The 144,179-nt window shown below is 47.2% G+C and overlaps 4 protein-coding genes across 10 annotated transcripts; 1 reads left to right on the forward strand and 3 right to left on the reverse strand.

Annotated features, from left to right (window-relative positions):
- The first annotated feature begins 39,320 nt into the window (after positions 1 to 39,320).
- Positions 39,321 to 59,067, forward strand: LOC103723535 (BOI-related E3 ubiquitin-protein ligase 1-like). 6 transcript variants are annotated; one of them, XM_008814478.6, is made up of 4 exons: positions 39,321 to 39,997; positions 40,875 to 40,987; positions 56,159 to 56,514; positions 57,851 to 59,067. In XM_008814478.6, the coding sequence occupies exons 2-4, from the start codon at positions 40,882 to 40,884 to the stop codon at positions 58,394 to 58,396; spliced, it is 1,008 nt and encodes a 335-aa protein (XP_008812700.1). In that variant the 5' UTR covers positions 39,321 to 39,997; positions 40,875 to 40,881; the 3' UTR covers positions 58,397 to 59,067. The 6 variants fall into 6 exon arrangements, with proteins under 6 accessions (XP_008812700.1, XP_088567448.1, XP_008812698.1 ...); XM_088711322.2 differs by having other exon boundaries at positions 39,382 to 39,997; positions 40,302 to 40,987; positions 56,143 to 56,514; XM_008814476.6 differs by having other exon boundaries at positions 39,666 to 39,997; positions 40,875 to 40,993.
- A 2,371-nt stretch (positions 59,068 to 61,438) lies between these two features.
- On the reverse strand, positions 61,439 to 64,640 carry LOC103723537 (uncharacterized). Its single transcript, XM_089927429.1, has 3 exons — positions 64,156 to 64,640; positions 63,735 to 63,861; positions 61,439 to 62,131 (listed from the first exon to the last, which is right to left on the reverse strand). Exons 1-3 carry the CDS (start codon positions 64,638 to 64,640, stop codon positions 61,439 to 61,441), a joined length of 1,305 nt encoding a protein of 434 aa, XP_089783555.1.
- Positions 64,641 to 68,377: 3,737 nt separating this feature from the next.
- LOC103723534 (ATP-dependent RNA helicase-like protein DB10) lies at positions 68,378 to 74,494 on the reverse strand. The gene is made up of 8 exons (XM_088711907.2): positions 73,669 to 74,494; positions 73,055 to 73,240; positions 72,381 to 72,449; positions 71,492 to 71,761; positions 70,646 to 70,996; positions 70,247 to 70,524; positions 69,588 to 69,971; positions 68,378 to 69,217 (listed from the first exon to the last, which is right to left on the reverse strand). The coding sequence occupies exons 1-8, from the start codon at positions 73,951 to 73,953 to the stop codon at positions 68,659 to 68,661; spliced, it is 2,382 nt and encodes a 793-aa protein (XP_088568033.2). The 5' UTR covers positions 73,954 to 74,494; the 3' UTR covers positions 68,378 to 68,658.
- Positions 74,495 to 90,343: 15,849 nt separating this feature from the next.
- LOC103723536 (SGNH hydrolase-type esterase superfamily protein) lies at positions 90,344 to 112,176 on the reverse strand. Of its 2 annotated transcripts, XM_088711324.2 has the most exons (6): positions 111,885 to 112,176; positions 96,943 to 97,020; positions 96,157 to 96,297; positions 94,523 to 94,599; positions 93,901 to 94,065; positions 90,344 to 90,665 (listed from the first exon to the last, which is right to left on the reverse strand). In XM_088711324.2, exons 1-6 carry the CDS (start codon positions 112,146 to 112,148, stop codon positions 90,500 to 90,502), a joined length of 891 nt encoding a protein of 296 aa, XP_088567450.2. In that variant the 5' UTR covers positions 112,149 to 112,176; the 3' UTR covers positions 90,344 to 90,499. The 2 variants fall into 2 exon arrangements, with proteins under 2 accessions (XP_088567450.2, XP_088567451.2); XM_088711325.2 differs by lacking the exon at positions 96,943 to 97,020 and having other exon boundaries at positions 111,885 to 112,152.
- Between the last annotated feature and the right edge of the window lie 32,003 nt (positions 112,177 to 144,179).

The following is a 144,179-nucleotide window of genomic DNA, read 5'->3' on the forward strand; positions in this document are numbered from 1 at the left end:
GGTAATCTCTCGGAGGATTAATTCTTTCTGAATCTCCTCGCGGAGTCCTGCCCGGAACCTAGAAAGAGTAACAGTCTCCTCTTCGATTACACCGCACCTCATGTGAAACTCTTCAAATCGTGCAATGTAATCGGCGACGGTTAAAGTCCCTTGAGTTAGTTTCTGCCACCTATCCATAAGGCGTTGTCGGTAAGAGAATGGCAGATACTTTTCATTCAGTTTTTCTTTCATATCCTCCCAAGTGGTGATGCGTGGAAGCCTTTGGGTCTCACGCCGATGTTCAACGTTATGCCAGTACCAGTGAGCTTGCCCAATAAGCTTCATTTTGGCAAACCGTACTCTTCTATCATCAGTCATATCGTACCACTCAAAATAATTATCCATGGCTGCTCTCCAATCAAGGTACACGCTCGGCTCTAATTGACCAGCAAATGTGGGGGCTTCTACTCGCACGGTACGAAGTAGTCTCTCGTCAAGATCGCGCTGGTGATCAGGATGATGTTGGTTCCTAGGGGGATGGGGAAAAGCTGCAGGCGGTGTGGTCAAACCAAACTCGGGGTAAGCTGCGATTGGGGATGATGGTTCCGGAGTCCTAAGGTGTTGTATTTGAGCACGGATCTCACGTTTGAATTCGTCGTTATCAGCTCGTATTGCAGCTAATTGTTCCAGAATATCTTGTATGACTCTGGGGTCCATGGTGGATAAAGGGGTCTGAGAGTCAGTGAGGAGGTACTCTCTACCACTACGGGTTGGCATGCAGGGACTACTCTAGTTGGTGATATGATATGCAATGCTACTAATGAACCCTAACTTACCAAATGCAATGCAGGACAACCTACTAATGCAATCTACTATGAATTCGGAAATCAGCAAATTTTCACAAAAATAACTGAAAATTAAATATTACTAATTTGCACTTTGGTTATTTCAGAATTAAGGCAGGAAATTAGTCACTATAAGAAATTAGGTTGCAAACACGTATTACAGTCGTTCAAAGTTCGAAAGTAATCTGATCTAGGAATGTTGAGAACTATCCTGCCGCTAGGGTGTGCTAATTTAATATCTAGATTTAGAGGGTGAATAGGACGGATGTGGTAATATATGTTCAGGATTTCAAAATATGACAGGAAAGTAAGTTTTCAATTATGGTTGTCATGCAAGAGAACTAGAACACAATTAGATAGACAAGCCCAAAAGGAGGAAGAACCTGTTACCTGTGGTGGATGCAGTCAACCAGAAGCATCCGTTGTGGAGTCTCGAACACGAAGTCGGCACCGGGTGGAGCTAGCTGAAGCGATGGGTCTGGATCTGCAGCACAAGGGACTCAGTGGAGCTGATTGCTGAAGCCAAATTATTGCAAGGCTGCAATGGATGCCAAGGGGATGCTGCCGTGGGCCTGTGGTTGCAGTTGGGCCCGTGTAATGAAGAGGGGAACAGGCAGCGGGGTTGGCACGGCCCTAAGGAATTAAACCCGTGAGGAACCTTGAGGAAGAGATTTCTGTGGTGTTGGGCTTCGGGTCTGTTGGGCCTGATGAGGGGCTAGGCGGGTGGACCTGTAAGTATGGGGTGGCTGCATTGAAGTGGGGGAAAAGAAGGACTCGGGTGTGGTCTAGACGGGAAATAGGGGGGGTTTGGATGGGAGGTACACGGAGGGGAGGTCGGCGGCGGGGATGGACCCGAGGAAGATGGCGTAACTCTGGAAGGGAGGAAATTTAGGGAAGTGAGAGAGGGAGAGGAGATGTGGGAGGTGCCCGCGGAAATGGTGGCCGAAATCAGAAAGGTGCTGCGGAGGCGGGAACGGTCGGAAACAGTGCCGAAGGTTCCTCGGGCGGCAACGGCTCGGGTGGAGGTGCCGGAGGCTGGCGGCGCTCGGAGTAGGCACGCTCGGCAGAGGCGGCGTTCGGACGGAGGCAACGGCGGCAGCGACGGGAGGCGGTCGGCGGCTCGGGCTCTGGCGGCACGACGGTGAAGGCGCGGCAGAGGCGGTGGTGGCGCGGCGTGCGAGCTTCGGCGGCGGCGGGAGGTGGATTGGGCTCGGGCGGCGCGGCCACGGAAAGAGGGAAGAAGGAAGAAAATGACAGAGGTAAGGTTTTTTTTTTTTTTTTTTTTTTTTGCTTGTTGGACCCGGGTTACCGGGTTGTGGGTAACGGGTTTAGGACTTACCCGTTACCTGATTTCTTCTTCAACCTCCCGATCGATTCGGGAGGGCGAACCGGTCGCTTCGGCGGCTGCGGCGGAACGCCCGAACAGAGGGGCTATGGCGTTCGCGGTCACCGATCCGTGGTCGGCGGTGACAGGCGGCGGCTTCTTCCGACGATCGGTCACAGGACCGACGGTGGCAGAACCGTGGAAGTCGTGGCACGGTGGGTGTCCGTGGGGCGCGATGACCTCCGGCGGCGAACCAGCGGCACGGCGGCGTCGTGAAGGGAGACGGCGGTGGGTGTGGGCACAGAGACAGGGACGGCCAACCAAGAAGGGGCTGTTCTCTTCTCTTTTTTTTTTCTTTTTTTTTTTCTTTTTTTTTTGTCTCTGGTGAAAACCGATAGAGGGGAGGGGGGGGCTGGTGAAAACCGAGAGAGAAAGGAAGAGAGGAAACACTGGACCGTGGCTTTGGCAGCGGGGGCAAAGCCGACGTGGCTCTGATACCAAGTTGATGCCGGACCAAATCTGGAGGAAGAACTTCAGCGGGATTGTAAATCAGAACAGAAGAAGAGGGAGAAGAGAAAGAGGAGGAGGAGGAGAAGAGGAGGAGAGAAGAAGAGAGGAGGAGAATAGGTGGAGAAAAAATGTTTAATTCTTCATTAACCCTAATCAACATAAAGTCCCCTATAAATAGGGCCCAAATAAGAACAATTAAAAATAAACCCCCTTACACAAAATAATTCCCAATAAACCCAAAATACACAAATGAACCCTAAAATGCAATAACCCAAAAAATAAACTAAACATGCAAATAAACTGGTGGCCTAGCTGATGTCCCCATCATCATCGGGTTAGCCTGGCATCCGAGGGCCGAGCCTCGGGGAATTCCGCTCGTTGGTCGGCCAAGGCTGGCGCAAGCCGAGGCGACCGGTCGGGGCTTCAGGCTAGTCTGCTCCCGGGATGATCATCGGGTTAGCCTGGCATCCGAGGGCCGAGCCTCGGGGAATTCCGCTCGTTGGTCGACCAAGGCTGGCGCAAGCCGAGGCGACCGGTCGGGGCTTCAGGCTAGTCTGTTCCCGGGATGATCATCGGGTTAGCCTGGCATCCGAGGGCCGAGCCTCGGGGAATTCCGCTCGTTGGTCGGCCAAGGCTGGCGCAAGCCGAGGCGACCGGTCGGGGCTTCAGACTGGTCTGTTCCCGGGATGATCATCGGGTTAGCCTGGCATCCGAGGGCCGAGCCTCGGAGAATTTCGCTCGTTGGTCGGCCAAGGCTGGCGCAAGCCGAGGCGACCGGTCGGGGCTTCAGGCTAGTCTGTTCCCGGAATGATCATCGGGTTAGCCTGGCATCCGAGGGCCGAGCCTCGGAGAATTCCGCTCGTTGGTCGGCCAAGGCTGGCGCAAGCCGAGGCGACCGGTCGGAGCTTCAGGCTGGTCTGTTCCCGAGATGATCATCGGGTTAGCCTGGCATCCGAGGGCCGAGCCTCGGGGAATTCCGCTCGTTGGTCGGCCAAGGCTGGCGCAAGCCGAGGCGACCGGTCGGGGCTTCAGGCTAGTCTGCTCCCGGGATGATCATCGGGTTAGCCTGGCATCCGAGGGCCGAGCCTCGGGGAATTCCGCTCGTTGGTCGGCCAAGGCTGGCGCAAGCCGAAGCGACCGGTCGGGGCTTCAGGCTAGTCTGTTCCCGGGATGATCATCGGGTTAGCCTGGCATCCGAGGGCCGAGCCTCGGGGAACTCCGCTCGTTGGTCGGCCAAGGCTGGCGCAAGCCGAGGCGACCAGTCGGGGCTTCAGGCTAGTCTGCTCCCGGGATGATCATCGGGTTAGCCTGGCATCCGAGGGCCGAGCCTCGGGGAATTCCGCTCGTTGGTCGGCCAAGGCTGGCGCAAGCCGAGGCGACCGGTCGGGGCTTCAGGCTAGTCTGCTCCCGGGATGATCATCGGGTTAGCCTGGCATCCGAGGGCCGAGCCTCGGGGAATTCCGCTCGTTGGTCGGCCAAGGCTGGCGCAAGCCGAGGCGACCGGTCGGGGCTTCAGGCTGGTCTGTTCCCGAGATGATCATCGGGTTAGCCTGGCATCCGAGGGCCGAGCCTCGGAGAATTCCGCTCGTTGGTCGGCCAAGGCTGGCGCAAGCCGAGGCGACCGGTCGGGGCTTCAGGCTAGTCTGTTCCCGGGATGATCATCGGGTTAGCCTGGCATCCGAGGGCCGAGCCTCGGGGAACTCCGCTCGTTGGTCGGCCAAGGCTGGCGCAAGCCGAGGCGACCGGTCGGGGCTTCAGGCTAGTCTGCTCCCGGGATGATCATCGGGTTAGCCTGGCATCCGAGGGCCGAGCCTCGGGGAATTCCGCTCGTTGGTCGGCCAAGGCTGGCGCAAGCCGAGGCGACCGGTCGGGGCTTCAGGCTGGTCTGTTCCCGAGATGATCATCGGGTTAGCCTGGCATCCGAGGGCCGAGCCTCGGGGAATTCCGCTCGTTGGTCGGCCAAGGCTGGCGCAAGCCGAGGCGACCGGTCGGGGCTTCAGGCTAGTCTGCTCCCGGGATGATCATCGGGTTAGCCTGGCATCCGAGGGCCGAGCCTCGGGGAATTCCGCTCGTTGGTCGGCCAAGGCTGGCGCAAGCCGAAGCGACCGGTCGGGGCTTCAGGCTAGTCTGTTCCCGGGATGATCATCGGGTTAGCCTGGCATCCGAGGGCCGAGCCTCGGGGAACTCCGCTCGTTGGTCGGCCAAAGCTGGCGCAAGCCGAGGCGACCGGTCGGGGCTTCAGGCTAGTCTGCTCCCGGGATGATCATCGGGTTAGCCTGGCATCCGAGGGCCGAGCCTCGGGGAATTCCGCTCGTTGGTCGGCCAAGGCTGGCGCAAGCCGAGGCGACCGGTTGGGGCTTCAGGCTAGTCTGCTCCCGGGATGATCATCGGGTTAGCCTGGCATCCGAGGGCCGAGCCTCGGGGAATTTCGCTCGTTGGTCGACCAAGGCTGGCGCTAGCCAAGGCGACCGGTCGGGGCTTCAGGCTAGTCTGTTCCCGGGATGATCATCGGGTTAGCCTGGCATCCGAGGGCCGAGCCTCGGGGAATTCCACTCGTTGGTCGGCCAAGGCTGGCACAAGCCGAGGCGACCGGTCGGGGCTTCAGACTGGTCTGTTCCCGGAATGATCATCGGGTTAGCCTGGCATCCGAGGGCCGAGCCTCGGGGAATTTCGCTCGTTGGTCGGCCAAGGCTGGCGCAAGCCGAGGCGACCGGTCGGGGCTTCAGGCTAGTCTGTTCCCGGAATGATCATCGGGTTAGCCTGGCATCCGAGGGCCGAGCCTCGGAGAATTCCGCTCGTTGGTCGGCCAAGGCTGGCGCAAGCCGAGGCGACCGGTCGGGGCTTCAGGCTGGTCTGTTCCCGAGATGATCATCGGGTTAGCCTGGCATCCGAGGGCCGAGCCTCGGGGAATTCCGCTCGTTGGTCGGCCAAGGCTGGCGCAAGCCGAGGCGACCGGTCGGGGCTTCAGGCTAGTCTGCTCCCGGGATGATCATCGGGTTAGCCTGGCATCCGAGGGCCGAGCCTCGGGGAATTCCGCTCGTTGGTCGGCCAAGGCTGGCGCAAGCCGAAGCGACCGGTCGGGGCTTCAGGCTAGTCTGTTCCCGGGATGATCATCGGGTTAGCCTGGCATCCGAGGGCCGAGCCTCGGGGAACTCCGCTCGTTGGTCGGCCAAGGCTGGCGCAAGCTGAGGCGACCGGTCGGGGCTTCAGGCTAGTCTGTTCCCGGGATGATCATCGGGTTAGCCTGGCATCCGAGGGCCGAGCCTCGGGGAATTCCACTCGTTGGTCGGCCAAGGCTGGCGCAAGCCGAGGCGACCGGTCGGGGCTTCAGGCTAGTCTGCTCCCGGGATGATCATCGGGTTAGCCTGGCATCCGAGGACTGAGCCTCGGGGAATTCCGCTCGTTGGTCGGTCAAGGCTGGCGCAAGCCGAGGCGACCGGTCGGGGCTTCAGGCTAGTCTGCTCCCGGGATGATCATCGGGTTAGCCTGGCATCCGAGGGCCGAGCCTCGGGGAATTCCGCTCGTTGGTCGGCCAAGGCTGGCGCAAGCCGAGGCGACCGGTCGGGGCTTCAGGCTAGTCTGTTCCCGGGATGATCATCGGGTTAGCCTGGCATCCGAGGGCCGAGCCTCGGAGAATTCCACTCGTTGGTCGCGCACCTATCACTTGCCGCTCGACGGGGTTTCTCCGTGGCCAGCTGCGATCGTATTTCTCCTCCTCTCGAAGCGTCGCCTGGGGAACACCAGAAGGCTATTAAATGCTGATTGAGGCGTTACCTGGGAAGTCGGATTGGCCAGTTGCTGCTTGCGAGGAGTGCCAGTTAAGCGGCCGCGATACGCGCGTTCTTCGAGGCGGATGCGGCCTGGCCGCGTGCGGAGATACGTGGGCCGTGGGATACACGCCGCCCGGAGTGTCCTGCATGAAGAATGCAATTAAGGAGAACGACGCTTAGGAGGTCGTGGGAGGATACGCATCGAGAGCCGGAACGGCTCCGGATTCGATGCGCCCGCATTTATTGGAGCCACCCGCATCGGAACGACCGGGGGGCCACAGTTTGGCTATAAATATAAGTGCAGGTGCGGTGGAGCCTGCCAAGCCGGAGCTGTTCAGGTTGCCATGGATCGTGGACCTCCTCTCCGGTGCGTGGCTGGGAAACCCCTGCCGGAGGAACGGGAGGCGCGCCCCTCGCGACTTCCGCCAACTAGCCGTTTCATCTGGGATCAACAAGGAGATTCTCCCCGGCGGAACTCCGCTCTAGGCGTTTCATCCGGGATCACATCCCCCCTCTTTTCAGTCCCACCTCCCGATTGAGCTCTGCGCTAGACGCTTCATCCGGGATCGCGCCTCCTCGCGCTCTTCTCCCTTGTATTCCTTTTCTCCCCTTCTCCTGGGGAGGACCGGAATATCCCTTGGAGGTGGCGTTCCTCTAGAAGCAGTGCAAACTTCTTCTTCGTCCGCGCCGGCTCTTCGTCTTTTGCGTGAGGCGTCGATGGCGCCTCCGGGGGGAAGCACCCACGCCCGGTGGGATTGCAGCTGCTTCGGATGGAGGGCTCGGGATCCCAGATCCTCAGCTTAACGGAGTCCCCACCTCTTCCTTACTTTCTTTACTCCCCAATTTCCCTCTGGAAATTCTTTGTAATCACACGAACACGCCATTGTAACAAGGAATTATTGAGATGAAAAGGACTATACATTTTTTGAACTGTCTTTCTGGCTTTGTCTTTCTACTGGTAATACACCCGTAGGTTAGCGGAATTCCAGCTCCTTGGAATTTCTCGACCATCTAGGGCCTCCAACTGGTAGGAGCCAGGTCGGTCTACCCAGCGAACCCTATACGGGCCTTCCCAATTTGGCGCCAGCTTCCCACCTTCTGCGGGTTGAGATGCTTTGGCTCGCCTTAGCACCAGATCTCCGATTCTGAAAAGTTTTGGTCGGACCTTGGAGTTATAATATCGGGCCACCCTCCGCTGATACATCGCCATCCGAACCTGCGCCATTTCCCTCGCTTCTTCCAAGAGGTCCAAGTTTCCTCGGAGTTGCTCCGAATTGGCCTCGGGTCGGTGCGTAGCCACCCGGGGCGAGGGGAGTCTGAGCTCCACGGGGACAACCGCTTCCGTGCCATAGGTTAGGCTGAAAGGCGTCTCCCCGGTAGGGGTCCGATGCGTGGTCCGATACACCCAAAGGACGTTCTCGAGTTCTTCGACCCAAGCTTGCCCCGTCCGACCGATTCGCGCCTTAATTCCTTGGAGGATTGTCCGGTTTGTCACCTCGGCCTCACCGTTGGTTTGGGGATGCGACACAGATGTGAACCGATGCTCGATCCCGAATTCCTCGCAGAAGTCACGGAAATGCTTGTTGTCGAACTGTCGACCATTATCCGAGATGAGGACCCGGGGTACCCCAAATCGGACAATGATATTTTTCTTCACGAACTTCCGGACTTGCGCCTCCGTGATAGTGGCCAGCGGCTCTGCCGCCACCCACTTGGTGAAGTAGTCGATTGCAACAATCAAGAATTTCCGCTGGGCGGAAGCGACGGAGAATGGTCCGAGGATATCCATTCCCCACTGTGCGAAGGGCCAGGGTGCGGTGATTGGTGCCAAGGGGACAGAAGGGGCTCTCTGGACGTTGGCGTGGCGCTGGCAGGCGTCGCATTTCCGTACGTGATCCTTTGAGTCCTCCAACAAGGTAGGCCAATAATAGCCTTGCCTCATGATCTTGTGCGCCAAGGACCTAGCCCCCGAGTGCGATCCGCAGACGCCCTCATGGACTTCGCCGAGGACGTAGGCCGCCTCCGAGGGGCGGAGGCACCTTAAGAGGGAGGCGGTAAACGAGGTCCGATACAGCCTCCCTTCATAGAGTACGTAGTGGGCGGACTTCCTGACAAGTCGCCGAGCTTGATCTTCGTCTTCAGGGAGGATCCCTTCGGCGAGGTAGGCGACGAGCGGGTCCATCCAAGACGGCTCCGGATCAATCGCCATCACCGCTCCAGCCTCGCCGATGCTCGGGGCATCCAGGGTCTCCAGGTAGATTGCCCTCGACAAGTTGTGCGCCTCTGCACCCACCAAGCGGGACAACCTGTCGGCCCTGGCATTTTCGCTTCTGGGGACCTGCTGGATGTCGACACTGCCGAGGTCGGGAATGAGTGCTTGCACCTTCCGGACGTAGTTCTGCATGGTCGGGCTCCGGGCCTCGAACTCCCCACGGACCTGCCCGACCACCAGCTGGGAGTCGGTGAAGACCTTCAAACGCCGGATGCCGAGCTCCCCGGTGAGTTTGAGTCCTGCGACTAGGGCCTCGTATTCCGCCTCGTTGTTGGTAACTAGAAATCCAAACCTCAAGGCATACTCGGCTATCACTCCATCAGGACTGGTAAGGACCAGCCCGGCCCCTCCACCCTCGGGGTTCGACGACCCATCGATGTGAAGCATCCAGGTCGGGAGGTCGAGGCTGGGCGTTTTCGGCGGTCTAGGTTCCGCCTCCTGCACCGTGCACTCAGCGAGGAAGTCCGCGAGCACCTGGGCCTTGATGGCGGGTCGAGGCTGGTAGCGGATGTCGAACTCACCGAGTTCTACTGCCCACTTCACCAGCCGTCCCGCATTCTCGGGGTTGCCGAGGATCTGTCGTAACGGTTGATCAGTTAAGAGGGTGACAGAATGGGCCTGAAAATAGGGGCGGAGCCTCCTGGTCGCGGTCAGCAGCGCGAAGGCGATCTTTTCAGCCTTCGTATACCGCATCTCGGCGTCCCGTAGGACCCGGCTGATGTAGTACACAGGCTTCTGGAGCTTTGCCTCTTCCCGAACCAGCACCGCACTGACCGCGGTTGGGGAGACCGCCAGATAGAGGTAGAGCATCTCCCCTTCTTGCGGCTTGGACAGTAGGGGAGGAGACGCCAGGTATTCCTTGAGCTGGTCGAATGCTGCTTGACATTCGGCCGTCCAGAGGAAGTCTTTTGGGCGTTTTAACACCTTGAAGAATGGTTGGCAGCGTTCGGCCGATTTTGCCACAAATCGTCCGAAAGCGGCGACCCTTCCAGCGAGCTCCTGAACTTCCTTTACTTTGGTCGGAGGGGACATACCTTGGATGGCCTTGATTTTGTCCGGGTTGGCTTCGATACCCCGCTGGTTGACAATGAAACCAAGAAACCTCCCGGCCGAAGCGCCAAAGGCGCACTTCGCTGGGTTCAGCTTCATGCGAAACTTCCGTAAGGTGGTGAAAGTCTCCTCCAGATCCACGATGTGCTGGTCTGCCTGGCGGCTCTTCACCAGCATATCGTCCACGTACACCTCCATGTTCCGGCCGATTTGCTCTTTGAAGATTTTGTTGACGAGGCGCTGGTAAGTGGCGCCAGCGTTCTTCAGACCGAAGGGCATTACCTTATAGCAGTACAGCCCCCGGTCCGTTATAAAGGCAGTTTTCTCCTCGTCCTGTGGGGCCATCATTATCTGGTTGTAACCGGAGAAGGCGTCTGTTACGGGGGAATTTAGCCACCATGCCCCACGTGACCGGCGCGCGCGCCCAGGAAGACTACGGCAGTCCCTTGATCCAGCAATCCGACCCCGAGTCGGATATCTTCGGCTCCGCGGCCCGACCCCGAGTCGGCTGCCCCCTGATCCAGTCATCCGACCCCGAGTCGGCAATCTCCCGACAACGACAGGCTGTTCCCCTGAGGCACGCCGCGGCCCCCTGCTCCACTACTCCCTGCAACGGTCGCATCCGGCGCTGCTCCACGATCCCCTGTAACAGCCGTACAAAGCGGAGCCCCACTACGCCCTGTCATGGCCGTACCCAGCGCTGCCCCACGACGCCCTGTAACGGCCATGCCAGTGGCAACTCCATCGTGCCACACGATGACCAACCCCCCAGAAAGACCCCCCAGCCTGGTATATATGCGGCTGGGGGGGAGAAGTGGGGGAGGCAAAGATTTTCCAGAGTATTCTCTTATCCGCTACTACTATCTCTCCTTCTCCTTCAATCTCCTCTGACTTGATCGTCGGAGGGCCCCCACTACCCCAGTGGTGGTGCGAGGCTTGCCTGCAGGTTTTCCGGTGGAAGGTGGAGCGCAATCAACCCAACTCCAAAGGAACCCCGTTCACACCGCTGTGCCAATCGTTCTCGGTTTGGACCACCTGCAACAGATGGCGCTAGAGGAAGGGCCGGATCTTAGAGCGATCGTAATGGCACGGCGAGGTGGTCGTGGAGCTTCCAATGCTTCCGGTCGCGGGGCCTCTCGCGCCTCTGGCCGGGAAGCCGCTGCATCTCCAACACGCTCTCAGCAACACTCCACCGCCCCACCGCCCATTCAGACGGTCGAAGTCGCCCAGTTCGACCAGCTAGCCCAGCAGGTTCGCACCCTCGCGGAGGCGGTGCAGAATCTGCAGGGTGCGATGTCCCGGGCGCCGCAGCGGGCTCAGGAGCCGCTGCTGCCTGGGCGTTCGCCTGCCCTCCTCAACCCGCGCTCCTTCCTCTCCCATGGGGAGGAGCGCCGGCGCGAGGAGGATTCTCGAGCACGCTCCATTCTGCCGGGACCTTCCCATCGGAGTTGCGCGGGGTACGAGAGGCGGGCCCGGACGCATTCCCAGACCCCCCAGTCCTCAAGGAACCCGCGCTCCAGTCGGTCTCCCTCTCGCCGCTCCTTGTCTCCCACCCACCGGTCGCGCTCCCTGGATCGGCGGGTGGACGATCTCCACCGACAACTTCAGGTCCTGAAGCGCCATTCCAAAGATCCCTTCGCCGACTTGGAGATCTCCTCCCAGCCGGCGCTTGCCTCGAGGATCCTGCGGACCCCGAATCCGCCGGGTTTCAAAATGCCGGCGATCGAGCCCTATGACGGGGCGGCGGACCCTCGGGATCACGTCGAGAGTTTCAGGACCCTCATGCTCCTCCACGGAGCATCAGATCCCCTTCTCTGCAAAGCTTTCCCGGCAACCCTCCGTGGCCCGGCGAGGGCGTGGTTCGCCGGGCTGGAGGCTGACTCGATCCGGTCCTTCGACCAGTTCACTCGCCTCTTCATCACTCACTTCGCCATCAGTAGCCGGCGGCGACTGGTCTCCGACTCCCTCTTTGATGTCCGGCAAAACGAGGGAGAGAGCCTGCGGGATTATCTTACCCGCTTCAACAAGGCTACGCTGGAGGTCCGGAACCTGAGTCAGGAGGTGGCCCTTTCAGCCCTGAAGCGTGGCTTCCGGAAGGGCAGACTCACCTTCTCCCTGGATAAACGCCTGCCACGGAGCTTCCCGGAGCTGTTGTCCCGGGCGAACCAGTATGCGGACGCCGAGGAGGCGGCCGCCCACCGGAGCAAGGAGGCCGCCGAGATCCCTCCAAAGCTTGGGAAGAAAAGGCGAAAAGAGGCACGCCAGAGGAGGAGCCCGACGCCCCAGCGTCGGCGCAGAAGCCCGTCGCCGGCGAGGAACCACGGCGCCCCACGCCCTCGTTCTCCGCCTCGACGTTTCAACCGGTACACCCCTCTCCTGACTCCCCGGGCCCAGATCCTTATGGAGATCAAGGGGCGGGAGGATCTCCCGGCTCCGAGACAGATGCGGAAGATCCCTGGGAAGAGGCCCTCTCGGGCGTACTGTGAGTACCACCGAGACCACGGCCACGACACGGAGGACTACTTCCAGCTTCGGGACGAGATCGAGGCTCTTATCCGTCGGGGGCGTCTCGGTCGATATGTGAGCGACCGACGTCCCCCCGCGGACCCGCGTCCGGCCGACCCGGCTCCTCCGGAGCCTCGGGAGCAGAACCGACCCGTTGCGGGCGTGATCCATACTATCACTGGGGGCTTTTCTCGGCCTGTGAGGAACGCAGGGGGCTCGGCGGAAGCATCAGGGATGGCCGTCGTAAAGAGGCAGAGGGTCGGCAATGTAATCACCTTTTCTGATGAGGATGTAAAGGGGGTTCAGACTCCCCACGATGACGCCATGGTGATCTCCCTCACTATGGCAAACTATGATGTAAGGCGTGTTCTTGTTGATAGTGGAAGCTCAGCCGATATTTTGTTTTACGAGGCCTTCCAAAAGATGAGCTTGTCCAGACAATTGTTGCACAAAACATCCACCCCCCTCATCGGATTCACTGGTGACGCTGTCCCGGCCGAAGGAGTCATCGAGCTGCCTGTGACTGCGGGCGTTGCACCCGCAGAAGCCACGGTGCGACTCGGGTTCTTGGTCGTCCGTGTTCCCTCGGCCTACAACGCTATCCTCGGACGACCCGGACTGAACGCCCTTCGTGCGGTGGTCTCTACGTACCACTTGCTCATGCGGTTCCCCACGGCGGCTGGGATCGGAGAGGTCCGAGGTGACCAACCGACCGCACGGTAATGTTTCCTAGCGACTCTCAAAGGGAAGAAGCCCGTGGAAGCCCTAAGCGTCGAGTCCCTTGACGCCAGAGACGAGGTGGCCTTGCGGCAGGGGGAGCCAGCCGAGGGTGTGGTCGAAGTTCCCCTCGAGGAAGGCCGCCCGGACCGGACGGTCCGGGTCGGCGCCAATCTCGACTCGGTAGCTCGGGCCCGGTTGGTGGAATTCCTCCGAGTCAATGCCGATGTATTTGCCTGGTCGGCGGCCGATGTACCTGGGATCGACTCGGAGGTCATTTCTCACGCCCTCAACGTTGACCCGACCCACCGACCAATAAAGCAGAAGAAGAGACACTGTGCCCCGGATCGGATCCAGGTGGTCGACCAGGAGGTAGACAAGCTCTTGGAGGCAGGATTCATAAGGGAGGTAAGCTATCCCGAGTGGCTGGCAAATGTTGTACTTGTCCGGAAGGCGAGCGGGAAGTGGAGGATGTGCATCGACTATACCGACCTGAACAAGGCGTGCCCTAAGGATAGCTTTCCGCTTCCGCGAATAGACCAACTGGTCGACGCGACTTCCGGATATCAGCTGCTGTCTTTCATGGACGCCTTCTCCGGTTACAACCAGATAATGATGGCCCCACAGGACGAGGAGAAAACTGCCTTTATAACAGACCGGGGGCTGTACTGCTACAAGGTAATGCCCTTCGGTCTGAAGAATGCTGGCGCCACTTACCAGCGCCTCGTCAACAAATTCTTCAAAGAACAAATCGGCCGAAACATGGAGGTGTACGTGGACGATATGCTGGTGAAGAGCCGCCATGCAGACCAGCACATCGCGGATTTGGAGGAGACTTTCACCACCTTGCGGAAGTTTCGCATGAAGCTGAACCCAGCGAAGTGCGCCTTCGGCGCTTCGGCCGGGAGGTTCCTCGGTTTCATTGTCAACCAGCGGGGTATCGAAGCCAACCCAGACAAAATCCGGAGCCGTTCCGGCTCTCGAGGCGTATCCTCCCACGATCTCCTAAGAGTCGTTCTCCTTAATTGCATTCTTCATGCAGGACACTCCGGGCAGCGTGTATCCCGCGGCCCACGTATCTCCGCTCGCGCCCAGGCCGCATCCGCCTCGAAGAGCGCGCGTATCGCGGCCGCTTAACTGACACTCCTTGCAAGCAGCAACTGGCGATCCGATTTCCCAGGTAACGCTTCAATTAGCATTTAATGCCCTTCCAGTGTTCCCCAGGCGACGCTTGGAGAGGAGGAGAAACACGATCGTAGCTGGCCACGGAGAAATCCCGTCGAGCGGCAAGCGACAGGCGCGTGGCCAACGAGCGGAATTTCCCGAGGCTCGGCCCTCGGATGCCAGGCTAACCCGATGATCATCCCGGGAGCAGACTAGCCTGAAGCCCCGACCGGTCGCCTCGGCTTGCGCCAGCCTTGGCCGACCAACGAGCGGAATTTCCCGAGGCTCGGCCCTCGGATGCCAGGCTAACCCGATGATCATCCCGGGAGCAGACTAGCCTGAAGCCCCGACCGGTCGCCTCGGCTTGCGCCAGCCTTGGCCGACCAACGAGCAGAATTTCCCGAGGCTCGGCCCTCGGATGCCAGGCTAACCCGATGATCATCCCGGGAGCAGACTAGCCTGAAGCCCCGATCGGTCGCCTCGGCTTGCGCCAGCCTTGGCCGACCAACGAGCGGAATTTCCCGAGGCTCGGCCCTCGGATGCCAGGCTAACCCGATGATCATCCCGGGAGCAGACTAGCCTGAAGCCCCGACCGGTCGCCTCGGCTTGCGCCAGCCTTGGCCGACCAACGAGCGGAATTTCTCGAGGCTCGGCCCTCGGATGCCAGGCTAACCCGACGATCATCCCGGGAGCAGACTAGCCTGAAGCCCCGACCGGTCGCCTCGGCTTGCGCCAGCCTTGGCCGACCAACGAGCGGAATTTCCCGAGGCTCGGCCCTCGGATGCCAGGCTAACCCGATGATCATCCCGGGAGCAGACTAGCCTGAAGCCCCGACCGGTCGCCTCGGCTTGCGCCAGCCTTGGCCGACCAACGAGCGGAATTTCCCGAGGCTCGGCCCTCGGATGCCAGGCTAACCCGACGATCATCCCGGGAGCAGACTAGCCTGAAGCCCCGACCGGTCGCCTCGGCTTGCGCCAGCCTTGGCCGACCAACGAGTGGAATTTCCCGAGGCTCGGCCCTCGGATGCCAGGCTAACCCGACGATCATCCCGGGAGCAGACTAGCCTGAAGCCCCGACCGGTCGCCTCGGCTTGCGCCAGCCTTGGCCGACTAACGAGCGGAATTTCCTGAGGCCTAACCCTCGGATGCCTGGCCTAGCGCCGGAAGAATTTTCTGAGGCCTAACCCTCGGATGCCTGGCCTAGCGCCGGAAGAATTTCCTGAGGCCTGACCCTCGGATGCCTGGCCTAGCGCCGGAAGAATTTCCTGAGGCCTGACCCTCGGATGCCTGGCCTAGCGCCGGAAGAATTTCCTGAGGCCTGACCCTCGGATGCCTGGCCTAGCGCCGGAAGAATTTCCTGAGGCCTGACCCTCGGATGCCTGGCCTAGCGCCGGAAGAATTTCCTGAGGCCTAACCCTCGGATGCCTGGCCTAGCGCCGGAAGAACTTCAAGAGTTAGGAGTCGGCGAGACGCTACCAAGAGTTAAAAAGAGGAAGGGCGAAAGTGAAATAAAGAAACACTCTATTTGCATTAACTTTCATTGTTTCAGGGCCGAGACCCATACAACTTGGCAAAACACCAACATACAAAGAAAGGTACAGAGGGTCAGCTTGGAGGAACCCCTAGGTCGGGAACGCCGGACACGTCCGCAAGGGGTAGGGAGGCGGTTGGAAAATCAGCAGGCAATGGCGCCGGAGGGAAGTCGAGGAGGGAGACCCCACTCAGGTCAATCCCGGGGTATTTAGCCGACACCCTTGCCAAGCCTTCATCGAAGCCTAAGACAAAGGAGTCGGACCCCGCGTCCGACATGTCGCGGACGAACTCATCGGACTGACGATAGGCCTGTACCGCCTCCGACATGTCACGGATGAACTCGGCGGACTGACGATAGGCCTGTACCGCCAGACGCCCGATTTCCGCGCTCTTCTCGGCCAGCGCCGCCTCTGCTCGCTCCGTAATCTGAGCTTTTGCCTCCATGACCTTCGCCACAATCCGGTTGTCCGCCTCGAAGGAGACCCTCAGCAGATCAGCCCGAGCCTCCTTGTGCTTCGCCTCGGTAGCAATGCGAGCAGCCTCGGCCTCCTCCAAGCGCGAACGAAGCTCCTGGTCGCTCGCGCGGGACTCCTCCAAGACCGACTCCAATTCGCCCAGCTTGGCTTCAAAAGACCGGGTTCGGTTGCGGGCGTTGTCGGCTGACTGCCGGGCCTTCTCCCACCTCTCCCGGAAGTCGGCAGCCTTCCAGGACTGCTTTTCGGCCCGCTCCTCCGCCTTCCTGATCTCGCTTTCGAGACCCGAGGCAACCTTGAGTTGCTCCTGAGCCTCCAACAGTTGCCTCTCGAGGGCGGCGAAGCCGAGTGCCCGCTCTTCGGCCACCTGGAGCCTCGTCTCGAGGTCCCTGGTCGTCCTCCCCGCCGCAGCCTGGCCTCCCTCCTCTACTGCTTTCAGTCGGCTCTCGGCCCTCGCCAGGAGCCTCGCCTGTTCCTCGTGGCTCTCCTCCAGACGAATCATGTACTGGGCGAGCTAAAAGATAGGAAAAATGAGAGCGTCAGACGGGGATCAATAGAACTTATAAGTGGCGGAAGCAACCAAAAGAACACTCACCGACATAAGACAGACGGTCTCGATGAGGTTTTGGGCGCCGGCGAAAGTGAAGGCCGACCCCGACTTCGCCCCGGAGCCGGACGGTGGTTCTACAGCCTTACCCTTACCCATCGCTTGGGAAAGAGTCATGCTGACCGTGCTCGGGGCGGGGGCCGCTCCAGGAATCGACAGGGTCCCGCTTGGCCGGGGCCTCGGCGCGCCCCTCCTTCTCGTGTCATCCGAAGCCGACCGAGTCGAAGGCCGGGTTGGGGAACGATCGCGTCCAACCCGGCCGTCTCGGGCGCGCTCGGATGACACCTCCGGAATAACGGTAGTCTCATCACCAGAGGGCTGATACAGCGCCAACTGTCGGTCCGAGCCCGCGGCGTCCCCGGTTAAATAGGCGGAAAGGCGGATGACGCCTCGGTGACGCCAGAGGACGCCTGGCTGCCGAAGGATCGCTCGCGCCCCAAAGGCGAATCGACGCCATTAAGTAAGGATGTCCGCCGAAATCCGCAGACTGCCAGTTCGGCGACAACCGCTATACGCCATAAAGGAGGCGGGGAGCTCGAAGCGCGCGCGCCTTTCCGAGGGATGGCGGCAATCTCGAAGCATCACTTCCTTCACCCGTTCCCCTCCTGGTTCCAGGCTCGGAAGTGGGGGGCTACTGTTACGGAGGAACTTAGCCACCATGCCCCACGTGACCGGCGCGCGCGCCCAGGAAGACTACGGCAGTCCCTTGATCCAGCAATCCGACCCCGAGTCGGATATCTTCGGCTCCGCGGCCCGACCCCGAGTCGGCTGCCCCCTGATCCAGTCATCCGACCCCGAGTCGGCAATCTCCCGACAACGACAGGCTGTTCCCCTGAGGCACGCCGCGGCCCCCTGCTCCACTACTCCCTGCAACGGTCGCATCCGGCGCTGCTCCACGATCCCCTGTAACAGCCGTACAAAGCGGAGCCCCACTACGCCCTGTCATGGCCGTACCCAGCGCTGCCCCACGACGCCCTGTAACGGCCATGCCAGTGGCAACTCCATCGTGCCACACGATGACCAACCCCCCAGAAAGACCCCCCAGCCTGGTATATATGCGGCTGGGGGGGAGAAGGGGGGGAGGCAAAGGTTTTCCAGAGTATTCTCTTATCCGCTACTACTATCTCTCCTTCTCCTTCAATCTCCTCTGACTTGATCGTCGGAGGGCCCCCACTACCCCAGTGGTGGTGCGAGGCTTGCCTGCAGGTTTTCCGGTGGAAGGTGGAGCGCAATCAACCCAACTCCAAAGGAACCCCGTTCACACCGCTGTGCCAATCGTTCTCGGTTTGGACCACCAGCAACAGCGTCCATGAAAGACAGCAGCTGATATCCGGAAGTCGCGTCGACCAGTTGGTCTATCCGCGGAAGCGGGAAGCTATCCTTAGGGCACGCCTTGTTCAGGTCGGTATAGTCGACGCACATCCTCCACTTCCCGCTCACCTTCCGGACAAGTACAACATTTGCCAGCCACTCGGGGTAACTCACCTCCCTTATGAATCCTGCCTCCAAGAGTTTGTCTACCTCCTGGTCGACCACCCGGATCCGATCCGGGGCACAGTGTCTCTTCTTCTGCTTCACTGGCTGGTGGGTCGGGTCGACGTTGAGGGCGTGAGAAATGACCTCCGGGTCGATCCCAGGTACATCGGCCGCCGACCAGGCAAATACATCGGCATTGGCTCGGAGGAATTCCACCAACCGGGCCCGAGCTCCCGGGTCGAGATTGGCGCCGACCCGGACCACCCGGTCCCGGCGGCCTTCCTCGAGGGGAACTTCGACCACACCCTCGGCCGGCTCCCCCTGCCGCAAGGCCACCTCGTCTCTGGCATCAAGGGACTCGACGCTTAGGGCTTCTGCGGGCTTCTTCCCTTTGAGGGTCGCTAGGAAACATTGCCGTGCGGTCGGTTGGTCGCCTCGGACCTCCCCGATCCCGACCGCCGTGGGGAACCGCATGAGCAAGTGGTACATAGAGACCACCGCGCGAAGGGCGTTCAGTCCGGGTCGTCCGAGGATAGCGTTGTAGGCCGAGGGAACACGGACGACCAAGAACCCGAGTCGCACCGTGGCTTCTGCGGGTGCGACGCCCGCAGTCACAGGCAGCTCAACGACACCTTCCGCCGGGACAGCGTCACCGGTGAATCTTATGAGGGGGGTGGATATTTTGTGCAACAATTGTCTGGACAAGCCCATCTTTTGGAAGGCCTCGTAAAACAAGATATCAGCTGAGCTTCCACTATCCACAAGAACACGCCTTACATCATAGTTTGCCATAGTGAGGGAGATCACCATGGCGTCATCGTGGGGGGTCTGAACCTCCTTTACATCCTCATCACAAAAGGTGATTACATTGCCGACCCTCTGCCTCTTTGCGACGGCCGCCCCCGACGCCTCCGCCGAGCCCCCTGCGCTCCTCACGGGCCGGGGGCAGCCCCCAGTGATAGTGTGGATCACGCCCGCAACGGGTCGATTCTGCTCCTGAGGCTCCGGAGGGGCCGGGTCGGCCGGACGCGGGTCTGCGGGGGGACGTCGGTCGCTCACATATCGACCGAGACGCCCCCGGCGGATGAGAGCCTCGATCTCGTCCCGAAGCTGGAAGCAGTCCTCCGTGTCGTGGCCGTGGTCTCGATGGTACTCACAGTACGCCCGGGAGGGCCTCTTCCCAGGGATCCTCCGCATCTGTCTCGGGGCCGGGAGGTCCTCCCGCCCCTTGATCTCCATAAGGATCTGGGCCCGGGGAGTCAGGAGAGGGGTGTACCGGTGAAAACGTCGGGGCGGAGAACGAGGGCGTGGGGCGCCGTGGTTCTTCGCCGGCGACGGGCTTCTGCGCCGACGCTGAGGCGTCGGGCTCCTCCTCTGGCGTGCCTCTTTCCGCCTTTTCTTCCCAAGCTTTTGAGGGATATCGGCGGCCTCCTTGCTCCGGTGGGCGGCCGCCTCCTCGGCGTCCGCATACTGGTTCGCCCGGGACAACAGCTCTGGGAAGCTCCGCGGCAGGCGTTTGTCCAGGGAGAAGGTGAGTCTGCCCTTCCGGAAGCCACGCTTCAGGGCTGAAAGAGCTACCTCCTGACTCAGGTTCCGGACCTCCAGCGTAGCCCTGTTGAAGCGGGTAAGATAATCCCGCAGGCTTTCTCCCTCGTTTTGCCGGACATCAAAGAGGGAGTCGGAGACCAGTCGCCGCCGGCTACTGACGGCGAAATGAGTGATGAAGAGGCGAGTGAACTGGTCGAAGGACCGGATTGAGTCAGCCTCCAGCCCGGCGAACCATGCCCTCGCCGGGCCACAGAGGGTTGCCGGGAAAGCCTTGCAGAGAAGGGGATCTGATGCTCCGTGGAGGAGCATAAGGGTCCTGAAACTCTCGACGTGATCCCGCGGATCCGCCGCCCCGTCATAGGGCTCGATCGCCGGCATTTTGAACCCCGGCGGATTCGGGGTCCGCAGGATCCTTGAGGCGAGCGCCGGCTGGGAGGAGATCTCTAAGTCGGCGAAGGGATCTTTGGAATGGTCCTTCAGGACCTGGAGTTGTCGGTGGAGATCGTCCACCCGCCGGTCCAGGGAGCGCGACCGGTGGGTGGGAGACAAGGAGCGGCGAGAGGGGGACCGACTGGAGCGCGGGTTCCTCGAGGACTGGGGGGTCTGGGAACGCGCCCGGGCCCGCCTCTCGTATCCCGCGCAGCTCCGGTGGGAAGGTCCCGGCAGAATGGAGCGTGCTCGAGAATCCTCCTCGCGCCGGCGCTCCTCCCCATGGGAGAGAAAGGAGCGCGGGTTGAGGAGGACAGGCGAACGCTCAGGCAGCAGCGGCTCCTGAGCCCGCTGCGGCGCCCGGGACATCGCACCCTGCAGATTCTGCACCGCCTCCGCGAGGGTGCGAACCTGCTGGGCTAGCTGGTCGAACTGGGCGGCTTCGACCGTCTGAATGGGCGGTGGGGCGGTGGAGTGTTGCTGAGAGTGTGTTGGAGATGCAGCGGCCTCCCGGCCAGAGGCGCGAGAGGCCCCGCGACCGGAAGCATTGGAAGCTCCACGACCACCTCGCTGTGCCATTACGATCGCTCTGAGATCCGGGCCCTTCCTCTAGCGCCAACTGTTGCTGGGGGTCCAAACCGAGAACGATTGGCACAGCGGTGTGAACGGGGTTCCCTTTGAGTTGCTTTGGTTGCGCTCCGCTCTCCGCCGTGAAACCTGCAAGCAAGCCTCGCACCACCACCAGGGTAGTGGGGGCCCTCCGACGATCAAGTTAGGGGAGATCGAAGGAGAAGGAGAAGGAGAGGTAGCAGGTAAGATGATACTCTGGAAAATCTTTCTTACCCTCCCCCTTCCCCCCCCAGCCCCATATATATCAGGCTGGGGGGTTTTTCTGGGGATTGGTCATCGTGTGGCACGATGGGGTTGCCACTGACGTGGCCGTTACAGGGCGTCGTGGGGCAGCGCTGGGTACGGCCATGGCAGGGCGTAGTGGAGCTCCGCTTTGTACGGCTGTTACAGGAGATCGTGGGGCAGCGCCGGATTCGGCCGTTGCAGGAAGTAGTGGAGCAGGGGGCCGCGGCGTGCCTCAGGGGAACAGTCTGTTGTTGTCAAGAGATTGCCGACCCGAGGTCGGATTGCTGGATCAAGGGGCAACCGACTCGGGGTCGGACTGCGGAGCCGAAGATATCCGACTCGAGGTCGGATTGCTGGATCAAGGGGCAGCCGACTCGGGGTCGGGCTGCGGAGCCGAAGATATCCGACCCAAGGTCGGATTGCTGGATCAAGGGGCAGCCGACTCGGGGTCGGGCTGCGGAGCCGAAGATATCCGACCCGAGGTCGGATTGCTGGATCAAGGGGCAGCCGACTCGGGGTCGGGCTGCGGAGCCGAAGATATCCGACCCGAGGTCGGATTGCTGGATCAAGGGGCAGCCATAGTCTTCCTGGGCGCGCATGCCGGTCACGTGGGGCATGGTGGCTAAGTTCCTCCGTAACAGTAATCAATAAAGGTAATGAAATATTTTTGGCCTGAAATACAATGCGGGAATGGTCCACAAATATCCGTATGAATGAAGTCAAGTGTTTCATCACTTCTTATGGCATTCTTAGAGGAAGTCTTGGTCTATTTTTGTTGGGAACCCGCCCAAGCAGCAGAAAAATCAGATCAGAAAAGCGCAGCGGAAGGGGCATGCGCGGGATCAGCATTCATCGCATGAACGTATTTCAAAAAACCGTCGTTCGTAGATAAATTAGTATTAAAAACTTTTAAACTATTAAAAAGATCAGATCTTCACCTTGTGCGTGTAGATGATCACCGCAAACTGATGTTCGTAGTTTTGGATGAAGGTTCGCTTGAAGCCGCACACGCGTCCGGCCTCTACGGGTATCCACACGAAGTAGAGGACCGATCAAAGTTTCATTGTCTCCCCGAGGTGCTAGCTCTCTTGCAGAGACAACTCTTGATGGCTGAAATCTTCCCTTTGAATCAACCCTTGATTGGCTTAGGGAGGAGGAAGAAGGAGAAGGGATCAAGAAAGAAGATCACCAAGCCTTTGTAGCTTTTTTCCCTTACTTTCGTTGGAACCCAAGAGAGGGAAGAGATCTTTCTGGTAGTGACCCCATAGGTTCTATTTTGTCTGGTAGTGAGATATATTGCGATCTCTATCGCAATATCATTGAAGACTCCTTTCAATAGGTTGGAACAATTCTAATTCTACTTATCAGGGATCATCGACCATCGAGATATTCCTGTGAGTCTCACCATCCACCAGTGACACCTAGCAGCATGTAGTGGCTACCCAGCAGAATAGAATGATGAACCTCTAGGTGCAGTTATCGTATGATACAGTCCTTCTATAGTGGATCCCTACAGTACGGAGGTCATGGACAACTCGTCAAATCCCATCGTCTGTCTATGTCAAGATTTATTCGACTTTAAGTTCGAGAGTGGAAAACTTTTTCTCCATTGTGCATACTGCCCCGGCCGAGGTCTTACGAACTCAATCTTATAAATCACCTAGGATCTCTCATCATCTATCAAGATTGATAGATATTTTGTAGGTGCATATCCTACTCCTACAGTGAGCCTACTGCAGCCAATCTACACTGTATGGACCCGTATATCTAGAGACCATGAATACGTGCAGTCAAACTACAATAACCTCACTGTGAGTAGCCGAAGCACCGCAGGTCAAAGGACCAGTCACACCACTGCAACATCAAGCAAGTCACTGACGAGTGGATAGACATCCAAGTGACTTTTTGTCTTGGTCACACTCAGTACCCTTGTTCTCTAACAAACACCTGCACTATCACTTCAGTGTTCCCACACTGTGGACTCGAGTGTCGTCCATCCATAAGGAAAGCGATGTGTGCACTGATCTCATCGGATCGATCACCGTCCTCGTGATGATCCATCGATCAGGAGCATTTAGAAATTAATCACCTATGATACATGACTCAAATTCAAAACTCATGAGAATATGCATCATCATCTTATTAATTTCTTGGACGATTCATAGACACATAAACAATATGAATGAAAAAAATGCCTATTTATTATTCAATAATAATAAAGTCAAGTACAAAACTATGTTCCAGAATTAATAATGTGTCAACCATATTGGCTTTTAGGGCATATATCTAACAATCTCCTACTTGCACTAAAACCAATCAGTCATATATCTAAGTTCCATCTTCTCAAGGTGGGCTTTAGTCTTCTGCTGACTTAGCTACTTAGTGAACGGGTCCGCCACGTTGTCCGTGGAGTCTACTCTCTGCACCTCGACATATTTCTTCTCAACGTAGTCGCGTATGAGGTGAAAGCGACGCTCTATATGCTTGAACTTCTGATAACACTTTGGTTTCTTAGCAAGAGCTATGGCACCATTATTATCGCAGTAGAGTATTATGGCATCTGATGACATTACATCCAACTCTGCAATGAATTTCTTGAATCAGAAACCTTTCTTAGCAGCTTCAGAGGCGGCGATGTATTCAGCTTCTATAGTAGAATCAACAATAATCGGTTATTTAGAACTTTTCTAATTTACCGTACCACCATTGCACAAGAACACATATTCAGATGTAGACTTTCTATTATCGATATCAGTCATGAAGTCTGAATCTGTGTACCCTTCTATCTTTAACTCTGATGCTCCTCCAAAGATCAAGAACAAATCTTTAGTTCTTCTCAAGTACTTAAGAATGTTCTTCACAGCTGTCCAGTGCTCTTCATCTGGATTCGATTGATATCTGCTAGTGACACTCATAGCAAGTGCTATATCAGATCTTGTACACAGCATGGCATACATGAGGCTCCCTATTGCCGAAGCATAATAGATCTTGCTCATGCGTTGAATCTCGTCAGATGTGTTGGGGCACATCTTTTTGGAGAGATGAATCCCATGCCTAAGGGGTAAAAGACCCCTTTTGGAGTTTTCCATGCCGAACCTCTTCAGCACCTCCTTTATGTATATCTTCTGTGATAGGCCAAGCATCCTTTTAGATCTATCTCTATAGACCTTTATACCTAAAATATAGGATGCTTCCCCAAGATCTTTCATGGAGAACTCTTTTGACAACCAGACTTTGACCGAGATTAGCATGGAAAAATCATTCCCTATCAGGAGAATGTCGTCCACGTACAGTACGAGAAACATGACAATACTCCCACTAACCTTCTTGTAGACACACGGTTCCTCTTCATTCTTGATGAAATCAAAGATTTTGATTGCATCATTGAAACGAGTGTTCCAACTCCGAGATGCTTGCTTTAGTCCATAAATGAACCTTTGCAGCTTGCAGACTTTGTAATCTCCATCACTGAAAGAGAAACCCAAAGGCTGATCCATATAGATATTTTCATTAAGATATCCATTCAGAAAAGCAGTTTTCACATCCATTTGCCAAATTTCATAATCATGGAATGCTGCAATGGCAAGTAACGTTTGGATGGATTTCAGCATGGCTACAGGTGAAAAGGTCTCCTGATAGTCATTGCCTTCGCGCTGACTATACCCTTTCGCCACTAGCCTTGCCATATAGGTCTCTACCTTTCCATCCGAACCTATCTTCCTTTTGTAGATCCATTTACATCCAATAAGTACAATACCTTCTGATGGATCTACTAAGGTCCAGACTTGGTTGGAATGCATGGAACATTTTGGGATCCTGTATGTATTCCCTATCTCTAATGAGGAACATTTTCTTAGTATTCTCTATAAGCATACTTAAGTATCTATCAGAAGGATGAGAGATCCTACTAGATCCGAGAGGTGGAGGAGGTATAACGTGTACTGGCTCTCTATGAATGGGTTCTATAGGATCCATGGCTCGTTGCTTTTCAGAGACTTTCTCTTCAAACTTAATTTTCTTCCCACTGCTTCTATCAAGGATAAACTGTTTTTCCAAGAAGATGGCATGTCGGCTCACAAACACATTGTGGTTCTCTGAGACGTAAAAATTATATCCTAATGACTATTTAGGATATCTTATAAATCGAGCACTTATGGTCCCAGCCTCTAACTTGTCCGCCTGTAGTCGCTTGACGTGGGTCGGACATCCCCAAATCTTGAGATGACCAAGACTCGGCTTCTTACCATGCCATATCTCGTACGGTGTGGTAGGAACGGATTTAGAGGAAACTCTATTCAATAGGTATATCACAAAAAGTAAGGCATCTCCCCAAAGAAACATAGGTAAATTAGTGAAGCTTATCATGGATCGGACCATATCCAATAGAGTCCGATTCCTCCTTTCTGACACCCCGTTGAGTTGAGGTGTACCCGGAGGAGTCCATTGTGAGACTATGCCATTCTCCTTGAGATAGTCCCGAAATTTTCCACTAAGGTATTCTCCTATTCGATCTGATTAAAGAGCCTTAAGGGGTTTTCCAGTTTATTTTTTTACTTCATTTCTGAACTCTTTGAACTTTTCAAAGAGTCAGATTTGTGTCTCATAAGATACACATACCCATATCGTGAATAATTATTGGTAAAGGTAATGAAGTATGAATAACGATCCCTAGCTAGCACATCGAATGGGCCACACACATCAGTGTGTACTAGGATAAGTATTTCAATGGTTCTCTCCCCATGTTCTACAAAGGGCAATCTAGCCATGTTTCCTTGAAGACAGGACTCGCAAACTGGATATGACTCGAAAGTCAATGAGCCGAGAAGCCCATCTTTCTCCATTTTGTCCATTCTGTCTTCTCCAATATGGCCTAGTCTAAGGTGCCACAAATATTTCTGGTTTATCTGATCTCTGGATCTTTTGGATCCTATGACACTCACTTCTTGCTTAGATATATTTACAGATACATCCATGTACAAATAATAGAGACTGTCAATCATAAAACCACGTGCGACTAATTTATTTCTGAAATAAATAGAACAACAGTTTTTGTCAAATATAAAAATATGACCATCCTGTGCTAGACATGAAATAGAAATCAAATTTCTACTAGCAGCAGGTACATAATAACAGTCTCTAAGCAATAAACTAAAACTAGACGGTAGTCGCAGAGGATAAGTGCCCACAGCCACAGCAGCAACTTTTGCTCCGTTGCCAACCCGAAGGGTTACCTCACCTTCTGCCAGCCTTCTACTTTCCTTTAGACCTTGCATAGTAGTGCACAAATGAGCACTAGAACTAGAATTTATAACCCAACTAGAAGTAGAAGAAACCGTAAGATTAGTTTCAACTACGAGCAAGTCTAACATACCTTCTGCAGGTGTGTCTGCCTTTTTGTTCTTCAGGCTCTCGAGATACGAAGGGCAGTTCCTCTTCCAGTGGCCGTCGACATTGCAGTGAAAACATTTTCCTTTATCATTAGCTTTTTTCTTTTGAACTTCCTTCTTTGGCTTCTTGTCTTTCTTCTGCTTCTTCGCTGTCTTCTTTTTCTTCCAAGTAGATTTTCTCTTGGAATCAGAAGTCAATTCAGCAGCAAAGACAGTGCCCCTTGAACTTTTCAAGGCTCCCTCAGTTGTTACCAACATATTTAACAATTCAGTCTTAGTGCATTCAATCTTATTCATATGGTAGTTTACTATAAACTGCCCAAATGAATCAGGAAGGGATTGCAGGATCAGATCTATTTGTAATTTCTTGTGCATGTTCATACCGAGCTTCTCAAGCTTCTCTAGGTCCTTGATCATAGTTAGACCGTGATCATGGACAGACTGCCCCTCGCGCATCTTTGCCTTGAAGAGCCTCTTGGACACTTCAAAATGAGCTGTGCGACTTTGCTCACCATACAACTGTTGCAGGTGTGCCAATATTTCCCTAGCAGTCTTCATATTCTCATGCTGGCATTGGAGTTCATTGGACATGGATGCCATGATGTAGCACTTAACCCTAATGTCACCATCCGTCTACTTTTGATGCGTCTCACGTTGATCATCAGTAGGACGTGCTGGTAGTCTGGGGATATCTCTTTCGAGTACATAGCCTAGTTTCTCGCAATTTATAACGATTTTGAGGTTTCTAAGCCAGTCCTTGTAATTGGCTCCGGTCAGTCGGTTGGTCTCAAGGATACGGGTCAAAGGATTTGAAGCTGACATTGTGATCTGTAGAGAGTAAAGATTCTAGTTAGACTTTGTACTTGATCTTAGTTTGTTCTAGGGTCTTTTAGAACAAATGTACCTCTCACTATTTTCTTGAATCCCTTACCTGGTAGAGCAACGAAAATCCTATGCGACTAGGGTTTCTAGTGGGTACTGCGGTCCTACCGATTTACATGCCACCTCACATAACAGTTATTGGTGACACATAAATGGATGAGTGTACAACTCTTGTACAATGCTTCTCAAGCATATTGCAGTGCTACTTGGTCCCATTCCTTAGTTAAGTCAGACCCACCGTATAACCGTAGAAATAAAGTCGTCATTAGGTCCTCACCTAACAATTATTGGTGCCCAACCCCAGCTTTACCCCACAACATCTCATGTCTATAGAGAGGTCCAGTCCCCGATGTAACTTGCCCATTGTGTCCAGCCGAGATAAATCAACACCGGAAAGACTTTAACAACTCTACTACGATGGAAGACCTATGGATTTAATATTGTGTAATCATGTCTTAGTGTTTGCAACCTTGAGCTTTTCATAAGAGGTAATCGAACAATTGGCCAGGTAAGCAGGTGGGAGGCTCCCCTTACTCAGAAAGTAAGGTCCTAATTAAGTAACCACCTTTCATGCTTTCCTAGACACCAATTAGATCAATTAATTTAATATGACTTGCTCATGTTGGTTCACTCTCGACTGATTGAGGAGGTTTTAGTTTAGATCCTTTTCGATTGATTATTTACATTTCATGCACATATCCATCTACCCATTATGCATAGGCATAAACATAAACATCCAGGCATATATAACAAATTAAAAGTAACTGGTGATGATCATGGATCCAGGATGGGGTTATAGTACAAGCACATGCACGTCAATTGGTTAGATCATCTTCAACTCTTGACTCGATCTTGATCCCCTAGGTCCAATTGTGATCAACTCCTTGATCCATCTTCAATCAACCCTTGATCTCAATCCGCGCAAGTCTTGCTTGTAGAGGTATGAATCAATCAACCATTGACGTGCAACACACATCATAGATTACATCCCAAATAAATTTAAAAATAAAAGAATAATTACAACCCTTTTTCATGAGACACGCAGGCCTCTAATACATGAGTTTAAGATGCACGCAGGCATCTGAAAATTTGATTTACATGCCATCACATAACATCGCAGAACATCGCAGAACATTTCAGCACATGTAAAGGGTTCATCCATGATCATCACCATTCGCATCACATACAAAAATATAATTTACAGATCTGAAACTTAACTGATTACGTCATTCCATGAGTTGCTGATCATACAAGATATGATTCTAAACATTTGTAATCATATTATCAAAGCAATAGAATCATTAATCAAAGCATACAAAAATCAGCAACCTGAAATTCTGCATGCAGAAATTTCAGCAAGCTTAATCCTTTAAATTTCAGATCTAATATGCCTTTATTGATTAATCCTAATCATAATTTACGAAGCCTAGGCTCTGATATCACTGTTGGGAATCTGCCCAAGCCGCAGAGAAATCAGATCAGAAAAGCGCAGCGGAAGGGGTATGCGCGGGATCGGCATTCATCGCATGAACGTATTTCAAAAACCGTCGTTCGTAGATAGATTAGGATTAAAAAATTTTGAACTATTAAGAAGATCAGATCTTCATCTTGTGCGGGTAGATGATCACCGCAAACTGATGTTCGTAGTTTTGGATGAAGGTTCGCTAGAAGCCGCACACGCGTCCGGCCTCTACGGATATCCACACGAAGTAGAGGATTGATCAAAGTTTCATTGTCTCCCCGGGGTGCTAGCTCCCTTACAGAGACAACTCTTGATGGCTAAAATCTTTCCTTTGAATTAACCCTTGATTGGCTTAGGGAGGAGGAAGAAGGAGAAGGGATCAAGGAAGAAGATCACCAAGCCTTTGCAGCCTTTTTCCCTTGCTTGCGTTGGAACCCAAGAGAGGGAAGAAAGGATGCCGCCAAACCTCTTCTTTTCCTTCACCTTGCTTGCGGCTGAAACCAAGAGGAGGAAGAGGGGGATCATGGATGGATGGAGAGGGCCTAAATGCCCTAGGTGCCGCCTCCTCTTCTCCTTAAAAAGGGATGTGGAGCTCCTAACTTTTAGGAGCTCCTAACAATTTTCCTAAGAGGGACGCCGACCCCTCTTTGTTTGCCGCACCACGGAAGTAAGAGAGGAGGGGCGTGCGCCCCTCCCTCTTGGTTAACCTAGTCCTCCTCTAAGGAGGATTAGGAGGCCCTAATGTGGTTAAGTCCTAATCTAATTAGGCTTAGACCAAGGATGAACCAATTTTGGATTTAATCAATGCTAGTCCTAATCCAATTAGAACTCATATGAATTATGACTCATTTGAACTCTTCAATCCTAATCCAATTAGGAATAATATTAATTTATTAGATTAATAATTAATTAGGACTTAAGAAATCCTAATCCAATTAGGACTTGCTCAATTTTAGTCCTAATCCAATTAGGACTTTAATTTGAATCAAGAAGTCCTAATCAAATTAGGACTCTAGAAATTCTATTCTAAGTAGGACTCTGATTCGAATTCAAAATTCTAATTCAATTAGGACTCTAGGAATTCTACTCTAAGTCCAGTCCTAATTCAATTAGGACTCTAGGAATCTTATTCCAAGTAGGATTCGTGTTTAAGTCCAATTAATCAAATCCCATTATTCGTTCTTCAACTCGTTATCAATCAAATTGATTATTCGTGATTCATAATCACAATTCAACCATCGGATCGGTCAATACCTCTAGTGCGTGTGACCCCATAGGTTCTATTTTGTCTGGTAGTGAGATATATTGCGATCTCTATTACAATATCATTGAAAACTCCTTTCAATAGGTTGGAACAATTCTAATTCAACTTATCAGGGATCATCGACTATCGAGATAGTTCCTGCGAGTCTCACCATCCACTAGTGACACCTAGCAGCATGTAGTGGCTACCCAGCAGAATGGAATGATGAACCTCTAGATGCAGTTATCGTATGATACCGTTCTTCTATCGTGGATTCCTACGGGATGGAGGTCATGGACAACTCGTCAAACCCCATCGTCTGTCTATGTCAAGATTTATTCGACTTTAAGTTCGAGAGTGAAAAACTCTTTCTCCACTGTGCATACTATCCTGATCGAGGTCTTATGAATTCAGTCTTATAAATCACCTAGGATCTCTCCTCATCTATCAAGGTTGTTAGATTTTTTGTAGGTGCATACCCTACTCCTACAGTGAGCCTACTGCAGCCAATCTACACTGCATGGACCCATATATCTAGAGACCATAAATACGTGCAGTCAAACTACAATAACCTCACTGTGAGTAGCCGAAGCACCGCAGGTCAAAGGACCAATCACACCACTGCAACATCAAGCAAGTCATTGACGAGTGGATAGACATCCAAGTGACTTCTTATCTTGGTCACGCTCAGTACCCTTATTCTCTAACAAGCACCTGCACTATCACTTCAGTATTTCCACACTGTGGACTCGAGTGTCGTCCATCCATAAGGAAAGCGACGTGTGCACTGCTTTTATCGGATCGATCACCGTCCTCGTAATGATCGATCGATCAGGAGTATTTAGAAATTAATCACCAATGATACATGGCTCAAATTCTGAATACTTGAGAATATGCATCATCATCTTATTAATTTCTTGGATGATTTATAGACACATAAACAATATGAATGAAAAAGATGCCTATTTATTATTCAATAATAATAAAGTCAAGTACAAAACTATGTCCCAGAATTAATAATATGTCAGCCATATTGGCTTCTTGGGCATATATCTAACAACTTTCCCTTTATACAGTCCATGCAGACTCCAAAGTCAGAGAAGGTAATATCCAGTAATCCTTCTCTTATTAACCTTTGAATTCTCTCCTTCGAGATATGCCCTAATCTCCTATGCCATAAGAGAGATAATTGACTACTAGTATCTTTATTTTTATGCAAGGTTACTAAGATTGATTTTGGATAGTATTAAGATGAATCTTATACAACCCATCAATCAGAATACCTGAGCCAACACATTGGGATTTATAACATAACTGAAACTGGGAATTGATAAAACTAAAAGAAAATCCCAACATATCAAGTTTAGATACAGAAATTAAATTTCTAGAAAAAAAGGAATATAAAGAGTGTTTTCTAGATCTAATACAAAACCAAAATCTGGAATCAGCCTAAAAGTGCCAACTAAATGAACTTTTGAGTGCACGCCATTCCCAGTAATCACGCTGCGCTCATCCACTCTTGGCAACCTGCTGTTCAGGTATCCCTGCATGGAATTTGCCACATGAACAGTGGCACCAGTGTCAATCCACCAAGTATTGAACGAAACAGATACTAAATGCATTTCAAGGATCACTGAAATAAAAGAATTACCTCTTTTCTAAAGCCACTTGGCATAACGAGGGCAATCCTTTTTCATATGTCCTTTCTTTCTGCAGAAGAAGCATCTACGTTCCTGAATGCCAGCTTGATTTCCCTTTGCAATTGACACCTGTTTAGCTTTCTTCTTTCTCGGGTCACGTCTAGCAAACCTGCTACTCTCTCCTTTGGTACGTTTCTGTCCTTTATGAGAGATCATATTAATACTAAGAGATCCCTCTTGCTTCAACCTGCCCTCCTCCTGAACACACATGGTCAGTAGTTCATTTACTGACCATATATCCTTATGCGTGTTATAGGAGATCTTGAAGGGTCTGAATTCATGCGGCAGGGAGTTCAGAATAAACTGCACCAGAAAAGAATCCGAGATAGTGATCTCGATCGCATTCAGCTGCAAGGCTATATCCCGCATCTCCATTATATGCTCTCGAATGGAGCTCAAACTGGAGTACTGTTGGGAATTGTGTCCCAAAGCTAATTTTTTAATTGTAAGAAATTGGTGTATGTATATATTTTATTAAAATGAATAAAAATTTATTCTGGCATTTTTCTATTCATCACAAGTATTACATCTTCAAATTGAACTCCTGTGTATTCTGATGAAGTCCTTAGAACTAATTTAGTGGATAAAGGAGATTTTATCATTTAGTTCTTAAACCAGTTCGCGACCTAATGATGAGCTGTCAATTGGACGATAGCTATGTCAAGTATAGGTCGTTGTGTGCCATTTAGTTGGTTGTCCTCTTAAACCAAGGAGTGTGGAGACACTGTATGGCATATGGGTGAGATGTAGGAGTACATCGTCACTGAATAGTGACTCACCTGCGTAGCACTCCACTGTCAGAAGTTAGCTAGTAAAGCGTATGGGCATAAGTACCCCTTAGACCTGAGACTGTCACGGTGACTTGCAAGCAACTCATTGTACTTAGACACTGGACGACCTGAATTTCTAATTCAGGGATCGGAAGGATGCTGGGTGCCGTCAAGTACTCGCGAAGTCTGTGTATGAGTCAAGATGGGATTGACCGCTTCAGATTATAGGAGTTGATGTCTCGCTGTATTTCAATTCAGTAAAATCTTAGGCAGGGTAAACCAAGTGATATGTCACTTGATTTGATTATTTGAAATACACTATGGATGATCGGACCCAGAGTTTGACAGTCCACTCTGAGGTCATCTTGAGCATCGATGGTCATAGGGATGAATTATGCAATAACCATATGTCTAGGTTCTTGAATGTTGCTTTGCATATTCGACCTATCCGGACATTGGATATCATTGCTAGATGGTCACCTTGATTAGTGCATGGAGTAGTCCATTTACTACTGGCTTAGTGTTCGAACTTATCGGAGTCACGCACATTAGTCAAGCTAAGTAGGAAGGTCTTGACCCAATTTAATTAAGAATTAAATTGTAGGTCATTTGGAATTTGGTTCTGTCTATGTTCAGCTAGCACTGAACATGAGGTACATGCTAAATTTCATGGATAAACAACTAATTAAGTCTGTATTCAGGGTCAATCAAGTTTCATTTAATGTAATTGAACTTGATCAGGACTCAATTGTTGAGATTGGGTTTGATTGGGTCTCAATTAGAGTAATTGGGTTCGATCATGATTTAATTGAAATTTAATTTTGTATTTGTTTTGATCTAAGTCGGACTTGGATCGAGCCGAGACTGGACCCAATTGAATTCCCATGAGTCGGACTCATGTGGAATTTTTTGTGATAAAAAATCATTCAGTTGGGCCATCAATTTGGTTTAGAACCAAGTAGGCTAACCCAATTGATTGAACTGCTGACCCAATCCCCATTTAAATAACCCATGGACCCGTGGACCCTTAAGCATCCCCTATGAGCCGTGATGGATAAAAGCTATGGACCCTTAAAAAGTGTCCTATGAGCCGCGATGAGAGAAAGCCTGGGAGAAAACAGAGGACTTTCCGCCGATGCTTCAAAGCCACTCCATGTCTCCATCCGGACTCCATTTGGATTGCTGTTTGGACTGTAATGTCCGGTTTTGAACCGGCTACATTCCAGTTCAATTTGATTTTTGAAATAAGGCAGTTATCGGTATTAATCGCTGTTTTTTCCCCACGGTTGTTTTTGAAACAAACATTATGAAATTCATTCATATTAGATAACGAATGAATACAATAACGCTCGGCCATTTATGCCTCTTAACTCCTCTCAGCATTGGCCTATTTGTAGGCCACCATTTCCTCAAAGAAGGAGATAAAGAGAATTTTTTTCTTGGGAAGAAAACGTCAGACAGAGAGAGGTAGTCTTGATTTAGTGAAGAAGAAGAAGAGAGAGGAAGAAGTTCTCTCTCTCTGGTGGTACGGAGTCCGACTCAGATCCGGCGTTCTGTCCTGCCTTCTCTCTTCCTCTGTGATCGGTATCAAACTCGGGTGTCACTACTCTCGGGCGTGCCGTGAAGAAACGAGAGAGAAAAGAAAACAGTGATTTGCTGTTAGGGAAAAGGAAAAGAAAGAGAAGAAAAGAAAAAGGGAATTTCTTTTCTTCTAGGGTCCCTTTTGCAAAAGGTGTTTTGCACGAATATCAAGGTCATCTTACCTTCCTACAAAGCTCAACGTGCGTGCGAAGTAGAGGGCCTGCAGATCCAGGCCTCGCAGAGCTACCTTCAGGGATCCAGATCCAGATCCGGCATACCTCATCCAACTTCCGCTGCGGGATCAAGGTATGTTTTACATGTTAGTATATTTAATATTTATAATTGTTATAAATAAAAATTTTAAAACTGATTTTTCATGCCTGGCGTCCGATTTTATCGGACAACTCGGGAAATTCTCCCTTCAAGTACCTTATGGAGGAGAGCTTTGCCATTAGGGTGCTAGCCAGTGCCTTGTTCGAGGAAGCAAACTGCTGATCTACTGCCTCCATAAATTCGTGGATTGTCTGGCATTCAGGGATCGATCCCTTAATGTTCCTACCGACATGCACCGACATCAGCAACAAACTTAGCCGATTTGAGCGCTCCCACTTATCATGAAAAGCCTGTTCTTCTAGCGTTGCACCTTCTGTAAGAGCAGGTGGCTTATCAACTCTCAACGCTAGATCAAGATCCATGCACCCCCAACAAAATAAGCATTCTTTCCTTCCACTCCGTATAGTTGGAACCGTTAAGGATTGGTTGAGAATTATTCATGGGTAACAATGGGGGAGCATTCATTGCTGAAAATAAACAGAAATAAGTAAAGAAAACACATCACAAGACATCCACACAAATATCCCAAGTCACTATGTATTCATGAAACTAAAAATGCTTGGGAACCCAAAATATCGCATACAAAAATTTAATGACATATTTTGGAGAGTAACCAATTGCAACACCATATTTCCTCCTTTGGGAGTAGATCTATAGCTGCTCTAGGTTCACCCATCCTAACGGTTAGCAACTGTCTGCAAGACTAGGAGTTCTAAAGTTTCCAATTTCTATAGAGTCTGACACCTTTGGGCAGTCCAGATCTCTACAAAATAGGTCACAGAACACTCCCATCCTGCTCCATCCTGGGTCTAATATCATGTTCAGCCCTCCTTTGGGAGCAGACTAGACATGCTAGAACTCAGGTGCAAGATTGTGTGAACACGAATACATATGTGATGAACTTGTCAGATTCTTCTGCTTGAGGCTGCTTTGGCTTGCACTCAGACAGTCGAAAATGCAAGTTGATACCACCCATATATGTTACACAGAGATATATATATTATGCATTCCATCAATCAATCATAAATTTAATTATGCTATATGAGCATATAAGGCAACAACATGTATAAAACATGTATATAGCATAATTAGAGATATGAATCTAAATTGATGAGATTAGGGCTATAGGGCTCGACCAGGAACCTAAACATAACAACAACATCATCACAAATAAAAGAATAATAATGTCCGAAAAGTCCAATTATACAAACCAAAAGATGAATGATTACAACTTGGAAGCCATTGTTACAAACAGGCCCCATGAATATTACATAGAACTCATAATACAAGAACATTATCCAATAACCAGCAATATTCACAATTTAATCAGGTTCCTGGCCACCCCAAAAACTATATAATAGCCCTTTTATTATTTTAACTGGCCATTGAGAAGGTTGTAACCTTACTGTTTAATGGTCCTGTTGAATGGGCTTTACACGTCCATTGCATAGGAGATGCCAACCTATCTCCTCTCAACGAAATAGTTAGAACCCATTTGAAAAACAATATCTCAAACACGATTGAAACCATTGGAAACGGTCCACGATCTGATCGAGATAGCCAGCGATTGCGATTGTTACCACGCCCACACCACATCGGCTTCCCTCCGCCGCCGATCGCCGTGCAGGAACAACAAGCGGCCAGGACTTGTCGCTGCCGGCGCCCGGCAAACTTCCTCCGCCGGCCTGAACTGCTTCACGAACAGCCTAGATGGGAACAAAACACATCTAGGTTGCCGTGAAGGGCAGCCGAGCAGCCGGTGCCAGCCGTGGTCGTGTTGCACATGCGGCCGGTGCCGGCTGTGGTCGCATTGCGCAGTGGGCATTGCGCGCGATGCGATCTCGGCCGCCAACGACGCTTCTGTTTTTTTTTAACCCAACGAAAATACTTCCGAAAGGAAGGAGGAAGAAGGGTGAATAGTGAAAATCACAATTTCCACTGTTCACCCTGTTCTGATTCCCACTGTTCATAGGGAATTGTGTTTTCCATGTTTGACGGCAGAAGAGGCCGAGGAAAACTTTTAGGCTCGGACACCAATGTAAGTGAAATTCCCTAAAAAATTAGATTTGCCAAATCTCTACCAAAAGATTCAGGGAAGAGATCAGTTACCCATAGAATATGATTCCATTGTATTGGTTATTGGTTTCCGCTTCCTGAGACTTGATCATTCTCTTGGTATGGACAGAAGGGATACCCCACTTGATAGAAGAGAAAAATGATCGATCAGTCGGGGAGGGGGACCAAGACCCTATAAATACTAGTGGAGTTTCTCCCCATCAAAGATAACTCCCAAGATCCGACGGATGGGATCGTCACAATTAACCCAATAACCTTAAGCATTTATATAAGTGAAAGGCCCAATAATCAATCACTTAGGCCCATCCGGAGTGGGTTACACTTATGTGAACAGCTACGTGGTCACTTGGGCCACATTTAGAAGCTCATAAGCTTACATTTCTTTCTTGCCTCCCTACAAAAAACTCTTCCTAGTGCTTCTTTAGATCATGTGCTAATCGCCTTGGATTGCAACCGTAAATCTCAATGCCAAAGAATTTTTAGGTTTGAAGCTTGGTGGATCAACTAAAAAGAATCAGATTTTTAGTCAAAGCAATGGAAGAAGAAGGTGCATACCTCTCCTCGAAGAAATTCTATGTTAGAAGAATCATGAAGCAATTTCTTGAGGATCCATACAAGAAGGAGGAGCTCTATTGGAAACAAAGGGCCATGATTTGCATAGCTCAAATAAGGACAAATAAGTACTTCCTTTTTTTATAAAGTGGCTTCCTGTCGGAAGAGGAGAAAGAAGGGGAAGATGCAGAAAGAAGAGAGTTCCAAGAAGAAGAAAAAGATGGTTTCCAATGTTGTAGAAGTTGAGGAGCTGCCTGAGTTTGAGCAAGCAAACTCTAAATTGAGCCTAATGGCGAGAAAACCTGAAACATAAAAAAAAAACAGATCTAAAGGTACGAGAGGAACTCTTCCGCTTAAAAATCCAGGTGAAGTAGAGCATCATTAAGGCTATCGTAGATCATAGAAGCTAGAAAAACCTCATCTCTGAAAATCTGGTTTAGAAGATGTAGTTGAAGACTAAGTCTCATCCACATCTCTACCCTCTTGGTTGGATTCAGGAGGATGTTGAATTGAAGATTACTAAGTAGTCTACCTTCAAATTTATCATAACTGAGACATATATTGATAAGGTGATTTGTGAAGTAGTTCTTTTATATGTTTGTCAGGTTATCTTTGGGAGTCCATCCATATATTTGGGATCGAGTTGCAATCTTTTACCAGCATTTGAAGAAGTATCATCTTGTAAAGGATGGAAAGGAATTCATGATCAATGCCTCCAAAATATAAGATAATATTGACTTTGCAATTGTTGTCCAAAGGAAGTGACTTATTAATGCATGTAATAAGTTTGTGATGATGGTACGAAAATCTGATACTACTTATCAGAGGCCAAGCTCTTATTCTTTGGTTTCATTGACTGATCTATCGAGATCAAGACCAAGGAGTCGCCATAGTTGTCATCGATAAGGAAGGACAGTAAGGAGTGTCCCTACCATGAAGTCCAGATGCAGGAGCAGAGCAAGTAGTTCGTTGAGACTCAAGAGCGAAGAAGTGCCAAGCCAGAAACCATCTCCAAGCAAAGCTAGGAGATTCAACCACAAGATGGAGAAGCAAACATTTTTCCATCTTCAATTCTGATTTAGCGGAGGCTAAATCTCCTAAACAAGGGGAGCCCTGATATAGGAGGATCCTCAGATTTGATATGGACTACTTTGGCCACTATGAGCGGGGCTAGACAGAGTTCAAGAGTGGGATCCGCTACATCAGAAAGCCAAGTCGTAGGTCAAACTTCTGAAGGCCATTACTTGGCCATATGATACCCGATTAAGATGATTTTGTTTTCAAAATTGGGTATCTTTCTAGATCTACAACTATAAGGTTGAATTGGGATGAAATTTCACTATTTAGACTCCGAAACGGGCTGGTCAAACTGATTTTTTTTCTTTCCGATAAGACTTTGATCGAGCGTATCTCTCTATCCAAGAAGAATCAAGCGAGCGATAGAAGGCAGAGCTGATGTAGAAGTCGAGATCTACCTTCTCAAAACTTTTAGCTTTTAATAAAAGATTTCTACTAGAGATGTTTATTTTAGGAAAGAGAGTCCTACTAGATTTAGGAAGAGGAATCCGATCCAAATTGTATTAGGACGAACCTCACATTATAAATAGAGGCTATGTACTTTTTTTTTTAATAATCAATAAAAAACTTAAAAGTCCTACTTTTGAAATTTTTCTATTTTTTTTCTAGTTATCTTTCGAGATTCGAGTTGAGCGAATTGAAGAAAATATTTTTTTCATAAAGAATGGTACATTGGCTAATCTCCCTTGAAGATATAGCATTATATTAAGTGTTTTCACGTCTGCACGTTCACAAAGTTTACAAATTGACTATTCATCCTCTAGAAAATAGAGTTGCGTTGGTTCTACCATCTAATGTAGCCTTATATGAGTCTGGTGACGTGACGTCATCAGATTTGATCGAGTCATAGCCAGTATGGTAGCTTCGAGATCTCTTTGACATGATTTAACTAAGATAATCAGACGGTCAAACCAAGCAGAGTAGAAGCAATCGATCTTCAAGATCAAACTCCTCCAGATCTGTTAGACAACTTCTTGACTCTGCAGCAAGCCGACTAGAGCCTTCTCATCTCAGATAACAACCAGAGATGCTGAATACGGCTAGCATCCACTCATCTATACGATTACGACATGTCCCGCCATTATTACTGCATGATCCCAAATCATTACAGTGTATCCCGACGGTTACAGTCCGAATCTCATGTAGTTACAGTGGAATCTCCTACGGGTTGTTAGAACGCGATCACCAAAGATAACTCATCAATCCCGAAGTTAGCGAGATCGCGAAATTCTAAATTCAGAAACACCGGGCAAAGCTGGTTTATACGTTTCAGGCTTACAATCGGATGATGCCGGTAACTGATCGATCCAACGAGCATCCACAACCATGATGGAAGTTGGGATGCAAATCCGACGCGAGCTCCAAGCCGGCCGACTCAAACGGATGGACAGATAGGGACGCCGAGCTCTGAGTTGCTAATCTCAAGGCGAACGCCCTGAACCAAAAATCAAACGGCCACGTGACTCCCATCCCCTGCGGCGGCCCACGAGCGGGAGCACGATCGTCGCTTCCCTCAGCAACGACTATTAGCAGTTTATTTTAGAGAAAAATCCATTTGCAAAGTTTAAGAGGGGAGAGCGGACGGTGGAACTCCTCCTTCCTAAGCGAACTCGGAAGAAATTCTAGTAATTTGCCTGTATATACAGAAGAGAAGGGGAAAAAAAAAAAAATACAGCGAGAGAACGATATATTCGGATTGAATTGATTGCTGGGTCCATTCCTTTCCGTGCACGCGCTTTGATTCCTCCTCCGATCTATGTGATATATCATCGCATCATTATATGATCACGGAGCCGGCCTTCGGGGACGAATTCTGAGCTCTCGAATCGGCTAGCCAGACGCCACAGATCCGCGCGATCGGAACCATCCCTGTTCCTGGTTTGATCTGCCTTCCTCGGCTCTCTTTTTTTTTTGTTTTAATTGCTGTTTTCAATTGTTTCGTTAAAGAAAAAGAATGGAGAAGAAGAAGAAAAATATTGGGATATTGGGTCTGGTTGGGATGTTCTCACGGCGATCCTTGTGCCTTCTCCATCGAATGGCATATCGTCGATGCAGATCGTCGTGTTCCATCACGCGTGCTCCTCCTTTTCATCCGTTTATCATCATCATTATTATTATTTATTTATTTTGGATACGAGTCCGCTTGCAATCTGTTTATTCAGTATTCATCTGCTTTGTATAGGTGCTGATGTGGCCGCTGCGATGGTGTCATGCATGCTTGTTCTAATCTGTTTTCCCTTCCAAGCCTTCTTTTTCCCCCACCCCGCTTTTAAGCTTATTCTATTCCCTGTGATTCTTTTGCTATTCGTAGTTTCTACTTTATATTATTTTTGTTACTGGTCCTTGTGTTGTAGAATTATATCTTCTCGCCATCTGCTGTCGATTTAGGTCTGAGATAGGAAGGGCTTTATTTAGGAGGTCGCCTTGATCAACCATTTCCTCTGTTGCACTACCATGGCCTCTTGGTTTGTGAAGCTAGGCTTCGTTCTCGTGTGATATTTATCTAGAACTAAATGTATTTGTTCTCCTCTTGGTCTCATAGGTTTGATATGATAAGATCATTATTCCTATCTAGTCTCTCAAGATTTGTGTGTATTTTTTCTTGCTGCAGTTTTGTTGGTCTTTCGTTTCTTAATCTGCTTTAGCATCTTCCACTTCAAAGTTCTTGCGTTGCTTAATTATGTATTCTTGGGGTACTAATTGATCATGGAATTGCAGCGGACAAATTATTAACCTGATATGGTGCTTTTTTTAGGAGGAAAATGTTCAGAAGCAACAACTCCAATATGATGTTGCCATCTGTTCTGGAGGCTAATCAGTTCCATTATGACTCCAGTGCACCTACCCAGCTTCAGTTGTTTGGAAACAGTGAGTGTGAGATTTCTGAACAATTAATACCTCTGATTTATGTTCTTGCTCATCATTCTTCGACTCTAATTAAATGCAATTACCATCTCTCACTTGTGCACACATGCGTGTTCAACTCGTATATCTGTTTATGTGGTAGCTGTAATTCTCTATATGTGCAACTCTTGCATGTTGGTATTTTTATGAATTAATGATTCATCAAGTAAAGATAGCTGGATTTCTCCTTATTAATGTTAGAATGTAATGAAGGATGAAAACTTTGCATCGTTAACACGTTCAATCCTAAGATTGAATCTTCAAAACCTTAGAGTGGGAGTCTTTTTACGCTTCGAAAGAGTGTAATGCAAGCTCAAATGGCCAGACAGATACCAAGGAGTATTGGGTAGCCCATTTTTCACTATACTCTTTATGTCGGGTTGTATTGAACTTGTGTGCTCTTTTATGGACCAGTATATACCAATATGCACTATGCATTGGAATATACTACTGTACCATACTTATTCTAGCTGACATGGTGCAAGCCAGCATCTTAATCCTGGTGTGCTGTGAGAAGAATATATGGATGTTTTCCTGCAACGAAGTTGACAATATTAGTGTTGCCACGTGCTTGCAATGCGTGCTTAGGTGATCCAGATATGTGATTATGAAGGGAGGAATTAATCATAGTTTTCTTCACTCATGCATAGCTCAGTATCATTCACGACATGCCAGATGGTTATGAAAGGACCCTAATGATTGTGCAGTCTTTCTTTTAATTTTTTTGTAAAGAATACTATTTATACCTATCCATTTCGGAATCGTGCATTGCAATTATGCATTTCTCCTTAGAAATGCTTTAGACATATGCAAAAGAGGAGTATATATATCAAAATAGAAATGTACGTACTGGTTCCTATCATATCGAGTTTGATATGTGCACGTCAAGTGATCCTGCATGAAGGTAACCAGCTGTTAGTCTGCTCACTTCCTTGGCCTGTGGAATGTGTGTTGTATGTGGGAGGGATGGCATCAACTTCTCATGTCTCAACCATAATTTTATGCTTCTAATTTTTTTTCTTTTTAACCTGTACCTGCACAAAATCTTGTTCGTATACCTTCCTTATATGTTCCAGGTAGTTCAATCTATGAAAATGCTTGTAAGCGAGATGATGCCTTCTAAATAATAGTTTAAAGTATAGATACCAGAAGTGGTGCGGATGTGGGAGTAGGTTTGGTTATGGGTATGCGGAAGGGGGTCTCTTAGAAAAATGGATAAGGAAATGCTTTGAGAGGGGTTGTGGGGGCAAGTTTCTAGAGAGATTCCAAATTGGTTGTGCTACCCTATGTGGAAGTTTCATGATAAGGTTTAAGACCATCTATGCGTTGTTGATAAACACATGAGATGCAAATGGAGGGTATTTTAGGAATAATTACTGAAATATAAAATGTCATCATTTATCAATAAAAGATCAAAATATTTGTGTTTCCATTATATTGACCGATGAAAATATGATTACTTCAATGATGGAATTTTATATCACGTGATGTTAAATGACTTATCTGGTGTTTCTAGCCCCAAAAAATAGTAAGAAATGCGATGGATATGGATTGCTTGTGGATATAGGGGGATCTAAGAGCCAACTAGTTTTTCACGAGGCAATTTTTCTGAACGATATCTTGAGGTTCCGGGAGATGTGTCATTGTGCATAAGTAAGTGTGGTATTCAAGATACCTAGTGGATGACATGAAGTTGCTAGCAAGGTTCGCTGTTTCGATACCGGACTCCGTACTGGTGCTACACTAGTATTGTGTCGATATGGTACGGTATGAGATCTTTTCGGTATGCCGAGTATTGGTTCTCCTCTTGTACCGTACGTCTTGTACCGTCCAGTTTGGGCTGGTACAGCGAACCATGTTTGCTAGTATACAAAAGGAGAGTAGAATAATGAGATTTTAAGAAAGATAATGGTGCGGACACCAGTACCGGACCGCCTGTGACGCGGATCTACAATTGTCGCAGGAGGAGGGTCCAGCCACTTTCGTTATGGCTGGACTGATTTGATGTTAGTTTATTTTATGTTGTTATGTTGATTGGGTTTATGTACATTTTGTTATGTTATGTTAGGGTCTTATTGGGATTAGTTTATTTGGAGGGACCTTTTTGTATTTTGTAACCCTATATAGGTCTATGCATTTGTTGATTGGGTGATGAATGTTTAACAAAAATTACTTCCCTTCTATTTTCCCTCTTCTCCCTTCTCTGTTCTTCTTCATCCTCTTTCCTCCTCTTTCCTCTCTTCTCCTTCTTTCTCCCACTCCTCTCACGAAGCAGTGCTGCATCAGTTTAGTATCAGAGCCCCTGGTTTTGCCTCTGTTGCCAAAACCATCTTCTTCTCTGGGCTGCAGTGAGACAGTACTCCAAAAAAAAAAAAAAACACCTTCTGTTGCCTCCTCCCTCTCTCTCGGATCTCGCACCAGAAAAAAAAAAGAGGAACCGTTCTTCGTTGGCTGGTTCTCCCCGTCGTCGCACTTGAGCCCACCGCTGCCATCAGTCGCCGCCGGCACCGCCGGAACTGCCTCACAACGCCACCACACTACTGATTTCTGCTGGAGAACGTCGGCCCACAGAAGCTCCACCCTGGTGTATGGCAGAGCAGCGTCGGATTCCAGGATTCCGATGGGCGCACGAGATCTACGCTATACCCCGAGCGCCACAGACGTTTGAGCGTGTTAACGGGCCGAGCGTGTTGACGGGCCACGCGCAACTTGCGTTGCCAAAAAGAGAAGGAGCATCGCCTCTTTTCTTTCGTCTCTGTCTCTCAGACCCACCGTAGCAGCCGCCGGCCACCGCACATAGGAAGAGAGCCGGAAAGACACCGCTAGTGAGAAGAGAACCAATGTCGGAGCGGGTGACCGGTCGCCGGCCACCGCCACTGGCCACCGAGATCCACCTGCAACCGCTGGCGTGAACTTCGGCATGATCGGCCGCCGAGAACCACCTGCAACCGTGGGCGTAAATCTCGGCACGCTCACTTGAAACCGTCGGTGAGTTTCAAGTTGGTTAACGGGTAAGATCCAAACCCGTTAACCCTCGTTCAGTAACCCGGATCCGTTCCGAGATATAAAAAAAAGAAAAAGAAAAGAAAAAAACGAAAGGTCACGTGACCTTCACGTGACTCCCGCACGTGACTTCCGCACGTGACAACCGCAGGAGAAAGCACGTGACTTGCACGTGCTCTCCAAAAAAAAAAAAGGCGTACCTTTCGTCCCGACGAAGAAGAACCCTAGATCTAGGGTTCCGCCGCCCCCGTCGACGCATTGCTACCCACGCACGCTGAGTCGCCGCTCTTGCCGCCGCACCCCACACTTCCGTAGCCTCTTCGCCACTTCCGTCGCCTCCCACCACCACCACCACAAACGCCCCCCCATCTCTTCCTTCCTCCTTCATCTTCCCGACCTCCCACCACCTTTTTCCACCCCTTTTCCACCCCACTAATGGGAGGATCGGAGGGTCCTGAACCCTCCTAAGCATCTTCTACCACCTCACGGCCAGTCGACATTCGGCTGTCCAACTGCCACCGCTTTTGCCCAAGCTTCACGACCACCCTTCCGCCGTTGAAGAACCGCCACCTCTTTCGTTTCTTCCGCTGCCGCCCCACCTCCCTTGCTCGCCGCTGCCTTTACCTTGGCTGCCGCCTTCATTCATCTCAAGCCCATTCACCTCCCCGATCCCCCATCTCATCGCTCCATTTCCCCTCTTCCCCTCCCCGCTTCCACAAGTTCACGGCCACCCTTTCATCAGGCCCGCGCCCGACCTTCCTCGGGCCCGAGCCCGAACGTCTTCCTCCCTTTGGACCTCGGCCCAGTGGCCTGACCCAATTTTGTCGACATGGACCCAGCCCACAGGCCTGCTACGTCACTGCAGAGCCCACTGCAGCTTGCCCTTTTCCCTCCTTTCTTCGGACCACGGCCCAGCAGGTTAGATTTGCGCCGATTAACGAGCCGGTTTGCCGCACTTGAATCGTCATCTTCCACCAGATCAGGTTTGCCCTTTCCTGGATATTTTGTTTGCTTTCATTTTGGCATCAAATAGTTGTTTTGTGCTTGGTGGCATACTCTGAATATCCAAAACACACGCTTTCACACACCTCCACGCAACACACAGCAACCCTTGTGACAACCCTCTTTACTATTAATTGTAGAGCTAGCTATCATTGGGGCCTACAAGGTTCTGTGACACCTGATAATCCACTGGACACCTACTCTACTTGACTGCGGCTACTTGTTGGCTTGCGTCCCTTTCTAGTTCCCAGTTTGGAGTATTTCTCTGTTCGAGCATAGTCTTGTGTTATATTGAGCATCCACCTTGCATTTTAATCGTTTTTGCATGCATTAGGTCTACTTCACATCATTATTGTCATCTTATGATAGGATAGCATATAATTAAGTTTAATCTTCATATGCACCTTCGTAGTAGTCGTGTCCTCTCACATTCCGACACCCAGTTTACCATGGACGACTGCATCGAAGCCCTACTGAAAGCTGTTGAAGACTTGACCACTGAATCCACCCATACCAATGCCCGCCTTGAGTCGGTTGAATCCTCCCTACATAGGCTCATAGAATCCAAAGAAGATAGTGTTGCCCACTTCCCCAATCTCGACTTCGATGAAACCCTGGAACTTCACGGCTCTGTCGACAGGAAAATTTTGACACTGTACCCTTACCAGGACGTCATCATGCCTACCTATGCCCTAGAGGATCGGGCACCATCCCTAATGCTGACCAGGGTCATCGCTATAATGTGGAACCTAGACAGCCTCGTGACTATGAGGACGACGTGTTGAAGGACATTCATGTTGAGGCCCCCACCTTTGATGGTCGTCTAGACCCAAAGATCTTTTCAGACTGGATGCACGAAATGGACCACTTCTTTGAGTGGTATAATTTGTTTGAGGACAAAAAGGTCCGGTTTGCTAGGATGAAGCTAGTTGGTCGCGCCAAACTTTTCTGGCAAAGCGCCAAACTTTTCTGGCAAAGCGCCAAACTTTTGCTAGCTAGGAGACATCAACCCGCGATTATCGATTGGGTAGAGATGAAAGAAAAACTGAAAGAAAAATATCTCCCCTTTAGCTACCAAGATGATCTTCTCGACCGGTGGAATACCTTGCGATAAGGCAATCGGTCCGTTAGTGATTACATCGCCCAGTTTGACGAATTTATGATGCGATGTAATGTGGAAGAAAATGAACGGATGGTCCTGAGCAGGTTTCGACGAGGTCTTAATGATGAGCTCAGGAAGGAACTCATCCTTCGAGAAATATCCACCCTCGACCAGGCCTACGCATTTGCCCAGAACTTTGAGCAGGTAACCAGGTCTATATTTGCTCGACGTTCTGACCTTCGCGGACCACCCACCAGCACTTCCCTTTCAGGATCCCGACATTCGCTTGGGCCCACGCCTTCTAGACCTATTTCCTCCAACCCTCCTTCTAACTGGGACAATAAGGCCAAGGGCATTCTTGGCGAAGCCCCAAAGGCAAGTTCCCGAATCCAATGCTTTAAGTGCCAGGGTTTTGGTCATGTCGCTTCCCAATGTGTGAACACCTCTCTTGTCATTGCAGCGCAAGAACAAGAGGATCATGATGATGAAATAGAAGAACAAATCTATGAACCAAATTTAGACGACATCCATGACGTCGATGATGACCAAGAAGAACGTATCGACACTTTAGGATGCATCCAAACCACAACTCCATCGGTTGTGACTGAATCAACTCAGTCCGTTATGAATGTAGTACGGTGTGCTCTCGCCCAACCCATGGAACAGGCTGACTAGAGGCGTACTTCGATCTTCCACACTTATCTTAAGTGCGGAGACAAGGACGGTAAAGTTATCATTAATAGCGGAAGCTGTATTAATGCAATATCATCAAATATTGTCTCTCGTTTGGGTTTGATTCCACTTCCTCAGACCCGACCTTACAAGGTCTCCTGGATCGATACGTCTTCTATTCAAATCAAAGAACGATGTCTCGTCCCAATTCAAATTCTTTCGTATAAAGACACCATCTGGTGTGATGTAATTCCGATGGATGTAGGGCACCTAATATTGGGAAGATCTTGGTTGTTCGACCTTGATGTCACCATCTTTGGTCGTTCTAATTCTTGTTCCTTCATATTTGAGGGCAAGCGAATTAAACTTAATCCCCTACGGTCTAGGACACTTGACGAGGGCAAGAAGACAAGTGAGACAAAGGGCAAGGAACTCCATATCTTGAGTCTGTCCAAATTTGAACGGGAAGTCTCTAGTGATTCTATGGTGTACGCTTTACTTGTCTTCGAAAATCAACTGATTCCGCCAAGCGAGCTACCATCAGAAGGTCAGCTCATCCTTGAGGAGTTTTCTGAAATTTTTTCTGAGGACCTCCCGGATCACCTGCCGCCTTTGCGTGACATACAGCACGCTATTGATCTAGTTCCGGGAGCTGCCCTGCCTATTCTACCCCACTATCGAATGAATCCTTTTGAGCATGCTGAGCTGCAACAGCAAATTAACGAGCTCATCCGAAAGGGGTTCATTTGTGAAAGTTTAAGTCCATGTGCTGTACCTGTACTCCTAACTCCAAAGAAAGATGGCACGTGGAGGATGTGTGTCGACAGTTGGACCATCAACCGAATCACGGTCAAGTACTGTTTTCTCATCCCTCGTCTCGATGATATGTTGGATATGATGGCAGGCGCCACTATCTTCTCCAAAATTGATTTAAAAAAGTGGGTATCATCAAATCCGGATCTGTCCAGGTGATGAATGAAAAACGGCTTTTAAAACAAAAACTGGTCTGTATGAGTGGTTGGTCATGCCTTTTGGCCTCTCGAATGCTCCTAGTACTTTTATGCGAGTGATGACATAAGTATTACTACCTTTCATGGGCAAATTTCTAGTCGTGTACTTTGATAATATCCTCATTTACAGCCAATCAAAGGAGCAACACTTCGATCATTTACGACTGGTATGTACAGCCCTGCGGAATGCCAAACTTTATGCTAACCTTAAGAAGTGTTTGTTCTTTACTTTTTATGTCAACTTTTTAGGTTACATTGTCTTCTCAGAAGATTTGTCCGTTGACCCTGATAAAGTCACTGCGATAGTCGAGTGGCCTGAACCTAAAACCCTCATCGAGGTTCGCAGTTTTCATGGGCTTGCTACTTTTTACCGTCGTTTCATTAATGGGTTTAGCACACTTATGTCCCCAATCACTAATTGCCTAAAAAGGGGCGACTTCCAGTGGACTAGTGCTGCTGCTAATGCATTCTACAATATCAAGAAGATGATGATGGAGGCGCCAGTTATGCGTTTGCCTGACTTCAGTAAGGCATTTGAAGTGGAGTGTGATGCATTTGGCCTCGGCATCGGTGGGGTGCTCAATCAAGAACGCCATCCCATAGCATACTTTAGTGAGAAGTTAAATGAGGCTAAGCAAAAATACTCTATCTATGATAAGAAATTTTATGCTATAGTCCAAGCTCTCCGGTATTGGCGCCACTACCTGCTGCCCAATGAATGCGTACTTTACTCCGATCATGAAGCTCTTCGCTACCTTAACTCCCAAAAGAAGTTGAATTCTAGGCATGCCAAATAGGTTGAGTTCCTTTAGGAACACTTTTATCCTTAAACACACATCGGGTGCCTCCAACACTGCTGTTGATGCACTGAGCCGGCGAGTGACCCTACTCTCGACTATGTCCATATATGTTACGGGCTTCGACAGACTCAGAGATGACTACTCCTCTTATCCCGATTTTGGCGAACTCTACAAAACCATTATTGATGGACATGAACCCTCAATTGATGAATTTTATCTTCAGGATGGATATCTGTTTAAGGCAGTGAAGCTCTGTATCCCACGGACATCAGTAAGAAATTTTTTGGTGTGGGAAGTACATGCCGGCGGTCTTTTCGGACACTTCGGGCGAGATAAGACCATCGAAGAGGTAGAACGCCAATTCTTCTGGCCTAGCCTAAAACGGGACGTTGCTAAAATTACTGGCCAATATCGCACATGCCAACTAGCCAAACACTGAAAACAAAACATTGGTCTCTATACTCCCTTACCGGTACCTGATCGTCCTTGGCATGACATTAGTGTGGATTTTATGCTTGGTCTTCCCCGGACCGCCCGAAAACATGATTCTATTCTTGTCATAGTGGACCATTTCTCCAAAATGGCCCACTTCATTCCATGTTCCAAAACCTCGGATGCTTTCAAAGTGGCCAAACTCTTCTTTGATGAGATTGTTAAACTTTATGTCCTTCCCCACACCATCGTATCTAACCGGGATGTACGTTTCATGAGTTACTTTCGGAAAACTTTGTGGTACTCGGTTGGTACGAAACTTAAATTTTCTACTGCTTACCATCCACAAACTGACGGCCAAACAGAAGTGGTAAACCGAAGTCTGGGTATATTTTTACGGTGCCTTGTGGGTGAGCATACTCGTAACTGGGATTCAGTTCTTCCTGTCGCACAGTTTGCTTACAATAATTCGGTCAATCGATCCATAGGCATGAGTCCATTTGAGGTTGTACATGGTTACAAAGCTAGAAAACCTTTAGATCTTTTACCCATGTCACCCTATGTTAGGATTTCTGAGTCTGCGCACGCATTTGCACAACATATTCATGAGTTACATCAGAAAATCCAAAAGCGCATCCATGCTAGTAATGCTCAATATAAATTACATGCTGATTCTCATAAACGGGATAAAATATTCCAACCTGGGGACTATGTTGTGGTACGTCTTTGGCTGGAGCGGTTTCCGCATGGGACCGTTAAGAAACAGCAGGCGCGTAGCGTGGGGCCATTTCGGATATTGCACCGGGTGGGCACGAATGCCTATGTTATTGAACTTTCCTCTGATTTTGGTATCAGCTCTACTTTTAATATTGAAGATTTGGTTGCTTACAAGGGTCCACCATCCATCCCAGATGACCCTTTTGTTGAGACCTTTCTTGAGCCTACTACTTCCCATATTCCTGATTCTATTCCATCTTCACTTCCTTTGCCTCTCCCACTGGCACAGAAAGAACTTATTGATGTCATTTTGGATGAGCAAACCATTTTATCCAGTACTGGTAGCATTCAACGGTTTTTAGTTCGTTGGCGTGGCTGCCCAGAGTTCGAGTCGACTTGGATCACGCGAGAGGAGCTTCAGCATATTGATCCAGACCTCTTGGAGTATTACCAGAGTTACACTGCGCCACGTTCGTCGAGGTCGACTTCTTCCGACCCGGAGGGAGTTGGTGTGGACACCAGTACCGGACCGCCTGTGACGCGGGTCTACGATCGTCGTAGGAGGAGGATCCAGCCACTCTCGTTATGGCTAGACTGATTTGATGTTAGTTTATTTTATGTTATGTTATGTTGATTGGGTTTATGTACATATTGTTATGTTATGTTAGGGTCTTATTGGGATTAGTTTATTTGGAGGGACCTATTTGTATTTTGTAACCCTATATATGTGTCTATGCATTTGTTGACTGGGTGATGAATGTTTAACAAAAATTGCTTCCCTTCTATTTTCCCTCTTCTCCCTTCTCTGTTCTTCTTCATCCTCTTTCCTCTCTTCTCCTTCTTTCTCCCACTCCTCTCATGAAGCAGTGCTGCATCAGATAACTTATGAGAGATTTTACATTCTAGAAAGAGGATGTAAATTTGCTAGTATACAAGAGGAGAAGAGATGCATGTGATCGTTGGAAAGATATTTAAAATGTGATGGATTTTAAATTGTGCTTAAATTGCCATATTTTATAAATTGATGGACTTTAAAGTCAATCTAAGATGAGACATTTTAATTTACTCCCAATTAAATTCAATGTTATGAGGGGATTCATGGCTGCGTAAGTATTTATGGAAAATCAGCTAGTTGATTGAGCGAGTGGGCTGCTATACTACTTTAGAAGGGCGAAAGATAAGTGGAGATGCCAAACATGAAAAAAGCAATATATTGAGTAGAACCTAAACAATTGGAAGTTGAAATCTACACATTTAACTACGTGATAAAGATTTCATCATCTAATAATTGCGAAGCAAGTAGGAGCAATGAGATATGTATTTCAGGCAGCAAATTTGTCCTTGTGTGCATGTTCCTGTATATTCTCTATATCAACTCTTTTCAAGATCCATAGTGAGTAGTGAGTAATGAGGTATGTATTTAGAGGCAACAAACTTACCCATGTATGTTCCTTATTCTCTGCAACAGTCTACATCAACAGTTTTTCAGATCTAATGGTAATCAGTGGCAGGTGAATTCAACTGAATTCAGCAGATTGAGTTTCTTCATTCCCATTTTTAGTTATTACAATGGGTATAAGTCGGGAGATTTCAAAAGCCAAACTATTATGAGTTGAATGACAGAATAAAATTCTTCTTATCATTATTAAGTTACTATAATCAATAAATCTTGCCATCTTGGTACCGGACCCCATGCTGGTGCCACACTAGTATTGTGTCGTTATGGTTACGGTACAAGATCTTTTCGGCATACGAAGTGTCGGTACGCCTTTCATACCAGGTACTGGTACCGAATTGGTACAGTACGGGGTGTACCATCCGGTTCAGCTCGATACGGCGAACCCTGGTAACCAATGTGAGAATGTTATTGTTCGTTGGAAAACCAATGCAAAGAATGTGTTTGTGTTTTGCTACCCATAGTAATAGGGAAAGAGTTTCAAATCTGTCTTTTCAAATGATCTTTTGGTTATTATAAGAGCTATGATATGGAATTGGATGTAACCATTTTGATTGGCAATTCTATTATTTAAATGAAGATTGGCCTATCAAACTACGACATATTTAATGTACTAGGTATTAATTTAATTTATTCTGTTTGTTTCATTTACTATGTGATCATACTAGCATCTGGTTTGCTTTTTTTTTTCTTTGTTTGTTTGCTATCAGTTTATGGTGCTACTTATTATTACTATTGTTGTTACTATTGTTTTCCCGTGAAGTTCTCATGCTCTCTTTCCCTTCCTCTATTTTTGTCAGCTTAACATTTTCTTCTGCATAATATATAGATTTTGCAATTCTGTGTTGTTAATCAGTATTTTATATGTCAACATTCAGCAATCTCCATAAAAGAATGAGAAGTAAGTGAAGAAGAGTGACATGCCATAAAGTTTTTATGAATTATTATTAACAATCCATCAAAAGTATTTAAACAACGCAACTTCTCATGCTAGTCATGTAGCCAAAACCTTAGCTATATATGTACGCAAGGTTTGCTGAGATGTATCAAATTGGTTGGTTCGAGGCATATTGAACAGGACTGGTCGGTTATTAGCATGGTTTAATCCATTGATTCAAAATGGAGAGAGAGGAAGAAGGAAAGAGAGGAAGAGAGAGGTAGGGATATGAAGGCTTTTGAGCCATCCCTATTGCTCTCTCTCCTCCTTCCTCCCTTCCTCTCCCTCCCTCTCTCTCCTCCCTCCTTGGCTCTCCTTTTGTTGGTATGCCTCAGAATGGTACGATACGAAACCGTATCGTACTGAACCGATTGTCAGCTGGTATGCCCTCCAGTACTGGATTAGCAAACCTTGTATGTACGTATGTATGTTTGTTATATATATGCATGTGAAATATCATACATTACCTTCCTCGCAAGAGTGATAGATGAAGACATTATGTTGTGCATATGCCCCGTTCAACCTTTTCTTGCAAACCCTTTATCTTCCCTATGCAAGGTATTATGAAATCTCATTATTGCAAATAATATGGAAACAACTTTTATAGACTTCAAGAACATTACTTTTATCAGTATCGTTGTCATCATTATTGCTATCATTGTTTATTAGACGGAACAGGGTGCTAGTTGGTTGTGTAGCATTTTGGCAAATTTTCACGTGACTATATATTTTTTTTAAATAATAATTTGATAATTAACCATAGTAGTCTGAGATAAATACAGTTCATTTCCTGTTTTGTCTTTTTGTTGAATAGTGTCAATTATACATGCTACATACCTAACCTAAACCAGCCCTCCAGAAATTGTTTGGATGTACAATCTCTTCCATATTATTTTTTTCCTCTACAAGAGCAATTCCACTCTTTCTAAGTTCCGGTCAAAGTCTTGCTTCTATTGGTGTCAAACTGGACTCATGGTTCTTTGTCCCTTATAATTTGTGAGGACTGCTACATGTTAGATCTAGGTCAGTTTATTCTGTTTGAACCATATGCATGAAGGAATTTCTTAACTAGTCCAAGTAAAATGTGTAAAGCACATGTACCTGACTTTATGTAATCTAGTCTCATATTTTATAGCTCTTGCATAACTGAGCTGATCTCTTTTGTAGTGAGGATGCAAAGATTGATGAAATTATGCTCTCAGGCCCATGTCATCTTGGGTTGGCCCCTTTTGAATCTTGTGCTTCCTCTATTTTGCGTTAGCTGCCATTTGATCCCTTGCATTTGTTAGTGCGATGAACTTTTCTATCTAAACCTTATCAGTTCAAACCAATGGTCACTATGCCAATATCCAGGCTTGTATCGGTTGCCTAATGGCACGGTATAGTATGCTTTTTCGTGCCGGGCCTCTACCGACATAGCAAAGAGGGTGGGGGAGAGGAAGAACGAGAGAGAAGAAAAGAGGGAGAGAAGGGGGGAGGGAGGGTGGCAGAGGCCATTGGAGGGCTGTGGAGGGCCGAGGAGAGGCGGAGGGAGGGCTTCACCCTCCGGTTCCCCTATTTCGAACAGAGAGAGAGGAAGGGAGGGAGAGGGAGGGTGGCGGACAGCCGTCGGAGGGCCGGGGAGGGGCGCAGAGAGGTGGAAGGAGGGCTCTGCCTTCCGGTTCTCCTATTTTGTTTGAAACAGAGATTTCAGAGAGGCCCCTTTTCTTTTTTGAAGAATAAAAAAGTGTTTTTTTGGAAAAAAATTAGTGAGGCCAGCAAGATGGTTGTTGACTTCACTTAAATTCTTCAAAATAGAAAAGAGGCCCCTTCAAGACCCCTGTTTTGAACGAAATAGGAGAACCGGAGGGTGGAGCCCTCCCTCTGCCTCTCCATGCCCCTCTCCGGCCCTCCGCCATCCTCCCTTTCTCTCCCTCCCTTCCTCCCTCTCCCCCCTCTCTCTCTTTTCCTTTCTTTCCTTCTCCCTCTCCCCATCCCTTGCCTATTTCTCGATGTGAAGGTTGAAACCATTCCAGTCTACCGCCGGTATGGTTGGATACGCCCCGAACCAAGCGGTTCGGGATGGTTCTGCCGACGTTGATTCAAACCATAGAAACATTGCCCTTATGATACATCTAATTCATGATGCCATGTCCTTCAATTGCTTTTTGACTGTAAAATGGAGAGGGATCATTGTAATAACTTTTTGTTAGAGAATTAGTTTGCGCATGAAATGGGGTATGAGCCATGTATTTGAGGCTCTTTTGGGGCATAAAACTTTGAAGAGTTATAATATAGATTCAAGTTTCTGTATTCAGTAGGCTACATATACAACTGATCAAGTTTTAAACTATATATTAGAATTTACACTTGTAGCTCTTTATTTTCCTCTCTTCCACTCAAGCTCCTTAAAGAAATTCATGCATAGTGGCATGACTTTTTCCCTCGGTCTTTTGTTAGATCCTCATAATTCTGATCTATGATCTTCTTAGATTAATAAGAAACCCAGGACTGGCCTCAAATGATTGTTATGTTATGATAAACTATGACAACCATATGATTGTTGGCTAATCCAAAATCTTGGCATGATGAGACAAGAGAATACAGATGCATCCACATGCAAACGCAAATTGATGTGTCAATTTGGTAATCAAGCCGGTGAGCATATCTAGGCCCAGACTAGACTTTATGTTCTGTTGGACTCACAAAATTCAATTTTTAATAATAGATAAACCATGTAATTCACTGCCATCATGATAATCACAACTTTAAATGTCTGAAGTAGTAATGATTGCATTATAAATTTCTTAAGTTGTAACAGAGACTCCAATTGGTCTGCTTTGATGATGGTACCTTTCCATTTGGATGATTATTCATGTTGTTTCAACTTCTTCTTGTTGGCAAACATAAATTGGTAGAATGTCCGTACTTGAAATAAGTGGCCTTGAAGGCTGTGATGACATTTTATGAGTTTAGATGCATTATGGACGAGTGCTAGTTTACATGTCCTATAAAGTTTTGCATCTGATTATGTCAGTCTTTGTAATGTTTAAAATAGACTATCAAAAACCTATGAAAACTTGCTACATTTTCCAGACTGTGGAAATCCAGCTAACACAAATGTCCCATGTCCAATTGTTTTGTGAAAAATGAGTACAGAGCTGATCAAGGAGCTTAAATCACCTTTTCTAGTTCATCCCATGGATATCGTTTAGCATCCATGGGATTGCATTCCAATATATTATCTGATAAGCAATCCTTGTTTATTTGTAATTTTTAAATGTTTTGCTAATGCTTAAGCAGTACAAGATGGAGAAACTGAAAGAAGTTTATTTTTATCAGTCAGGTTGATCTACGCTAGCTTTGGTGTGGCAAATACAATGTTGTTTTACGCAGGCCTCTGAATTATATTTAGAAATCTTGTCCTTTCAAATGACCATCTAACCCAAGTTGCATAATCCTTCATATAGTCTACTTATTGTTGTAAAAACTCTTTTTCCCCTCTGTTAATTGATACAGAACAAACCATAATGTTGATGCATGAAGCTGAATCTCCTACTTCTCTGCCTTCTAGACAAGCCAGGGCCTAACCAGAACTTTTTCAACCATTTGCTGGAACACTAGAACCCTGTCATGATCAAATATCCTGGATCCTATTGATTTTTGCCTGTTGCAATTAGGGTGCTGCGGCCAATTTTTTTTTCATTCAATTTTTCTGTATTTTTTCTGGTCGAATTTGCATGGCATTTCAGTCCATGATATCTCTTTCTAGCAAATTGTTAACTTGAGATGATTTTGTCACTACGCCTATAAGTTTTCCAATTATCTGCTTCTTTGCTAATGTATGTTATTTTCTTAGATAAAGCATGTAACTTGCTTGTATATATTGCTTTTGTTGTATGTCATGCAACACATAATGGAATCTTGCATTTGGTTGTCCAACTATTTAATTTACGGAATTGCTCTCCTGGAGCATTTTATCTCATTTAGACACATTCTTTCAATATAGCCAATTTGCATTGCAGTTCCTGCTACATGCAGTGTAACTCCTGTCAACAACATTGGAAACAATTATATATCTGCTCTAAACTGTTCAAACAAAATGAGGAGGGAGACAGAGGATATTGGAAGATGGCACAAGCCTCAGATTTCCTTGAATGATTTTAGTCAAGATAAGGCTGATCATTCACCAGGTATCCCTAATCCAAATGCTGTATCAACTGGGCTTAGACTTTCCTATGACGATGATGAACACAATTCTTCCATTACCTCTGCAAGTGGGAGCTTACAATCATTTCCTGTTGTCATGTCCCTTGGTGACAATCTGAGGACTGAGATTGATCTTCAAAAGGAAGAATTTGACCATTACATCAGAATTCAGGTACTCGTTATTTAATACAATAGTTTCTTTTTTGATTGCTTGCAATATGTTGATGCATGCAAAAAAAGATTATTTCTGTTGTATGACAGTTACTCTTCTCTTTTGCATATTTGTTTAATGAATCGAGATCCTCTGTAGTTCGGGGCTGGATGGAAGAGGTCCAGTCCTGTAATCACAGCTTTCCATGTATAGTTGCGATGGCTGTGATTGCATATGCCCTGCATGGTACATGAAGCACTGTCCCATGCCCTGCATATACCCACATGATTATGACCACTGCACAATACATGGACAACCATGATTGCAAGACTGGACCTCCAGTACCGCCCCAAACTGGAGGGATCCAAACTTTTCTTTAATCTGGTCTTTTGCCTGATAACTGTGAAGTTAGTCAAATATGTGTGTGGTTAGTTACTACTATGTTATTAATTGATCACTAGGTTATATGTTATGTTACTATATATATTCTTTAAGGCTTGGAGGATGGCCTCCTGCAGCTGTTTTCGGAGCTTGAAGCCTCTGTATTTTAATTCCTTCAATGCTTCCCCTGAGCCCTCATGTATGCAGCACCAAAACAATAGGAAAAAAATGTCATTTATCCCTTCACATTTAACACTGGGAATCTGATAGAGATTAGAGATTAGAGTCCTTCCTAATATCAATTATGGAAAGAAAGAAGCAATCAAGGTCATTCATTAATTTGCTTCTCTTTTGAAAAAAAAGGTTATGTGGATCTCACTTAGGGAGAGATCTAGTGCATCTTTAAAGGAAACGGTTTAATGCTGCCTGATTCAAATTCCAGGCTGAGTCTGCAGAATTTATGTCAATGGAACAGTAAAAAAAAAAAGAAGAGGAGAAAAAGGAAAAGCAAAGAATGAAGGTGGGAACTGTGTTATATGCTATGTAACAAACTTCCAATTCTTAAAAACGAGTCACTTGTACTTAGATTCACCAGACCCTTTCTAACATTTGTAAAATTATTTGCATTCTTATGTAAGAACAGCTTAATTACTTATAACACAATTTTTCAGCATTATAATCAATCTATATCTTTCACAAACTAACAGAGACACTAAATTGTGATAATTTATCTATGGACTATGTTGTTCTTCTATATCAAGTAACCCTGCTATGGAAAATAAATTTGTCTTGGACTCTGTTGTCATCTTTTATATTAACCAACCCTGCCATGGTAAATGAATTTGCTCGGTTTCTAGATGTTCCTACAGGCAATGATAGAGATTAATAATGTTTGGTGGGTCTTGTTTTCTCTATCATTTTTGCTTTTCTGTTTTGGAGTTGTATTGTATTTTATTTTTTTTCTTTCTATGTACAGGAGGGGCAAATCATGAAAGGTGTGAAAGAGATGAAGCAAAGACACATGGTTGCTTTCCTGAATGCCATCGAGAAAGGGGTTGGGAGGAAACTGCGGGAGAAAGAGCTTGAGATAGGGAACATGAACAGGAAGAACAAGGAACTCATCGAACGAATCAAGCAAGTGGCTGTAGAAGCCCAGTCTTGGCAGTGCAGAGCTCGGCACAATGAGTCTGTTGTGAATATGCTTAAGAACAGGCTCAAGGAAGCCATGGTACAGGGTGCTGATGATGTGAGGGAAGGGTGTGGGGACAATGAAGGAGATGATGTGGTCTCTTCTTACAACCCAGGTGGTGTTATTGGTGGTATCCTTCAAGCAAGCGTGCCTGGTAGCAGGCGAATGATCAGTGAGCAGATGGCATGCAAGTCCTGCAAGATCAAGGAGGTCTCTGTGTTGCTGATGCCATGCAGGCACCTTTGCTTGTGTGATGATTGCGAGCGTTTCATTGAGGTCTGCCCGGTCTGCCAAACCATGAGAAGTTTTAGCGTTCCAGTTTACATGGCCTGAGGGTTTGTCTAACCAAGAGACCATTAGGGATGGCCATTCCCTTAGGTTGTTGTTCTCTCTTTATATGTTTCAGTTCTCGCTCTGGCTTAGATGGAGAACCAGCAGTGGGTGGATTGAGCAACTGCATTGTCTAGCAGGTGCCGACGAGGCGTGGATTGATCTTAAACTTGAGAACAGTTTCGTGCCACCTGGGCCTATGGAGCCCGGAAAGGATGTGCTTTTTCTTGAGGGACCGGTTAAAAATAGGTGGTTTATTTTACACGAATTTGGAGGGAAGGGGGGAAAAAAAAAAATTCAAATACAAACATGCTCAGGTCCATTGATGGACGCATGGTTATCAACCATACTCAGGTCTATTGTTAGATGCATGACCATCTTTCGCAGCCCTGACCAAATGCTTACAAACTCAAAGCCAGGAAGCATGTGAGACGTCATCTGCTTTCCAAGGAGCGTATCATCTAGTATGCTTTGTCTGGGGGAAAGTAATTTGGGTGTGCAACCTGCAAACTACGGGAACTGAGATGGGTACCGGGATCTGGCAGCGGGGATGATTGCATGTTATACTCTATGATCTCTTTATCACTTACTCGTGTATTACCAGTCATATTGCCAGGATGGATGGATGTATGCCAGCAGTTACCTGTAGACATGATCTTCACTTTTTTCTGTCAGGATCCATGCTATTCTCACCAGTGTACCTGTTTATGGATGGCCTGCTCAAGTTCGAAGGCTTCCATATAACCTGGATGTTAAGCTCAGCGAGTTGGGCGGAGCTTGAAATATGAGTCCGCCGGCTAATTAGGTTGGACTCGGGATTAGGCCTTCAAGCCCGAGCTTGAAGGCTTTCGGATGGGCTTGGGCGTCGATTTTGAAGCTCGACGGGCTGGGTGGAGTCAAAATATGAGCCCGTCTGTTAGGCCTTTAAGCCCAGCCCGAGGTTGGCTCGGCCTGGATAACTTGGTAATCCTTCACCTCCTCCGTCCTCCTCCACTCTCTCTCTCTCTCTCTCTCTCTATCCGCTTTAATATTTTTTTAAAAAAATTAAAAAAATAAAGGGAGCTTGAGACCCAGCTCGAAGCTAGAGTAAATCTCCTGCTCGGACCTAAGAAATAGGCATGTTCAAGCCTAACTAATTTTAGTTATATCTTGGGCTAAGTCTGGCTCGACCCACTTGATGAATAGGTTTACTCATCGACCAGGATTCAGTTTTGTATGTGGGCATTCAACACCTGACCTGACCATATTTGCCGTCCTGAGTTGGGTGATTCCCCCCGTTGGTCATGTTCCTCGGGTAGGGTAGGTTTCAGCTTCAAGTCTCATGAGGTGCATCTTCAGTATTTGAATCTGGGCCCCTTTCTTTCAAGAGCAAGATAATCGCGCAGGTTTAGCCAGTGCTACGGTTGAAGAAATTTCAAAGTTTTACTGCTCTTATATTACAAAGATAATCGCACATATTCAAGAGCAATAGAACTTGTAAAATAGAGGTAATCTAAGAGCAAGATAAAATAAAAATAATACAAAGATAATTAAAAATAAATTAGATAGATTGATAATGTGGAAAAGTACCCCTTCTGAAAATACAATTTATTTATTTATACTAGAAGGCAAACAACTTAATAACTACTTATTCCATTCATGATGGCTCACGTTTAACCCTGGGCAAATGATTCCATCTACTCCCACTACTCATGTTCGTCGGAATGGTTGTGGCAAATGAATCTTTGTAGAATCCATCTACTCCCACTGGGCGATCGAACTCAGATCGCCTTGTGGGAGCCTCCAACTCTACTGGAATCGGGGCAGGAAAGAAGACTCAGCCAAGGTCTTCTTCCCCATTCACCTACCCCCCCCCCCCCCCCCCCAACTTGCCGAGCACGAGTCCACTTTGGGCCTGGCTTATTCGGGCTAGCCCACAGGCGGGTCTAGTTTGGATTGGGCTGGGCTTGGCCACTCCAGGCCGCCCATGAGCCCAATTTTTTTTTGTGTGTATGGGTGTGTGCGTGATTTTGGGCCAATTTTGACTAGGCTGGTCGAATGGACCAGGCCCAATTCGCTTAAAAAGACCAGATGCTACAGTTATTGCACGCCCCGTTAATCACAGTAACGGGCACAAATCCCATAGAGGGAAATGGGGGATTCTCAAGTGAGGGAATATCTCGACTCTAGTCTCTCTCTCTCTCTCTCTCTCTCTTCCATTTGTTTTTCTAGAGTTCGAGAGACTTGAACGTCCAACGGTTCCCCACCAGAAAAACTCCAGCAAGAAAACTTTATTTTCAGGTCGGTTCTGCAGCCTAAGAGATTGGTCGGTTGTATTATCAATATTCCCCGTTGCAAGCATCTAACATCTTCATTAGCCAAAGACATTCCAGTTTGGAGCGCAGCTGACCTCATCGTTGCTTCGGTCCCCCACCAACCTCAACCTTCATCTAGCGGCAACAGAGTCTATACATTAGCCTGGCTCAAAGAAATGATCGTTCAGGCTTGGTTTGGTTGACTAATATCCCTTGCAATCTCTCGTATGAAGAGTTGAAACAGATTATTTGGTACGGTTCACTTGGTTGCACCGCGATCCTTTGAATCCCATTGAAGAGCACAGTGGAATTTCAGTAGCAAACAGAGAACAGTGCCGCGTTTGTTGGAAGCCAAATAATTCTATGTTGTATTGCCAAAACGGTGCTGCTTCCACTGGAATTGATAGCAATAATGCAACCATGACCAGCTAGCACCATCAAACCTACCATGACATATTGATAGCCATAACCCGGAGCAGGCAAAGAGGGGAAAAATAAAAAAGATCATGACATCCTTATGTCTCTTATTCATGCATATGTCACTGTGGTACCATAAACATAATTATTCTTATGCTTGTCCTTTCTTTCTCCGCTAATTAAGTTCGTTGGGTCCTCAGATAATATATATTTATATTATGTATGCGGGCAGATTCTTGAAGGCATGCATATATATGACTGATAAAGAAGGACTTCCACTCCAATTTACGCAAACCTTATATAATCCTCACGGGGATTCCCCGACCATCATATTTCAGAGCTGGTTACGGCTGCTGCAGTCAGCCTTGTTGTTCTGAGCGATCATCTCCACCAGGTCCATCTCCTTCTTCACCTTCACCTTCGTGTTCGCCTCGCAGGGTGTCGGCATCTCATCCCACGCCATCTCCATGTCAAGGCAGCTCTTCTTGGCAATCCCCGGACCCCAACCCAGCAGGTCAAAGAGGTACCCCATGTCGTATCTCTCAGGCGGCACATCAACCTTGTTGTCGTCAAGCAGAAGATTAGCCATGTCACTGAAGTCGCAGGCCAGGATGTCGTCGCTGCCTCCGCAGGCATCTGCACCCACGTCCGCGGATAGACCTTCTACAGGTACGCATGTCAGGGCCATCGAAGCCTCTGAGCCGCCATCATTGCTTTCGGTGCTCTTGAGGTGGTCGTCTGCCGGCGTCCTCGGCGCTGCAGCGGATGCTGCTGGGACTGTTGGTGCTGTGCCCCACTGCAGAGCCAGGTTCTTGATGTAGTTCTGCAGGAGGGAGCCTGATTTGGGGTACTTGGAGTTGCGGCACCGCCTTCTGGAGAACTGTCTCCGCTTGGTTGCATTCCAGTGGTTCTTGATGGAGTTCTCGGTCCTCCCAGGCAGCCTCTTGGCAATCTCCGCCCACTTGTTTCCTACTTCTGAGTGCGCTTGGATCAGAATCTTGTCTTCCTCTTCGCTCCAACTATCTTTCTGCACCAATGAATCAAAAGATGAGGCTGGGTCCATAATATTAATATTTTCTAAACATGAATCCAATAGCTTTGCTCCAACTAGGGATACTTGGAACCTTAATTTGCAGGGGCACTAATTTTACAGAGTGGTTGTTCGATGTATTGGTAGCTGGTTGTCCTTGCAAACTGCCCTGACAATGCAATCACACGTATGATGTATACTAGTAAATGCGATGAATTTTGATGCATGTAGATATTCCGAATTCACAAAACACGGACACTGGATCATGATAAACGTCGACCTCCCACAGTAAGCCCTTATTTAAACGAGTTTGATTGATTTTCTAAGTTTAATTGCGTCTTCACGTCCAAGGGCCGAGAGTAATTGTATGCAGCGATAGAGCTTGTGTTCGAGACCACTCTGCAGCTCTGCTTGAACTAGGCAGTGTAGTACTATCCTTTATTTACCTTCCCATAACAAGGCTCGGCATTTATCTCAAACTTCAACAACAAGCATATAGACACCAATGCAAAGTGGTTCATAATTCTAAATATTGGAATTAATAGGCATTCAGCTTCAACAAGAGTAGAGCTAATCCAATGATCTCGCTGGAGATTTTATGAGTATTTTGGTGAAGGAGATTTTCACCATATATAGTCAGCTATATGTCTACCATTTTGAAGATCACAATGGCCGTTTTGATACCAGAACTTATTATCTGTTTAATGTTTTGCTTCATATTGACTAATGCTCCGTGCATCTGAAAGTTAAAATGTACACAGCTTGTTGTGGGATAAAATTAAGATGTATAATCTTCCATATAGCAGCATTACTCTTCCAACATGCAGGAACTTTTTTTTTTTATTTTTTTATTGTTGGAAGAAAATAATAGTGGAAAAAAATGGGACAGAAAAAAAGTTTATTCAAAAAAATTGTTATTTTATTTTCTTTGGATCAAATCCGAGCTCTCACTCTATTTTTTCTTTAAATGTATTCGTGCTTGTTACCTCTTCTTTGCACGCACGATACTACGATGTTCACATATGCAAGCATATCTATGTATGCACTCACACACACGCACACACACACATATATATATATATATAGGCATGATCATATACGTACGTGCATCTTACTAAACAGGAAGAAGGTCTTGCTAAATTTGGCATTGCCTAACCACTAATGCATGCCTCAGCGCACGATATCTTCTACTACTGAGCTCAAATGAGGTTAATTTGCAAGGTAAGAACTCTGCGCATACGCCAAGCATACCTTATACACGTGGCAAGGCGGCCACACAACACATGCTAATAGCCTTGCTGCATGCACCATGGGCGCCTGGTGTATTAGCTGTAAGTTGTTAGCGCCTTATGCTTACCCACATTAATGACGATATACTTGCATCTTAAGCCAAAACAAAATCAATAAAAAAAAAAGGAAAGAAGAAAAAGGAAGGGGGCGGGGAAGAGATGGGAAGAAGAGTCTCATTAATTATGCAAACAAAAAATTCTCTCTGGAGAAACGTATAATATAAAATCACATGCATGCTTTCCAATAACGCAAAGAAGAAGAAAGAAGATCATGATGCATCCCGGAAATTTTTCAGAGGAAGAAGTTGAACCTTGATGTTAGGCCTCAAATGGTTGTGCCATCGTTCTCTGCACTGCTTTCCTATCCTCCCACGCAACATCTGAGCAATGTGCGACCACTTCCTCAATCCATACTGCTCCACCAATTTCACTAGCAATCTACATGAAGATCCCACACATATCCATCAGTAGGTCAAATTCTGTAGAATTAATTCTTCTCTCTCTCTCTCAGAAAAAAAAAAAAGAAGGGTGGAATCAATCGACAAATGTTTATTAGTTCCCCCGATCGATGAGAATCAATTGGTTAATTAATTAATGGTTTCATGAGGTTGATATAATCTTTTGGTACATGATGATCTAGAATGACATCGGATCGAGGATGACAGAAGGCGCATGTACTTGTTGCAAGAAAAAAGGAATGCATCAGGGGAAAGAGTGCAGGCCGACAGGTACCTGTCTTCTTCGAGGGTCCACTGCCCCTTCACTACATTCGGCTTCTTGTGAGTTTTGCAGCCGCTGCTTTTCTTCACAGGCGGGCACTTGCTGTTCATCTCGACTCCCCCCCTGCACGATCTGTTATCGCCTGTCACGCACGAGAGCTCGTCAGTAGGCCCGAAAGCCATGAGAGGCTCGACATTGAGAACCATGGAGGACTGGCCAGGAACCGGCCCCGTGCGGCCGCTGAGGCTTCTCTGCGGATAGCCTGATGATACACCGGCCCTGCCCTGGAGGCCCTCGACGGGCATCCCGGTCTGGAGGCCGGGTGGTGGTGACGACAAGGCCTTGAGGTCGAAGCCGGAAGGGTACCCGTCTGCCACTGCCAAGACATGATCAAAAGCATCGTCAAAATGGTGGAAATCTTGAAGCCCAACTGGGAATACCCCAGATTCGAATGGAAGCCCGTCCCCTGTATGGGTATTGAAGCAGCCGAAATCCATGGGGTGATTGGGGGAGGGGGGCCACGGGAGGAACGACAGAGAGGAGGAGGAAGGTGGTGGTGGCGGAGGATAGAGCAGCGGTAGCGCTGGTCCGAGATGTGTTTTCTTTTGAGGAAGAGTTTGGGATGGCATGTCGTTTCTTGGAGGGGGGCAAATGGCATGCACTAATTCATGCGGATCGATGGCCGTTCATCCACGGTCTAATCCGACGGTCGGAGAGACTTGGTGATTGTGACTGTTAGGCTTCCAGGCACGGCCGCGGGGTGGGGAGTGGGACGGGATTTTGTCCTAGCGAAGGGTGGGACTGGGGAAAGGAGTAATGGTGGCTGGTCCAACCCATTTCTAAGGGATTAGGGTCCCACTTAAAAGAGTCTACACGGCAGGCGTTGATTGGCCTGCCCTCACTTCCAAGCGTTTGACCGATTTGAGGGCTTGGGTGTGTGCTATGTACGGGAAGGAACGCATTCAAGGCCTTTTTAAAATGTACCATAAAAGGAACCCGCTTCTCCTCATCTAATATTTCAAGATGACGTATATAACCTTTCATTGTATTGATTCTACATTTTTTTGGAAAAAAAAAAAGCAACATCACCATGCACGAAATTTAAAATAACCAAATTAGATAATGAAAATTCTGCATCAATGATCCGAATTCTCGAATATGGTAAAATCTCTAAACTAGTTATGCACCAAAAATCATTCTATTTGAAAAACCCTAATCTATATATCAAATATTAATATATATATATATAATATTTTATATAATTTAAATTATTTTTTACTACTTAATGCATAAGATAGAAATTTTTATATTATATAATTTTTGATATATAAGCAGCTCAGAATAGAAGATTATATCCAATACCTGATGTGGGACTCTTATCATTTGATCTAAACTTGACTTTCCGTTCGTATGTATCCAAATCTCTCTCAATATATATACACATACATGTGCATGTAAGTATATAATTAAAATAGATATTTTTATTGAACATATAAAAATGCTTTTTCTTATCAATTATTTTCTATCTAATTAGATAGAATTATTTTGTATATCTGATGCATTGCTCATAGAACATGCATGGATGTGTATAGCCAAAGGCGCTGTTTATAAGTAAAGTATAACATTCGTTGCATGCATATAGATATGACATATAAAGAGAGATGGTGTAATAAAGTATTCATTAGAACTCAATGTTTAAGATTTTCTTATCATAGTTTTGAATCTAAAGCAAAACAGGTTTGGGGGCATTACTTACTTTAACCAAGGAATGCAGCAAGGCAACCAACTAAATTTCTCCATCGTCATCTTAAAGAGCCTATGTTCTTAATAAGTAACAAAAATGTGAAAGAGACTCGTCATGTTTTATTTTATCTTGCAAATAATATTACATTGTAGGTATTTTCTAGAGAATATCGGGAAGAGGGTGTTTGGGTCAATTTGTATGCAAGCTTACTTATGTGCATATTAAAGTCTATTATTCCTTAGAGCAATTTGGGAAACCGAAAACCAAAATCAACACGCTCTTAACTTTGTAGATTGTTATTGTTATTAATATCGCTCTTAATGTACTTTAATTCTTTTTCTTCTTGTCCAATACTCGATTACATTCCTAATTGGCCGGGATTTATTTCTACTAAACTGTACTATTTACATTAGAAGTAATAAGCAGCCTTAGTAGATTAGCATGTGAATTTCCACCATTATCACTTTTCAGACTCATCTATAAGATATTAGTCTAATGCTCACACATCAAAAGGAGGCACATTACATGCAAAACAGAAATGAAGTAGAGAAATAACAAAATAGATGCGTTACACTGCTTTTTTTGTGTGTGTGGTAACACTTCTCGGTGCAGAACTCTTACCATTCAATTCACCAGATGTAATTTGATCTTAGCCCCATACATATAGGGGTTTTTGGACATGAACTTTTGATTACGACACCTGAAGTGTGGTAACACTTCTCGGTGCAGAACTCTTACCATTCAATTCACCAGATGTAATTTGATCTTAGCCCCATACATATAGGGGTTTTTGGACATGAACTTTTGATTACGACACCTGAATATGTTGAAACAAGGATACCATCATCACCTTAATACTAAAAGATTATAGAGCATTGATGGGGGGCAAAATTGATCGTCCTGCTCACAACATGGGACCACCCAATTTCAGCCAAATAGACATCAGCACCGAGCATGCCATACTCCGATCCCGCTGAGCACCAGTTCGACCCCAGACCCTACAAAAGATCGGGCAGATCTCGGCCAGACCTCTCCGCTTGGGGCACCCTGTAGGATAGACCAAGAGCCAAAGAAGCCCCATCGACCACAGGTATCTACAACGACTCTCCTTGAGCCAGGCTTGGAGCGCCCTGCAGGATCGACCAAGGACCGGAGAGGCCCCGTCGACCACAAGTATCCACAATGACGCTCCGGTCCGAGCTCGAGGCCCCCTACTGGCTGACTTCAGAGCCGAGGAGGCTGGGCCAACCTCAGAGTCTGCCGAGCCGACCTCATGAAACATGTCGCGGCCCCCAAGTTGGCCCGATCTCAGTGCTCATCAAGCATATGTTGCGGCCTCCAAGCGAGCCCGATCTCGCCCATAGCCACGTCCACGTGCGCACCTACGCGTGCCCCTATGCCCACATATATGGTTGTACATTACAACCTTACCGCACCATGCTTTTCTTACTGTCCGCTTCACGACATGTCAACCAGGGCCATATCCTGCCACCTCTGTTAACGCCATGCTGTTCACAAGGACGACCTACACCGTATGTCTCAAGCAAGCCCTGGTTGCACATCACCTGGGCACCTCCGCGGAGACTATAAATAGCCCCATCAGTTAACGCCTAAGGAACTTTTGGCTGGACCACTTAAAATCTACTTTAACTTCATCATCGGAGGGCCCTCACCAGAACCCCACCAGTGAGGCTTTGTGCAGGTCCGCCGGCGTGTAGGAAGCAACTCCCTTCTCCATCCCATCCGGCAGCTCTCTCCGACTCCTCCGGCATGGTGACCCTCAGGCCGAAGTTGAACCACAATAAGCATGAAGCTCTTTAATAGCCCTCTTATACAGCAAAACAAAGGACTGCTCCTAGTAGGGTTGAATATTGTTCAACCATATTCGTCTTTGTATCCGGTTCAGAGAAGATTCAGCTAGAAATATTTGAATTTGATTGTATCCAAATTCATACCTATGCATTTTGTTAGATATGGATCCGAATGTGGTAATCCAAATATCCATGAATTTTGCCGAACATTGATCCAAATGCCGATTTTGAATTGGGATTCAGATTCAATAATCCGACATGGATCCAGATGCAGATTTTGAAAGTTTTCGGATCAGCCTCAATGCCAATTCAATAACTGCAATTTAGAGCCTTACCTGGTTGGCTGTGCATCATTTACAACCTTGATGTTAGATTCCATACCCATCTTCATTGCAACATTTATATTATTTTTTATTAATTCACTTAAAAACTAACATATATCTGCAACAACATCCAACTTATTTCTATATTCAATTAAAAAAAATAAATTTAATTTATATCTATATCTATTTAAAATAAATATAAATATATTTAATATTTAATTTGTACTCTTATTTGATTAAGATAAATATAGATACTTATCATTAATATCCATATCTAAATTTATACCAATAAAAATTATAAATATAAATATAGATATATCAATACCCAATCTATACCCGATCTGTTTTCAATCATATTTTCCAAATACCAGGCACACAGTGCTTCCAAAAATTATAAGCTCCATCCAAATATCAGGTAAACAAAGCACGCAGTGCTTCCAAAAATTATAAGCTCCATCGTTCTCTGACAGCAACGAGAAAGTATCAGACTATAGCACATGCCGGCCCCCTATTATAACATCCACCCAACACATCAAAATGGAATTGAACGATATCTTGCTACACAGCCAAAAAGCCAGATGGCAGACGAGGCTCCTAAACCTGAATACCATCAATTGGGTTCCTGTGGCCTACTTCCTTAGGCATCCGTGACCGCCACCAAGGGAACCATGCCATCCTCATTCGCTTGAACGATTCCCTCTTCTTCCTCTTCTCCATTGTTAGGTAGTACTAATGACTCTTCTTTTGGCTCCTCGGAATGTCCGTGCCTTTCCCATACAGCATCTGTATGCTTGTACGGTGACAGAGGCCTCTCCTTCTGCAGGCTACGAGAACCATCAAGTTGAACCCCTCTCATGCTCCTGTCATCCTCTGCCGATACCGGCTGCTGCGGTTGAAAGTATGGTGCCGGCGGACGAACAGGATCGCTAGTGCTATAATTGGTCGTTGGAGATTCCCTGCTTGGCAGCGGCGACTGCCCACACACTAGGCTGGGCCCACCATACCTGCTGAGGCCACGGCTGCGACTGCGACTGCGACTCCTACTCCGACTGCGGCCTCGATTCCAGCTCCTACCGCAGCTATCGTCCCATCCTCCAGTCACCCTAGTGGGGCTCGGGCTAATACTCCTGCGGCTCTGGGCTCCACCTCCCCCTGCCCCTGAATCACGTCGATCGTCCGGACCACCATAGCCATACCTGCCAAAAAGATCATCATGTCACTCATCAAAGATTCACGTATGAATCAATAAAATCCTCCTTTGAATGCTCCCCATACGCAATGATCCCAAAAGGCTAAAGACAGATCATAGTTGCAAAGTTAAAAAGGACCTGTCAACCAGGATGGTCCATGGAGTTTGACATTTGAGACCAGCAAAGTTAGAAGAGCCAACTTAGTGAATGAACGAAGTCTTAACTAAGGTGCACAGATCTGGCACAATTAAGTTCAATAAATAATCATAGATCTAAACACAATGAATTACTTAGCACTTCACTAAACTATTTGTCCAATATTATCAATAAAACAGATTGACCATACAATAGAAAACAGAGAATTGGCCATATGCACCTGTCATGCGAGGATCCATGATCACCAAATCCACTACCACCAGGGAAACTTTCTGACCAACCTGAAGACAGTGGCAAGCCCCAACCACTTTTCCCACCATAGCTGGAACCAGTACGCCCGCCATGCGAACGGCCACTATCACGACCGCCAGAACCCCAACGGCGAGACTTGCCACTATATCCACCACGCGACACCATATCCAGTAACTCCGGAGGAACATGCTGGCTAGAACCCTCCAGCACTTTGACAAGATCTGGTGCATATTTTGAATCCTGGTCGCAAAAAAATGTGTAGGCCACTCCAGTAGCACCTGCCCTACCTGTTCTCCCAATCCTGTGAACATAGTCTTCAACTCCTGTTGGAAAGTCATAATTGATCACGACCCTGTAGCAGTAAAAATTAAGAGGTTGTTAAAGTTGCATGATATACTCTCAAAGCTGTGATTCGAGTAGCTAATAGATGGCCCAAAAAGTGGGATAACATAAGCAACATTCAGAGGTTCACATATCAGCAGCAGCAATAGACAAAAATAGTGAAGATATAGAAATGAGGATGCATTATCAAGCAATAGAACTTTTTTTTTTGGCTCCTATTCTCTCCATCAAATACTCAGCGATATAAGGCATGTAACCGATGGAATAAAGACAATTTGATGTAACCTGATATCCTTTATGTCCAACCCACGAGCAGCAACATCGGTAGCCACGAGTACAGGAGATTTTCCAGTCCGAAATTGGCTCAAGACCCAGTCTCTCTCAACCTGAGACTTGTCACCATGAATAGCAGCAGCACCAAAATGACGAGAAAGGTTCCTAGCAAGCTGATCACACATCCTCTTTGTAGAACAGAATATTATGATTCTGGAACCTGGTTCTTGTGATCGCAAGATCTGCTCAAGCCGTCTACTTTTCTCCATAGGTGTAGTTACTTCTACATACTGCAGAAGACAGAACAAAATTGGAATATTAATATTCTTATCAAGTGCAAATTAATGAGATAATTGGGGTAACATATATTGGTCAAAATCATGACATGATAATCAAAATAACCATCTGCACCTGGACGATAGATTTATTTGCAACTAATTCATCAATGCTGCCAATGTTGACCTGAACAGGATGAACCAGTAAATCTGCAGCAATTTTCCGAACTTCTTTCGGCCATGTAGCAGTGAACATTAGAGTCTGGCGACGTGCGGGAATCTCTTTTACAATTTTCCGTATCTGTGGCTCAAAACCCATGTCTAGCATACGGTCAGCCTCGTCGAGAACCAAGTAAGAAACTTGATGAAGATTCACTCTTCTCATCTCCAGAATGTCATTCAACCTTCCAGGTGTAGCAACCACAACATCTGCTCCTCGGTCCAAATCTCTCAACTGAGGACCTTTTGGAGCACCTCCATATAAACACTTAAAATCACATGACCATGAAGAGAAAGTGTCAACAACAGAGTACAATAAAATACAAATAAAAAATACATAATGCAATATCAGCAAAAGCACAAGTTTGTTAAAACAAAAAATGATGGAATGGCTTTGCTAGCAGGCTTAAATATGTAATTTGAAGGAAAACATTAATTTGTTTCTAAGCTGACGAGAACTGCTAACCCGCCTCCCCCACAACCCCTTCACTTCTTACCAAGATGGATCAGATAGATACTGTGATGCCCATTAGCATCGTCTATATATGGTTCTCTAAGAAAAGATAATGTTTAAGCTGGATAAAGCAGGATACTCTAGCAATGTTCAAAGTATCCACAAAGCTTATCACACTGCTTAAAACCTTGAACTTATGAGAGTAAAGTACATGATATTCTTGTAAAGCATGGTTTGCAGCACATAATCCATACACCAAAAAGCTCAATTTAAAAATTTCATAATATCAATTGATAAGAGGAAACAAACCACGCATGATATTCTTGATGATCTACCAAACTTCACAGCTTCATCTTGTATCTGCGTTGCCAGCTCCCTTGTCGGTGAGAGAACCAACACTGTAGGACCCATCTTAGAATCATTATGGAGGTGCTTGAGATGAATGAACCCTGGGATAAGATATCCTAATGTTTTTCCTGATCCAGTTTTTGCAATGGCGACAATGTCACGATTGTTCAAAGCAATTGGCCATGACTGAGCCTGGATTGGTGTAGGTGCTGAGAAGCCTGCATGGTGTACCTAGAAAAACAACATCCCATAATGCACCATAAGAACATATCTTCTGTTTCTTTTCTTTACTTTTCATACTATTTCCGGATTAAACTGGAGAATTCAGCCAATCCAGAAGCACATTGTCTAAAATAGAGGCTGCTTGCAGATGCAAGCTGGAGCAGTAGAAAGAGCCCTCTTTCTGTTCGGTGTAGCAGACTGGACCAAATCACCAGCAGCAGGTGACAGGAAATCCCTTCTAAAGATAAGTCCACCATGGAGGGTGCCCAAAGAGGGCTGCCAATGCAGCATTGCGTACAACATTAGCTCCTCCCTGGAACAAATTGGTCCACCGTGAAAGGCGTCAAACAACATGAAAGCCTCCACACAGAGGGTGGCCCAACGCCTCACAGCGTACGACATTAGCTCCTAGGAGCGAATATCGCATCTGCGACAGAAAAAATACAGAATGGAAAGAAAAATAAATACAGATAGAACTGAAACTCATAATTGAACCTCCAGCTCATGGAAACTTAGAATCCAAAACACTAATATTCAAAATCTAGCAAACTTACACAGGCTCGAGACATCATAATGCAAAGAGGATTAAAAACAAATATAAAGAGATTTTAGAGAGGGAGGAAAGTACCTCTCTGAGAATTTCTGAGGGAAAACCTGTTAGCGCAAATGTTGTGTATGGAACTGGGACATCATCTCCCTAAAATAAAGTTTCACAAAAAAAAATCCAAATAAAATTATGGTATTATAGTGATTCTTTGCCAAGAAACAAAATATAAAGATGAAAAAATGCACAAGAAAAAATTTATACGACAGAGAGCTGCAACTAAAATTTCAAAAATCAGATAAACATAAGGATCGCGTATTCACCCATCACTGTGCTCGAAGCTTGATTATCTAGCCTCACCCAAACATAGATTCATGGCTTTCGCTTATTAAAATAAACACCATGAAGTCAAAATCACTAAGTGCAAAATCTTTAATAAGGAAGGACTTTTCCATTAAAATCCATTAAAGGACTTTCTAAAGCAACTTCACCCACACCCAATACCATGCTGTGGAAGGATTCAATTAATTCCAGGTTGTTTATGCTCCCACTTAATGAAGGAAGAAGGGAAAAAAGGTATCAAATCCTTAATAACTGGAAACATATAAACTGGGGGGTTCCAATAGAAAAGCCGATACAATACAACCAAAACATAAAATAGCAAATAACTACTCATTCCCGATGAAGTTCTGCGCAATTCAGTAATGTTGGGGAAAGAAAAAAAGCTGAGCAATGAGTAAATGGCAAGGGATCCATACAGTGACAGTTATTTCATGCTGACGGCGATAGGCTTCTGCTGATGAACTGCCTCTTCCTTCCAATAGTCCATGTCCTCGAGCGGCTGCCCTTGGATTTTGTGCATTGTGCCCTTGACTAGATGCTTCGTGTCCAACTTGGGCCAAGCCGTTCAGTGAAGGAGAGTAGCCACTTCTAGCATCAGGGTACTGACAGTAGAACACTTTTATCATCAGTCAACAAGTATAGATTTTTCATAAATTTTACTGGCCGTGATACTTGCATAAAAAGGCAGGCAATAGTATTAGCAATTTCAAGCGATTTCAGCATGCATTTCCGTTTGCTCTTTTACAGGAATAACTGCATTGCATGATCCACTTGGTACATGGTTTTCCACTTCCCTCAGAAAACAACTGGTTACGGGGAATAGACAGCATGCCACGTAGGAAATGGCTACGACAACCTCGACGAACTAGGATGCATCAGAGTGCAATTCCAGTGCACCATTAAAAACAACATTTCATTTTAGTTTTTCCGACAGAAAGAAAGATTTCTTGCTGGATTACTTCATCTTAAATCCCAATATAAACAAGCGAGATCGATCAAATCAATTGGGAATGGCAGCAAGAGGAAATACCTGATCGTCTCGTGACCCTTCATACTCGTGAGAGCCGCGGTGGCCAGAAGGGGGCGGCGGCTGCTGCTGCTGCTGCTGCTGCGAGGAGCCGAGGGATTTTGGGAGAGAGGGTGGGAGTGACTCCGCTAGGGGGCGCTCGTACTGGGTGATGTTGGTCTTGGGATTCCAGAAATAGAGGTAGCCCGTGTTCCCATCGATCAGGCCTCTCCAAGGCTTGGGCAGCGTGGGGTCCTCTGGCGCATAGCGCGGGCCCTTGGAGGACGACTTGGACGCGGCCGCAGTCATGTCGGAGATGGGGGATGAGAGTCTGACGACAAAACTTGCAAGAAGCTTGCCCCGCTCTCTGATAACACCCAGAAACGAACCAAAGGACAAGATACTAAGAAGCTGGATGCGATCGAAAGATCGCCGATCCGTTTCTCGGGGTAGAGAGTAAAAGGGGACCCTAGCGAGTGCGGATGACGGGAAACCCTAGTTAGCGAGAGGGAGGGCAGGGGGCGCCGCCTGGAGAGTGGAGACCGGAGGAAGCCCTCTCTAGAAAGGAGGGAGAGACGGAGAGGGGACGGGGAAAGGAACCTAGGGGTTTCCCGATCAGATCGGATGGAGAACTCAAACCCTAGGAGCGCAGGGGGTGGGGAGAGGAACGGATGTGATGGGATTATGGGAATGAAATGGATCGCGCGTGGGTGGGGTACCTTTCCCTTCTTCGATCGGCTTCTCTCTCGTTCCACCCGTACAGCGCTCGCTGGCTCTCTTCCCCGACCCTTCTGTCTCTCTCTGTCCCCCCTCTCCTCTCTGAGCAGGGAAGAAATGAGCGGCCCCGAGGATTTGACGGTGCGTTTGGCCATTTATATATTACTTTCTTTCATCATCGGGCTCGAATGCCGAGCGGCTGTCACTATGGGCCGGCCTTCCCAGGCCCATGGCGGTTAGATTTTATTTTTTTCTTTTATATATGCGGATTTTGATAATACGACGGTAAGGTAGACTTGATTTAGCTAACTATGCTCATGCAAAAATGATACTGTTGAGGAAAAAAATGGATCACTCTATAAGTACAATTAAAGCACTCAAATCCGAAAGCAAGCCTGACCTCATGCAGGCCGAACCCAGAAGGCCGAGCTCATGCAGGCCGAGCCCAGAAGGTCGAGTTCCGAAGATCGAGTTCGTCGTCCACATGCTGCGGCCACGCCCTACAGCAGTCTCACCGTACCATGATTTGCTTGCCGGCCACGTCACCACACATCAACCAGGGACCATACCCTACGACTGTCAACCATTAAATGCGCACAATCTCCACGGATCTCTAGCCTACTCAAAATCTCAGGCCCTCCACGACAACCAGTTGACTCACTCAACTACGTCCGGTCACCCATAACAACTCATTGGCTCCAGTCTAGCCCTCCACGGTAATGCATTAATTCACACGATCATGCTCAATCATGATAGTAACTCATTTAATTCGCCTGGTCACATCACAGGTAACCCTGTACCCCTCCTATAAAATAGGAACCTCTTCCTCTTGAAGGAGGATTCTAACTTTTAGACTCCGATATACAGATCATCTCCTTCTTCAAATTAAGCCCCCACTCTGACTTAAGCATCGGAGGGCCGGCGCCGGAAGCCCCGGACACCGGCTTTTTGCAGGTCCCTCGGAGGACACAGCCCGCCGACGTACCACAAGCATCGAAGCTCCTCTTTCTCGTCCAGTGGTCACCCCCAGGTCTAATTTCCAGTAATAATTGGCGCTAGAGGAAGGGCTCGAGTCGTGGCTATGAAGTTAAGGAGTAAGGGAGCCTCTAACGCCTCCCGGCATCGCGTACCAAATCCTGGACACTCAATCTATAACCCATCACCAAGGCCTCCGGCGGATCCAGTCCTCCAAGTTCAACCTGCTTGTTCAACAAGTCCAAGCACTCACTGCGGCCGTTCAAGGCCTACAGCAAGTAGAAGACCAACCTCTACTCCCTCCTCACGAGCATGAGTCCTCAAGACGCCGCTCGCGACGTTATTTCTCTGTAGAGCGTTGCCACCACCGAAGCTCCCACCGAGCTCAACCCCCAAACCGGGAGGGCTTATCGTGCATCCATTATCCAGAGAGCTCGCGCCGAAGCCTGACGCCTCGAGTACGGGAGCACCCATCTGAGGCGGGGTCTGCCCTATACCAAGCTACAATAGGAGCCCCACCCGAGCTCGACAGAAAAGTCAAGGACTTGGAGCGGCAGATACAGATGTTTCTAGACCGAGGCCCGAAGCGAGACGCCGACCTTGACTTTACAACAGAGTCTCCATTCCCTCAATAGATCATGGATGAGTCAATCTCCCAGAGGTTCAAGATGCCACAGATTGAGCCATATGATGGCTCATCCGATCCTCTGGATCATTTGGAGAGCTACAAGGCCCTTATGACACTCCAAAGAGCCACAAACACTCTATTCTGCAAACCCTTCCCAACGACTCTCCGCAAGGCAGCTTGTCTTTGGTTCTCTGGACTAAAGCCCAGCTCGATTCTCTCCTTTGAATAGCTGGGCAGGCAGCTCGCCACCCATTTTACCACTAGCCGGCGTCAACACCGGACCTCAGACTCTCTCTTCGCCATCAAACAGAAGGAGGGAGAATCCTTACAAGACTACATCAGTCGCTTTACCTCGGCCACATGGGAGGTTCGCGATCTCGACCAGTCAATCGCCATGTCGGCATTGAAGACTGGAGCTCGGTCCTACAAATTTTTCTTCTCCATCGAGAAGAGCTTCCCCGCCGACTTTGTTGAAATGTTGGCTCGAGCTCACAAGTACGCCAAGGCTGAGGAAGCCATGGCCTCTCGGCAGGAGGCAGCCGAACGACCTGCCAAGATGCAGAAGACACGCCACGAGGAGCGCTCCCAACCAAGCAGCGGATCCCCCTAGCATGAGAAAGAGCCTCCTTGGCCCAAGAGCCTAGCTCACTCGAGGTCTTCCCTCCAAAAGTTTCAGACATACACTCCCCTTACATCCACCCGAGCAGAGATCCTCATGGAGATTGAGGATCAGGGCTACCTCCGACCTCCATTGAAGATGCGACCGATAGAGTCGCGGAAGCACTCGAAAAAGTACTGCCACTTCCACCAAAATCGCGGCCATGATACGGAGGATTGCTACGAGCTCCGTGATGAGATCAAAGCACTTGTCCGATGAGGTCGGTTGAGTTGTTTTGTCTGTGATCATGCCTACAGGAAAGAGCCTGAGGAACAAAATCCAGTGCCGCATGAGGAGCGAGACGACAACTGACCTCTCGCGGGCATCAACAATATCATTAGAGGGCGGATAAGTAGAGGCACCTGAAGCATCGAGCTCGAAAGAAGGAGCTTCCTCAAAGCATCCGTGCACTGCGAAAGTCATCTTCTTTTCCGATGAAGACTAAAAGGGTGTTGAGCCCTCTTTATGACGACGCTATAGCTATTTTCTTTATCATTGCAAGGCTTTAAAAAGAATTTTAGTACATAATGAAAGCTCGGCTGATGCCTTATTTTGTAATGCCTTCCAAAGGATGAGCGCTCCTATGGCTAGATTCATAAGAGATTCCACCCCAAGAAAGTACTATAAAGTTAAATCCTCTCATGGTCCAGAAGATCGAGCTCAAAAGGCCGAGTTCATGCAGACCGAGCTCAAAAGGCCGAGTTCATCCAGACCGAGCTTAGAAGGCCCGAGCTCCGAAGGCCGAGCTCATGTAGACTGGGCTTAGAAGGCCAAGCTCATGCAGGCCGAGCTCAGAAGACCGAGCTCATGCAGGACGAGCTCCGAAGACCGACCTCAAAGATCGAGCTCATGCAGACCGAGCTCATGTAGGCCGAGTTTATGCAGCCCAAGCTCAGAAGACCGAGCTCATGCAGGCCGAGCTCAGAAGACCGAGCTCATGCAGGACGAGCTTTGAAGACCGAGCTCAGAAGGCCGAGCTCAAAAGACCGAGCTACAAAGGCCAACCTCAAAAGGCCGGTGCTGAGCCAAGTCCTGAGGGACTTCGAAGCTCGAGAGCCATCAAAATATCTTCAAAAAATACAGGACGCCACTTTGGCTTCAAATAATTTCAATATTTTACCTATTTCAGGTCGGAGAATCCAAAAAACGACCTATGGGTATCTCTATCTCCAACGTCGCCCCGCTCCGAGTAAGGGCGCACGATCGCCAACGGACGAAGTCCATCTTCTGTGTGTGTCTCCAATGATGCCCCGACCAAGCTCGGGACGCCATTTCGACGCCCTTTGACGACATTTGACGCCATTCGACGCCCTTCGACGATATTCGACGCCATTCAATACCCTTCGACGACATTCGACGCCCTTCGGCAATCTTGGATGACATTCGATGCTATTCGACGCCATTCGACGTCATTCGACGACATTCGACGCCCTTCGACGATATTGCCATTCAACGCCATTCGACGACATTCGACGCTACTTCGACGATATTCGACGCCACTTCGATGCCATTCAACGCTACTTCGACGACATCCGACGCCATTTCAACGCCATTCAACGCCATTCGATGCCTTTCAACGCTATTCAATGCCATTCGATGCCTTTCAACGCCATTCGACGCCTCCTACGACAACACGCCCCGATCTGAGTGGGGGCACCCTGCTGAGTCGACCACAAGCCAAAGAAGGCTGCTGAAGTCGATCTCAGAGCAAAGTTGCTTAGCTTGGCTTGGATAGCTCGGCTTAAGGCCGTTAGCTCCGACTGCACGAGAGGTACACCCTACTGAGCACATACATCTTCATAGACATTTGGCTATATTACAAGACGATCGACGACTGTGCTACTTCCTTTGCCCGAGCCAAAAAGCAGCTCGAACTCGGAAGTCGGAGGGTAGTGTTGGGAAAAAAAATGGACTACCCCACAAGTACAATTAAAGCATTCAAATCCGACGGCAAGCCTGACCTCATACAGACCGAGCTCATGCAGGCCGAGCTCATGCAGACCGAGCTCAGAAAGCCGAGCTCATGCAGACCGAGCTCACGCAGGCCGAGCTCATGCAGACCGAGCTCACGCAGGCCGAGCTCATGCAGACCGAGCTCAGAAGACCGAGCTCAGAAGACCGAGCTCATGCAGGCCGAGCTCACGCAGGCCGAGCTCATGCAGACCGAGCTCATGCAGGCCGAGCTAATGCAGACCGAGCTCATGCAGACCGAGCTAATGCAGGCCGTGCTCATGCAGGCCGAGCTCATGCAGACCGAGCTCAGAAGACCGAGCTCATGCAGGCCGAGCTCACGCAGGCCGAGCTCACGCAGGCCGAGCTCATGCAGGCCGAGCTCATGCAGACCGAGCTCATGCAGGCCGAGCTCATGCAGACCGAGCTCATGCAGACCGAGCTAATGCAGGCCGTGCTCATGCAGGCCGAGCCCAAAAGATCGAGCTCATGCAGACCGAGCTCAGAAGATCGAGCTCATGCAGGCCGAACTCTTGCAGGCCGAGCCTAGAAGGCCGAGCTCATGTAGGCCGAGCCCAGAAGGCTAAGCTTCGAAGACCGAGTTCGTTGTCCACATGCTGCGGCCACGCCCTGCAGCAGTCTTACTGTACCATGCTTTGCTTGCCGACCACGCCACGACACATCAACCAGGGACCATACCTTGTTATGACTATCAACTATTAAATGCGCACAATCTCCACGGACCTCCAGCCTACTCAAAATCTCAGACTTTCCACGGCAACCAATTGACTCACTCAACTACATCCGGTCATCCATAACAACTCATTGGCTCCAGTCTAGCCCTCCACGACAATGCATTAATTCACACGATCGTGCTCAATCATGACGATAACTCATTTAATTCGCCTGATCACATCACAGGTAACCCTGTACCCCTCCTATAAAAGGGGAACCTCTTTCTCTTGAAGAAGGCTGACTTTTAGACTCCGATATATAGCTCATCTCCTTCTTCAAATTAAGCCCCCCTCTAACTTAAGCATCGGAGGGCCGGCCCCGGAAGCTCGGGCCACCAGCTTTTTGCAGGTCCTCCGGAGGACGCAGCCCGTCGATGTACCACAAGCACCGGAGCTCCTCCTTCTCGACCAGTGGTCACCTCCGGGTCCAATTTCCAGCAACAGGTACGAACAATTAATACATAAAAAAAATAAAAAAATATGTTGGACTCACAAGGACGATGCGCACAGCTTGAGAATTGGAGAGAGTACAAATTATCATGTATTCATAGCAACTTCAACCTCCCTCTAAGCTTTCTATCTTCCAGCGGTTTTCACCTTCCCAATCTTCATATATCTCTCATATCCTTATCCACCATGTTCGCTTGTGTTGGCTACAGCGAAGAAGAGCAGCAGGGGTTGGAGGGCCAGGATGGGGGGTTGGTGTTGACCCTGGCCGCACTTGATCTCAAAGAATCCTAACAACAGAGCAACTAAAAATTGGTGGGGACCAAGTGTCGGTCACTCACTTCCCACACCAAAGAGTCCCTTCTTGCTTCTTGGCGTTGGCCTAAACAAGATGTGCTGTCTTGCGTGCGCGTGCCTTGGCTTGTGCTGGGACTGCCATGGCCGCGCTCATGCTGATCCTTCTGTCGGTTGCCTGTGGGTTCGTGCGCGCACTGGTCTGGGCCAAAGGCATCCAAACCATGCGCGCGGCTGGTTATTTGGCTTGGCCTTCATGGCCACTCGGTTTGGTTTGCGCCTAGCTCTCATGACCAAACGCCTGTCCTGATTGCGGAGGCGCCCCAGCCGATGGTCTACAGTCTTGGGTGTGTTTCTGTTGTGCCTTGTCGATGCTGCTATCAGTCCAGCCTTTGCCTGCCAAGGCTGGCCGAACCTCGGTTGTGCCCCCAAGAATGAAAGATGGCCACTAGGCGGACATGAGCTTGGCTCTTGCTTTGCCTTGGCCTCCATGATTTGGATGTTTTGGTGAGGAGATATAGAGGGAACCTCACCATTCCCCCCTTCTTGAAGAATATCTTTGTCCTCAAGGTGGAATCTGGGATATTTTCTTGCCACTTCATCATATTCTTCCCATGTGGCTTCTTCAGGTGGCATATCCTTCCATTGAATGAGAGCCTGCCATACTTTTCTCTTGTTCCTCCCTTTTCTTTTGATGTGATATTGGAGGACTTTCATAGGTTGAAGAACTACTCATCCTTCCTCATCAAATTTTGGTAAGTCGATTCCAATACTAGAGGGATCTCCCACTCTTTTCTTCAACCATGGTATGTGAAAGACGGGATGTAATAAGGAATTGTAAGGTAACTCCAATTTATAAGCAACCTTACCAATTCATTCCAAGATTTTGTAGGGACCATAATATCTTTTAACCAACTTGTAGCTGAACCTCTTTCTTAATGGCTTTTGTTGCGTGGGTTGAAGCTTCAAGTATACATAATCTCCGGGCTGTAACTCACCATCCCTTCTCTTCCGATCATGAAATTTCTTCATTCTTTCTTGGGATTTCTTCAATTCCCTTTTTACATTCTTCAAAACTTCATCTCTAGTCTGCTACTCTTTCTCTACCTCATAATTCTTGGTTGTCCCAATTTCATATCGAGTAAGTGTAGGGGGTGGACGACCATATACTAATTCAAAAGAACTTTTCTTGGTTGATCCTTGGTATGAAGTGTTGTACCAATACTCCGCCCAAGGTAGATAATCAGCCCATTTGCTTTGTTGTTCATGACAAAAACACCTAAGATATTGCTCAAGTATTCGGTTAATCACCTCCGTTTGTCCATCGGTTTGGGGATGATATGATGATCCTGCTTTCAACATGCTTCCTTGTAGAGATAACAATTCTTTCCAAAACATACTCATAAAGATCTTGTCCCTATCAGATATAATACTTTTAGGAACTCCATCTTACTTGATTACAAACTCCACAAATGTTTGGGCTATGGATTTGGCAGTAAAAGAATGTTGGATAGGGATGAAATGTGCATATTTGCTGAGTCTATCCACCACCACCAGCACCACTTCATAGCTCTTGCTGGTTGGCAGCCCTTCAATGAAATCCATGGAGATGTCTTCCCAAATTTGATTAGGAATAGGTAAAGGTTGAAGTAATCCCATAGGTAAACGAGGATCATATTTTACCTTTTGACAAATGTCACATTGAGCCACCATGGCTTTGACATCCTTCTTCAAACCTTCCCAGTAGAAGAAATGTTTCACCCGGACATAGGTGCGGAACCATCCGGAATGCCCACCTTCTTTGCTATTATGAAAATGTGAAAGGATATCACCCCTTAAGTTTGGAACATTCGGTACATAAACATTGGATTTATAGAAGATGAGATCATCCCTAATTCTGAAATTCTTCACTCCATCCGAAGTAGCTTCAATTTTTTCTTGGATCTCTTGAGATCGAGCATCTAACTTGAGCGCCTCCTTGATTCGGTCCCAAATCCTCCACTCTATCCTGCTGATGGCAGAACATATGAACTCTCTTTCCTCTTAAAGTAGCCACGGATCCTCCAACATTGGCAGATTTTCTTGACCTTGTATTGCTATCCACTTCTCCTTCTTGCCGTCCAATTTGAAGTCCATAGTCATGGATTCATAATTGGTGATCACTTTACCAACACTTCTAAGCCATACACTACCAAGGACTATGTCAAGATCAACTAACTGAAGGACATGTAAATCAGCCTTGATTCTTACCCCTTGGATGTTCATTTTCACCTCTTGTATGACTTCTTTGCATGTAAGTTTCTCCCCACTTGCTACTTTAACTTCAAATGGTTGTATGTCAATAGAATGTAGTCCCAACTTGGCCACGATTGAAGCATTGATGAAATTATGGGATGATCCACTGTCAACCAACAATGAAACCTCATGTCTTCCGATCCATGCTAGGAGCCTCATAGTGCTGGGTTTTGGTACTCCAGTTAGTGCATGAAGGGAAAGTTCTGCATCACTATCTTCGGCCCTTGTATGATCTTCATGGGTTGGAGTCGGCTCCTCTTCATGTTCACTTGGATTTGTGGTTTCTTCATCACCCACTTCTGCCTCCAGCACATCAATGAGGAAAGATTGGCCTGATTTGCATTTGTGTTCACGGCCCCACTTCTCTCCACACTTGAAACACAAGCCCTTCTTGATGAAATCTTGGACTTCTTCCCTTGAAAGCTTCTTCACTTACTGTGGCTGATTTCTTGGGTTGGTGTCGGCTGCATCCTTGCCTTTCCAAAGAACTTTGGGTGGAATGAACTTGGCCTCTCGGTTGATTATCTCCTTGATCATCCTCCTTTCGGACTGAAATCCTTCCTCCAAAATTTCAGCCATTCGCATGGCTTCTTACATGGAAGAGGGTTGCTTTAACTTGATCTCCTTGGCAAGCCAAGGCTTCAAGACATCAATGAATGTGCCCAAGAGTGCTTCCTCCGACCAACCTGTCACCAAAGTTTGAAGATGGCGGAATTCTTCTACATAGGACCTCACTCTTCCCTCTTGTTTTATTTTTGCCAATCGCCCATGATAATTCACAATAGGGGAAAGCCCCCATTGAATCATAAACTCCTTCACAAAGGCTGTCCATCCTAATCTCCTCCCTTCTTTTTCATACATGGTTCTCAACCATCTCCACCATTTTCTTGCTTTGTCTTCAAGATGAAAACTAGCAAGGGACGCTTTCTCTCTATGTGGAACTTCATAGACATAGAAGAATTGTTCCACTTTATCCATCCATTCGAAGGGATCTTCACCACTATACTTAGGAAATTCAATTCATGGCTTCCTAATCTCCCTTCTAGGCTCTTCCTCATTATCACCAGATTCACCAAGTTGAGGCATTTTTCTCCTCTCATCTCTTCTTCTTCCTCTCGGTCTAGTGGTAATCCAGGGTTCCTCTTCGGACTCCCTCACACTAAGGATTTCTTCATATTCTACTCCTTTCTCAAATCGGTCCACACACACCCCAAATCCTTCCACTCGACTTCCTCTTCTTATTCCTTCACTCTTTTTTTCTCTCACCCGAAATCCACTATGATTGCTTGCTAATTCTTCTTCACTATCCCTTCCTTGGTCCTGCTCACTAGCATGCGGCCAAGGCCCCTTGTTAGAATTTTTCTCCTCATTTCAGCTATTGAATTGGAAAGATCTTCTAAGACTTTACTCACTCGGTTGGACTGACTTTCAAGGGCTTCTAATCTTTGGTTATCCCTGGAATCCATGAAATTTTATATGATTTCAGAACAATCCTTCAAAGGCATTCAAAGGGGAAAAACTAGTAGTGAATCCTCACTTCCCACAAGGTCACTCACGTGGCCCTTCCCTCTTTTACCACTCGAAAATGGTAAGATGAATAAAGGTTGATTTGACTTACTTGCAGGAAAGTTCAGAAGTTGTTAAGTAGCGCTACCTTCAAGATGTTCTTCACCAGAATAAGGGTTGAACCTTGTAGTGTCTTCCTTGATGAAGATCTCTCAATGAAAGCACCAAATTGGTGGGGACCAAGTGTCGGTCACTCACTTTCCACACCAAAGAGTCCCTTCTTGCTTCTTGGCGTTGGCCTAAACAAGGTGTGCCGCCTTGCGTGCGCGTGCCTTGGCTTGTGCTGGGACTACCATGGTCGCGGTCGTGCCGGTCTTTCTGTCGGTTGCTTGTGGGTTCGCATGCGCATTGGTCTGGGCCAAAGGCATCTAGACCATGTACGCGGCTGGTTATTTGGCTTGGCCTTCGTGGCCCCTCAGTTTGGCTTGCGCCTGGCTCTCATGACCAAATGCCTGTCCCGATCGTGGAGGCGCCCCAGCCGATGGTTTGCAGTCTTGGGCGTGCCTCTGTTGTGCCTTGTCGATGCTGCTATCAGTAAAGGTTTATTCTCTCTGTCTCCCTCTTGCTAATTCACCCCATCCACTCCCTCTCCTTGTAGGCCTCTATGATCCTATAGTCACATTCCTCGCCAAATTTTTCTCTTCTCGGCCATAGCAAAATGTGCACCACTTGAAAAATCTAACTTTAAAGTGCGATCACATCTGATTTGTTATGCAATCAACCTCCATTCATGTTTTTTTGATCCTTTCAAGCTTATTGAGGCATATCCCCCATTTTCCCTCATCTCCACTCCATTCTAGCGCTGCTAATTCAAATAAAACACTTATTTTGAATCAGCTTAATTAATCATTATAGGAGCCAAATCCATGCCAATTCCTTCAATTAAACATTATCCCTCTAACACTAACAACTTTGTAGACCTCTGAATGCTAAACACATATTGAATAAGCAATAAAAATGCATGATGTATGGAATACAGATAGATAATCGCGTTTCATGTGTAAACTTTTTTTTTTATCTGAGACACATTATATACAGAAGATTCTACATATTTGTCCCAACTTAAGTCTTAGGGTTGGTACACATATATCTTTATTGTTTAGCGATACAAACATTATTGACGGTCAATACATGTTTGTAGTATTCGATGCGCACTTTCAGTAATGAGCTATATACATTTTAGGGTTCAGCATATATGCTTGTAGAGATAAACATTTAGTTCAACGTGATATACACTTAATATCAAATACACTTCTTGGTTTTGCAGATGCTTAGTTTCGCATCTATCCAATACCACACATTTTGTTTATCAATGCATGCTTCAAAACCATGAATATACTTTCGCATTTATTATATGCGAATGCACATTTTTAGAAAACAAAGTCGCACAGCCTCCACTTCAATTGAAATGCAAAAGGTGGCAAGAGCAAATGTACTATATGTCCAGTGATGCTCCTTCACCAGAAAGAAATCCAAGGAAGAAGAAGGCGCTTCTACAACAACTGATTCCCAAGATCCACATGCTAAAATTATGGGAAAGATCATGGGGGAAGAGTATCTCATGGAAAAAATGCAAGCCTTACAATTAAAAGTTCATTAGAACAAATTTGGTAGAGTGGCAAGCTAAGAGAGAGGGGTCCTTCCACTAGTGGAAAGGTCAATAGTGCTATCGAAAGTAAAGAGATGTAGAATCTCAGGAATGTGAAAGAAAAATCTGCAAAGCAGAAGAATGCCATTTTTTGGCGGCTGCAATTGTAATAAGACAACGAACTATGACCAATTTGACAACAGGAGCGAATGTTTCATGATAATCTAGGCCTTCAGTTTAATTGTAGCCTTTAGCAACAAGCCTTGCTTTATACCGTTCAATACTACCATCAGACTTATATTTGATCTTATATACCCATTTGCATCCGATAGCATGTTTGCTTGGTAGAAGTGAAATCATGGTCCAAGTGTGATTAAACTTCAAGGCCTTAATTTCATCTGCCATAGCATCGTGCTGGTGAACATGTTTCATTGCTGAGAAAAAGGACTTCGGTTCCTGATAAGAGAAAATAGAAGCTAGAAAACCGCGATGAGAGTTGGAGAATTTATCAAAGAAAAAAATAATTTTGGAGTGGATACTTGGTACCTATCACAAGGTTGTTGGTATCGGCACGAAAAAGATAAAATCTGAGAGCACTAAAAATCTTGAAGCCATTAGGAAGGACGTCGGATCCTTGTGGTGCGTCTTGGAGATAAATCGACGGATGTTTCAAAAAGATCAACTGGTTCGATAGAATCTTGAATAGAAGTGGAAGAAATAGAGAGGATGAGTTCATCACCATTATTAGTAATGTGAGGAAGAATTGGTGATTGGGAGGAAGGAAAAATATGAGATGTGTTAGCAAATAAAAAAACTGATTCATAAAAAACATCCTCCCTACTAGTGAATATTTTTTCTCAAGTAGGTCATGCACGCGGTAGCTTTTTTGGCTATAGGGATATTCTACGAAAATGCACTTATGTACATGAGGTCTAAATTTATTTTTGGTTTGGATAAGAGCAAAACAAAGACGTCCGAAGGTACCTAAATAGTGGTAAAAATTTTTTTTATCAAAAAGCATTTTATAAGAAGATTTACCATCTAAAATAGAAGAAGGAAGTTAGTTAATAAGATAAGCGGTAGTTAAAATACACTCATCCCAAAATTGGATTGGTAGGTTGGCTTGAAAATGTAATGGTCGAGCTATTTCAAGGAGGTATTTATGTTTGCGCTCAACTGTACTATTTTGCTGTGGCGTGCCAACATAAGATGTTTGATAAATAATTTCTAAAGAATCAAGATAAGTTTGCAATTGATGATCCATGAATTCATCCCATTATCACTTTTAACCATTTTAATTTTACGAGAAAATTGGTTGTCTACAAGAGCAATAAAAGTTTTTAAGCAAATAAAATGTTTCATGTTTGAATCATATGAGAAAAATCCATGTGCAACGTGAAAAGTCATCCACAATTGTTAAAAAATAGTGTATGAGATGGAATAGGATAACCTCCCCAAATATCAATATGAATAAGTCCAAAAATGAAGAAAGTAACAGTAGAACTTATAGGAAAAAAAATTCTAGTTTGTTTGGCTAGGGGACAAAGAGTACAAGAATTTATTTTGTTTTGAAAAGTAGAAAGAGGAATAGAAATATCTTGGGCTAAAACTTTTAATTTTAATGTTGACGGATGACCCAAACAATTATGTCAAAGACTTAACTGGGTGAAATAAGTTGTAGACATAGGAGAAACTGGACCCTCGTAGTAGTAAAGACCATCATTTATTTTAATCAGGTTCCTCATTGATAGGTCCTGAAAAACATAGAAGTCAAAAAAAAAAGAGATTGCAACACAATTATATGTTTTAGTAAACTTACTAATGAATAGTAAATTTAAACTAAAAGTAGGCACGCAAAGAAAATTTTTTAACTAAAAAGAAGGGGACATTGTAATGGTCCCTTTTTGGGTTATTTGCACTGTATCTCCAGTAGGTTGTTTAATGGATTGACGAGTTGGTAAAGATTCAAATGATAAAAAAAATTAAAATTGGAGGCCATGTGGTCAGAAGCACTTGTGTCAATTACCCATATCATAGGTTGTGAGTTAGAAGGAATACCTATCATATTGATGGACGTGGTAGCTTTGTCGATGTTTAATATGGATAGCAATTGGACATACTGCTTTGGAGTGAGCTGGGGCACAATAGATGGGCCGAGAGGATTTGCACTATTGACAACGTGATTTGTAGCAGGAGTAGGAGTTTTGGTTCCTCCATGATGGTTCGAGTAGGTATGTAATTTGTAGCAAGTGTCACGTATGTGTGACCAAGATAATTGCAGTAATCATGGTGTGATCGTCCTCGACCGCCATGACCTCCACGACCACATCCTCCTCGTTGGTTATCGAAGTGACTAGAATCGTGCTTATCAAAACTTGAAGTAGCCATGGCAGCACCTTCAAGAGACGTCATCGGTTTGACTTGTAGTGCCTTTTGTTTCTCCTCTTGTAAAATCAGAGAAAAAGTTTTACTTACTGTAGGTAGTGGCTCCATAATGAGTATTTGACTCCGAATGGTTGAAAAGGAGTCATTGATTCCATAAAAAATTGAAAAACTTTTTCATCTTAAGATATCCGATTCAACTCTTTTATTGCACCGCAGGTGTAAGTAGGAAGTGGACATAGATCATTAATTTCATCCCAATATACTTTGAGTATGGTAAAATAAAAGGCAACAGAAGATTGATCTTGAATGTGCATTGAGTATCTCCCTTGATACGATAATTTGGGCAGCCTTACCATGAGAAAAACGCTCCTCCAAATCTTTCCATGCCTCTTTTGCGGTTTCAAAATAAACTATGCTACTCACAAGATTTTTTTGAACTGCGTTCCAAATCTAGAGAAGCACTATTGTTTTGCAACGTTGCTATGCATTAAGTATTGTTAAATTTTTGTCAGGCTTCTTAAGCGAGCCATCAATAAAGCCAATTTTATTCTTGGCTAAAAGAGCGGTGTTCATGGCACGCCTCCATAGAGGATAATTATCGCCAGTGAGGACTTGAGAGACTAAGACCATGCCTGGGTTATCTGAGTCATGGAGAAAGAACGATGACGTTATATCAACACTAAGATTGGAAATAATAGTAGAAGAGGCCATGATTATCAAATGGAGAATAGAGGGCCAAGGAAAACAAATACCAAAAGGATGACAAGAAAACAAGAATGAAGGATTGACTGATCAAGAAAAAACCCGCTCTGATACCATATTCTGCTATATTTGAAAGTTCAACTTGTATATAAAGCACATCAGTGCTATGATCGAGGCAATTCAAATCACAAATATAAATTTTTCAACTACAATGAATGCATGGGGAGAACGTGATTGTCTCTGTGCATCGGTACAGTTATAACCATGACACCAAGGAACTTGTCGCTCAAAAACATATATGCAATCCAATAACTGGCCTCATATGACTGGGAAGCATGCAGACGCAGAGAAGGATCAAAAAGATCTACAAAAGCAGCTTCCAGCATGCCACTTAAGAATGCAGTAGTTACCAGGATGACTCTCGCATGTAATGTCGCAGAAATGTGAACAACTGCTCAAAGTTGCCTTGCACTTCCTCGGACACTTCTAACTTTGCAAGGGGTAGGTCTTCTAGTAGCCTGTATTGACACCCAAAGTAGATTGTAGCATAGCTTGAATCTGATTGGATCTGAACCTCGCATCATCAAGCACTTGCTGCCTGACCTCCTTACATATAAGGGAGCAATTGCATTGCCGGTTATCTCTTCTAGACAGAGCCGGCCTAACTCTTAGGCGACTGAGACGGTTGCCTAAGGCCTCGGCCCAAAGAAGGCCCACTGCAGAAAAAGCCTCAAAGACAAAATGGAAAGAAAAAAGGCTCCTCCTGTGAGTTTGCCTTAGGCCGACCTACTGCAGGAAATGTCTCAAAGACAAAATAGCCTTAGGCCCCCAAATACATTGGGTCGCTCCTGCTTCCAGATCAGCTACATGTATGCACACTAACAAACTTATTGACCTTGAGGGTCTTTAACACCCTAATCACCCTTGCAGATATGTACTAGCCATGCAAAGGATCCGTGCTTCTTTCTGCCACCTTCTACAGGTTGGACTTGAACAGTTGATACGCGAACCCCCTTCGAATAGCATGCCTACTAAAGCGTTCAATTGAACTCCTCTGCTCCATTTAAGGCCACTTAAAACTGTCTCTCAGTTTGGTTTGTCAGGGATTTCAAAATTCACAACAAAGTCATCAATGAGATCTCCTGAATGGATCACTTCACAATCTTCTTGTATTTTAAAGATCAGTCAATTTCTTTTATTTGATTACATGAGGGAGGTAAGGGTAATTTACAATTGCATTCAAATAGACTGCATATGAACGTGTGCTTGAATGCTTGAACGCATACTTACGGACAAAACAAGCAGCAGCAACAGCGAAAGAATTTCTTCTTACAACGGCCGTAGCCATCAAACTTTGCCTCGCATATTGTGGTTGGCTTTATGAATACTTGTTAACCTAGCATTTCCGTTTAATGCTGCTATGGACAAATAGAAACATCTTTTTAAAAATTGAATAAAAAGCTCTTTTTGAACAAACAAATCAAATGGACAACCAATAATCTCAGATGTCTTCAAATATGACTAACAATTTACATGGTGGGTTTAAATAATACTGGTTCGCGTTGTGTGAGTTAAAACTGTGTAATTCACCGGACTTGTTAGCTTAATCTTTATACAAGGAAAAAACAAAATATCAAATCTAGAAAAGTGGGGGCAGTAATTTAGCATGACAGCGGCAAATCATGAATATACATCTATTCTATTTCCAGAGAAAGAACAGGAACATCTGATGGAGGAGACGGGCGCAAAGACCAAAGGCATGTCAAACATACTGTACTTCCAAGAAATATAATGACCAAGAACAATAGAATCAAGCAATTTAGGCAATAATATCTCACAGTAACAGTCTGCCTAAAGGATCTAAGGAAGTTTAAAGTAGCTCAGGAATTTCACAGAACAGAAAGGCAAGCGAACATTTAGATTTTCTGTTGGAACACCTTTTCAGGTTGATCCCCATTAATCTCAGAATGATGAGGGAAATCATAAGGCATCTCTTCAACAGAGAGATGAGCATTGTTGAATACTTGCAGGACTTCTTTGTAAATAACATTATTGCCTTCTGCTGTCAGATGCAAGCCATCACTGCGAAAATGAAGTTGCGTAAAATACTTTAGATGCCAGGCATCGTTTGTTTATCACAAAGACAGAAAGAATAAAGTTAGTGATTGTGACTTGAGATCTGCTTTATTAGGTCTGCATGCATGACGCGTCGATGAAAAACTATGCATGTCTTGGTATCAAAAACTGGCAATTCTCTGATGGCCTCATGCAAAAAAAGAACAAAAAAAACAGAACACCTCATTTTGGATTTTAGGCATGAAGATATTGTTAGCCATCACTTATGGTGTTAAGTACAGATTAAGTGGCACACTGATAATATTGCAGGATTTGGACCCTGCCCAAGAGGATTACAGCTTAACTAACTAATTCTCTGTGTGCGTGCGCGCACTCTCTCTCTGTGCACGTGCGCGTACAGGTGCGCACACATACATAAATGAGAGCATGGAATTTACGATTGATGCTCCCATCAACCAATAATATGTTTTTCTTCTTTCTATATATGTATATTAATAAATATACTCACTTTTAGTGGATTCACATTTCTTGTTTCTCACATGTGTATGCGTGTGTGCACGTGCATGCACAGGCGTTAGAGAGAGTACATCAAACCTGTAAGAGTGTATTTTAACTCTTTTTCTTCAACCTAGAAATTTGACAGACGATCACTGTAGCAGCCTCAACTTATGCACTGGCATTATATATCGAAAGATACATATATGCATACGCCATTACACATCTACATACATTTCTATGCATGTACTCAGCAAGCATGTGGGTACGTCTATTATAGTGTAGAGTTATGTTGCTTTGGTTAGAGAGCACAAGTAATTAGCTCCTGGCAAAAATGGATGATAGCAAACTTTTATTTCATATAGGCATAGGTTGTTACAACTAAAGGCATTCTCTTAACAAAAATTCAACTGTCTAGTATAACCTAGACATTTTAAACTTGTATATGCTAGTATTCAAAATGTGTTTTTAGCATAAAAAAACGCATAAATTTACATTGAAGTTGTAGGCAGTTTAAATACTGGAGATTGTAATTAACAGTGTGCCTTTATAATTTAGACAGCCCCCATGTATTTTGCAGCAATAAGAATCTGTTTCAAATCCTACCATAGGACTGTAGCATAAATAGTATATGAAAATACAATGCAATAAGAGATAATATAAAGCCTACAATAAAGTATAGATACACCAGATACGCTGAAAAACATAGACCATGCATACATATACACAAACATATATATGCATGCATGAAGGGATAACTCAAGTTAAATTAACCGAAACAACTCCAAAAGAAAGTATCCCTGTCCTTTCATTATATATAAAACAACACCACTGTCTTCTGCTGGCAGATGCAAGCCATCACAGGGAAAATGAAGGTATCTAAAATATTTTTGATGCCAAGGTTTGTTTTCTCACAAAGTCAGAAAGAATAAAGTTAGAGATCTTGATCTTGAGATCTGTTTTGCTTGCACTGAAATATATGAAATATCTATGGAGCCATATAAACGTTGCAAGGACTAAAAAGTTTACAAGGTCAGCACACATGACGCATAGACAAAAGACTATCCATAAGACTTGGTACCAAGAACTGTCAATTCTCTTATGGCTTAATGCAAATCCTTTTTTTGGTAAATAAAAGGGAAAGGGGGGAGGAAGGGATAAGCCCACCCCCACGTAGCAGCCCCCACTGGGCCCCCACTCCGCCAGGAGAATGTTCGATGCAGGCAGAAATGACCGTGTATTGGGCACCCCGGCAGGTTTTACTCATACCCTCCCCACCTGTGGGCCCGGTTCGGTTACCCCTCTCGGCTCCGGTACGAATACCACGTGTGAGTACGTCACACCTGGCACCATCGAGGCTACCAACAGAGCGATATGCCCTTCCAGACCCCGTGTCCGAGCTGGGAGCATCCGGTCCCCACAATTTAATCGACGTCCGTGCGTTTCGAACTCGGAACCACTTAGTTGGAAGTAAGGCCACGCTCCCATTGGGCTACCACCTCAGTGGCGCTTAATGCAAATCTTAAAAAACCTCAAAACTTCTGATTTTGGATCTTAGGCATTAGAATATTGCTGATCATGACTAATGGTGTCAAGTAAAGATTAAATGGCATAATGCTCATGTTGCACTGGTAGGATTTGAGCCCGGCCCCCAAAAAGAATTGCAGCTCATCTCTCCAGGCATGAAGACACATACTTAGCATGGCATGTGAGACATATGGTTCCATCAACTAATTATATGCTTTTCTTTTTTACATTCCTGTGTATTAGTGAATATACTTTCATTTTTAGTTTGATCCACATTTCTTGTTCCTCGCTCGTGTGCATGTCTGTGCAAGAGGGAGGACAGAGAGTATATCTATCCTGTAAGGAGTGTATTTAACTTTTTTCTTTCACCTACATATTTGACTAATGGTGTAGAAAGCCTCAACTTGGGCATTGGCATTATATACAGAAAGATGGACACATGCATACACAATTTGCACATGTACAAAACCTATGCATGTATTTTCATGCATGCAGGCATGTATATTGTATGGTAGAGTCATAATGCTATGGTAGAGTAATCATGCTTTGGTAGAACACAAGTAATTAGCTCCTGGTATGGATAAGAGCAAATCTGTGTGTCGTACAGCATGGGTTGTTAGGAATAAAGGCATTTTCTTAACAAAAATTCAAGCTGCTATAATAATATAGACATCTTAAAACTTGTGTAGTTTAGCATTTAAAATGTGGGTGCTTTCTTAGCATCAAAAACTTTCTGATTTTTTGGTCACTTTTGATGCAAAAGTTTTCATCAGAGTTCTAGGCAGTCGTCTAAGTACTTTAAATCGTAAAAATTAACAGTATGCCTTTCTAAATTATTTGGTCTCAATGTGTTTTGCATTAATAGGAATGTGGTTCAAATTCTACCAGGAGGACTTTCATGTAAACAATATATGAAGACATATTGCAGTAAACAACATGCAAAGCTTGGAATAACGCATAAGTACATCAGAGATGCTGAAAAATCGTAAGACATACATAGACACCAAAAGAAAGTACCATGATCCTTTCACCATACATAAAACAAAGAGAAGTTCCTTTTGTAGAAGCAATCGGTACAGATAAAAGGTAATATTATTGCAGTCATGCTAGTTTTAACACATATGCTATAATATTGCAGACCAACCTACTGAAAATCATAAGCCACCCTAACCACCTTACTAGTCAAACCTTTCAAAGTTAGTCTGTAAGACCAACTCACCTGAGGAACTTTTTCTGCCATCCCGAAGTTTCTTGCATCTGCGACCATAAGTTAATGCAAGGAATATGCAACTCTTGAGCCAACTGAACACACTGCCTTGCATAGACGCCAGTCATCTCATTTGTCCTTTCTGGTAGTGTCGCAGCCTTCTCACCATATACAGATCTTAAGAAAAAAAAGGCAGCTTTATTTCAGGAAATAACTAACCAGATAATGTGTCATGAGCTGACTCGAATAGGTGTTCAAATGTTCAACAGCATTTTTTAAACCCAAACAAGCATTTTGTAAACCTTTGTGACCTAACTTTGATGAAAAATGAATGGAGGCTCCACAAGAAAACTTTTTCAACATCATAGTTTTGAACCTAAAAATTTAAGATACTTAAATGCTTTACAAATAGTTAATTAACCATTAGAAGTTGGTATTTCTATTTCATAAAATCTAATTGCAGTTTGGAAAATACTGTTATAATTTCTGGGTCATACTCATTTGAATACTGGTCCTTGCAAGGGAATTTTAATTACAGTATATTGTTTAGTCAATCAGTTAACAGGGACCAAATCTAATATGAGAAATATCACAAATCCCTATGGTATGAAAATGGAAGGGGAAGACATCAAACCGTGCATATTCTTTCCGTCCATCCTCATCGACAGGAGGTGGAGTGATTAATACCACCAGCATGTTGGATAAACTTTCCTGGAAGATCACATAGTGCATGAGATGATACCAGGTTGGAATTTATGCATCTATACAAAAGAGTGCAAATATAAATTAAGATTTGAGAAAAACATGCAAAAGCATCTAAATTAAGAAATTAGGAGGGCAATCATGCCGAGAATTCAATAGCAGAAAAAAAAGGAAAAATTTCTTGATTATATCCTAACTGGAGAAAAAAAGAAAAAAAAACTCTTAAATTTACCAGGCTATGATCTCCAAAATAATACTGGTTACAGCTGGGCTCTATACTTTGAGAATGCAGCATTCCATAATACTTCTAGAATTAGAAAGGAATATCTAGACTGCAATAACAGCAACAACTTATTCTAGAATGCACATAATGCCTTCAAGGCTTCGACATAATTTTTTCAAGAAACAAACAGGCCAACATTTTTTTAGGTCAAACATGTCCTTTATCCACTCATGTAACATCTTCTTAGGATTTTTCATGCAAGATGAGACAACACTAACAATGACTAGTACTTGTAATTTTCCAAAACAGCTAACGTAGCCATCCTTTGTTGTGAAATCTATTTGAAGATACTTGAGAATTCATATCCTATACACAAATCATGGAAATTGTACCAGAGTAGCTTGAGATGAGTGTAACTTGCTATCTATCAGGATATAGTTAATCGATGTAAAGCGACATTCTTTAATCCAAATCATAAATTAAATTAAGGCCCCTTGACATTGGATTTTCCTCAATAGAAACATGGATGGTAAGTGGTGGTATGTCAAAGAACTTAAACTGAACCTTGATCTGGACAAATAACGAAAGCGAATTTATAATGCTAAGCTGAAGGATATAATATTTGGCTTTCTGGTCATTTTTAGTACTTATATGCTGCCAATCATAGATAAAAACCAGTGAAGGAAAAAAGATAGTGGAAGAGACCTGAAACAGCACTTGAGGGTCAGAGAAGCTGTATCATCAGCTTTAATTGATAGATTGATCTTCTTATAAATGGAGGGCCAGAAGCCCCAGAGAAGATGTTAGTGTTGAATATCAAGCCATTAAAATAGTTTTTCTTACCGAGTTAATACATGGGCAAATCATCTCCAACACATGATTACTACTTTATACATATTTTTGATGATCTAGATCATAGTGAACAGTGTGGATCGTTCATTCAGAATGTCTATTTTTAATTTTAGTTTCATAGGATTGAGCCTTCAGAAAGGAGAGTAGTCTCTCTGTACATACATACATATACATGTACATAGATATGTATATGTATACATAGATAAACACATACATACATATATTCATATAAATGCATGTATATGAAGGATTTAAATTTCTCTATCCTGGGATGTGCTAGCCAGTGGTAGCATGTACATGCCATGCCATGCTGACACACAGCACAAGTTGTCCTGGAAAACACAAGCTGTGCCAGTGTGTTGACACTACACCATACCAACTTATTGCTGCGTGCCAATACCTGCCTGACATGAACCAGCAAAGTCCAAGAGTTAAACTCTTAGACATAAAACCTATAGACATTTTAATATAAAAAACCTATAACTTATAACCTTTAGATGATCAACAATTTTTCTGAGATTCTCTTTGTACTCTTCAACAGGCACATGCTGTCGTTGATTTGATCTTCCCAGGAGGGCTGCATCATTAGCGCCAAAAAATATAGTTGCAGCAACAGGAGGTGTTGGACAGCTCTGAGGAGAAAGAAAGAGTGAACTTTGCATTGTCATTTAAGATGAATTAATAAATCAGAAAAAGAATCAATCAGAATTTCTATATAATAATGATGATATGCAAAAGGAACAGCAGCATAGAGATATTGAACTAGAAAGTTACACAAATATCAAGATAATGTTTATCAATTTGGGAATGCAAGTATGTGATTGTATATATGGATCATCAACACAATATAGACATAAGAGGGTAGCCTAGAAGCTCAACTAAATGATGCAAATGGTGCGCAGACCAAAAAGATTTAAATTTGATATAATAGCATAGACAAGCAATGAAAGGAAAGGAAAGTTTCCATCTATGGCATAGACAAGCAATGAGGCCAAATCTAGCCCAGTTAAAAGAAGTTTGACGAGTTGTGGAAACTGTTTAATTACAGCACTTGCACGATATAATAGCATAGAAATATTTGACACGTCAAGGAGAAAAGTAAAAAAAGAAAAACAAATCATCTGCATTTATGTGTAGATATACATATATATACATATACATACACACACACATATATATATACATATACATGTTTGTATTTAAGTATATCTATGTATTTAACTCAAAGAAACAGGCATAATGGTAATAGATCTATTGCAAATTGGCTCGAACCTTACCAGAGGAAAGAGGTGATCAAGTAAAAACAAAGCCCATCTCGTGTTATACCCACCATAACCTCTAACAACTATATCTGCCTAGAATTAAGAAAAACAAAGCCACATAAGCAATGATAAGGAAAGAGGAAAAAACAACATATAGTCATGGTGTTATAAGCTTAAATTGTGTCCCTGAAGAAAGCAACTTTCACATATAAAGAACAAAAGAAAACATTAACACCCCCCCCCCCCCCCCCAAAAAAAAAAAAAAGGTGAAAACCAATATACTTCCATTTGAACTGGGATTCTGTCAAAAATACAGAAAAAGTGACATACACCATTCATATTCCTTTGGTGTAGTGAATTGGATTAGTGAGACCAGCGAAAGAGTATGTGAAATTTAACTTTGACTAGAAGATAAAAGAATGTCAAGCACCTAGAAAGCACAGATATGTCAAATCACATGCATGACCGCTTTGGGCATGCATCACATTTGGATATGCATTTGATACTTGTGTCAAGTATCTTGTTTTTCAAAAATTGAAAAAACAATCCGGAGACTTCTTGGATAAACTCTACAATCCAAATACTTCCATGCCACTTTCAAATATGCAGTGGAGGATGTTTTCGTTTTTTTTAAGTCTATGACATTAATATTGAAATATGAAATATGGAATAAATTCTATAGATTTGAATGATAACTGAATGGCAATCATGTAGAAGTTGATGTATGAAGTATGGACTATGTTGTTTTGATATTCTAAATTGCTGTTTGGATGCTTTTTACGTACATACATACATGGACCTATGTGTGTGTGTACACATATAACCCATGTGTGTGTGTATGTATGTATACATACATATGCATGTGTGCATGTATGCATATATGTATACATAACAATAGATATATTTAAAAAGAGATGACTATGCTCTTCTCGAGGGAGAGGGTATTTATTTGTCTCGACTCCAAAATCAATAATGGAGCATCCAACTTAAAGATCTACAATGTTGGTCGTGATATATATCATTAAAGATCATGATCAATAATGTGGATCTTTGATTTGAATGCCCTTTTATTGACTTTGGAATTGAGAGGATACTCTCTCCTCTTTTTTTTGGTAACTAATACCCTCTCCTCTTTAGAGGAGCATAATCCATCTTATATCTGTGTTTATGCTTCATAGTTAGGCATCAATTGAAATGGCCAAGTAAATATGTGCTTCGAAATGTTGCGTGAACCCCAGAAACATGAAGGCCTAAGTGAAAGTTCAAACAAAGACGAAGCAATATACAGAGTTGAAATTTTGAACAGATAAGAACCTTGTCGCGGCCAGTATGTTCAAGAAGGATCGAACTAAAGAGTGACCATCATGGAGCAAGTTTAGCAGTTGACCCAAATGGAGAACAAAGTGGATTGTTGTCTGAGATCGTACAATTGTAAAACTACTATGAAGGGAATACTTATTATGTTTGTGATCATGAGAAAAGATGAGGGTATTTAGAAACTATGAAAACAAATAGCTGGTTTTGAAGGGCTCGTGTTAGAACATAATCCTTCCTTTTTCAGTGGTAAAACAAGAACTTTTATTCGGAGTAAAGGAGATATATTGACTCTTCAAAAGCGTCCTGTTTTGAGTCTTATGAAATTTTAAAAGATATAATGGTTGTGATCTGGACTGCGGAAGTTCTACAGACATCAAGGCTATATTTTGGCCACGAGGAATTTAGTTACATTCTCTTGTCTCCGTCAAAACCTCTCTTCTCCAATATCCATGGCATACCATCTCCCCTTGTTTAACTTAAACCAAGCAACAAATTTTTTTAACCCCTACTTCATCATATCAACTTATTAGTGTCAAACTAAAAGATGCTGAAGGCATCTAAAAGGGTCTTGTGATGATTTTTCTTCTTTCCGCAGAATAATTTCCATGTTCTTGCAGTTTCGTCGGCAGTATATGCCTCGAAACAGTATGCTACAGAGATGAAGGAAACATTAGGCAAAGGAGGAGGAGGAAAAAGTATGGCCAAAATCAAGAAAAGAGGATAGTACGTGTTGGGGGAATATGGTTTTTTCCCCCAGTGACACAATTACCCCTAAGGAGTCGCACAACCGCCGACCTTGGACAGCCGAAGTCGGCGTCCGACCTCGGAACATCCGACCTCAGAACCTCCGACCCGGAAAACTCCCGACACCCGAGGTCTACTCTTGTCAACCACCTACTACGGCCGTACCCCTCCGAGGTCCGGCCGAGGGCCATGTCCTGCCACTGCCCCGGCATTTATTGCGCATGACCCGTGCAAACCCCCAGTTCACTCAACAATTAATGCGGATCTCCGGCTTACTCCACCATTAATGCGCGTGGCTCCTGTTATCTACGGACCCGCAACTCTCCACGGCAAGTCAGCCCAGCAGAGTCCAATCAACGATGATAAGTCTCTGATCTCAGCCATACCTCCGACATCAATGCAATGATTCGCCCGATCGCGTGCTACCTCGGGTCGTACGACGACCTCACCTCTGACATCAATGCAATGATTCACCTGATCGTGCGCCAATCTGAGCAACATGCCGAGCCGTACAATGACCTCGTCCCATCACATCTCAGGTAAACCAACCCCTCTATAAAAGGGGGCCCTTACTCCTCAGAGGGGGGGTTGGAGATTCCGCACTCTAGAAGCAATGTTCTTCTTCTTCCCACACAGTTTGCCCCCCTTCTGACTTGAGCGTCGGAGGGCCGGCGCCGGAAGACCCGGCCACCGGCTTTTCTGCAGGCACCCGGACGGAGGACACCGCCCGCCGACGGATCGCCGCTCCCCTGTGAGGACTTGTCACTCCCTCTCTTCGACCGAAGATCGCCCTCGGGTCCAATTTCCAGCAACCCGAGTAGCGATCATGAAGTTGAGAAGCAAGGGAGCCTCCAACATCTCCCGGCGTCCCCCACAGAATTCTAGACATTCCGTCCAGAATTCGCCTACTCCGGCTGACCCGGTTCCTCAGGTCCAACCAGAACAGTTTGATGCCCTGGTACAGCAAGTCCAGGCCCTGGCCGCCGCCGTTCAAGGCCTGCGGCGCGAGGAGGCCTTACCAACGCTCCCCCCGCAGGCCCAGGTCCTGCCGGAATGTCCTCCCAACGGCCCGGTCTTCCCAGGCCAAAATTTGCATGGCTCCTCCAGAGCCAACAACGAAGAGCGGACTTCCCCCCAGAGAGAGCTACCGGGGGAAGATCTCAACAGAAGACCCCAACCCTCTGAGGCTGAGTCAGCTCCAGACCACCGTGAGCCGGAGCAGACCACGGCGACAATCCCACGGGTTGGGGAGCTCGACAGGAAAGTTGAGCACTTGGAGCGCCAGATCGCAGCGCTCCACAGTAGGAAGGCAAGGCAGGAGGGAGACTTCGAGTTCACTACCAAATCCCCCTTTTCCTGCCAGATCGAGGACGAGCCGGTCCCCGCGAGGTTCAAAATGCCTCAGGTGGAGCCCTATAGCGGAATTACCGACCCCCTCGACCATTTGGAGAGTTACCGAGCCCTCATGGCTCTGCAAGGATCTTCGGAAGCCGTACTTTGCAAGGCCTTCCCAGCGACTCTTCGAGGGACCGCTCGGCTTTGGTTTTCTGGACTAAAGCCGAACACGGTATCCTCCTTTGAGCAACTCGGCAGGCAGTTCGCCACCAATTTTGCCGCCAGCCGGCGACAACGACGAACGTCAGACTCCCTTCTGGACATCAAGCAGAAGGAGGGGGAATCCCTCAAGGAGTATCTGGACCGCTTTACTGCCGCCACGTGGGAAGTTCGCGAGCTAGACCAGTCGTTAGCCATGTCGGCTCTGAAGACTGGGGTTCGCTCCTACCGATTCCTCTTCTCCATTGAGAAGAGCTTCCCGGCCGACTTCCCCGAAATGCTGGCCCGAGCCCGGAAGTATGCCAAGGCCGAGGAGGCAGTTGCCTCCAGGCGGGGTGCGATTGAGCCCGCCTCAAGAAAACAGAAGAAACGCCGCGAGGAGCGCGGCCGACAGAGAAGCCGATCCCCCCGTCGAGAGAAGAACCTCCCTCGCCTGAGGAGCCCCCCTCGGCAGCAGGGGCGAGCTCAGCGGAGGACCCCACCTCGACCAAGATCTCCACCACGGCCCCGGACGTACCCAGGGAGGTACGAGAATTACACACCTGTCAATGCCCCCCGGGCCGAGATCTTGATGGAAATCGAGGGTCGGAATTTCTTCCGACCCCCGCCTCCTATGCGGGATACGGGAGTTCCCCGCAATCCCAGGAAGTACTGCCGCTTCCACCGAGACCGTGGGCACGACACAGAGGATTGCTTTCAGCTCCGGGACGAGACAGAGGCGCTCATCCGCCGGAGAGTACTCAACCGGTTCGTGAGGAACCGACGCGAGGAAAGGAGGCCGGCGGAAAACGCCACGCTGCCCGAAAACCCGAACGACAACAGGCCCATCGCCGGCACCATCAATATGATCGGAGGAGTCTCGGCAGGAGCAGCAGCCCAGGGAGCCCCCCCGAAGCGCCTGCGTGCTGATGAAGTCATCTCGTTCTCGGACGAGGACTTGGAAGGGGTTGAGACCCCCCATGATGATGTTGTGGTCATCTCCATGATTGTAAATAAGTTTGATGTAAAACGTGTCCTAGTTGACAATGGAAGTTCAGCTAACGTTTTGTACTATCATGCCTACCAAAAAATGGGGTTGCCAGAAGGACATCTCCGGAAAATTAATGCCCCACTGGTTGGGTTCACCGGAGACTCGGTCCCAGTTGAAGGTGAGGCCAGCTTCCTTGTCACAGTTGGCCTCGCTCCCCGAGAAAGCACTGTGAGAACGGACTTCCTTGTGGTCCGTCTGCCCTCAGTCTACAACGCCATCCTTGGGCGGCCAGGGCTAAACGCCCTTCGTGCCGTGGTTTCAACCCGCCATCTGCTCATGCGGTTCCCCACCGGCCGAGGAGTACGCGAGGTTCGCGGGGACCAGTTGGTTGCCAAGCAGTGCTACATGGCGGCCCACAGAGTAAGGCAACCGACCGAGGCGCCGATTCAGCCAACAGGCCCCTCACTACCCATAGAAACCCTGGATGCGAGGGACACCCTTTGGAAGAAGCAAGTAGAGCCTGGTGAGCTTCTTGTTCAAGTTCCACTGCAAGAAAATTTTTCCGAGCTAACTGTGCAGGTCGGCTCCGGCCTTGGCGCCTGCGAGAGGGATCACCTCGTTAGCTTCCTGCGGGACAATGCTGATGTCTTTGCCTGGTCGCCTACGGACGTACCGGAAATTGACCCTGAGGTCATGGTCCACCGACTCCAGGTGAAGCCAACCAGCAGACCTGTAAAGCAGAAGAAAAGGGGCTCCGCCCCGGAACGACAACGAGCTGCGGCCGAGGAGGTGGATAAACTCCTCGGAGCCGGCTTTATCCGGGAGGTCTCCTACCCAGACTGGCTCGCCAACGTAGTCCTCGTAAAGAAGGCTAACGGAAAATGGCGCATGTGCGTGGACTACACTGACCTGAACAAGGCCTGCCCAAAAGATAGCTTCCTCCTCCCAAGCATTGACCAACTCGTCGATTCCACCTCGGGACACCAACTGCTGACTTTTATGGATGCCTTTTCAGGATACAATCAAATCCGAATGGCGCCAGAAGACGAAGAGAAGACGGCCTTCATCACCGACAAGGGCACCTATTGTTACAAGGTCATGCCCTTCGGCCTAAAGAACGCTGGAGCCACCTATCAGAGGCTGGTCAGCCAAATTTTTAAAGACCAGATCGGCCGAAATATGGAAGTTTACGTGGACGACATGCTGGTGAAGAGCCGAGCGGCGGAGCACCATGTAGCTGACCTCAACGAAACATTCTCCAAGCTCAGGAGATACCGAATGAAGCTCAACCCAGCGAAGTGCGCGTTCGGAGTCACCTCGGGCAAGTTTCTGGGTTTCATAGTGACCCAGCGCGGAATTGAAGCCAACCCTGAGAAAATCCGAGCGCTGCAAGAAATGACGCCCCCGAGGACAGTCAAGGAGGTGCAGCGGCTTACCGGGCGGGTTGCCGCATTGGGGAGGTTTGTCTCCCGATCGGCCGAACGCTGCCTCCCATTCTTCAAGATCCTCAAGCGGCCAAAGAATTTTCAATGGTCAGAAGAATGCCAGCAGGCCTTCGAAGAGCTCAGAAGCCTTTTGGCCTCTCCCCCGCTGCTCACCAAACCGCAGAGGGATGAAGTCCTTTACTTGTATCTGGCCGTCTCTCCAGTTGCAGTGAGCTCAGTCCTCATCCGGGAAGAGGGCAAGCTCCAAAAGCCGGTCTACTACATCAGCCGGGTCCTCAGAGATGCTGAGACCCGATACTCCAAACTTGAAAAGACGATCTTTGCTCTCATTACTTCAGCTCGAAGACTCCGTCCTTATTTCCAAGCCCACACAATAACCATACTGACTGACCAGCCTATGAAGCAAATACTGCAAAGGTCGGATCGTGCGGGGAGAATCGCCAAATGGGCGGTCGAACTCGGGGAATTTGACCTCGAATATCGGCCCAGGCCGGCTATTAAAGCTCAAATACTCGCCGACTTCATCGTAGAGTGCACCCTGCCGGACGACCCCGAGCTGTCATCCGTATCCATAAAGGAAGCCCCAAGGCTACCATGGGTTTTACACTCGGACGGGTCTTCGACTTTGGGGGGTAGCGGAGCCGGACTCATCCTCACCAGTCCAGACGGGGTGGTGGCCGAGCAAGCCTTGCGCCTCGAGTTCCCGGCCTCGAACAACGAGGCTGAGTATGAGGCTCTCATCGCCGGGCTCAAGTTGGCAAAGGAACTGAAAGTGGAAGACCTGACGGCCTTCAGTGATTCCCAGCTGATAGTAAGCCAGATCCAGGGAGACTTCGAAGCAAAAGAGCCATCCATGCAGAAATATCTCCAAAAAGTGCGGGAACTCACGTCTACCTTGAACTCTTTCAGTATTCAGCACGTTCCCAGAGCGGAGAATCTCAGGGCAGACCAGTTGTCCAAACTGGCGACCTCCCGCATGAGCGAGCTTCCCCAGGGGACAACGCTCGAGTACCTTCGGACGCCCAGCATGGAGGAGCCCGAGCCCACCATGTGCATCGACTTTGAGCCAAGCTGGATCGACGGATTCGTCTGCTACCTCCAGGACGGAACCCTACCCCATGACGAGACAGAGGCTCGCCGAATCAAGCGCCAAGCTCCCCGATATGTCTTGTATGAAAACAGACTCTATCGTCGATCATTTACTTCTCCTCTTCTCAGATGCCTCCGCCCCTCTGAGGCGGACTATGCCCTCTGAGAGGTCCATGAAGGAATCTGCGGAAATCACCTGGGGGGTCGGGTATTAGCCCATAAGATCCTGCGGCAAGGATATTACTGGCCCACGCTCCAGAAAGATGCGACGGATTTCGTCCGGAAGTGCGACCGGTGTCAACGGAACGCTAACATCCAACGCCGACCTTCGGCCCTGCTGACTTCCATCATCGCCCCCTGGCCGTTTGCCCAATGGGGGATCGACATTCTAGGGCCCTTTCCCTCGGCCACCGGGCAAAGAAAATTTCGGGTCGTCTCAATCGACTACTTCACCAAATGGGTCGAAGCCGAACCTGTAGCCCGGATCACCGAGCAAAAGATGCGGGACTTCGTGTGGAAGTCCATAATTTGCAGATTCGGACTACCCCGTATCCTTATATCCGACAATGGCCGGCAGTTCGACAATGTCCACTTCAGAGAATTTTGCTCTGAGCTCGGCATTGACCACCGCTTCACCTCGGTCGCCCATTCCCAGACAAACGGGAAAACTGAGGTAACTAACCGTACCATTTTGCAAGGACTCAAGGCTAGGCTTGATCGGTCCAAAGGACAGTAGGTCGAGGACTTATACAACGTCCTCTGGGCGTACCGGACTACGTTCCGACTGCCCACGGGAGAGACCCCCTTCAACCTCGCATACGGCACTGAAGCTGTCATCCCGCTGGAAATTGACCTCCCTTCTTCAAGGGTGGAGCATTACGACCCCAACACCAATTCTTCCCGGCTCAGGAACAACTTGGACCTTGTTGAAGAGACCCAAGAGGTCGCCCGGGTCCGTATGGCGAGATATCAACAGAGGACGGCCCAATACTACAACTCCAGAGTCAAGCCCAAGCTCTTCAAGGTAGGGGACCTCGTCCTCAGGAGAGCCGAGGCTTCTCAACCGACCGAGCAAGGAAAGCTCGCCCCAAATTGGGAAGGGCCGTACCAGATCGCCCGAGTACAACGACCCGGAGCATACAAATTGAAGTCCCTAGAGGGGACTCTGATTCCGCGAAGCTGGAACTCCGAGAATCTACGGATGTACTACCAATGAAGCCCACAGGGGTTCAAGGCAACCAGGAATATGAATTCGATCTCTTTTCTACAAATAATTCGCCCATTTCAATGATTATAGTTCTCTTCTAATGTCGGGTCATCTGTGATCCTCATATTCCTCGACTAAAATCGGAATGCCTCGAGGCTCGACCGTAGAGTTTCAAACTCCCTCGACCTCGGAAAGTATCGCAGGACGATGAAATATCGACTTGGCGCAAGATTCCTCGACTAAGGTCGGGATGCCCCGAGGGTCGACCGTAGAGTCCCAAACTTTCTCGACCTCGGGAAGCGTCGCAGGTCGACAGAGCGTGCCCAGACCCATCGACCTAGCGAACGATTCCTCGACTAAGGTCGGGATGCCCCGAGGGTCGACCGTAGAGTCCCAAACTCCCTCGACCTCGGAAAGTGTCGCAGGTCGACAGAGCGTGCCCAGACCCATCGACCTGGCGAACGATTCCTCGACTAAGGTCGGGATGCCCCGAGGATCGACCGTAGAGTCCCAAACTCCCTCGACCTCGGAAAGCGTCGCAGGTCGATAGAGCGTGCCCAGACCCATCGACCTGACGAACGATCCCTCGACTAAGGTCGGGATGCCCCGAGGATCGACCGTAGAGTCCCAAACTCCCTCGACCTCGGAATGTATCGCAGGTCGATAGAGCGTGCCCAGACCCATCGACCTGACGAACGATCCCTCGACTAAGGTCGGGATGCCCCGAGGATCGACCGTAAAGTCCCAAACTCCCTCGACCTCGGGATGTATCGCAGCTCGGCAGAGTGTTCCCAGAACCACCGACCTGACATAAGATTCCTCGACCAAGGTCGGGACGCCCCGAGGTTCGACCGTAGAGTCCCAAACTCCCTCGACCTCGGGATGTATCGCAGGTCGGCAGAGTGTTCCCAGAACCACCGACCTGACATAAGATTCCTCGACCAAGGTCGGGACGCCCCGAGGTTCGACCGTAGAGTCCCAAACTCCCTCGACCTCGGGAAGAGCCGTGGATCAATAAAGTCTTCCCAGATCTTCTCAACTTCGGCGGGCGTCATCGGGTCCGTAAGAGGCTCGAACCCCCCCCCCAACAAGTCAAAGAATGACTTCGAAAGTCGACGAGGAAAGGGAGCAACCCACTCTGCTCTGTGGAGTACAACTCTGGGAATGCAAAAGGTACATCCAACTCGACACTCTCCTTGTCATATTTTATCTACGCGCTGCTAGCGAAATCTCAGTCCAAGTCGAGACCTTATTTTGGCCAAAGTTGGACTACTCTTATGAGTCGGTTTAAGACTGACCTCCCATCAGCATTATGCATACTCCCGTCTGTTGAACCTTCATAACGACTTATGCAAGTCTTCGCAAACTAGGGCCTAACTCGGCTCCCATACGTAGACTCCGATGTCGAGCTATGAAAATAACCTCGACCGTGGGCATACTAATCGAGCTCAAGAAGGCCGAAATGTTCTCCATGGGTTCCGACCCCGCCTACCGAAACCTCGGCAGGCTCCGAGGGAGATGACTATGAAAGCCCTAGCGACAATTCGATTAGCGGCTCGTGCTCCCCTTCGGGGGACGACGCTAATCCTTTTATAAACCTACGGTCCAAAAGCCGAGCTCGAAAAGCTCGGCTAGACCCCCAGGTAGTGGCCTGTGCAAATTTAGCACGGCCCCACTTGGCGGCCAGAGGCCCGAACCCGGTGCCTCAAGAATCTAAGAACTAAACTCGGCGACCCCCGCGATCTTCGGATCCGAGCTACAAGACTTGGTGAAATTTCCTAAAATCTAAGCTCGGAGCCCCCCTAGTTAGCGTAATCGGAGTTCGAACACTCAAACAAGTTAGAGGAAAGAAAGGCAAAACACGGCCAAAAAACATGCCTTTATTAATAAGCAGCTCGAAGGCTCGGATACAAAGTCGAGAGTCGGCAAAAGTACCGACCTCGTTCACAAGCAAAAAAGACAAAGGGAGAAAGGTAAACACAGAGAGGTGAAAGGAAATATTTTCATTAATAATAAAATGCCGAAAGGCTAAGTACAAAATTAGAGGACGACTGATCAACAGTTTTGAAGGCCGACCTCTTCTACAATAAAAAAAAAAAGAAGAAGAAAGAGAGTCTACGCCCTAAGGGGCGGTAGTAGCATCGGCGTCGCCCTCCGGGTCATCTATGGCGACGACCTGGGGGCCTTCAGCGGTCGCGGGCTCGGCGCCTGTGGCGGGGACCTCGGCAGGCACCTCAGGAGCATCCCCGATAACTCCGCGAAGGGGAGCCTCCGTCACTGCCAGCGTCACTGAGTCCGCCTCAGCCTCAGTAGACTCCTCCTCGGGCGCGAGGGCATCAGGAACGTCGTCGTCGGAGCCACAGCCCAACCTCATCCTCGGACGAATCGTGGAGAGGTCGAATTGGGGGCAGAACCGAGCCATCTGCCTCCGGAAGTTCTCGAAGCCACGGAGGAACCCATCCACGGTTTCCTCCTCTAACATGTCGCGGAACTCCTCCGACTCCTTGAAGAGCTCCACGGCATTCTCGGCTCGCTCGAGCGCCTTCTTCTCCCGGGCCTCAAGTTGTTCGATCTTGAGGCGGAAGACCCCGCCCTCGTACTTGAGGCTGGCGATCTCGGACTGGGCCTCCCCCAGTCGCGTCTCAGAGGCGCGCAGGGCCGACTTTGCCAGCGAATGGGCAGCCCTTTCCTCCTCAAGCACCTCGACCATCGCTAGGCGCCCGGCCTCAGTGGCCTCCCTCCGAGCCTCGGCCTCGGCCAGCGCTGCCCCCAACTCGGCGATTTTCTTCTTAGCCAGCTCCAATTGCTGGCTGACTCGCCGGGGGTCTTCTTCACACCCTTGGGCAATGAACACCAGGGTGTCTACTTCGTGGATATGCTACAAGAAGGAAAGGGTAAAGCAATTACGAGCTGAAAAACATAACATATTTACCAGTAGTTTATGGAACATCGGAAAAGTGGCTTACCCGAGCGGTATTGCGATAAGTACCGTCGACAATCTCTTCCAGCGGCAAGTTTCGGAATTCGGCCCGGTCCGCTGGAAGCATTGCGCGCCGAAATACGGCGCGCGCTACTTCGGCGTCGTGGATGGCAGAGCTCCCCTCGAGGATTGGAGAGTCCGGCTCAGCTGACTCCTCCCGGAAAACCCTGGAAGAGCTCGGCTCACCCAAGCTCGAGATTTCGGGGCCGCTCGCGTCGGGGCCCCGGGTCGGCTCAGGCCCCGGGCGCCGCAATCGGATCACGGCCGGCCCCTCCTGCTGGGCGATGGGGGCAGGACAAGAAGGGGCCGCTGGGCCCACATCACTGGCGGCCCGCGTCCGCCCCAGGTCAGCTGCGGAGGCCCCCGCCTCTGGGCCTCTCGTCCCGACCGATGTGGAAGCACCGGCCGACCTCGCCTTCTTCCAAGGCTGGGGAACAGCCCCCCCGGCCTCGGCCTCCCGCCTCTTCAGGCGGGAGAAGAGCGATACGTTGCTGGTCGGCATATGAGGAATATCTGAAGTCAAAAATTCTCCTAAGTGTCAGACCAATGTTAGTAAAAAGAAAGAACAGACAAAAAAAGAAGGCAATGCAACTACTCTTACCCTCGGGGCGCGCCGAACTCAGACCCACGCTCGCCAGGGCGTCCTCCCGTAGGAGCTCGGTCAGGTCGTACCCCTTTCCGAGGGCCCGTAAGGAGTCCAGGATCCTCAACTCCCTCCCCGAGGGCTCGGAGAGCCTGTTGAGAGCCTTCAACCGAGGGTGCCCCCACCTCGGGTTGAACCCCCACGGCACCTCGGACGCAAGGAAGAAAAATTTCTCCTTCCACTCATGAATAGAGGAAGGGGCACCATGAAAGAGTGATATACCGCCCCGAAAGGCGAAGTACAGCCACTCTGCGTCCGCCGGGTTTTTCTTTAACAGAAAACACCGACGGAAGACGCTCACGGAGATCGGGATCCCATGCCCGAGACACAAGGACAGGAACCCGATTATAGTCCTCCATGAGTTCGGAGCAAGCTGTGCTGGGACCGCACAGCAAGTTCCCGATTATAGTACTCGACCAGCAAGTTGTTCACGAACTCGTGAACAGGGAACCGCAGGCCGGCCCGGAGCGTCTCGCGATGAACCGCGATCCGACCTAGGGGCGGCCGTGTCACCCTATCTTCCGGTCCCGCAGTTTCGAGACGAAACCCGGGCTGGAAGAAGAACCGGGAGCGGATCAACTCCAACTCCTCTCCCGACAGACTCGACCCTACTTCCTCAAGACCAAGACCCATTTTACAGAAGAATGAAATGAGACTGAAAATAGAGGAGGGAAGAGGAAAAGGAACCCTAGCAAGTACAGGGTGGGAACCTACGGGACATCTAAATTTCATTGTTGTCGGTATTGACATGTAGAATGGGACTCTCTCTTTATTCTCGTCCGATTAATCAGTTTTTCAAAAGATCTATCAAACTCTGAAATGAATGATTTGATCACTGAATATTCGATTCTTCCTTCAACTTCGATTGGAATGGATTCACAATAACTCTGAATTTTTTCTTTCATACGGAAATCGCTCCGGGCACCGTCGGCAAAATTTGGTCGAAAGGTGGAGCGAGGAAGAAGATGGTAAAAATACAAGGCAACCAAATAGAACTCTTAGGGCAGACTCGTGGGGTTTATATAGACCCGCCTGACGGCCCAGATCGACAGAATCGGTTCCCATCCCCCGACCGGATTGCACCGCGTGTCGACCTCAGAAGTCGAGACACCACATTCACTCCGGATCGATAAATCGGGTACAAAATCGAAACGCTGTCCCATCGGATCTCGCGGCCTCATCATGGGTCCGCAGAATCGGATCACCTTGAAAGACGAGCGGACGTCACCCCCGCTCCCCTCATTTAATAAGACTCCGGGACACGTGGAGCACCGATGTAGCCTCCACCTCCCCAGATCAATGATCTGCTAATACGAGATCGGAAACGTCCGACCTCAGATCACGCCGCGTGTTCATTTTGAAGCACGAAACCGCATACTCATTGATGAGGGGGGCCTCGACCACGAGATCGAGGCGCCGCCTCGTCGGGCCCGGGGACCCTCATCATGGGTTCGCCGCACGAAGCGATCTCGGAGATCCAAAAGGCGCCACCCCCGTTACAGCTGCTTCGGAAAACGTAAAGATACAAGCCCCATCATAAGCTCGCCAAATAAAGCAACCTCGAAGCGCCAAAGGGCGCGGGTTCCGTCATAAAGGCTCCGAGAAGCGTAAGGGTGCGGACGTGATTCCCTCCAACTTTGATAATAATCTCTACTTCCCGCGTCCGAGCCTGCAAGCCGCTCGAACTCGGAAGTCGGGGGTAGTGTTGGGGGAATATGGTTTTTTCTCCCAGTGACACAATTACCCCTAAGGAGTCGCACAACCGCCGACCTTGGACAGCCGAAGTCGGCGTCCGACCTCGGAACATCCGACCTCAGAACCTCCGACCCGGAAAACTCCCGACACCCGAGGTCTATTCTTGTCAACCACCTACTACGGCCGTACCCCTCCGAGGTCCGGCCGAGGGCCATGTCCTGCCACTGCCCCGGCATTTATTGCGCATGACCCCTGCAAACCCCCAGTTCACTCAACAATTAATGCGGATCTCCGGCTTACTCCACCATTAATGCGCGTGGCTCCTGTTATCTACGGACCCGCAACTCTCCACGGCAAGTAAGCCCAGCAGAGTCCAATCAACGATGATAAGTCTCTGATCTCGGCCATACCTCCGACATCAATGCAATGATTCGCCCGATCGCGTGCTACCTCAAGTCGTACGACGACCTCACCTCCGACATCAATGCAATGATTCACCTGATCGTGCGCCAATCTGAGCAACATGCGAAGCCGTACAATGACCTCGCCCCATCACATCTCAGGTAAACCAACCCCCCTATAAAAGGGGGCCCTTACTCCTCAGAGGGGGGGTTGGAGATTCCGCACTCTAGAAGCAATGTTCTTCTTCTTCCCACACAGTTTGCCCCCCTTCTGACTTGAGCGTCGGAGGGCCGGTGCCGGAAGACCCGGCCACCGGCTTTTCTGCAGGCACCCGGACGGAGGACACCGCCCGCCGACGGATCGCCGCTCCCCTGTGAGGACTTGTCGCTCCCTCTCTTCGACCGAAGATCGCCCTCGGGTCCAATTTCCAGCAACAGTACGTATAGATACAGAATATGTAACAAGAAAATTCCTTGAATGGATTTAGATGGAAGTCTAAAGAGGATAGTAAGTTGAATGGATTTTCAAGTTACTAATGCAAGGATGTAAAATACATTAAACAGGGCCCTCTTTCTTCTTCTTATTCTTTGACATTGTAATTTGGGTTTCAAGCAGGAATCAGGTGAAAGATATGGACATTAGAAGTTAGTTGGACATTAATATAGACCAAACCCGCAAAGAAAAGGAGTTGGAAGAAACAAGAACCGGGTTTCTTCAAGATCCGCAGCAAAGAACCATGAGATGGAACGAGCCACGACAAAAAGAGGGGAGAGAATGAAACACGAACATAAGAATAATGGTGAGAAGAAAAGATTCGGATCCGATTCGGATCCCTCGTTCCAATCACACAACACATCAGCACGTGAGAAGATAGGGGATAGTGCTATGGGAAGAGAGTGTATGAGAGAGACCTTTCGAGAGTAGGTGTCGGCGAGAGCGGCGCCCCAACCCCCGGGCCTGAGAGACTGCTCGGTGATGGAGTCTCCGAACAGTACGAACTGCGGCCTAACCAGTGCCATCAAAGGAGTATGGTTTTGGGATTGGAAATTTGTCCCGCCGCGCCGCGATGGAATCGGAGAACCTGGACGTGGGAGGGACGCGGGCAGAAACCCGCACCAACGGAAGGCTCTGGATGATGCCCTACGAGCTGGGACTTGGACCAACCGGCGAACCATATCGCGATTCGGAAAGAATTTATCCTCGGTCCCATTTTTTTAAATTTGTCAAAATGAATATTGGCTAAGACTACGAATACAAAGTTGAAATTGATTAGACTACATCCTATTTTTATTTTTTATGTTATTTAAATTACAATAATTTTAAATAGAAGTTGAAACTGATTGGTTGGCTCCTTTAAATTGAATTCTAGATATGTATAATTTTTTTGATGAGACGAGCGGACCAAATCACCCTAGAGTACATAGGGGTCCAAAAACAAAATATTATGAAATTGGGGAAGAATGAAAACCAGGCTATCCCAAATAATATTCACAGAATGTTTAGCCATGAAGTAACCTAGTTTGCCTCTCCATTCGCCTCATAATATACATAAAAAGCTTCAAAACTCGTTAGCTCTCCAAGAGTATTTTTGAGGTCCAACAGCAGCCTATCACCATCTCATAATAGTGCTTGAGTCCTCCAAAATAACATGACTGGCCCAAAGAATTTTGATAGCATATCTGTTGAGGGCCACCAGCACATCGGGTTAGAGCGTGTCTAGGTACTGCGTTCCCTCGAGAGTATTGTCTGCTCTGGGTTCGGGCCTCTTCAGCGGGCTGCCTTTGCCGTCCTCATGGGTTTGTCACACATGACGTGCGCGCCCTTGAAGAAAAGGGGTGCTTCCCCTCCTTATAAGACACAGTCATTTCTACTATTCTTCCGATGTGGGATTAAAGTCCGTCGCCCCTCAACCCCCCCCCCCCCCCCCCCCCCCCCCCCCCTCCAAAACAATATTTAATCCCTTTGCAACCAAAGGAACAACCATCATAGGGATGGCAACTTCCGACCACAAGGAAAGATGAGCCCGAGCCTCTAATCACAAACCCTAATCCTCGAACTTCATCTTCCTCTGAAACACTGCCATAAATTGATCTGCAAATATCTAAAGGGTAGAGGCTCCCAAATAAAAAATAACCTTCGAGAGTATGCAGAAACAGCTCGTGCGGGACCCTAAATTTCTTTGTTAACCCCATACTCTCTAATAGTAGGTGCCCACAAAAACTCAAAAGCACGTATCAAGGACCTCCTCGAAATGACTCTTGGCCTCTCGTGCTAAGTCAAAAATACATCCATCTTGATTCAGCCAAATATGATTAGCAATATAGGCCACCTCAACTACCTTCTTCCTCAAATGGTCACTTTGGAAGTCATTCTTTAGAAATCCCAGGCATGCCTCAACAGATGATGTAATCTCTGGAGGAAACTGTAACAATCACCAAACACCTATTGCTCTGGGGTACTGAAATAAAACATGTGGAATTGTCTCATCCGTTCCCTGGCATAAATCACAAAATAGGGTAAGATTAATACCCATTCCCGCCAAGACATAACTTGCAACTCTTCATAATGGGACAAGGGAATTAATGCCACAAACACTGGACATTGGATATTGTTGGGTGTAAGTGGGTTTCTATGTAGATAGCTTAGTGGAATGATTGAAAGCATGTCTCATCGCTAAACATTTCAATCAAAATCTTGGGATTGAGTTTTTGGAAGCCTTTTCTCCAATGATCAAGTCAGCTACAATTCGTATCATCCTTACAATTGCCTTAAGGCCCATATTTGGGATATAAGGTAGCTTGATGTTAAAAAAAATTCCTACATGCACAACTACATAGAACCCAATTAGAGATATATCAAAAAAAAAAAAAAATACTGTGCGTAGCAATCATCTAGTAAAAATCCTCTTAAACTTGCACATGTTTGCAAGCTAAAGAAGGTACTTTATGTACTGCACCAAGCTTCTCGTATGTGGTTTGATAGAATCTTCTCACAAATGGATTCTTTGTGTTGCTGGAATTGGACCCGGAGGCGACCACTGGCTGAGAAGGTGGAGCTCCGGTGCGGATCGTACGTCGGCGGACTGTGTCCTCCGGAGGACCTGCAAAAAGCCGGTGGCCGGGGCTTCCGGCGCCGGCCCTCCGATGCTTAAGTCAGAGGAGGGCTTTAGTGGAGAAAGAGAGATATTACATGCGGAGATCTCAGAGTCAAGATCAAGAAGAAGAATCCCCTTTTAAAGAGGAAGAAGTTTTCCTTTTATAGGAGGGATACAGGGTTACCTGTAATGTGATCGGGCGAACTAAATGAGTTACCGTCATGATTGAGTATGATCATCTGAATTAATGCGTTGCCGTAGAGGATGGGACTAGAGCCAATGAGTTGTTGTGGGTGACCGGACATAGTTGAGTGAGTCGATGAGTTGTCGTGGATGGCCTGAGATTTTGAATAGGCTGGAGGTCCGTGGAGATCGTGCGTATTTAATGGTTGACAGTCGTAGCAGGGCGTGGTCCCTGATTGATATGTTGTGGCGTGGCTGGCGAGCGAAGCATGGTGCGATGAGGCTGCTGCAGGACGTGGCCGCAGCATGTGGAGGACAAGGTCGGCTTTCTCAGGTCGGCTTGACCTTCATGAACTCGGCTTGGCCTACTGAAGTCGGGGATGCCGAGGTCGGGCGCCTTGACGCCGGGCGCTTTGAGGTCGGGCGCCTTGATGCCCGGCGCCTTGACGCCGGGCGCCTTAATGCCCGGCGTCACGTTGTTGGCCTGCAGGGCTTTGCGGTCCCAAACCCCGCGCCAAGGTTTGAATGTTGTCGTGCGTTGGGACCGTCTTGAAGTGGGTATCTCTCTTTTTTCTTGCTGCCTTGGAACCACGCCATGTGCAGATGCCTTATGGCTGTCGGCGATGGAAAGAATCAATAGTGGGGGCTCGACAATTAAAAGGAAATTGACTCTTGTATTCCAAAAGCAATGATTACAAGAACTCTTGGCAAGATTCGGAAGGAACCTTTCAACGCCTAAACAATCCAAAGGGAGTGATGTTCTCCACCTTAGCCCAAGCCTTTCGGCCGACTGAACAAAGGGATACAACCCTTGAAACTATGCTGGAATTCAAATGCTAACAGATGATGGACTAAGGGCCCTAATGGCTCCTTTTGTAGGCCGAGTGCCTTGGCTTATTCGGGACTTAATTCAAATGATAATAGCTTCCTAGTTTGGCCGCAAGGGGCTGACTAAATTTGGCTCCCTTCGGCCATGTGTTGCAATGAGTTGGCCGCCCGAGATTCGCTGTCCGGTTGGCCGGGACGCATGTCCCGGGCGGATGCTGCCACCTGCCCGCGCTTTGGCTCGATTTTGATCTTGGTTGGCTGGCTGGGCAATCTTCCTGATTGTGTTTCCTGATCTGTCGTGGTGCGCCTCCTGATTTCCAGGGATGTGCCGCTGTCGCCCTTGCTCCCACGCATCCTCTTGTGCGTTCATCCTGCGGCCTGGTGCATCTGGGCCGCCCATGTCTTCGCCTGTTAGATCTCTATGGAAGAGCCATTGGGCTCCTCCGTTGATTCTGCGCATGCTCCTTCCTTGTTTGGCCCGGCGCTGGTGCGTGGATTCCTGCCATGTGTTTCGGCCGGCTGGCTTTGGCCGGGCGCTGCCTTGTGGGGCATTTCCTTGTTTGATCTTGCGCGCGGATGGCTACCACTTGTCCTTTGGTTGTGCTCTTGGTCGGGCTGACCGTGGCTTTCCTTGTTTGCTCTTGCGCGCGGATGGCTGCCACTTATCCTTTGGTTGCGCTCTTGGTCGGGCTGACCGTGGCTTTCCTTGTTTGGTTCTCGGGCGCGCGTGCGCTGGCTGGTCCGGATCCAATGTGCGCGGGCTCGAGTGTCTTGCTGTGTCCTTGGCTGGGCTTGACTCGTGCGCTGACCTTGGACTTGTTTGGCTTGGGAGCGCTCGGCCAGATGCAGCCTCAGTCGAGCCTTGAGCTTGTTGTCCCTTCTGTGCGTGCGTGCCCACGCATGGGCTAGTTTTTCTGGTTGCCGCCCGTGTCCATGCCAATGTCTGGCGTGTGCGCAACTGTAGGAAAATTTCCCGAGTTGTCCGATAAAAAAATAAATTCGTAAACCAGGTCGGCTGATACACTTTAAAACAGTTCTATATATTCATATCGAACGCCAGGCATGAAAAATCAGTTTTAAATTTTTTTATTTTATTTATAACAATTATAAAATATTAAATTTAATTTTTATGTAAAATTACCTCAAGCCCGTAGCGGAAGTTGGTCGAGGTAATTTGAATCTGGATCTGGATCTAGATCCCTGAAGGTAGCTCTGCAAGGCCTGGATCTGCAAGCCCTCTACTTCGCACGCACGTCAACTTCGCAAGAAGGTTGGATGATGTTTTTACTCGTGCAAAACAATCTTTTGCAAAAGGACCCTTGGAAGAAAGGAAAACTAGAAAAAGGACCTTCCTATTTCTTTCTTTCTTCTCTTTCTTTCTTTCTTCGGTTTCTTTCTCCCGTTTGTTCACAGCACGCCTAGGCCGAAGAGACACCCGTCTCTTGATCCTGATCACAGAGGAATGGAAGGGAGGAGAGGACGCCGGACCTGGGCCGAACTCCAAACCACCAGAGAGAGAGAGGAACTCCTTCCTCACTCTTCTTCTTCTTCACAGAATCAACCTATCTCTCTGTCTCACGTTTTCTTCCCAAGAAAATTTTCTCTCTCTCTCCATTCGAGAGGAAACGGTGGCCTACAAATAGGCCAACGCTGAGAGGAGTTAAGAGGCGTAAATGGTCTAGCGTTATTGAATTCATTCATTATCAAATATGAATGAATTTGATAACGATTGTTTCAAAAACAACCGTGGAATAAAACAGTGATTAATGTCAATTATTGCTGGATTTCAAAAATCAAACTGGACTGGAATGTTGGCGGTTCAAAACCGCACATTCCGGTCCAGTCGGCCGTCTGGCCGGAGGCCGGTTGGCCGCGCAATCGACGGTCGGAAGGGTTGCGGACGCGTGAAACAGAGAAGCTCTGTTTCATGCATCCCAGGTGAGTCGCGGCTCACAAAAAAGGTGCTAAGGGTCCATGTGAAGGGAGTGGTCCACGGGTCCATGGGATTTATTCACGGTCAGCAACCACTCTAAATGGGAAAAGTCAACTTGTGATACAAATGGGTTAGCCCATTTGATCATAAGTTAGTCAATTTGGTTCTAAACCAAATTTGCAGCCCATTTAAATGAATTTTTGACCCGAAAAAATTCCACATGAGTCTGACTCATAGGAGATTCAATTGGGTCTAGTTTCGGCTCGATCCAAGTCCGACTTAGATCAGAACAAATACGAAATTAAATCCCAATTAAATCATGATCGAGCCCAATTACACTAATTTAGACCCAATCAAATCCAATCTCAACAATTGAGTCCTGATCAAGTTCAATTATATTAATTAAAACTTGATTGATCCGAAATACAGACTTAATTAGTTGTTCATCCATGAAATTTAGCATGTACCTCATGTTCAGTGCTAGCTGAACATAGACAGAGCCAAATTCCAAATGACCCATAATTTAATTCTTAATTAAATTGGGTCAAGACCTTCCTACTTAGCTTGACTAATGTGCGTGACTCCGATAGGTTCGAACACTAAGCCGGTAGTACATGGACTACTCCATGCACTAATCGAGGTGACCATCTAGCAATGATACCCGACGTCCGGATAGGTCAAATATGCAAAGCAACATTCAAGAACCTAGACGTATGGTTGTTGCATAATTCATCCCTATGACCTTCGATGCTCAAGATGACCTCAGAGTGGACTGTCGAACTCTGGGTCCGGTCATTCATAGTGTATTTCAATTAATCAAATCAAGTGACTTATCACTTGGTTTACCCTGGCCAAGGTTTTACTGAATTGAAATACAGTGAGACATCAACTCCTAAAATCTGAAGCGGTCAATCCCATCTTGACTCATACACAGACTTCGCGAGTACTTGACTGCACCCAGCATCCTTCCGATCCCTGAATTAGAAATTCAGGTCATCCAGTGCCTAAGTACAGTGAGTTGCTTGCAAGTCACCGTGACAGTCTCAGGTCTAAGGGGTACTTATGCCCATACGTTTTACGAGCTAACTCCCGACAGTGGAGTGCTACGCAGGTGAGTCACTATTCAGTGACGATGTACTCCTACATCTCACCTGTATGCCATACAGTGTCTCCACACTCCTTGGTTTAAGAGGACAACCAACTAAATGGCACACAACGACCTATACTTGACATAGCTATCGTCCAATTGACAGCTCGTCATTTGGTCGCGAACTGGTTCAAGGACTAAATGATAAAACCTCTTTTATCCACTAAATTAGTCCTAAGGACTTCATCACAATACACAGGAGTTCAATTTGAAGATGCAACACTTGTGATGAATAGAAAATTGCCAGAATAAATTTTTATTCATTTTAAAAAAACATATACATAATTCAATTTCTTACAACTAATAAATTGGCTTTGGGACACAATTCCCAACAACTCCCACTTGGACTAAAACCAATTTGTACAGTATCTTATACCCATCTTCGATTTGTGATAATCGAACTCCTTTACAGAAAGGGCTTTAGTGAATGGGTCAGCTAGGTTCTCCTTTCCATCGATCTTCTGAAGATTGACGTCACCTCGTTCCACGATCTCTCGTACAAGGTGGTAGCGACGCAGAATGTGCTTGGTCCTGTGGTGAGACTTTGGCTCCTTTGCTTGTGCAATGGCTCCAGTATTGTCACAATACAAAAGAACTGGACCGTTGATTGAGGGAGCAACACCAAGTTGATTTACAAACTTCTTGATCCAAACAGCTTCCTTTGCCGCATCTGATGCAGCAACATACTCTGCTTCGCATACAGAATCGGCTATTGAATGCTGCTTGGAACTTTTCCAGCAGACTGCTCCTCCATTCAGGGTAAACACAAATCCAGACATACTCTTACTGTCATCATGGTCTGACTGAAAACTAGAGTCTGTAAACCCCACAAGTTTTAAGTCAGATTCTCCATAGATTAACCATTGGTCCTTAGTATTTCTTAAATACTTAAGGATGGTTTTCACCACCTTCCAATGGTTCTCACCCGGATCAGACTGATACCTACTCGCTACTGCTAGTGAGTAAGCAACATCCGGTCTTGTACATGTCATGGTGTACATAATAGAACCTACTGCAGAAGCATATGGGATTCTACTCATACGCTCTCTCTTCGGAAGTTGTCGGACAATCTTTCTTAGAGAGAGAAATTCCTTGGCCTATCGGAAGATAGCCCTTCTTGGAATTCTCCATGTTGAACCGCTTCAACATAGTGTCGATGTACGTGGATTGGGACAATCCAAGCACCCTCTTAGATGTATCTCTATAGATCTTCATCCCTAGGATGTAGGATGCTTCTCCCAAATCCTTCATGGAGAACTGTGATGACAACCAGAGTTTCACATTCTGTAATGCAGGAATGTCATTTCCAATTAAGAGAATGTCATCCACATACAAGACAAGGAATGTGATCACTGAACCGTTAGTCCACTTGTAGACACAAGGTTCTTCTTCGTTCTTAACGAAGCCATACGTTTTGATAGTTTTATCGAAACGTATGTTCCAACTTCGAGAAGCTTGCTTAAGTCCATAAATAGACTTTTGTAGCTTGCATACTTTGGACTCGTCTGTGGATGTGAAACCCTCAGGTTGTATCATATACACCTCTTCTCCCAGCTCTCCATTTAGAAAAGCTGTTTTCACATTCATTTGCCAGATTTCATAATCCATATATGCTGCAATAGCAAGCATGATCCGAATAGATTTTAGCATTGCCACAGGGGAAAAAGTCTCGTCATAGTCGATGCCATAACGTTGACGATACCCCTTGGCAACCAGACGGGCTTTATAGGTCTCCACCTTTCCGTCTGCGCCTCTCTTTCTTTTGAAGATCCATTTGCACCCTATGGGTTTTATCCCTTCGGGTGGATCAACTAGTGTCCATACACTATTGATTTCCATGGATTCCATTTCGGATCTCATGGCGTTAAGCCATAACTCAGAGTCGGACCTCTGCATAGCATCCATATAGGTGATCGGATCCTCATTGTTCTCATCGAGCTCAATGGGATCTGCGTCTTGGACCAAGAAACCATAATATCTATCCACTTGACGCAGTACTCTACCTGATCGCCTTAATGGTGCTTCTACATTGGGCTCCGGGTTTGATCTAATTGAATCCGGTTCTGTGGGTTCAGTAGATTGTGTTAAATCTTCTACCTGCTGAACTTCACTAAGTTCAACCTTAGAGGCAACAATTCCTTCACTAAGGAATTCCCTTTCCAAAAAGGTTGCCTTAAGTCCTACGAACACCTTTTGTTCATTAGGAAGGTAGAAGTAATAACCCCTAGTTTTCTTGGAGTACCCTACAAAATAACACTTATCGGACCTAGGACCAAGTTTGTCAGTTTGAGAACGTTTAACATAAGCCGGACATCCCCAAACCCTAAGGTATGAAAGTGTCGGCTTACGCCCAGTCCATATCTCATATGGAGTTTTCTCAACAGACTTACTTGGAACCTTATTTAATATTATATACGCAGACTCTAAAGCATAACCCCAAAAAGATAGAGGCAGACTAGTAAACCCCATCATGGATCGAACCATGTCTAACAGAGTTCGCTTCCTCCTTTCGGATACACCATTGTGCTGAGGTGTTCCTGGAGGGGTCCATTGTGAGAGAATCCCATTCTCCTCTAGATAAGTCAAGAAATCACCAGAAAGGTATTCTCCTCCTCGGTCTGACCGAAGGATCCTAATACTCTTTCCAGTCTGTTTTTCTACTTCATTACGAAATCGTTTGAACATTTCAAATGATTCCGACTTATGCTTCATCAGATCGACATACCCATACCTGGATAGGTCATCTGTGAAGGTTATGAAGTAGGCATAACCACCTTTGGCACTTACGTTCATAGGTCCATATACATCAGTATGTATGAGGCCAAGAACATCGCTGGCTCGTTCACTCTTTCCAGAAAAAGGTGACTTGGTCATCTTACCCAGAAGACAGGATTCACAAGTTGGCAATGATTCACAATCATTGATTTCTAAAATGCCCTGTTGGGCTAACCTGTTTATCCTGTTTTTATTTATGTAACCTAGCCGGCAATGCCATAAATAGGCTTCATTGACATTATCTAACTTAGGGCGTTTATTAGAGGTGTACATTACATTCACAGGCAGTGATAGAGTATAAATGCCATATTTCAATTGTCCACGAAAAATTTTAATACCATTCAAAATGATATCACAAAAATTTTCTTTTATTGATAAGCAATAACCATTTTTGGCCAAAAGGCCTACAGAGATGACATTCATTAAAAATGTTGGATAATAATGACAATCATCTAATATGACTACTCTAGATTCAAAAACAAGCTCAATGACTCCTAAAGCTAGGACTGGAACTGATCTTCCATCTCCAACGTTCAGGAATCTTTCGCCACTCTTGAATCTTCTACTAACTTGAAGTCCCTGCAATGAATTGCAAATATTAATTGGACTTCCGGTATCCAATACCCAAGCAGTAGAATCATAAATAGAAAAATTACAAGGTGTTATCATATAATTACCTTGTGCAGCAACTGTTTGCTGTTTTTTTTTCTTAGGCCTGTTTGGATCAAGGGACGCTATGTAAGCCGGACAGTTCCGCTTCCAATGACCCATCTTCTTACAGAAGAAGCACTCTGCCTTGCTCTTATCGGCTTTACGCTTCTTAGTCTGGCTGGGCTTAGAGACCCCAGCACGAGCTTTTTGCACCTTCTTCTTCTTTCCTTTCTTAAAGGAAGAAAGTCCTGCAGAAGTCCCACCTACCACATTCACCGACTCCTTTTTGAGTTGGTGATCCTTCTCATAGGTCTGCAGTAAACCTAGCAAACCATGATAGGATACTTCAGGTTTAGTCATTCTATAATGACTAAGGAAGGTCAGGTAGGACTTGGGAAGTGAGTTCAAAATGGCGTCCTTGCCCAATTGCTCGTGCAAAGGAAAGCCAAGTTTACTTAGGCGATCGATTTGTTCGACCATATACAATACATGATCGGTGACCGATGCCCCTTCCCTCATGCGGGCATTGAATATAGCGCAGGAGGTCTTATGTCGTTCAACATCATCAGGTGTGCCGAAAGACTCCTTCAACATTTGAAGGATTTCCACTGGCTGCGCTTCCTCGAATTTACGACTAAACTCGTCATTCATCGAGGCCCTCATGATGCAACGCACTGTAGTGCGATCGTTGAGCCACTTCTGATAAGCGTCTCTGATTGCACGTGGTGCATTGGCTGCAGGTTCCTCAGGTGCAGGATCCGATATCACATACAGGATCCGCTCATGCTCTAATACTATTTTCATCTTTCGATACCAGCTATCGAAGTTAGGTCCATTAAGCTTATCATTGTCTAATAGTGTTTGGAGGGACAATGAGTTAGCCATATCTAAAAAATAAAGGAAAAACCCAACTAATCAGTATATGATTTATTTAATCCTAAAGACTTGGACTTTAGTCAAAAGTTTTCTCCCACTATTTTAATCGAATTAATAGCCTCTACCTTTAATTCGAGGAATTACTTTAATTTCCTAGTGAGTACTAGAATCCGCATAGACTGCATACGGGCCCGAGGAAGGCTCGGCCAACCCATTTGCATCTAAGGGTAGGTCTATTACCAATTGTTTCTCTAACCAATTTCTAGTAATCAATTTTGCCCCAGGTGGTAATCAGTAGGCGGAGGCCTCCACTGAAGATCCTGGTTAGGTCCAACCATTAATGAACTAACTCGATGACCCTACCTAATGTATGATCAGGCCCGAGGAAGGCTCGGCCAACCTAATCACAATTAGATAGCTCAAAAAGCTATCATATAACGAAGGATAATTCCAGTATTCAGAGGAACACCAGACGGAAGCGTCCTGCATGTTCAACTGTAATATTGGACCCATTATCATTCACCTTAATGGGAGGCTATGATCTAGTTATCTATATAACTTTATCATTTTAAGGACCTAATAATTTAGAGGATTTTAAATGATATGTAACACTGACCGATAATTCTAAATCCTCCCACTGACTTCACCAAATCATATAGAGGACTAGCTCTTATTGGTCTATTAGACACCTAAATCAGTCACACTGATTTTTCTTAATGGCATGGGTGAGTGCCAAGTCTCAAGGTACCTTAATCAAAACTTGATCGACCAAATTGGCCAGGTAAGAGAGATCATGGGAGGGTTACGCCATTAACCTCTTTCCTAGACACCAACTATGTTGGCCAGGTAAGAGGTAGCCCCAATTAAAAACCATGATCAAATGCCGACTTACCTTAGACACCAATTGGTTTATCAAGTTGATTTAGGTTTTCCTTGGGAACTCGGGCTCGACCACTAAGCCACAATCAGATCCAATTGAAATGTTTGGATATGATAAACTACAACTATTGAGTTTGATCATTTTATAAACCTTGATTTAGTCTAGTTCAACTATTGATTAGATTAAATCATGTTTCTTAAGTTAGTCCATTTCAATTTGATTTCATGATTAGGTCTAACCTACTCAACTAATCTGATTGTGCTAACCCATCCCCAAATCCCATGTTCAAATTTAAATTTTAATTCAAATTTCAAATATTGAATTTTAAATCTTTATTTGAAATTCAAATTTTAAATTTTAAATTCAACATTTAATTCTTTATTAAATGCATTATGATCATGGATTCAAGGTGTCAATTTATTCCAAATATAAACAATTTATATTTAAATTTTGTGGCCATAATAAATTTAAAACTGAAATTTCATAAACATCAATTATGCATAATTTCACAAAAATAAACTATTTATTTTATGATACAAATTTATCTCAATTTTGTGCTAGGACAACCGTTTCACTATAAGGGGTTAACCTTATAGCAGGACAACCTTATAATTCAGCACAAGATTGATATTTTATCAATAAATCTAGATCTAATCTAAATTTAAAAATTAAATCATGCATAATTCTAGATATTATAGGCCAATTCCATCGGCCAACCTGGCTCTGATACCAGTTGTAGGAAAAATTTCCCGAGTTGTCCGATAAAATCGAACGCCAGGCATGAAAAATCAGTTTTAAATTTTTTTTATTTTATTTATAACAATTATAAAATATTAAATTTAATTTTTATGTAAAATTACCTCAAGCCCGTAGCGGAAGTTGGTCGAGGTAATTTGAATCTGGATCTGGATCTAGATCCCTGAAGGTAGCTCTGCAAGGCCTGGATCTGCAAGCCCTCTACTTCGCACGCACGTCAAGCTTCGCAAGAAGGTTGGATGATGTCTTTACTCGTGCAAAACAATTTTTTGCAAAAGGACCCTTGGAAGAAAGGAAAACTAGAAAAAGGACCTTCCTATTTCTTTCTTTCTTCTCTTTCTTTCTTTCTTCTCTTTCTTTCTTTCTTCGGTTTCTTTCTCCCGTTTGTTCACGGCACGCCTAGGCCGAAGAGACACCCGTCTCTTGATCCTGATCACAGAGGAATGGAAGGGAGGAGAGGACGCCGGACCTGGGCCGAACTCCAAACCACCAGAGAGAGAGAGAGGAACTCCTTCCTCACTCTTCTTCTTCTTCACATAATCAACCTATCTCTCTGTCTCACGTTTTCTTCCCAAGAAAATTTTCTCTCTCTTTCCATTCGAGAGGAAACGGTGGCCTACAAATAGGCCAATGCTGAGAGGAGTTAAGAGGCGTAAATGGTCTAGCGTTATTGAATTCATTCATTATCAAATATGAATGAATTTGATAACGATTGTTTCAAAAACAACCGTGGAATAAAACAGTGATTAATGTCAATTATTGCTGGATTTCAAAAATCAAACTGGACTGGAATGTTGGCGGTTCAAAACCGCACATTCCGGTCCAGTCGGCCGTCTGGCCGGAGGCCGGTTGGCCGCGCAATCGACGGTCGGAAGGGTTGCGGACGCGTGAAACAGAGAAGCTCTGTTTCATGCGTCCCAGGTGAGTCGCGGCTCACAAAAAAGGTGCTAAGGGTCCATGTGAAGGGAGTGGTCCACGGGTCCATGGGATTTATTCACGGTCAGCAACCACTCTAAATGGGAAAAGTCAACTTGTGATACAAATGGGTTAGCCCATTTGATCATAAGTTAGTCAATTTGGTTCTAAACCAAATTTGCAGCCCATTTAAATGAATTTTTGACCCGAAAAAATTCCACATGAGTCTGACTCATAGGAGATTCAATTGGGTCTAGTTTCGGCTCGATCCAAGTCCGACTTAGATCAGAACAAATACGAAATTAAATCCCAATTAAATCATGATCGAGCCCAATTACACTAATTTAGACCCAATCAAATCCAATCTCAACAATTGAGTCCTGATCAAGTTCAATTATATTAATTAAAACTTGATTGATCCGAAATACAGACTTAATTAGTTGTTCATCCATGAAATTTAGCATGTACCTCATATTCAGTGCTAGCTGAACATAGACAGAGCCAAATTCCAAATGACCCATAATTTAATTCTTAATTAAATTGGGTCAAGACCTTCCTACTTAGCTTGACTAATGTGCGTGACTCCGATAGGTTCGAACACTAAGCCGGTAGTACATGGACTACTCCATGCACTAATCGAGGTGACCATCTAGCAATGATACCCGACGTCCGGATAGGTCAAATATGCAAAGCAACATTCAAGAACCTAGACGTATGGTTGTTGCATAATTCATCCCTATGACCTTCGATGCTCAAGATGACCTCAGAGTGGACTGTCGAACTCTGGGTCCGGTCATTCATAGTGTATTTCAATTAATCAAATCAAGTGACTTATCACTTGGTTTACCCTGGCCAAGGTTTTACTGAATTGAAATACAGTGAGACATCAACTCCTAAAATCTGAAGCGGTCAATCCCATCTTGACTCATACACAGACTTCGCGAGTACTTGACTGCACCCAGCATCCTTCCGATCCCTGAATTAGAAATTCAAGTCATCCAGTGCCTAAGTACAGTGAGTTGTTTGCAAGTCACCGTGACAGTCTCAGGTCTAAGGGGTACTTATGCCCATACGTTTTACGAGCTAACTCCCGACAGTGGAGTGCTACGCAGGTGAGTCACTATTCAGTGACGATGTACTCCTACATCTCACCTGTATGCCATACAGTGTCTCCACACTCCTTGGTTTAAGAGGACAACCAACTAAATGGCACACAACGACCTATACTTGACATAGCTATCATCCAATTGACAGCTCGTCATTTGGTCGCGAACTGGTTTAAGGACTAAATGATAAAACCTCTTTTATCCACTAAATTAGTCCTAAGGACTTCATCACAATACACAGGAGTTCAATTTGAAGATGCAACACTTGTGATGAATAGAAAATTGCCAGAATAAATTTTTATTCATTTTAATAAAACATATACATAATTCAATTTCTTACAACTAATAAATTGGCTTTGGGACACAATTCCCAACAACTCCCACTTGGACTAAAACCAATTTGTACAGTATCTTATACCCATCTTCGATTTGTGATAATCGAACTCCTTTACAGAAAGGGCTTTAGTGAATGGGTCAGCTAGGTTCTCCTTTCCATCGATCTTCTGAAGATTGACGTCACCTCGTTCCACGATCTCTCGTACAAGGTGGTAGCGACGCAGAATGTGCTTGGTCCTGTGGTGAGACTTTGGCTCCTTTGCTTGTGCAATGGCTCCAGTATTGTCACAATACAAAAGAACTGGACCGTTGATTGAGGGAGCAACACCAAGTTGATTTACAAACTTCTTGATCCAAACAGCTTCCTTTGCCGCATCTGATGCAGCAACATACTCTGCTTCGCATACAGAATCGGCTACTGAATGCTGCTTGAAACTTTTTCAGCAGACTGCTCCTCCATTCAGGGTAAACACAAATCCAGACATACTCTTACTGTCATCATGGTCTGACTGAAAACTAGAGTCTGTAAACCCCACAAGTTTTAAGTCAGATTCTCCATAGATTAACCATTGGTCCTTAGTATTTCTTAAATACTTAAGGATGGTTTTCACCACCTTCCAATGGTTCTCACCCGGATCAGACTGATACCTACTCGCTACTGCTAGTGAGTAAGCAACATCCGGTCTTGTACATGTCATGGCGTACATAATAGAACCTACTGCAGAAGCATATGGGATTCTACTCATACGCTCTCTCTTCGGAAGTTGTCGGACAATCTTTCTTAGAGAGAGAAATTCCTTGGCCTATCGGAAGATAGCCCTTCTTGGAATTCTCCATGTTGAACCGCTTCAACATAGTGTCGATGTACGTGGATTGGGACAATCCAAGCAACCTCTTAGATGTATCTCTATAGATCTTCATCCCTAGGATGTAGGATGCTTCTCCCAAATCCTTCATGGAGAACTGTGATGACAACCAGAGTTTCACATTCTGTAATGCAGGAATGTCATTTCCAATTAAGAGAATGTCATCCACATACAAGACAAGGAATGTGATCACTGAACCGTTAGTCCACTTGTAGACACAAGGTTCTTCTTCGTTCTTAACGAAGCCATACGTTTTGATAGTTTTATCGAAACGTATGTTCCAACTTCGAGAAGCTTGCTTAAGTCCATAAATAGACTTTTGTAGCTTGCATACTTTGGACTCGTCTGTGGATGTGAAACCCTCAGGTTGTATCATATACACCTCTTCTCCCAGCTCTCCATTTAGAAAAGCTGTTTTCACATTCATTTGCCAGATTTCATAATCCATATATGCTGCAATAGCAAGCATGATCCGAATAGATTTTAGCATTGCCACAGGGGAAAAAGTCTCGTCATAGTCGATGCCATAACGTTGACGATACCCCTTGGCAACCAGACGGGCTTTATAGGTCTCCACCTTTCCGTCTGCGCCTCTCTTTCTTTTGAAGATCCATTTGCACCCTATGGGTTTTATCCCTTCGGGTGGATCAACTAGTGTCCATACACTATTGATTTCCATGGATTCCATTTCGGATCTCATGGCGTTAAGCCATAACTCAGAGTCGGACCTCTGCATAGCATCCATATAGGTGATCGGATCCTCATTGTTCTCATCGAGCTCAATGGGATCTGCGTCTTGGACCAAGAAACCATAATATCTATCCACTTGACGCAGTACTCTACCTGATCGCCTTAATGGTGCTTCTACATTGGGCTCCGGGTTTGATCTAATTGAATCCGGTTCTGTGGGTTCAGTAGATTGTGTTAAATCTTCTACCTGCTGAACTTCACTAAGTTCAACCTTAGAGGCAACAATTCCTTCACTAAGGAATTCCCTTTCCAAAAAGGTTGCCTTAAGTCCTACGAACACCTTTTGTTCATTAGGAAGGTAGAAGTAATAACCCCTAGTTTCCTTGGGGTACCCTACAAAATAACACTTATCGGACCTAGGACCACGTTTGTCAGTTTGAGAACGTTTAACATAAGCCGGACATCCCCAAACCCTAAGGTATGAAAGTGTCGGCTTACGCCCAGTCCATATCTCATATGGAGTTTTCTCAACAGACTTACTTGGAACCTTATTTAGTATTATATACGCAGACTCTAAAGCATAACCCCAAAAAGATAGAGGCAGACTAGTAAACCCCATCATGGATCGAACCATGTCTAACAGAGTTCGCTTCCTCCTTTCGGATACACCATTGTGCTGAGGTGTTCCTGGAGGGGTCCATTGTGAGAGAATCCCATTCTCCTCTAGATAAGTCAAGAAATCACCAGAAAGGTATTCTCCTCCTCGGTCTGACCGAAGGATCCTAATACTCTTTTCAGTCTGTTTTTCTACTTCATTACGAAATCGTTTGAACATTTCAAATGATTCCGACTTATGCTTCATCAGATAGACATACCCATACCTGGATAGGTCATCTGTGAAGGTTATGAAGTAGGCATAACCACCTTTGGCACTTACGTTCATAGGTCCATATACATCAGTATGTATGAGGCCAAGAACATCGCTGGCTCGTTCACTCTTTCTAGAAAAAGGTGACTTGGTCATCTTACCCAGAAGACAGGATTCACAAGTTGGCAATGATTCACAATCATTGATTTCTAAAATGCCCTGTTGGGCTAACCTGTTTATCCTGTTTTTATTTATGTAACCTAGCCGGCAATGCCATAAATAGGCTTCATTGACATTATCTAACTTAGGGCGTTTATTAGAGGTGTACATTACATTCACAGGCAGTGATAGAGTATAAATGCCATATTTCAATTGTCCACGAAAAATTTTAATACCATTCAAAATGATATCACAAAAATTTTCTTTTATTGATAAGCAATAACCATTTTTGGCCAAAAGGCCTACAGAGATGACATTCATTAAAAATGTTGGACAATAATGACAATCATCTAATATGACTACTCTAGATTCAAAAACAAGCTCAATGACTCCTAAAGCTAGGACTGGAACTGATCTTCCATCTCAACGTTCAGGAATCTTTCGCCACTCTTGAATCTTCTACTAACTTGAAGTCCCTGCAATGAATTGCAAATATTAATTGGACTTCCGGTATCCAATACCCAAGCAGTAGAATCATAAATAGAAAAATTACAAGGTGTTATCATATAATTACCTTGTGCAGCAACTGTTTGCTGTTTTTTCTTCTTAGGCCTGTTTGGATCAAGGGACGCTATGTAAGTCGGACAGTTCCGCTTCCAATGACCCATCTTCTTACAGAAGAAGCACTCTGCCTTGCTCTTATCGGCTTTACGCTTCTTAGTCTGGCTGGGCTTAGAGACCCCAGCACGAGCTTTTTGCACCTTCTTCTTCTTTCCTTTCTTAAAGGAAGAAAGTCCTGCAGAAGTCCCACCTACCACATTCACCGACTCCTTTTTGAGTTGGTGATCCTTCTCATAGGTCTGCAGTAAACCTAGCAAACCATGATAGGATACTTCAGGTTTAGTCATTCTATAATGACTAAGGAAGGTCAGGTAGGACTTGGGAAGTGAGTTCAAAATGGCGTCCTTGCCCAATTGCTCGTGCAAAGGAAAGCAAAGTTTACTTAGGCGATCGATTTGTTCGACCATATACAATACATGATCGGTGACCGATGCCCCTTCCCTCATGCGGGCATTGAATATAGCGCAGGAGGTCTTATGTCGTTCAACATCATCAGGTGTGCCGAAAGACTCCTTCAACATTTGAAGGATTTCCACTGGCTGCGCTTCCTCGAATTTACGACTAAACTCGTCATTCATCGAGGCCCTCATGATGCAACGCACTGTAGTGCGATCGTTGAGCCACTTCTGATAAGCGTCTCTGATTGCACGTGGTGCATTGGCTGCAGGTTCCTCAGGTGCAGGATCCGATATCACATACAGGATCCGCTCATGCTCTAATACTATTTTCATCTTTCGATACCAGCTATCGAAGTTAGGTCCATTAAGCTTATCATTGTCTAATAGTGTTTGGAGGGACAATGAGTTAGCCATATCCGAAAAATAAAGGAAAAACCCAACTAATCAGTATATGATTTATTTAATCCTAAAGACTTGGACTTTAGTCAAAAGTTTTCTCCCACTATTTTAATCGAATTAATAGCCTCTACCTTTAATTCGAGGAATTACTTTAATTCCCTAGTGAGTACTAGAATCCGCATAGACTGTATATGGGCCCGAGGAAGGCTCGGCCAACCCATTTGCATCTAAGGGTAGGTCTATTACCAATTGTTTCTCTAACCAATTTCTAGTAATCAATTTTGCCCCAGGTGGTAATCAGTAGGCGGAGGCCTCCACTGAAGATCCTGGTTAGGTCCAACCATTAATGAACTAACTCGATGACCCTACCTAATGTATGATCAGGCCCGAGGAAGGCTCGGCCAACCTAATCACAATTAGATAGCTCAAAAAGCTATCATATAACGAAGGATAATTCCAGTATTCAGAGGAACACCAGACGGAAGCGTCCTGCATGTTCAACTGTAATATTGGACCCATTATCATTCACCTTAATGGGAGGCTATGATCTAGTTATCTATATAACTTTATCATTTTAAGGACCTAATAATTTAGAGGATTTTAAATGATATGTAACACTGACCGATAATTCTAAATCCTCCCACTGACTTCACCAAATCATATAGAGGACTAGCTCTTATTGGTCTATTAGACACCTAAATCAGTCACACTGATTTTTCTTAATGGCATGGGTGAGTGCCAAGTCTCAAGGTACCTTAATCAAAACTTGATCGACCAAATTGGCCAGGTAAGAGAGATCATGGGAGGGTTACGCCATTAACCTCTTTCCTATACACCAACTATGTTGGCCAGGTAAGAGGTAGCCCCAATTAAAAACCATGATCAAATGCCGACTTACCTTAGACACCAATTGGTTTATCAAGTTGATTTAGGTTTTCCTTGGGAACTCGGGCTCGACCACTAAGCCACAATCAGATCCAATTGAAATGTTTGGATATGATAAACTACAACTATTGAGTTTGATCATTTTATAAACCTTGATTTAGTCTAGTTCAACTATTGATTAGATTAAATCATGTTTCTTAAGTTAGTCCATTTCAATTTGATTTCATGATTAGGTCTAACCTAGTCAACTAATCTGATTGTGCTAACCCATCCCCAAATCCCATGTTCAAATTTAAATTTTAATTCAAATTTCAAATTTTGAATTTTAAATCTTTATTTGAAATTCAAATTTTAAATTTTAAATTCAACATTTAATTCTTTATTAAATGCATTATGATCATGGATTCAAGGTGTCAATTTATTCCAAATATAAACAATTTATATTTAAATTTTGTGGCCATAATAAATTTAAAACTGAAATTTCATAAACATCAATTATGCATAATTTCACAAAAATAAACTATTTATTTTATGATACAAATTTATCTCAATTTTGTGCTAGGACAACCGTTTCACTATAAGGGGTTAACCTTATAGCAGGACAACCTTATAATTCAGCACAAGATTGATATTTTATCAATAAATCTAGATCTAATCTAAATTTAAAAATTAAATCATGCATAATTCTAGATATTATAGGCCAATTCCATCGGCCAACCTGGCTCTGATACCAGTTGTAGGAAAAATTTCCCGAGTTGTCCGATAAAATCGAACGCCAGGCATGAAAAATCAGTTTTAAATTTTTTTTATTTTATTTATAACAATTATAAAATATTAAATTTAATTTTTATGTAAAATTACCTCAAGCCCGTAGCGGAAGTTGGTCGAGGTAATTTGAATCTGGATCTGGATCTAGATCCCTGAAGGTAGCTCTGCAAGGCCTGGATCTGCAAGCCCTCTACTTCGCACGCACGTCAAGCTTCGCAAGAAGGTTGGATGATGTCTTTACTCGTGCAAAACAATTTTTTGCAAAAGGACCCTTGGAAGAAAGGAAAACTAGAAAAAGGACCTTCCTATTTCTTTCTTTCTTCTCTTTCTTTCTTTCTTCTCTTTCTTTCTTTCTTCGGTTTCTTTCTCCCGTTTGTTCACGGCACGCCTAGGCCGAAGAGACACCCGTCTCTTGATCCTGATCACAGAGGAATGGAAGGGAGGAGAGGACGCCGGACCTGGGCCGAACTCCAAACCACCAGAGAGAGAGAGAGGAACTCCTTCCTCACTCTTCTTCTTCTTCACAGAATCAACCTATCTCTCTGTCTCATGTTTTCTTCCCAAGAAAATTTTCTCTCTCTTTCCATTCGAGGGGAAACGGTGGCCTACAAATAGGCCAACGCTGAGAGGAGTTAAGAGGCGTAAATGGTCTAGCGTTATTGAATTCATTCATTATCAAATATGAATGAATTTGATAACGATTGTTTCAAAAACAACCGTGGAATAAAACAGTGATTAATGTCAATTATTGCTGGATTTCAAAAATCAAACTGGACTGGAATGTTGGCGGTTCAAAACCGCACATTCCGGTCCAGTCGGCTGTCTGGCCGGAGGCCGGTTGGCCGCGCAATCGACGGTCGGAAGGGTTGCGGACGCGTGAAACAGAGAAGCTCTGTTTCATGCGTCCCAGGTGAGTCGCGGCTCACAAAAAAGGTGCTAAGGGTCCATGTGAAGGGAGTGGTCCACGGGTCCATGGGATTTATTCACGGTCAGCAACCACTCTAAATGGAAAAAGTCAACTTGTGATACAAATGGGTTAGCCCATTTGATCATAAGTTAGTCAATTTGGTTCTAAACCAAATTTGCTGCCCATTTAAATGAATTTTTGACCCGAAAAAATTCCACATGAGTCTGACTCATAGGAGATTCAATTGGGTCTAGTTTCGGCTCGATCCAAGTCCGACTTAGATCAGAACAAATACGAAATTAAATCCCAATTAAATCATGATCGAGCCCAATTACACTAATTTAGACCCAATCAAATCCAATCTCAACAATTGAGTCCTGATCAAGTTCAATTATATTAATTAAAACTTGATTGATCCGAAATACAGACTTAATTAGTTGTTCATCCATGAAATTTAGCATGTACCTCATATTCAGTGCTAGCTGAACATAGACAGAGCCAAATTCCAAATGACCCATAATTTAATTCTTAAATAAATTAGGTCAAGACCTTCCTACTTAGCTTGACTAATGTGCGTGACTCCGATAGGTTCGAACACTAAGCCGGTAGTACATGGACTACTCCATGCACTAATCGAGGTGACCATCTAGCAATGATACCCGACGTCCGGATAGGTCAAATATGCAAAGCAACATTCAAGAACCTAGACGTATGGTTGTTGCATAATTCATCCCTATGACCTTCGATGCTCAAGATGACCTCAGAGTGGACTGTCGAACTCTGGGTCCGGTCATTCATAGTGTATTTCAATTAATCAAATCAAGTGACTTATCACTTGGTTTACCCTGGCCAAGGTTTTACTGAATTGAAATACAGTGAGACATCAACTCCTAAAATCTGAAGCGGTCAATCCCATCTTGACTCATACACAGACTTCGCGAGTACTTGACTGCACCCAACATCCTTCCGATCCCTGAATTAGAAATTCAAGTCATCCAGTGCCTAAGTACAGTGAGTTGCTTGCAAGTCACCGTGACAGTCTCAGGTCTAAGGGGTACTTATGCCCATATGTTTTACGAGCTAACTCCCGACAGTGGAGTGCTACGCAGGTGAGTCACTATTCAGTGACGATGTACTCCTACATCTCACCTGTATGCCATACAGTGTCTCCACACTCCTTGGTTTAAGAGGACAACCAACTAAATGGCACACAACGACCTATACTTGACATAGCTATCGTCCAATTGACAGCTCGTCATTTGGTCGCGAACTGGTTTAAGGACTAAATGATAAAACCTCTTTTATCCACTAAATTAGTCCTAAGGACTTCATCACAATACACAGGAGTTCAATTTGAAGATGCAACACTTGTGATGAATAGAAAATTGCCAGAATAAATTTTTATTCATTTTAATAAAACATATACATAATTCAATTTCTTACAACTAATAAATTGGCTTTGGGACACAATTCCCAACAACTCCCACTTGGACTAAAACCAATTTGTACAGTATCTTATACCCATCTTCGATTTGTGATAATCGAACTCCTTTACAGAAAGAGCTTTAGTGAATGGGTCAGCTAGGTTCTCCTTTCCATCGATCTTCTGAAGATTGACGTCACCTCGTTCCACGATCTCTCGTACAAGGTGGTAGCGACGCAGAATGTGCTTGGTCCTGTGGTGAGACTTTGGCTCCTTTGCTTGTGCAATGGCTCCAGTATTGTCACAATACAAAAGAACTGGACCGTTGATTGAGGGAGCAACACCAAGTTGATTTACAAACTTCTTGATCCAAACAGCTTCCTTTGCCGCATCTGATGCAGCAACATACTCTGCTTCGCATACAGAATCGGCTACTGAATGCTGCTTGAAACTTTTCCAGCAGACTGCTCCTCCATTCAGGGTAAACACAAATCCAGACATACTCTTACTGTCATCATGGTCTGACTGAAAACTAGAGTCTGTAAACTCCACAAGTTTTAAGTCAGATTCTCCATAGATTAACCATTGGTCCTTAGTATTTCTTAAATACTTAAGGATGGTTTTCACCACCTTCCAATGGTTCTCACCCGGATCAGACTGATACCTACTCGCTACTGCTAGTGAGTAAGCAACATCCGGTCTTGTACATGTCATGGCGTACATAATAGAACCTACTGCAGAAGCATATGGGATTCTACTCATACGCTCTCTCTTCGGAAGTTGTCGGACAATCTTTCTTAGAGAGAGAAATTCCTTGGCCTATCGGAAGATAGCCCTTCTTGGAATTCTCCATGTTGAACCGCTTCAACATAGTGTCGATGTACGTGGATTGGGACAATCCAAGCAACCTCTTAGATGTATCTCTATAGATCTTCATCCCTAGGATGTAGGATGCTTCTCCCAAATCCTTCATGGAGAACTGTGATGACAACCAGAGTTTCACATTCTGTAATGCAGGAATGTCATTTCCAATTAAGAGAATGTCATCCACATACAAGACAAGGAATGTGATCACTGAACCGTTAGTCCACTTGTAGACACAAGGTTCTTCTTCGTTCTTAACGAAGCCATACGTTTTGATAGTTTTATCGAAACGTATGTTCCAACTTCGAGAAGCTTGCTTAAGTCCATAAATAGACTTTTGTAGCTTGCATACTTTGGACTCGTCTGTGGATGTGAAACCCTCAGGTTGTATCATATACACCTCTTCTCCCAGCTCTCCATTTAGAAAAGCTGTTTTCACATCCATTTGCCAGATTTCATAATCCATATATGCTGCAATAGCAAGCATGATCCGAATAGATTTTAGCATTGCCACAGGAAAAAAAGTCTCGTCATAGTCGATGCCATAACGTTGACGATACCCCTTGGCAACCAGACGGGCTTTATAGGTCTCCACCTTTCCGTCTGCGCCTCTCTTTCTTTTGAAGATCCATTTGCACCCTATAGGTTTTATCCCTTCGGGTGGATCAACTAGTGTCCATACACTATTGATTTCCATGGATTCTGTTACGGGGGAACTTAGCCACCATGCCCCACGTGACCGGCACGCGTGCCCAGAAAGACTACGGCTGCCCCTTGATCCAGCAATCCGACCTCGGGTCGGATATCTTCGGCTCCGCAGCCCGACCCCGAGTCGGCTGCCCCTTGATCCAGCAATCCGACCTCGGGTTGGATATCTTCGGCTCCGCAGCCCGACCCCGAGTCGGCTGCCCCTTGATCCAGCAATCCGACCCCGAGTCGGCAATCTCTCGACAACAACAGACTGTTCCTCTGAGGCACGCCGCGGCCCCCTGCTCCACTACTCCCTGTAACGGCCGTATCCGGCGCTACCCCACGATTCCCTGTAACAGCCGTACAAAGCGGAGCTCCACTATACCCTGCCATGGCTGTACCCAGCGCTGCCCCACGATGCCCTGTAACGGCCATGTCAGTGGCAGCCCCATCGTGCCACACGATGACGAATCCCCGGAAAAACCCCCCAGCCTGATATATATGAGGCTGGGGGGGAAGGGGGAGGGTAAGATATATCTTCCAGAGTATCATCTCACCTGCTACCTTCTCCTTCTCCTTCTCCTTCGATCTCCTCTGACTTGATCGTCGGAGGGCCCCCACTACCCCGGTGGTGGTGCGAGGCTTGCTTGCAGGTTTCACGGCGGAGGGCGGAGCGCAACCAAAGCAACTCAAAGGGAACCCCGTTCACACCGCTGTGCCAATCGTTCTCGGTTTGGACCACCAGCAACAGTTGGCGCTAGAAGGAGGGCCGGATCTCAGAGCGATCGTAATGGCACGGCGAGGTGGTCGTGGAGCTTCCAATGCTTCCGGTCGCGGGGCCTCTCGCGCCACCGGCCGGGAGGCCGCTGCATCTCCAACACGCTCTCAGCAACACTCCACCGCCCCACCGCCCATTCAGATGGTCGAAGCCGCCCAGTTCGACCAGCTAACCCAGCAGGTTCGCACCCTCGCGGAGGCGGTGCAGAATCTGCAGGGTGCGATGTCTCGGGCGCCGCAGCGGGCTCAGGAGCCGCTGCTGCCTGAGCGTTCGCCTGTCCTCCTCAACCCGCGCTCCTTCCTCTCCCATGGGGAGGAGCGCCGGCGCGAGGAGGATTCTCGAGCACGCTCCATTCTGCCGGGACCTTCCCACCGGAGCTGCGCGGGGTACGAGAGGCGGGCCCGGGCGCGTTCCCAGACCCCCTGGTCCTCGAGGAACCCGCGCTCCAGTCGGTCCCCCTCTCGCCGCTCCTTGTCTCCCACCCACCGGTCGCGCTCCCTGGACCGGCGGGTGGACGATCTCCACCGACAACTCCAGGTCCTGAAGGGCCATTCCAAAGATCCCTTCGCCGACTTAGAGATCTCCTCCCAGCCGGCGCTCGCCTCGAGGATCCTGCGGACCCCGAATCCGCCGGGGTTCAAAATGCCGGCGATCGAGCCCTATGACGGGGCGGCAGACCCGCGGGATCACGTCGAGAGTTTCAGGACCCTTATGCTCCTCCACGGAGCATCAGATCCCCTTCTCTGCAAGGCCTTCCCGGCAACCCTCCGTGGCCCGGCGAGGGCGTGGTTCGCCGGGCTGGAGGCTGACTCAATCCGGTCTTTCGACCAGTTCACTCGCCTCTTCATCACTCATTTCGCCGTCAGTAGCCGGCGGCGACTGGTCTCCGACTCCCTCTTTGACGTCCGGCAAAACGAGGGAGAAAGCCTGCGGGATTATCTTACCCGCTTCAACAGGGCTACGCTGGAGGTCCGGAACCTGAGTCAGGAGGTAGCTCTTTCAGCCCTGAAGCGTGGCTTCCGGAAGGGCAGGCTCACCTTCTCCCTGGACAAACGCCTGCCGCGGAGCTTCCCAGAGCTGTTGTCCCGGGCGAACCAGTATGCGGACGCCGAGGAGGCGGCCGCCCACCGGAGCAAGGAGGCTGCCGAGATCCCTCCAAAGCTTGGGAAGAAAAGGCGGAAAGAGGCACGCCAGAGGAGGAGCCCGACGCCCCAGCGTCGGCGCAGAAGCCCGTCGCCGGCGAAGAACCACGGCGCCCCACGCCCTCGTTCTCCGCCCCGACGTTTCAACCGGTACACCCCTCTCCTGACTCCCCGGGCCCAGATCCTTATGGAGATCAAGGGGCGGGAGGACCTCCCGGCCCCGAGACAGATACGAAGGATCCCTGGAAAGAGGCCCTCCCGGGCGTACTGTGAGTACCACCGAGACCACGGCCACGACACAGAGGACTGCTTCCAGCTTCGGGATGAGATCGAGGCTCTTATCCGTCGGGGCATCTCGGTCGATATGTGAGCGACCGACGTCCCCCCGCAGACCCGCGTCCGGCCGACCCGGCCCCTCCGGAGCCTCGGGAGCAGAATCGACCCATTGCGGGCGTGATCTACACTATCACTGGGGGCTGCCCCCGGCCCGTGAGGAACGCAGGGGGCTCGACGGAAGCGTCAGGGACGGCCGTCGTAAAGAGGCAGAGGGTCGGCAATGTAATCACCTTTTCTGATGAGGATGTAAAGGGGGTTCAGACTCCCCACGATGACGCCATGGTGATCTCCCTCACTATGGCAAACTATGATGTAAGGCGTGTTCTTGTGGATAGTGGAAGCTCAGCTGATATTTTGTTTTACGAGGCCTTCCAAAAGATGAGCTTGTCCAGACAGTTGTTGCACAAAATGTCCACCCCCCTCGTAGGATTCACCGGTGACGCTGTCCCGGCGGAAGGTGTCGTTGAGCTGCCTGTGACTGCGGGCGTCGCACCCGCAGAAGCCACGGTGCGACTCGGGTTCTTGGTCGTCCGTGTTCCCTCGGCCTACAACGCTATCCTCGGGCGACCCGGGCTGAACGCCCTTCGCGCGGTGGTCTCCACGTACCACTTGCTCATGCGGTTCCCCACGGCGGTCGGGATCGGAGAGGTCCGAGGTGACCAACCGACCGCACGGCAATGTTTTCTAGCAACCCTCAAAGGGAAGAAGCCCGTGGAAGCCCTAAGCGTCGAGTCCCTTGATGCCAGAGACGAGGTGGCCTTGCGGCAGGGGGAGCCGGCCGAGGGTGTGGTCGAAGTCCCCCTCGAGGAAGGCCGCCCCGACCGGGCGGTCCGGGTCGGCGCCAATCTCGATCCGGGAGCTCGGGCCCGGTTGGTGGAATTCCTCCGAGCCAACACCGATGTATTTGCCTGGTCGGCGGCCGATGTACCTGGGATCGACCCGGAGGTCATTTCTCACGCCCTCAACGTCGACCCGACCCACCGGCCAGTGAAGCAGAAGAAGAGACACTGTGCCCCGGATCGGATCCGGGTGGTCGACCAGGAGGTTGACAAGCTCTTGGAGGCAGGATTCATAAGGGAGGTAAGCTACCCCGAGTGGCTGGCAAATGTTGTACTTGTCCGGAAGGCGAGCGGGAAGTGGAGGATGTGCGTCGACTATACCGACCTGAACAAGGCGTGCCCTAAGGATAGCTTTCCGCTTCCGCGAATAGACCAACTGGTCGACGCGACTTCCGGATATCAGCTGCTGTCTTTCATGGACGCCTTCTCCGGTTACAACCAGATAATGATGGCCCCACAGGACGAGGAGAAAACTGCCTTTATAACAGACCGGAGGCTGTACTGCTACAAGGTAATGCCCTTCGGTCTGAAGAATGCTGGCGCCACTTACCAGCGCCTCGTCAACAAAATCTTCAAAGAGCAAATCGGCCGGAATATGGAGGTGTACGTGGATGATATGCTGGTGAAGAGCCGCCATGCAGACCAGCACATCGCGGATTTGGAGGAGACTTTCACCACCTTGCGGAAGTTTCGCATGAAGCTGAACCCAGCGAAGTGCGCCTTCGGCGCTTCGGCCGGGAGGTTCCTCGGTTTCATTGTCAACCAGCGGGGTATCGAAGCCAACCCGGACAAAATCAAGGCCATCCAAGGACACTCCGGGCGGTGTGTATCCCACGGCCCACGTATCTCCGCTCGCGCCCAGGCCGCATCCGCCTCGAAGAGCGCGCGTATCGCGGCCGCTTAACTGACATTCCTTGCAAGCAGCAACTGGCGATCCGATTTTTCAGGTAACGCCTCAATTAGCATTTAATACCCTTCTGGTGTTCCCCAGGCGACGCTTGGAGAATAGGAGAAACACGATCGTAGCTGGCCACGGAGAAATTCCGTCGAGCGGCAAGCGACATGCGCGTGACCAACGAGCGGAATTTCCCGAGGCTCAGCCCTCGGATGCCAGGCTAACCCGATGATCATCCCGGGAGCAGACTAGCCTGAAGCCCCGACCGGTCGCCTCGGCTTGCGCCAGCCTTGGTCGACCAACGAGCGGAATTTTCTGAGGCTCGGCCCTCGGATGCCAGGCTAACCCGATGATCATCCCGGGAGCAGACTAGCCTGAAGCCCCGACCGGTCGCCTCGGCTTGCGCCAGCCTTGGCTGACCAACGAGCGGAATTCCCCGAGGCTCGGCCCTCGGATGCCAGGCTAACCCGATGATCATCCCGGGAGCAGACTAGCCTGAAGCCCCGACCGGTCACCTCGGCTTGCGCCAGCCTTGGCCGACCAACGAGCGGAATTCCCCGAGGCTCGGCCCTCGGATGTCAGGCTAACCCGATGATCATCCCGGGAGCAGACTAGCCTGAAGCCCCGACCGGTCGCCTCGGCTTACGCCAGCCTTGGCCGACCAACGAGCGGAATTCCCCGAGGCTCGGCCCTCGGATGCCAGGCTAACCCGATGATCATCCCGGGAGCAGACTAGCCTGAAGCCCCGACCGGTCGCCTCGGCTTGCGCCAGCCTTGGCCGACCAACGAGCGGAATTCCCCGAGGCTCGGCCCTCGGATGCCAGGCTAACCCGATGATCATCCCGGGAGCAGACTAGCCTGAAGCCCCGACCGGTTGCCTCGGCTTGCGCCAGCCTTGGCCGACCAACGAGCGGAATTCCCCGAGGCTCGGCCCTCGGATGCCAGGCTAACCCGATGATCATCCCGGGAGCAGACTAGCCTGAAGCCCCGACCGGTCACCTCGGCTTGCGCCAGCCTTGGCCGACCAACGAGCGGAATTCCCCGAGGCTCGGCCCTCGGATGCCAGGCTAACCCGAAGATCATCCCGGGAGCAGACTAGCCTGAAGCCCCGACCGGTCGCCTCGGCTTGCGCCAGCCTTGGCCGACCAATGAGCGGAATTTCCTGAGGCCTAACCCTCGGATGCCTGGCCTAGCGCCGGAAGAATTTCCTGAGGCCTAACCCTCGGATGCCTGGCCTAGCGCCGGAAGAATTTCCTGAGGCCTAACCCTCGGATGCCTGGCCTAGCGCCGGAAGAATTTCCTGAGGCCTAACCCTCGGATGCCTGGCCTAGCGCCGGAAGAATTTCCTGATGCCTAACCCTCGGATGCCTGGCCTAGCGCCGAAAGAATTTCCTGAGGCCTAACCCTCGGATGCCTGGCCTAGCGCCGGAAGAATTTCCTGAGGCCTAACCCTCGGATGCCTGGCCTAGCGCCGGAAGGATTTCCTGAGGCCTAACCCTCGGATGCCTGGCCTAGCGCCGGAAGGATTTCCTGAGGCCTAACCCTCGGATGCCTGGCCTAGCGCCGGAAGAATTTCCTGAGGCCTAACCCTCGGATGCCTGGCCTAGCGCCGGAAGAATTTTCTGAGGCCTAACCCTCGGATGCCTGGCCTAGCGCCGGAAGAATTTCCTGAGGCCTAACCCTCGGATGCCAGGCCTAGCGCCGGATGAATTTTCTGAGGCCTAACCCTCGGATGCCTGGCCTAGCGCCGGAGGAACTTCAAGAGTCAGGAGTCGGCGAGGCGCTACCGAGAGTTGAAAAGAGGAAGGATGAAAGTGAAATGAGGAAACACTCTGTTTGCATTAACTTTCGTTGCACCAGGTCCGAGACCCATACAATATGGCAAAACGCCAACATACAAAGAAAAGAACAAAGAAAAAGTACAGAGGCGAAAGTTTGTTCGCGCCCCAAAGGCGAATCAACGCCATTAAGGAAGGATGTCCGCCGAAATCCGCAGACCGCCTGATCAGCGACAACTGCCATACGCCATAAAGAAGGCGGGAAGCTCGGAGCGCGCGCGCCTTTCCGAGGGATGGCGGCAATCTCGAAGCATCACTCCCTTCACCCGTTCTCCTCCTGGTTCCAGGCTCGGGAGTGGGGGGCTACTGTTACGGGGGAACTTAGCCACCATGCCCCACGTGACCGGCACGCGCGCCCAGAAAGACTACGGCTGCCCCTTGATCCAGCAATCCGACCTCGGGTCGGATATCTTCGGCTCCGCAGCCCGACCCCGAGTCGGCTGCCCCTTGATCCAGCAATCTGACCTCGGGTCGGATATCTTCGGCTCCGCAGCCCGACCCCGAGTCGGCTGCCCCTTGATCCAGCAATCCGACCCCGAGTCGGCAATCTCTCGACAACAACAGACTGTTCCTCTGAGGCACGCCGCGGCCCCCTGCTCCACTACTCCCTGCAACGGCCGTATCCGGCGCTGCCCCACGATCCCCTATAACAGCCGTACAAAGCGGAGCTCCACTATGCCCTGCCATGGCTGTACCCAGCGCTGCCCCACGACGCCCTGTAACGGCCATGTCAGTGGCAGCCCCATCGTGCCACACGATGACGAATCTCCGGAAAAACCCTCCAGCCTGATATATATGAGGCTGGGGGGGAAGGGGGAGGGTAAGATATATCTTCCAGAGTATCATCTCACCTGCTACCTTCTCCTTCTCCTTCTCCTTCGATCTCCTCTGACTTGATCGTCGGAGGGCCCCCACTACCCCGGTGGTGGTGCGAGGCTTGCTTGCAGGTTTCACGGCGGAGGGCGGAGCGCAACCAAAGCAACTCAAAGGGAACCCCGTTCACACCGCTGTGCCAATCGTTCTCGGTTTGGACCACCAGCAACAGATTCCATTTCGGATCTCATGGCGTTAAGCCATAACTCAGAGTCGGACCTCTGCATAGCATCCATATAGGTGATCGGATCCTCATTGTTCTCATCGAGCTCAATGGGATCTGCGTCTTGGACCAAGAAACCATAGTATCTATCCACTTGACGCAGTACTCTACCTGATCGCCTTAATGGTGCTTCTACATTGGGCTCCGGGTTTGATCTAATTGAATCCGGTTCTGTGGTTTCAGTAGATTGTGTTAAATCTTCTACCTGCTGAACTTCACTAAGTTCAACCTTAGAGGCAACAATTCCTTCACTAAGGAATTCCCTTTCCAAAAAGGTTGCCTTAAGTCCTACGAACACCTTTTGTTCATTAGGAAGGTAGAAGTAATAACCCCTAGTTTTCTTGGGGTACCCTACAAAATAACACTTATCGGACCTAGGACCATGTTTGTCAGTTTGAGAACGTTTAACATAAGCCGGACATCCCCAAACCCTAAGGTATGAAAGTGTCGGCTTACGCCCAGTCCATATCTCATATGGAGTTTTCTCAACAGACTTACTTGGAACCTTATTTAGTATTATACACGCAGACTCTAAAGCATAACCCCAAAAAGATAGAGGCAGACTAGTAAACCCCATCATGGATCGAACCATGTCTAACAGAGTTCGATTCCTCCTTTCGGATACACCATTGTGCTGAGGTGTTCCTGGAGGGGTCCATTGTGAGAGAATCCCATTCTCCTCTAGATAATCCTGGAGGGGTCCATTATGAGCGCGCAGGTCCGCGCATGGCTGGGCATCAGGCGTACGGAGGGCCGCGCGCTGCAGGGCGTCGGGTTCGAGCCGCGCGCGAGCGGGCACGTCCGTGTCTGGTGCACACACGGTTGGCCGCACGCGGGCTAGCGTGTGCGTGCGTTTGTGCGCCCTTGCTGGCTTGCGGGCCGCGCGTCTATGGTGGGCGCGCGCAGGGGGCTGCGCGTGTCGGGGGCTGCCTGGGCACGCTGGTGGCCGCACGCTGCTGGGGCTAGCTAGGCGCGCAGTCGGCCGCGTGCTGCTGCGGTGGGCGCCGAACCTTGCGCAGGCGCTGGGCATGGCCTACGCGGGGCTGAGCCGATGGCTGGCATGGTTGGCCACTGCTTGGGCAGACCTCCAAGTAGTGGATTTGGCCCGTACGGTGGTCTTGGCCGAGCTTGTCCTCGGCCAAGCTCTTGGAATTTTGGCTCGGCGGCCTGAGGTAGCTATCATCCCCCCTCCTTGGAGGATACCCTTGTCCTCAAGGGTGCTATCGAGTAGTGGACTTCCTTCCTTGCGGGACACGGCGTCGGC

The sequence above is a fragment of the Phoenix dactylifera genome, chromosome 15 (assembly GCF_051530095.1).
Source record: "Phoenix dactylifera cultivar Ajwa chromosome 15, Ajwa_hap1_PhDact_Kaust_v1.1, whole genome shotgun sequence".
Taxonomy (NCBI): domain Eukaryota; kingdom Viridiplantae; phylum Streptophyta; class Magnoliopsida; order Arecales; family Arecaceae; genus Phoenix; species Phoenix dactylifera.

Coding starts and splice junctions, on each gene's coding strand:
- LOC103723535 (XM_008814476.6), top strand. CDS start 40,882: ATGTTCAGAAGCAACAACTCCAATATGATGTTGCCATCTGTTCTGGAG. Junction 40,994..56,158: donor GTTGTTTGGAAACAGTGAGT/GTGAGATTTCTG, acceptor TTTGCATTGCAG/TTCCTGCTACATGCAGTGTA. Junction 56,515..57,850: donor ACCATTACATCAGAATTCAG/GTACTCGTTATT, acceptor TTCTATGTACAG/GAGGGGCAAATCATGAAAGG.
- LOC103723537 (XM_089927429.1), bottom strand. CDS start 64,640: ATGGATTTCGGCTGCTTCAATACCCATACAGGGGACGGGCTTCCATTC. Junction 63,862..64,155: donor TGGACCCTCGAAGAAGACAG/GTACCTGTCGGC, acceptor ATCTTCATGTAG/ATTGCTAGTGAAATTGGTGG. Junction 62,132..63,734: donor ATTTGAGGCCTAACATCAAG/GTTCAACTTCTT, acceptor TCATTGGTGCAG/AAAGATAGTTGGAGCGAAGA.
- LOC103723534 (XM_088711907.2), bottom strand. CDS start 73,953: ATGACTGCGGCCGCGTCCAAGTCGTCCTCCAAGGGCCCGCGCTATGCG. Junction 72,450..73,054: donor AGCATGAAATAACTGTCACT/GTATGGATCCCT, acceptor ACTTTATTTTAG/GGAGATGATGTCCCAGTTCC. Junction 69,218..69,587: donor CATGGATCCTCGCATGACAG/GTGCATATGGCC, acceptor TCTTTTTGGCAG/GTATGGCTATGGTGGTCCGG.
- LOC103723536 (XM_088711324.2), bottom strand. CDS start 112,148: ATGGTTCGCCGGTTGGTCCAAGTCCCAGCTCGTAGGGCATCATCCAGA. Junction 94,600..96,156: donor AAATTGTTGATCATCTAAAG/GTTATAAGTTAT, acceptor GTGATCTTCCAG/GAAAGTTTATCCAACATGCT. Junction 90,666..93,900: donor TGGCAGAAAAAGTTCCTCAG/GTGAGTTGGTCT, acceptor TCATTTTCGCAG/TGATGGCTTGCATCTGACAG.